Source organism: Natrix helvetica, assembly GCF_964273705.1.
Source record: "Natrix helvetica genome assembly, chromosome: 1".
Lineage (NCBI taxonomy): Eukaryota > Metazoa > Chordata > Lepidosauria > Squamata > Natricidae > Natrix > Natrix helvetica.
Window position 1 is genome coordinate 355,653,731 of NC_138548.1, and position 107,753 is coordinate 355,761,483.

The window sequence follows — 107,753 nt, forward strand, 5'->3', positions numbered from 1 at the left end:
GTGACTCTCTGTAAGCTACAGATTAACTTTTTCCTCTTTTATTGTTGTGGGAACTGTTGTGTACCGAGCCGGTCCACCAGTAGGTGGCGCTGCGTAGACCTTCTTTCATTGGCCCATACATCCGGCGGGAGAATCCTGGTTACCCTATTGGTTCCCCGACTGACGGCGTTTGTATAAATTGCTGTCAGCCGGGGATTGTGTATCTCGGTTTTAGTCAGTTATCGTTGCTTTTAATAAAGATTAACGTCCAGCAGCCTTCTTGTACTTCTTGCCTTGGAACACAAAAGGAACTTTTTTCTAACTCATTTAAATTGGATTTCTTTGTTTAATTTGATATATAAAAGAGATACAAAAAAAAAAAAAAATCCCCACCCCGGAGGCTGATCGGAGTCTTTGTGAATTCAAAGACGGAACGTTCTTTTTTCTCCCTCATGGATTGTTTTGACTTCGCCATTTCAAGGCTTTACTGCCTGGCTGTTTCGCTATCTTAAGAGTCCACAGCTGTCCCTTTCAAGTTTGTTTTTGTTCACAGAGAGGTGAGAGCAGCATTATTTGCGAAAAACAGTGGTCTTTGTGAACACATGCTTTAATCTTATCTGACCTTGTAAGCAAAAGCAACTGTGTATGAATATGTCATCTCAAAACAACATGGAGGATTTAAATTTGCAAGGAATATTTTTAGAACTGCAAAAATTATTAAACACGGAGGAAAAAATTGAGATAAAATTGGAATTCTTGGTGTATTCAACAATAAAACATGGAAAAACGGAGGATATTCTTCAAATGCAAAATGAGGGGATTGAAACTCCAAAAACCGAAATGGAAGATGAACATAAAGAAATTAAACTTGTTGATGTCTATGGCAATTGGTATATTTCTGAAAAAAGAAAGAATGGAATATTGAAAGAGGAATTAAATGGAGAGGAAATTTATTTCAAAGGGCAAGATATAGAAGAAGAAGAAAAATTAAAGAATCTATGGACTATGAAATCCTATCTGCAAAATATTTGATAACAGTGCTGATAATCAAAGATAAGCTGAACAAGGAAGCAGAAAGAGGGCTTCAAGAATTCATGAGAGATTTTACAAGCAAGAAGTTGCTAAAAGGAGTCCATACAGACTTGATTAAGAAGATGTTTGGAGGACTGGTTCCACAGATGGCAGAATATATAAGATTGTTTTGTTATTGGAAAGATACAGATTAATAGATGGAAGAGTATAATTTAAAACTAGCTAAAGTTAGTGATAAATAGGTACAGATAAATGAAAAATTGATAATGATAGTAATGTATACAATGTGTAGTGTTATGATAAGCAATAATTGGATATGAATATTGAATAATACCTGTGAAGAGAAGGTTAGAAATCCTTTTGGATTATATATAAAGGTTAATAATAATAACAACAACAATAAAAAAGAACTAAATCAGACACATTTAAGTCTTGATTATTAGGGGGGAAATGTTATGATATAGGATATAGTCAAATAAAGAAAGGATAATGATTGTGTATGTATGTATGTATGTATGTATGTATGTATGTATGTATGTATGTATAAGGAAACTGGATGTAAATTGTAAGCAGTGATTTGGAAAGGAGGATTAGAAAATGTTGTCATTAAATATTATGGATGTTTGGCTAGAATAGGATATAAGGATTTAGTGTCAAGGGAGTAAATAAATGAAATGCCAGTATGTGGTTATGTATTAAATTCTGGTGTATTTTATGATGAAGGACGTATAAACAATCATAGTCAAATAAAAGTGGAGGTATGATGATAGTAACAGGTATATAATCTTGCGGGATCGTATCCTGCCCCATACATCCCTGAGACCAATTCGCTCGCACAGAGAGGGACTCCTCCAGGTGCCGTCCACCAGACAATGCCGAGGGGCGGCGCCTAGGAGTAGAGCCTTCTCTGTGGCGGGCCCAGCCCTGTGGAATGACCTCCTCCGGATATTAGGACTACCTATGACCTCCGCTCCTTCCGTGTAAAGCTCAAGACCCACCTATTCCAAGTAGCTGGCCTGGCTCAACCATGATCTAACTATATCGTTCCTGACGGGTTTTATTTGTGTAATTTAATTGAATTTATTTATTTATTTAGGGGTTTTTAAATATTGTGATTTTAATTGTTTTTATCCATCAGCCCACCTCCTCCTTGTACACGTCTTAGTACACGTCTTTGTTATATGTATGTCTTGTTCAAATATGTATTTTATATGTTTTATTGTACGCCGCCCCGAGTCCTTCGGGAGAGGGTGCGGCTAAGAAATAAATATTCATTCATTCATTCATTCATTCATAAACATCTGAGTTAAGATATTAGAGTTAATGTGAATTACACTTGATGACGGTGGAAGAGACACACAAAAGCCTTTTGTAACCAACTGATACACTTTCTACAGTATGTAAAGAAGGAGGATTTTTATGTTTATTTTGAAAATAAAAAATAAAAAAAATTCTGAAAAAAAAGAACTTAAAACGTTATCTCATATACTCTCATATACTGGAGCTGTTCTTAAATGTACAGAAAGGGAAGGAAACTTCATCCTGTTCTGCTGGACAGGCAAGCTCAGTGTGAGGGCATTTTCATTGCTTAATTCAACATTATTTGCAATAATTTAATTATTTCATTTCTCCTAGGGATCAAGGACATTTAACAGTTACATTTACCTCGAGGGAACACAAAGACTTTGACACACACAAACACACACACACACACACACAGAATGAGCAGAAAAACAAAACTCTCAGGCTCACACACACAACACTGGTCATTCCCACAATAAATCTCAGTTAAATTAGGGAAGGCACAAATCTTAATAAATGCATCATGTGATTGCATGGAAAACAGAGAGGAAGAGAAACAATCAACAAAAAACCCAAAATCCCCAACATTCTTATTTATATATTTCCCTTTTAATTATCTTTATTTAGCCAAATTGGTTTTTCTTGCTTCATCCCTGAGCAGAGTCCATTTCTCACATACCTTGGCGCACGTGCGTATTCTTCATTCCGGTCTGACAGGTAATTTGTCCCAAACCCAGGCCTCCATCAGTCTCCCTTGAGGAGATTTCAGTGGGATCCTAGACTCTGAGCTTCCCATTTCCTGGTCTTCTCTTCCCACTGTCCACGACAAGAGTCCAAGGCTCCATTCTTTCCTTTTACTTGGGTCCCTTGCAACCGCGGAATACATCCCCCCCAACAGGTGAATGTACCTTCTGACCTGTGGTCATCCCTCAGTTTTTCAGGCCAGTGGCCTGGGAGGATTCTGTCCACCGAAATTACTCAGAGTATGGGTACCTCCTTTCCAGAATAGGGATCTGTTCAGTGATGCTCAGCCAGTCACCCAAGAGTGAACCTCTCATTTGCCTTTTAACCCCTTCCCACACACTCTCTCCCTTTTCCCTACAGAAGGTCCTGTGCTCTGGCAAATCCCCCCTGATCTCCAGACTTTGTTGGTCTTTCTGCGGTTAGGAAATGCACAGAGGGAGCAAGATCCAGAGAAGGGATCACACACAGAGACACATACTTTCACCTCCTGGGCTTTTAAAGTTAAAATTTAGAGGTACTCAACATTCAAAACCGCTTAAAAACCTTTGTTCCAAATGGCCAAGGTCTGGGAAAAATCCACCCACAGACTCAATGGGTCTGTGCCAGCAAGGGAGGCTGGGCAAAATGAGCACATAGGTGAGAGAGAGAGAGAAAGAAAGATTAATACCCTCTCCTGGCCCCTGCCTTGGAGCTTCCTGTTCTTGTGTATGAAATGTATTTTGATTCGTTGTCTTGAGTCCCAGGCTTGGTAGAGCCTTGCTGGGTGATGTGATCTCCTCAGGTTGCATGTGGTGAGTTCTGTTGCTAGATGGGTAGAGGGCTAATATGTCCTGAGGGTGAAGATCTATTGTGTTGTATATAAGGTGGCCCACTCTTTCTGGGGCTGTTAACAAAGGTGGGGACTGCTTTCCAAGATCATGTTTCTTCTTTTCTCATGCAGAGAGGTATAATATTCTGCCTTTTTAATATTTCCTAGAAGATTTCATTTTTCCAGGAGAGGGGTGAGGGCTAACTTACTACAAATACTGAAATACTAAAAAGAGCAAGAGATGATGGATAGATATAGAATACCTAAGATAGCAATTGCTTCATTAAAGATTAGAAAATAGATAGAAAGTAGAAGTTGGGAATATTATGTATATTGATACATAATAGAATACATTAACATTACTATATAGATATAAGAATAAACATGAGTATGAATGAAATGGGTATGAATAATTGGGAACAGTAGATCAGGTCCAGTAGGCACAATGGTCCACTTATGCCCCTTACAGAACCCTTAGGAATGGAGTGAAGTCAATAGGGTTGAGTCCTCGACCTGCAACCGGTTCTAAAGTCCTCGACTTAGGACCGGCCGCAGGTCCTCGACTTATGACTGACAGCCAACAACAGCCAAGCGGTGCCTGATTGGCTAAGACGCGGCTGGCTGAGCGTGGGCTGTCGGAAGCAGTCCTATTGGGTGCCCTGCTTGACAGCTCCATATAAACAGCTGTCAAGCAGGGCAAGCTGTCAGATTGTAGCCTGCCTGTATATGGTTCTATGCTGTTCGAATAAAGCTGTTTCCAACTTAACTCAGATGCCTCACACCTCGTCCATCCTTTGAACTTTTACACTGGCGACGAAGGTGGGATCCTGAGACCTGCCTGAACAGCCTAGAACAGAGAATATAAGGAGTACGTTTTTTCTTCTTCTCTTCTGTGGCTAAAGAACGAGTCACCTCGCACTCGATCATGTCCTCACTGCCACCTTTCACTCCTTTCGGGACCGCCGGCGAGTCGTGGGCCGGGTTCCTGGAATGGTTTGAGTGTTTTTTAATAGCTAACAATAAGGACGATTTGACAGGGCACCGCAAGTGTAGGTTTTTTTTAAGCTTTCTCCTCAGTTCTAAGTTGCTTCTCTCCTTGATTAGTTTCCACCCATTGCTTCTTGTTCTACCCTCAGGTGCCTTGGAGAATAGTTTGACTCCCTCTTTGTGGCAACCCCTGAGATATTGGAACACTGCTATCATGTCTCCCCTAGATCACAGCAGGAGTTGTTCATGAACCTAAGAATCCAGGACTCAAAACCACAATGCTTTTTCTTCTTGAGCTACAACCTCTGTGCATATTTTTTTAACATGTATTTTTCAGCAATTTACTGGGGCCACTCAGAATCTCTGCTTATGACTCACAGATATTTTGTGCAAAGGAGATGCTGGCTAGGAAATTCTGGCCTCAAAATCTGGAAGATTTCAGGATGCAGAAGGATGAAACTGAACGTTGCATTTCTCTATGACACATTAAAATTAACATGAGGGAAATAGCAGAATATATAAAAAACAACCCTCTGTACAATAAAATGATAGACATTTGGGGAGGGGGAAATTTCTTCTACTATATATAGGCAATCATGCCATCTTTTTTAGGCTCCTTTTTCTAGGCCCTGCTGCATATATTTCTCTGTGTGACCTAATGGGAGACTTCAGTGCAAGCAAATTTACAGAATTTACACCTGGCATTCAGCAGATATAAAATTTCCTCCTCCAAGAATGAAGCTTGGTGGTTGATGCTCTTGGATGCAGCCCTGGCCAGCAGGAGTGAAGCTCCTTCCCCTGGAGGGTCTGGCCTGATGCTGCTGCTGCCATGCCCTAAAATCCTGGGAGCCTCACAGTCAATAAAGTTTTGGCATGTAGAGAGGTTTTGATCTCCACTGGGAATCACCCCTAAGAAAGCTGATTGTGTAATTCTGTAAAACATTCATGAACGTTTAGGGCTGGGCACGTAGCTAATCTTCACAAGGTTAAGTAACATCACATTTCACTATTTCACTAGCCTCAGCTCCAAAGTCGGTTGCTAGAAGTTAAAACCCACTCGATAGCATTTAATCAGGGAAAACTTGTTGCAAACGCCTTAGGTAGAAACTGGACAAGGATGTTTTTTTTAATGCCTCCTATCTGGAGATGGTGCTTAAACAGGCAACACCTGTACCTAGAAAGCGGATAATACTGTGGTTGAGCTTAAAGGAGTTAAAACCATCGAGTACTGTGTTGCTAGAAAGGTTGGAAAGCGACTGGAAGAGTAGAAGAAAGAAAGCCAGTTCCCATTTGAAAAAAGAACCGTTGGGACAGCTGAACTTCCTGTTCCGGATGACTCGTAGGAGGAAGGAGGTGTGCAAGAGCGGCTTTTGTGCTCTTCCCATGGTCGAAGCAGCAGCTGGAAGGTGAGCGGAGGGCAGGTGGGAGGAGAGTCCTGGAAGCAGAGAAGCAACTGGGCTGAAGCATCTCAGCTGCTGCTGCTGCAGGTTCCTTCCCTCCCCGAATTTAAGCGCACTGGTGCTGCAGGCTGTGAAACTGGTGGCTGCAGTTTTCCTCCTGGTGGGAAGATTGGAAAAGTCTCTTCCAAGTGAAGGTGGGTTCTTTGGGAATGGCTTCCCTCCAGAGGTTGTGGGTGCTCCCATCACTGGAGGGTTTGGGACAGAGCTGGGAGGGACCTTGCAGGTCTTCTATACAGACGCCCTGATCAAGCAGGAGACCCAATATCATTTCAGACAAATGGCTGCCCTGTCTCTGAGTAAAAGCCACCAGGGATGGAGCCCCCACAACCTCTGAAGGGAAACCCTTCCACTGGTTCACTGTTCTCAGTGTCAGGAAATTTCTCCTTAGTTCGAAGTTGCTTCTCTCCTTGATTAGTTTCCATCCAGTTCCTTGTCCTGCCTTCAGGGGCTTTGGAGAATAGGTTGACACCCCTCCCTCTTTTGTGGCAACTCCTCAAGTATTGGAAGATGGCTATCATGTCTCCCCTAGTCCTTCCTTTCACTAGACTAGACATACCCAATTCCTGCAACCCCTTCTTTATATTTTAGCCTCCAGGCCCCTAATCCTCTTTGTTGCTCCTTTTCTGCCTTCTTTCCAGAGTCTCAACATCTTTTTTAATGATAGGGTGACCAAACTGTCTGCAATTTTCTAAGTGTGGTCTTACTCTTTATAAAGTGGTACTAGTACTTCACATGATCTTGATTCTATCTCTCTGTTAATGCAGCCTAGTATTGTATTGGCTTTTTTTTTTGGCCACTGCAATACACAGCTGGCCCATATCTAAATGATTGTCCACTAGGACTTCAAGGTTCCTCTCATAGTTATTACTTGGCCAAGTGCTACCTATTCTGTACCAGTACATTTGGTTTTTCTTGAATAAGTGTAAAACCGTTTTTCCCCCTTCATTGAATTTCATTTTGTTAGATAGGGCCAAATCTATCAAGATTCTCTATCTTGAGCTTATCTTCTGAGGTGTTGACTATTCCTGCCAACTTGGTGTCATTTCCAAATTTGATGTGTTCCCGTTGGACTCCCACATCAAAGGCATTTACAAAGATATTAAATAGTACTAAAGCAGAACCTTGGGGTACCCACTGCTTACTTCTCTCCACATAGATATAGTCCCATTAAGGAATACACTTTGAGTGCGGTTTGTCAGCCAGTTATGAATCCATCTGTGTGGAAGGATGTACCTATCCCACATTTTTCTAATTTACCAAGAAGTAGGTTATGGTCTACTTTGTCAACTGCCTTACTGAAATCCAATTATAGAATGTATTAGATTGGTCCTCTAATTTTGTCACTTTGTGTAAGAATGAAATAACATGTTGACTTCTGGTTATATATTTGCTTGCTTCTAGGTGTTTGCAGATCTTCTGCTTCATTATCTTTTGCAGGATCTTCCCAGGTAGTGATGTCAGGCTAATTGGCCTTCAGTTTTATGGATCCATTTTTCTCCCCTTTTTTGAAGATGGGAACTACATCCGGTCTTTTCCAATCCACCGGTAGTTCCTTGGTGCGTGAAGATCTTTGAAAGATATGGTTGAACAGTTCTTAGATCACGTCTGCTGGCTCCTTTAGAACTCCAGTCGCTCTCTGTGGACAGAGCTTGGAGGATTCCTCAGGGAAGGATCTCCCTCAGGCAGGGGTTGCTGGAACACCCGGAACCCCAATGGCTCCAGTTGACCACTTGGCAGTTGAGTGGAGCATCCTGAGGGAGGAAAGATTTTCCACCAAGGTAATACCGTGTTTCCCCGAAAATACGACAGGGTCTTATATTTTTTTGACCCACGAAATATGGCCTTGGGCTTATTAGAGGGGGAGGGCTTATTATTTTTCAGGTGCAGGAAGCAGCAAGCCCACCAGCCCCACCCTCTCCGTCCTACCATCTGCTTGCCTGAGGCCACAATGACCCAAGTTCTCCTTGCATCCTGGACTTTGCCTGCCCTGCTTGCTGGCCACGTAACAGCTGACTGTGCTGCTCTGGCCTCATTGGGGGGGTGCTCTTCCTGGCAGAACGAACACACACACACACACACCCTCCAAGGCAGCTACATCCCTTCACTAACTTGCTTTCCAGCTCCATTCTCCGTTTCATATGCAGGACAAGAAAAGTAGACTGTGTGCCTATGATAAAAAAAAATACCAGAAAATACCTTCCAAGTTCTCACAAAAAAAAAAAAATCTCGCAAAGTTGGAAGTAAACTAACAAACAACTTTTCTTGCCCTGCACATGGGAGTGGAGAATGGAGCAGGAAAGCAGGTTAGTGGAGGGATGTGGCTGCCTTGGGGTGTTAGGGATCTCTCTCTCACACACCCACACACCATCCTTTCCTTGGGAGCATTTGGAGGATGTGCGTCTGCGCTGAGATCCCAAGGAAAGAACGATTGCCAGGAAAAGGGGTGGGGAGATTTTACCTCTTATCCTATTCTGAGTCTGTGCTGAGCTTCAGAACAGGGTAAGAGGAAGGAAAATCTCCCCTCCCCATTTTCAAGCCGTTTGCAAAAATGCCTCATTCCGAGCCTTCAATCCTGCAATATGTTAAAGGCTCGAAATGGAACGTTTTTGCAAACCGTTTGAAAATATGGAGGGGGGTATTCCTGCCTTTCTCCCTGTTCACAAGAAGGTCACAAGATAAGAGACAAAATCTTCCCTCCCGCATGCCTTCAATCCTGCAATTCTGGATAATGTGAAGGCTTGGAATGTGGCGTTTTTCAAACCTCTTGAAAATGAGGGGTGGGGATTTCGTCTCTTACGTATCCTGTTCTGACCTTCAGAACAGGGGGAGAGGCAGGAATATCTCCCCATTTCCAAGCCGTTTGCAAAAACACCCCATTTAGAGCCATCAATGTGAATATGCAGGTGAGAAGCTCCTACCTCCTGTAGGCTTTAAAATCCATACTCTTGGGACATCGGAAGAAGCCCTGCGAGGAGACGCTGCTGCCGAAGTGCAGGAAATCTCCCCCCCCCCAACCTACAGATCGTCCTTTCAAAGAGGAGTTTCACCAGGATGAAGAGGTGGCTGAAGGCGGCGTTTGTGTCACCTTCATCCTGGTGAAACTCCTCTTTGAAAGGACGATTTGCAGGTTGCGGGGGAGATTTCCTGAACTTCAGCAGCAGTATCTCCTCGCATGGCTTCTTCCGATGTCCCAGGTGTATTGATTTCCATGCCTTCTTTTCCTGTTCCCTTGGACGGAATTGCGAGCTGTGACTGTCACCGTTAGGCAAGGAGGGAGTGAGGTATTTGGGTTGTGTTGCTTGGGCTCTGGCTTCTTTTGCTGCAAAAGCGACTGGCGTTTGCTGTAGGCAGAGGCCTGAGCGGCACCCGCGAATCAGCTGTTCTCCATAGTGAGGGGGGAGGAGTATCCAGGATGGGTTGACCTTATCCTCCAGCTGATTGGACTGAGTCAGATAAGCTCTTGGGACACGCCCTTTGCCCACCAGGCTCTCTCCATTATTTGACTCAGTCCCCAACTGGATGGATTGCCATCCTGGATCTCCAAGAGCAACTTTAAGAAGAAAAGAAGAAGAAATCAGCAAGCAGCCGCAATTGAGCTGGAAAGCTCCTAAAGCGGCAGGAAATATTTGCCAAAAGCCCCCTTAGGGGGGCGGCAAGCTGCCCAGGCGTCTGAGTGAGACAAGGATCACTCAGGGATCGACTCTGCCGGGCAAGCCACCAAACAGGGCACAAGCCTTCCATAGGCAAGCCCTGCTGCGCTGAATCCAGAGGAAAAGGAGCACGATCGGCTGGAAGCACAGCACAGGATCCCACCCAGAAGGTGAGCCCACCGCTGGAAACTCTGTGAGGTGCCGGAGCGCTCTGCTGCTTCCCACCGGGTTGAGCAGCGAACCACGGCTTCTCCAACGCCGCGGAGCACCCGCGCCTGCATCCACGTGGCTTACCTCACCGGAGGGAGCCACGAGCAGAGCCTAGCTCCCCCAGCACCAGAGAGAGGCAGAGGGGAGCGAGAAAACCGCGTGGGAGGCGCGCGGCAGCTCCTAGAAGCACAAGCCGCAGGCAGAGGAAAAGCGCGCCCTTTCTACTGCTGGCGGGCACTATTTTGAAGCCGGCTGGGACCACGTGTTCCAAGATGGCGGCGCCCTGCAGCCAGGAAGAAGCCGGCAGGAGTCCAGCACCTGCAGCAATGGACAGCAGCCCTGCCAGAAGCCCTGAGGAACAGCAAGAGGTAATCACCACCGCTAAGGCTGCCCAAGGAGGGGGGGGGGGGGGGAGAGGAAAGGCTAAGGAGAAGAGAAAGCACCTTCCCCCCCGGGCAGAGCTGGAAGAGGGTGGTCACAAGCCTGCCAAAGCCTCCAAGTATGAGACTAGAAGGCACAAGAGGCTGGAGGAGATCTATAAGAAGGCAAGTGGGCACCAATCCACCCCAAGCCTGGGACAGAAGGGGAAAGTCCCTGGAGCCCCCCCCTCAAGAGGAGCCACAGGGGAGGAACCCCCATTGCAAGCTAGGATCCCAATTGACACCTCAGGCCTTTGGGGACCCTCTCAGGGGTGGCAGTCCCCTCCCCTACAGCCTCTCTGGGCCCAGCCCTGCCCATGGGAATCCCACTGCTGGCTTCCCCCCCTGCAAAGAAGGGTCAGTCCAGAACGACGCCTTACCCCAGACGGTCCTACTCCAGGGGACAGGACTTTGGGACTTCCTTCCGGGGTCAGGACTCTTTCAGGGGTTCTGAGGCGGGGTACTCAGGGGCCAGGCAGTACCAGGGGTTTGCTGCCAGACAAAGGTACCCAGATAGGCCGCAGAAAGGCAAACAGCAGAAGCAGCCCTTTCGAGGGGGCGGAGGAAGCAGCGGGGGGTGCTCCTTCCGCAAACACTGAGGCTAGACCAGACCCAGACCTCTGATAGGTGGGTGCAACACACCATCAGACATGGGCTGGCCCTGGAGTTCCTTTCCAGCCCCCCTGGGTTCTTCCGAATCTGCCCGGTGTCCAATAATCCGGCCAGGAGGTTACTGATGCAGGAGGCATACAGCACCTGCTGGATATCCGAGCCATCCAGCCAGTCCCCCTAGAACAGCAAGGTCAGGGGTATTACTCAATCCTTTTTGTCATCCCCAAGGCTTCAGGGGGATGGAGGGCGATTCTGGACCTGAAGCGGCTAAACCGCTTCATCCGCTACAGGAGGTTCAAAATGCATTCCCTCCACTCCCTCCACTCCATCCTGGAGGGAATCAGGCAGGGGGACCTCCTCACTTCCATAGACCTTACAGAGGCCTACCTCCACATTCCAATCCTGCGAGATCACAGGAGGTACCTCAGGTTCTGTTACCTAGGGCAGCATTTCCAATACCGGGCCTTGCCCTTCGGGTTGTCATCTGCCCCCCGGGTGTTTACCAAGGTAATGGCTGCCTTGGCAGCCCACCTGAGACAGGTTCCGGTCAGAATCCAATGTTACCTGGATGACCAGCTAATACAGTCATCCTCCATTGAGGGGGCCCTAGGGGACCTAGATACAACCATGGCGGCACTAAGGGAGCATGGGTTCTCCATAAACCTGGCCAAGAGTCATCTTCACCCCTCCACTAGATTAATCCACCTAGGGGCTCTGATTGATTCAGAGGAAGGCAAGGTTTTTCTGTCCACAGAAAGACAGAACTCCCTGAGACGACTAGCCATACAGGTGGTCTCAAGAGGTAGGATGTCTCTAGCCACCCTGTCCAAGCTGCTAGGCACCATGGTCTCGGCCATTGGCATTGTCCCTTGGGCGCGCCTCCACACCAGAGACCTACAATGGTTCCTTTTGCCTTTCCAACGAAGGCGCAGGAGCTGTTCCCAGACCAAGGCAGAAGTCTCCCGCTCACTGATCTGGTGGACGTCCCCCGCGATTACAAAGGGCGAGGTCTTCAGCACACCAGACCGGGTGACGGTGACCACGGATGCCAGCCTGTTTGGGGGGAGCACCTGCAGGAGCAGATAGCGCAGGGACAGTGGAGCCAGGCGGAGCTGAAGCACAGCATCAATTGGCTGGAGCTCAGAGCAGTCCACCTTGCCCTGATGCATTTCCACCGCTCTGTCAAGGGCAGGCACATTCTAGTCCTCACGGACAACATCGCCACAAAGGCTCATGTGAACAGACAGGGGGGGACCAAATCAGGAGCCCTGATGCAAGAGGCCAAGAGGTTGGGGCGATGGGCAGAGAGAAATGTGCTATCCCTAACGGCAGAGCATATAGCGGGGGTGGACAACACCAGAGCCGACTGGCTCAGCAGGGCAGAAGTAGATCACTCAAAGTGGAGACTTCACCCAGACATCTTCAGGGAGGTGATGAACCGGTTCGGTCACCTGGAGGTCGACTTATTCGCCACGCACCTCAACACCCAACTACCGAGGTTTTACTCCAGGTACCGAACCCACGGAGCGGAAGGGGCGGACGCCCTCCGCTGCCCGTGGCCCAAGGGGCTTCTATATGCATATCCGCCCTTAGCACTGATTCCCAGAGTAATTCAGAAAATTCTTCGGGAGGGGGCGGTTGTGGTACTGATTGCCCCTTACTGGCCCAGGAGGCCATGGTTTGCAGACCTCCAATCACTCTTGGTGGGCAGAGCATGGAGAATCCCCCAGGAGAGAATATCTCTCAGTCAGGACTCCCTGGAACCCCCGGAACCACAATGGCTCCACTTGACCGCGTGGCGGTTGAGCGGAGCATCCTGAGAGAGGGAAACTTCGCCCCCAGGGTGATAGAGACTATCCAGGCCGCCCGAAGACTGTCCACGTTGCGCATATATGGTGCAACGTGGCGGGCCTTTGCCATGTGGTGTAGCTCCCGCGGGCAGGACCCAGTGAGAGCCACGGTTCCCATAGTGCTGGAATTTCTCCAGGCAGGCCTGGACAGGGGGCTGGCCCCCAACACTATTAGGAGACAAGTCTCGGTCATCTCCTCAGTGCTGCTGTGCGGCAGAACTCAGTCACTCACCCAGCAACCATTGGTCAGGCAGTTCCTGAAGGGAGCATCCAACCTCAAGCCACCTCCCGTACATAGGTACCCCTCCTGGGACCTATACAAGGTGTTGGAGGCCCTGATGGAGGAGCCGTTTGAGCCATTGCGAACGGTGTCCCTAAAATTCTTAATCCTTAAGGTGGCGTTCCTGGTGGCCATCACGTCCGCTAGACGGATATCAGAACTGCAGGCCCTGTCCGTCAGGTAAGACCTCTGCATCTTTCATCAGGACAGAGTGGTGTTGCGGTTGGACCCCTCCTTCATACCCAAGGTATGTTCGTGCTTCCACAGGGCACAGGAGCTGGTTCTGCCTAATTTCTGCCCGGACCCTTTCCATCCTCTGGAAAGGAAATGGCACACATTAGACGTGAGAAGGGCTCTGAGGATCTACCTCAGAAGAACCCGGCAGCATAGAACGTCTGAGGCCCTGTTCGTCTCATTCCAACCGGGGTCTCTGGGCAGGAAGGTGACCGCCACCACCATAGGCAGGTGGCTGAGAACCTGCATAGCTACAGCCTACCAGTCTCAGGGCATTCAGCCACCAAGCCCCATCACAGCACACTCCACAAGAAGTGCGGCCACCACTGCGGCCTGGGCTACCCAGGCATCATGGACAGAGATATGTAGGGCAGCACCTTTGCCTCGACAGAGACTTCGTTTGGGTGCAGGGTCTTACAGATGGTGTATAGGGCAGGGGACACACCCCACCAGGCTTAGCTGGCCAGTGCCCTCAGTATGTGACCCTCCCTAGGGACGCGCTAGCTTTGGTACGCACCATCCTGGATACTCCTCCCCCCTCACTATGGAGAAAGGGCGTTGGTACTTACCTGATACGCCTCTTCTCATAGTGGGGGGAGGAGTATCCAGACCCCCCCCCCCTGATATTAAAGGTTGTGGGGGAAATGACATTGCCATAGGTCTATACTACAGGCCACCCAACCAAGCAGAGGAAGTAGATGAACTTTTTGCTACTCAGCTAACTAAGGTATGTAGGAAGCACACCACAATAGCAATGGGAGATTTTAACTACCCTGACATCAACTGGGAAACAAACTCTGCACCAATTGGAAGATCCAACAGGTTCCTAACAAACCTAGCAGACAACTTTGTTTTCAAAAAAGTAGAGAAAGGAACAAGGGGATCAGCCATATTGGACTTAATTCTCACTAACAGAGAGGAAATGATAGAAGGTGTTGAAGCCATAGGAACCCTGGGGGCAAGTGACCATGCAATATTGGAATTCAACATTATGCAAACACAATTAGTAGAACAAAGTAAAACTAGAGTCTTGGACTTTAAGAAAGCTAATTTCAATAAACGTAGAGCTTGGGAAAAATTCCATGGATGAGAATCCCCAAGGGGAAAACAACTCAAGACGTTTGGGAAATTTTGAAAAATGAGATTACAAAAGCCCAGTCTAGCACAATACCAATGAAGAAGAAAAATAACAGCTCCCAAAAGAAACCAGCATGGCTGCATAAAGAACTATCTGACAAACTGAAAGACAAAAAAGGTAAGTATAACAAGTGGAAGGAGGGGGACATAACTAAGGCAGAATATCAGCAAATAGCCCGAGCCTGTAAAGATGAAGTGAGGAAACCTAAGGTTCACAATGAAGAAAGGCTTGCCACAAAAGTAAAAATTTACAAAAAAAAGCTTCTTCCAACATGTTAAAAACAAGAAAGAAGTTAAGGAAACAATTGGTCCATTGCTAGGAGAAAGTGGCAAGAAGGTGACAAGCAACAGGGAGAAAGCAGAACTACTTAACTCATGTTTTGCATCTGTCTTTACACAAAGGGATAAAACAGTCCAACCTATCAAAAGCAGCACCACAAAAATCAGATTAGGAACACAAATTGAAATAGGGAAGAAAATGGTAAGTGAGCACCTGTCTACCCTAGATGAGTTCAAATCACCAGGACCAGATGGATTACACCCCAGGGTTCTGAAGGAACTAGCATTATATCTTTCAGAGATCCTGGAACACCGGGGAACTACCAGAGGACTGGAAAAGAACTGATGTGATTCCCATCTTCAAAAAAGGGAAAAAATAGATCCAGGAAACTACAGACCTATCAGCCTGACCCCAATACCAGGAAAGATTCTGGAAAAAATAATCAAGCAACGAATTTGCGAACACCTAGAAGCAAACAAAGTAATAGCCAAAAGTCAACATGGATTTGTCAAAAACAGATCATGCCAGACTAATCTTATTACATTCTTTGATAATGTGACAAAATTAGTGGACCAGATGAATGCCGTTGATATAGTTTACTTGGACTTCAGTAAGGCTTTTGATAAGGTAGACTATAACCTACTACTAGATAAAGTAGAAGAATGTGGGTTAGACAGCATCACCACCAGATGGATACGTAACTGGCTGACCAACTGCACTCAATGGGTAGTCCTCAATGGAACTGCATCTACATGGAGGGAAGTATGCAGTGGAGTACCCCAAGGCTCTGTTTTAGGCCCAGTACTCTTCAACATCTTCATCAATGATTTGGATGAGGGAATAAATGGGGAACTCATCAAATTTGCAGATGACACCAAGCTGGCAGGAATAGCCAACACTCCAGAAGATAGGCTTAAGATACAGAAGGATCTTAACAAACTTGAACATTGGGCACTATCTAATAAAATGAAATTCAATGGTGAAAAGAGTAAGGTTCTGCATTTAGGCAACAAAAATGGAATGCACAGGTACAGTATAGGTGGTACCTTGCTCAGTAGTAATAACTGTGAAAGGGATCTTGGAGTCCTAGTGGACAACCATTTAAATATGAGCCAGCAATGTGCAGCAGCTGCCAAAAAAGCCAATGCAGTCCTAGGCTGCATCAACAGAGGGATAGAATCAAGATCACGTGAAGTGTTGATGCCGCTTTATAATGCCTTGGTGAGGCCACACTTGGAATACTGCATTCAGTTCTGGTCGCCACGATGTAAAAAAGATGTGGAGACTCTAGAAAGAGTGCAGAATAGAGCAACAAAGATGATTAGGGGACTGGAGACTAAAACATATGAGGAACGGTTGCAGGAACTGGGTATGTCTAGTTTAATAGAAAGAAGGACTAGGGGAGACATGATAGCAGTGTTCCAATATCTCAGGGGTTGCCACAAAGAAGAGGGAGTCTATTTTCCAAGGCACCTGAGGGTAGAACAAGAAGCAATGGGTGGAAACTAATCAAGGAAAGAAGCAACTTAGAAATGAGGAGAAATTTCCTGACAGTTAGAACAATTAATCAGTGGAACAGCTTGCCTCCAGAAGTTGTGAATGCCCCAACACTGGAAGTCTTTAAGAAGATGTTGGATAGCCATTTGCCTGAAACGGTATAGGGTTTCCTGCCTAGGCAGGGGGTTGGACTAGAAGGCCTCCAAGGTCCCTTCCAACTCTACTATTGTATTGTATTGTATGGTTATGTAACGTGTTTGTTGAATGTTGCACTGGTATGTTAAGTTATTCAATAAAAGGTTTGAAACCATACTAAGAGTCTGGAGCGGATGGTATAACGAGTCGGATAGAGTTCTTCGCCAAATAATGGAGAGAGCCTGGTGGGCAAGGAGCGTGTCCCAAGAGATTGTCTGACTCAGTCCAATCAGCTGGAGGATAAGGTCAACCCATCCTGGATACTCCTCCCCCCACTATGAGAAGAGGCGTATCAGGTAAGTACCAACGCCCTTTTTGTGAACGGAGCGGCCCAACTGATCCAATTAAGGGGCCAAGAAGCCCTGAGGTGACTGGGGAAGGGAAGGGCTGCCCCAGTTCTGGCTAAACCCAGCCCTTCACTAGGGCTTATTTTAGGGGAAGGGTTTATATTTTGCCCACCCTGAAAATCTGGCATGGCCTTAGTTTTAGGACATGTCCTATTTTCAGAGAAACACGGTAGAAACTATTCAGGCCGCCCGGAGAGTGCATTTACGGCACAACATGGCAGGCCTTTTCCACATGGTGTAGTTCCTGGGGGCAGGACCCAATGAGAGCCACTGTACCCTTAGTGCTGGAATTTCTCCAGGCAGGCCTGGACAGGAGATTAGCTCCTAAAACGATTAGGAGACAAGTCTCGGCTATTTCCTCAGTGCTTCGGTGCGGTAGAGCCCAGACATTCACTCAACAACCTTTGGTAAAGCAGTTTCTGAAGGGGGCGTCCAAACTCAAACCACCCACGGTACACAGGTACCCTTCCTGGGACTTGCACAAGATGCTGGACGCTTTGATGGGGACTCCATTTGAGTCATTGCGAACAGTGTCTCTAAAAATTTTAACTCTTAAGGAGGTATTTCTAGTAGCCATCACATCTGCCAGACAGATATCAGAGCTGCAGGCCCTGTCCGCTAAGGAGGACCTCTGCATCTTTCGCCAGGACAGAGTGGTGTTGCGGTTGGATCCCTCCTTCATACCTAAGGTGTGTTCATGTTTCCACAGGTCACAGGAGCTGATTTTGCCCAATTTCTGTCCGGACCCTTCTCGCCCACTAGAGAGGAAGTGGCACACCCTAGATGTAAGGAGGGCTCTGAGGATTTACCTCAGAAGAACCCGGCCAAATAGGAAGTCCGAGGCCCTGTTTGTCTCTTTCCAACCGGGGTCTCTGGGCAAGAAGGTGACCTCCACCACCATAGGCAGGTGTTTGAGGACCTGCATTGTTACGGCCTATCAGTCCTGGGACATACAGTCACCGAGCCCCATCACAGTGCACTCCACATGAAGTGCGGCCACCACAGCAGCCTGGGCGATGCAGGCCTCATTGACAGAGATATGTAAGGCAGCCACGTGGTCTTCCCCCTCACCCTTTGTGAGGAACTACAAATTGGACACCTTTGCTTCAGCGGAGGCTTCGTTTGGTCGCAGGGTACTACAAGCGGTTCATGGGGCAGGGGACACACCTCAGCAGGCTTAGTTTGGCCAGGGGCCTTCAGCATGTTACCCTCCCTAGGGACGTGTTAGCTTTGGTACGTTCCATCCTGGATACTCCTCCCCCTCACTGTGGAGAAAGGGTGTTGGTACTTACCTGATACGCCTCTTCTCATAGTGGGATAGAAGTAGCCAGACCCTCCCTGTCATGATAATGCAACATATGCTATGATGGTTGTTGTACTAATATGTTCAAGTTACAACTCAGTAAAAAGTTTGAAACCTTAACAAGGTCTGGAAGGTCTGGAGTGGATGGCACAACGAGTCGGGTAGAGTTCTTCGCCGATAACTGGGCGGAGCCTGGTGGACCAGGGGCATATACCAAGAGCTCTTCTGAGTCCAATCAACAAGAGGATAGGGTCAACCCATCCTGGCTACTACTCCTCCACTATGAGAAGAGGAGTATTAGGTAAGTACCAACACCCTTTTTCTGCCCTTATTTGTAGCTGAGGACTTCCATGAGCAAAAGTGTTGTATATTTATTTCTTTTTTCACCTCATCTCTAACCATTTTATAAACAATTAAAGTTACTTTTTTTTTGAATCTTACAGATGAACAGGATGGCAATAAGAGCACTCTGGACAACTATAAATAACAATCAGTTTTGAAAAGGGAAGAAAATCAAGCCAGAAATCAAAATATTTTCCATTTCCTGCAGAAAACCATACAAATCTGCTCCTCCTCCAGCAGCTGTTTGACAAAAGAGAGAAAATTAAGAAAGAATAAGCAGATTATGCAGAACTCAAGGATAAATTAAATGAGAGGGGAAGGGAGATTATTTATAATTCAGCAAAAGAGGGAAATATCTGGAAGTCTGTTGGGAGGAAAAGATGAATAGAAAAGCCACGTAGAAGAGACAGTAATGCAGACCTCTCCCCGTGAGGAAGAAGATGGCTTGAATGAAAGCACCCTTAAAATAAGGCATTTTCCATATTTTTACCTCCTCAAGAATATCAGTGGATCCAGAGGAATCATAAAGGAGAAAAACTCATTCAATGTCCAGAAGGAGAAGCTTCAATAGTAATTGCCACCTGGTAACACATCAGAGGATTCACTCCATGGAGAAACCTTATAAGTGTAGAGATTGTGGGAAAAGTTTCATTAGAAATTCCCGCCTCTTGAGACATAAGACCACGCACACAGGACAGAAACACTTTGAATGTCCTGACCGTGGGAAAAGATTTAGTGATAATTCCAGCCTAGTGATACACCGGAAGACTCACACAGGAGAGAAACCCTTTGAATGTCCTATCTGTGGGAAAAGCTTTAGTTATAATTCTAATCTGGTGAGACACAAGAGGACTCACATAGGAGAGAAACCCTTTGAATGTCTTGATTGTGGGAAAAGTTTCAGTGAGAATTCCAGCCTGGTGAAACATAAGAGGACTCACACAGGAGACAAACCCTTTGAATGTCCTATTTGTGGGAAAAGCTTTAATGATCATTCCAATATGGTGGAACACCAGAGGACTCACACAGGAGAGAAACCCTTTGAATGTCCTCATTGTGGTAAAAGTTTCAGTCATAATTCCAGCCTCGTGGAACACCAGAGAACTCACACAAGAGAGAAACTCTTTGAATGTCCTATCTGTGGGAAAAGCTTTAGTTATAATTCTAATCTGGTGACTCATCAGAGGACTCACATAGGAGAGAAACACTTTGAATGTCCTGATTGTGGGAAATGTTTTGGTCAGAGTGCCAACCTGGTAAAACATCAGAGGACTCACACAGGAGACAAACCCTTTGAATGTCCTATCTGTGGGAAAGGTTTCAGTCAGAATTATTACCTGGTGGAACACCAGAGGACTCACACAGGAGAGAAACCCTTTGAATGTCCTATCTGTGGGAAAAGCTTTAGTTATAATTGTAGCCTGGTGAGACACCAGAGGACTCACACAGGAGAGAAACCCTTTGAATGTCCTGATTGTGGTAAAAATTTCAGTCATAATTCCAGCCTGGTGGAACACCAGAGGACTCACACAAGAGATAAACTCTTTGAATGTCCTATCTGTGGGAAAAGTTTTAGTTATAATTCTAATCTGATGATTCATCAGAGGACTCACACAGGAGAGAAACCCTTTGAATGTCCTGATTGTGGGAAAAGTTTCAGTGAGAATTCCAGCCTGGTGAAACATAAGAGGACTCACACAGGAGAGAAACCCTTTGAATGTCCTGATTGTGGGAAATGTTTTGGTCGGAGTACCATCCTGGTGAAACATCAGAGGACTCACACAGGAGACAAACCCTTTGAATGTCCTATCTGTGGGAAAGGTTTCAGTGAGAATTCTTACCTGGTGGAACACCAGAGGACTCACACAGGAGAGAAACCCTTTGAATGTCCTATCTGTGGGAAAAGCTTTAGCTTTAATGGTAGCCTGGTGAGACACCAGAGGACTCACACAGGAGAGAAACCCTTTGAATGTCCTATCTGTGGGAAAAGCTTTAATGATAATTCCAATATGGTGGCACACCAGAGGACTCACACAGGAGAGAAACTCTTTGAATGTCTTGATTGTGGGAAAAGTTTTAGTCTGAGTTCCACCCTGGTGAAACACCAGAGGACTCACACCGTGGAGAAATCTTTGGAATGTCCAGTCTGCGGAGATTACTTCAAGCATGAATCATCCCTTATTGCACACAAGGTAATCCATATGATGAAAGGTAGATGAGTTTAGAGAATGCTTGAATTTCATTTGTGATCTCCCATTGAAAGTGTAGGTGAGAAATTGATTGTTTGAATTTTGGCCTGATTCATTTTGCTCAAACATTTCTCAGGATTAAATTTGTAAGTAGAGTGAAAAGAAATTGGAAAATGGCTAACTACTAGTTTCTGGTTATCAGCAGAACCTTCTGAATATTTCCTTTTCCGGAATTAGTGGAATTCCTCAAAAAGGAATTTTGGATGGAGCTTTTGTCTGTTTTTTTAAAAAAAAAACAAAGTTTTATTGGTTTTTTTTTATATTTTACAAAGGGGAAAGGTAAGGGAAAAGTTACAAATTTTGGCAGCTGCGAAATACGGTAGATGCACACCCCCCTCCAAACTCATAGTATACATTTGCATAAAATTCAATATTAAGTAATAACATGTAGTCAGTGTGGTAAATTCAATTGGTAATTTCGATCAGTTTATATCAGATGGCTTTTCTTACTCATTTGTGTGATCTGAGCTTTCTTGTTGTCGCCCCATCTCCCCCCACTGGCAGAGTTCCGGCCCCTCCCGTGTCTTGTATGTCTGTTGAAGAGTCATCTGGTTTTTCTAGGAGCAGTTTATTTTTCTCCATAAAGGCCTGCGCCTCTATGGGTGTATTAATCCTAACTCTTGTCTCTTCCCAGAATATTAACATACCTTCAGGCATCAACCATCTAAACCACACCCCCTTCTGGTATAATTTATTTGCCAATTGCGAATAGTGTTTTCTTTTTCCCCTTACTTTCTTGGGGATCTGTTTCAGGATGGTTATCTCCTTATCTTTATATGTCAAGGCTTGCCCCCTTTGTGCATTCAGGATTTCATCTCTTGTACTTTTCCTAAGAAATTTAATGTGTACCTCCCTGGGAACATTGTGTGTTCTAGCATAAACTGAGTTTACTCTATAAGCCAGGTCTATTTCCCACCCCATCTGTTGTTTCTCCTTCTGAATATACTCAGCCAAAATGTTTGTCATGATGTCCCTTATGTTTTCATCATCTGTCTCCATCACATTTTGAAATCTAAGATAAAAAGACATTCTCTCAAACTCTATTTTCATTTGTTGGGTGTCAAGTTCTTTGTTTCCCTTCTGCACACCCTCTATCCCCCCCCTCATCTGAGCCGCCCCATCCTCCAAAAGATCCAGTCTCTGTGAGTTCTTATTAATTTTATCCTGGTTCTCTTTAATTTCTTCTTTCATCTCCTTCAGCTGTCTCTTTATTTCCTCTTGTCCCTGTAGAATTTGTTGAAACATTTGATGAAACTCTAGGTCCGTAGATTTAGGTTGCCTCAAGGCTGTTAACGTTGATTGTGTGCTAGGAGTGGAAGTTGCAGATGTTGGGGCAGAGGCAGCAAAGCCTGACTTTCCAGGAGGTGGTCTTTTAGATGCCATTGTTTATGGAGTAAAGAGTCCAGTCAGTATAAAGAAGGATCAGTCAGAGGGGTAGAACAGCCAAGAGAGTCCAGGAGACAGAGAGTCCAGGCAGAGGGGGATTTTCAAATCACCCTGGCAGATGAGCAAAAGTTTTTCACTCCAAGGAGTTCAAAGGCAAACAATCAACAAGAGAGTTATCCAGGTAGCACGGAGACAAAGACCGGAAGCCTGAAGTTTGGAAGGTGGAGTCAAGTTTCACATTTCATAAAGACAACGGAAGTGTGCCATCTTGCCCTGCCAGCTTCGGGTTTCGAGGCAACAAATAAAGTTTTCAAAGTTCAAAAATCCCAAAGCTTCCAGATCTCATTATTTTATAGGTTTAAGTCCGAAAATCCACTTAGTTAAGGTGTGGCATCTTTGGTTTGGCTCTCCCCCTCCTCCTTCCCTTGGGGCTGAGAGCACACTTGTTTCCAGCCGCTTGTCCGAGGGGGGGAGGGAAATCCCCCTCCCCTCCAGCCGCGCCTCTCCAAGTCAAACCGAAAAAAAAGTTTGCACAACTGACGAGTTTTTAAATTAGTAATGGGGATGGAGGGAGTCTACGCCTCACCGCTCCGCCGCCGCATCCTTCAGTTTTCTTTTTCTCCGCACAGCCTCTCAGCGAAGACGCCCACGCGTCCTCCGATCTGCTCCCCGGTGCCTGGGGCGAGGCGGGGGACCTCCTGCCGGCCGCCGCCGATCCAGGGATCCCTCGTGGTGCCGCCCCTCCGGCAGGACGCCTCTGCGGGGTGTCCTGTGCCCCCCAAGAAGTGGGGAAGCCCACCGGGGAGCCGGAGCGAGCAACAAATTGCCCGTCGCCGTCAGCCGCCGGAACCGGAAGAATTTTGGATGGAGCTTTTGTCTGTTGATTATGGAATTCCCACATGTAGAGTTTCAGTATTCTACCTTGGTTTCACCTGATTTTCAGCCCCAGAATTCCACAGCCCACATAAAAGTAGTCCTCAAGATATAACTATTATGGGCCTTGAATTACGGTTGCATGTTCCAATGGCTGTTAAGTGAAATTGCTTTCCTTAACTACTGGAATCCTCCTGCTCTCCCTGATGGCGCCATTAATCAAATGTGCGAGTCGCTATGCAGAACACTGTCTACTCAGAGCTGGGGAAAAGTTTTGGAGGCCTAGCGCAAGGCCAGGTTTGCCTGCCGTAGGCATCTCTACGCCTCCCCCACCCTCCAAGAAACCCTTGTGCTCTGTATCCTAACACTTGAGTCCCCTTGGCCATTCACTCCCCGTTACACCTGACTCCCACCCCACCCAACTTCACACCCTCCTCCTCCTTACCTTTGAAGAGCTCTGAACCTCATGTTGGGGAGGGAGGGAGGGAAGGACATATATCAGTGCTGGCTAAGATTTTTTGGATCGTGTGACAAAAGCGGGGAGGAGAGCAGGTAGGGCGTGCCCACACACATACTATGCACGCGACCCCAGCGTGCATGTGTGTACGACCAGCGGTCCCCCCACTTTTGGCACTCTTTTTTGCCCTCCCCATGCTCCAGATGCTTTCTAGAAACCCGGGGAGGGCAAAAACAGCCTACACCATCCGCCCGGAGGCTTCAGGAGCTTTCCTGAAGCCTCCGGAGAGCGAAAAACAGCCCTACAGGCAAGTCGGAAGTTCGGGAATGATGACTATGCTCCATCCAACAAGGAATTGAGAGTATTTTTTATGTCCTTGAGAATGCAATAATGTCAGTGGTGGAAAAGATCCACAAATCTGTCTATTGTGGCAAAAGCAAAGATTGCAGAATTATGTTCGAGAGGATCCACACTGGAGAAAAGCCATATCAGTGTTCCCAATGCAGCAAAAGCTTTAGTCAGAATGTCTTTCCAGTTGTTCATGGAAAAGCTCACTACCAGTTGTCCCAATGTGGCAAAAGCTATAACAAGCAGGACAAGCTGATAATACACCAGAGAACTCACACAAGAGAGAAATGATATGAATGCCCAGATTGTAAGAAATATTTCAGTTGAAATTCCAGTTTGAAAATACACCCGAGGGTTCACACAGGAGAGAAGCCTTTTGAATGTCCTGACTTTGGGAAAAGGAATGGTATTTGGGAGTGGTTGGCACAGTAAGTCAATATTTTTTTATGCGTGAAGATTTTGCTCTAGGGTTGTTGTTTTTAACGGGGGCAGAGGTTTGCAATGCCTGGGGAAGGAAAGGCATGCTTTTCACAAAGCAAAGGCTGGTTATGGGAACAGGGCGGCCTAAAATCATTGGTCTGGAGATGTTAACCGTGCTCAAAACATTGGCTGGCCTTCTCATACTTATTGCAGCAGCCACAATGCAAGGAGCTGCTCTTTCAGTACATGCCCCGCAATTGTCAGCAGCTGTTCCGCTTTCTCCGGAGAAGCAGCCGCATCCTGAGTGCTTTGTTTCTCAGCCCCTTCACGGGTCACCCACTTGTGTTGTCCCCTGCCAATCACCACCACCCTGCCCCACCCACCTCCAGGGCTTTCGTCAGGGTGGCCAGGCCCATCATGCCAGTGGTGACGAACATGCTGATTTTTTTCCAGACTCTGGGGGCTGAGTCTCCAGTCACGGGGCTTCCCTTCATGCCTTTGCCATTGCCTCCTTGCCACTCCAGCCCCGGGGCAAAGCAAACCCTTCTTCCTGGAGCTCCACCGAAAAGCAATCGAAGCTTGTCTCCTCCACCGGTGCGTCTGCTTCCCCTTCCCCCTGTTCTCAGAAAAGCTGCTTGTTGGGCCTGGGCACCCAAGAGAAGTGCTGGGTGGTCATTTTCAAAGGGGCGGGAGCAGTTTATGCAGTGGGCAAGCTGCGGGCTACAGTCTGAGCTTCCTCGGTCGGGGCACCTCCCTGGGAATTGCTGCCCGGCCTGGGTGTTTGGATAAACAGGACACTGTGGAAAGGGGAAGGGAAGAGGAGGAGGAGCCTTACCCAGAGGTCATATGGCAGATAAAAGCTGCAAGGCTCTGACATAGTCTTTTCAGGCGAGTCGTCCTCGCCAAGCTCTCTGCCCCCTCCCCAAACTGGCCCGGAAGTGGCGTGTGATTCCTCAGGCAATACCGGCTTCGGGAAATACCCCAGAAGGGCTCCGATGCCACGGTCTCCCACATGCTCCCCTACTACCTGCACATGTCAGTACACCCACCACCAGTATCTGCCAGCTTGCCCTCCTCCACCCACCGTCCATCCTGTGCCCTTTGTCCTTACCTTTGTGAGCAGCGATGAACAGAAGCACACAGCTGAACAGCTAAATTCTGCAAGGTATATATAAGGCTGATGGCTGGAGGAGGGATGGTAAGGCTGGCGGGAAAAGCCAGCCACAAGGAGTGGCTGTAAATCGAGGGCAGGGCTTAATCCTATCACTGTGCAGGCTGAATACATCGTGCTGGCGGGCCATATCCAGCCCGGAAGCTGTAGTTTGAGGACTCCTGACATAAAGCTTCCCCTGGTTGGTTTTTGTTCTGTGGCACTAAGGCCCAATAGTCTCCCAATTCCATGGAGAGGGGGCATGCTCCCTTAGTCAATTTCCTCACTGAAGAGGTAGCAGAAAAGAGATTTCCAAACCCCAACTCCTGATTGTGACTCACAAATGATGGTTGCCCAGTGAAGCAGAATATGTTGCACTGGTTTTCCACTGCATTAGTAGGAGTTCCAGGACTCCTTGTGCGCAACTTCAAAAATATTCATAGTCTAGCTTGTATCAGTGTTAATCTAAATTGGGCTTCACAAATCCTGGATGCAATAAACTAAGGCAGGTTCAGGAAGCAATCCTTGGAAATGAGCAGCTTTTGATTGTCTACTAAGGTACAATCATGGCTGCAAACAATTTTGGGATATGTGCTTGCTTCAAACCTGACTGAAAGCTCATAGAAGGTGACATATCCAAAAACAATTGGCACAGAAAATTGCACACTATACATTTCTTTTCTACTTAACAGAACTTCTGCCCTGGCTGCTAGACCTTCATGGGTCGAAAACTCTCCTTTTGGGGGCCACTGCCATTAGCATCATGAGAGTCCTCTGCTGCCTCCACCCGTGTACTTCCTCTTGTCCCAGTGGCCTACAAAATCACCTCCCATTTCAGCCTATTCACAAAGAAAATACCTTCACCTCCAGGTGATGGGATTTAGGACAGGACATGACCTTAACCCAGGGGCCCTGAAACTTTTTAAATAGGGCCAATTCATGGTCCCTCAGCCCTTTGGGAGGGCTGGACCGGCTGGGTGGGCATGACTAGATGGGCATGTGACTAGATGGGCATGGCCAATTCAGTCCTTTGAACAATGTACAAAAATTAAACTTTTATTTTGTTTTGTTCCTGGGGGTGTTTTATTTGCTTTTGTTTGCATGTTGCTCTTTCTGTTGCCTTTTCTTTTTACTAGATCATTTTTCAGTTCTTCAGGAGTCTAGTGGTCCATTTCAGGAAACTCAGTTTTGAAGCAATTCTTCTCAGCCCCAAGGAATTTATAATCAACATCTCTCTCTCTCTCTCTCTCTCTCTCTCTCTCTCTCTCTCTCTCTCTCTCTCTCTCTCTCTCTCTCCCTCTTTATCTGTGTGTCTCTCTTTCCTCTCTCTTTTTTTTCTCTCTCTCTCTCTCCCTCCCTCCCTCCCTCTGTATGTGTGTTTCTCTTTTCTCTCTCCCCTCTCTCTCTCTCTCTCTTTCTTTCTTTCTTTCTTTCTTTCTTTCTTTCTGTCTCTCTCTTTCTTCCTCTTATTCTCTCTCTCTCAAGTTTTATTTTTTTCAATCAAAATATCAAATCAATGCGTGAACAGTGTGCCACCTGAGTGTCATACATTCTAATACAAATAAAACTAATCAAGTTAAACATAACCCTTGTGTTCCATGTGCTTATATATTACTAATAATGCATATTTATATTAATTTATAGTCTCATTATTCAATTTGTCCACATTTTCTGTTGTTATTACTTTCATTTTGTTATATAAAAGGTGTACACTAATGTTCCCCATTTTCTTGTTTCTATCACTATATCTCCCTCGCTTTCTCTCTTTTCCTATGTCTCTCTCTCTCTCTGTCTATCTTCTGGAGGTGAAGAGAGTGAAAAAGGGCCGTTTTTGCTCTTTTTATGGCCTCCTGGGCCTCTATGCACCCAGTTTTTCACCCTCCACAGCTCCAGAAGCATTCTGCAGGCACAAAAGGCTCCTTTTTTGCCCCAAACCTGGCCATTTTCACCCATTTTTTTGGCCTTCTTTCACACACACACCCACATCCAGAAGCATTCTGCAGACCAAAATTGTTGGCCTTACCTTTCAGTTCCAACCCGCGGGGCTCCCGAAGGTAAGTCCTGCACTCGGCTGAAGGGTGGGCGGGGCAATGTGGCCGGGCCAGCCTCGTGGTCCTGCACGGGTTATATTAATGACTTCAGTGGGCCACATGCAGCCTGCAGGCCGTAGTTTGAGGACTCATGCCTTAACCCCATGCATTGAAAAAAGTGGAAACAATATCGGTCCATTAAGGAAGGAAGGCTGGAGGCAATAGATAACAGGAAAAAATCAATTACACATGTCTGACAGGATTAGGATGAATGAAGTGATAATTAAGGCCCATCATAAGCCTTTGCGAAACAAGTAAAAATGATCAAATAATAAAAGCACACAAAGGCTTCCCATTTCCTAGTCTGCTCTTCCCACTTTCCACAATAAGACACCAAGGCTCCACTCTTTCCTTTTACTTGGGTCTCTTGCAACCGTGGAATACACCACCCCCAACAGGTGAATGTACCTTCTGACCTGTGGTCATCCCTCAGTTTTTCAGGCCAATGGCCTGGGAGGATTCTGTCCACCGAAATTACTCAGAGTATGGGTACCTCTTTTCCAGAATACGGATCTGCTCAGTGATGCTCAGCCAGTCACTCAAGAGTGAACCTCTCATTTGCCTTTTAACCCTTTCCCACACACTCTCTCCCTTTTCCCTACAGAAGGTCCTGTGCTCTGGCAAATCCTGCCTGCCCTCCAGACTCTGTTGGTCTTTCTGCGGTTAGGAAATGTACAGAGGGAGCAAAATCCAGAGAAGGGATTTTTTTCTCAAGCGCATTCACACAGAGAGACACACATACTTTCACCTCCTCGGCTTTTAAAGTTAAAATTTAGAGGTACTCACCTTTCCAAGCAGCCTTTGAACTCAACATTCAAAACCCCTTTAAAACCTTTGTTCCAAATGGCCAAGGTCTGGGAAAAATCCACCCACAGACTCAATGGGTCTGTGCCAGCAAGGGAGAATTACCCAGGTCAGGTCCATCAGTCAGGTTAGTTTGGAGACCCATAAGGGTTGCCAAATTGTTGGAAGAAATGTCCATCTGAGTTCAGTTCCAAGTGGGAAAAACACTGGAAACACGGACACTGCTTGGAAAGATGGTTTAATGGTGGACAGGACCACATGGTTTGAACTCCTGGGCAAAATGAGCATATAAATGAGAGTGAAAAAAAGATTAATACCCTCTCTTGGCCCCCATCTTAGAGCACCCTGTTCCTATGTAAGAAATGTATTCTGATTGGTCGTCTGGAGTTCCAGGCTTGGTTGAGCCTTGCTTGAGCGATGCAATCTCCCCAGGTGGTGAGTTCTGTTGCTAGATGGGTAGAGGGCTAATCCTATTATGTCCTGAGGGTGAAGATCTATTGTGTTGTAGATATGGTGGCCCAGTCTTTCTGGGGCTGTTAACAAAGCTGGAGACTGCTTTCCAAGATCATGTTTCTCCTTTTCTCATGCAGAGAGGTATAATATTGTGCTTTTTAATATTTCCTAGAAGATTTCATTTTTCTAGGAGAGAGGTGGGGGCTAACTTCTTACAAGTTGAAATACTAAAAAGAGCAAGAGATGATGGATAAATATAGAATACTTAACATAGCAATTGCTTCATTAAAGATTAGAAAACAGGTAGAAAGTAGAAATTGGGAATAGTATGTATATTGATACATAATAAAATACATTCACACTACTATATACATGTAAATGTTAGAAGTTAAAAGGTATCATGTATACCTAAACAATATTATTATTAGTGTAGTGTGTAAAATACATTGACCCAGACAATACATTGTTCACCAAGTAGTTACAGATGTATTAAAAGTATAAATATTTTTTTTTTTTAAAACTATCCCAGTGGGGACAAATTATATTTATCAGCCATGGATTTGTGATTTTGGAAGGGAATAAAGTGGGGCAGTAAGACAGGGAACAGAAAAATTTGGAAGACCTTATGGCTTTGCTGGAAACTGCAAAAGTTCATTGCAAAGAATGCTTAGAACCAAAGCTCCTGAAGGCAAGAAAGAGCAATGGGTATGGTTCCAAGTATAAAAATAATAATAGTTTATGTCACGATGAAGGATTAAGTGCAGATTAGAAATAAATATTGAGTTTCAATATACAAAAAGGGGATATTAAAACAAACACGAGGGAAATAGCAGAACATCCAACCAAAAAACCCTCTTTCACAGCAATGTGGACAATACCCGTTTTTTCATTCACAAAAGTTATTTAATGCCTTTTTTAGAAATGCAATGTTTTCCACCATATAATGTCTTTTTCACAGCTTGTTAAGTCTATCCCCGTTAGGAGACTAGAGTTGTCGCAGCAGAAGTTAGTAACGAATGTGTCGCTGAACAGTCACTCACAGCCACCGGAGGTAAAACAAAGAATAGCTTTACTTGAGTAACAAAAATAGGATATTTAGTCTCCAAAAACAGTCTTGAGTTATGTACACAGTCTATTTACAATAAGTTGAAGTTACAGTTGCTCAACTCACGATTCACCATGTAGACAGGTAACTAACATACAGACTAGCCACCATCCAATACACGGTCTTCTCTCCAATACTAAGCACATACAGTAACAATCAGGAAAAACAGGAGAACTCCGTAATAGTTCCTACTTCCTTATATGGCTGCTTAAAGCAATAGCATCCAATTACCTCTCTCTTGCACTTAAAGTAACAGATACATAGTTACAATCATTGCTTATATACATTGCCAAGTCAAGGCTAGGGTTATATCCCTAACACAGCTCCAACACCAAGGCAGTTTATTTTTTTATTTATTTTATTTGTTTGATTTGTCAATCGTTTAAATGATAATTATAAGAATAAACATGAGCATGAATCAAATGGGTACGAATAAATGGGGACAGTAGGATAGGGACGATGGGCACAATGGTGCGCTTATGCAGACCCCTTACAGAACCATTAGGAATGGAGTGAGGTCAATAGTAGGCAGTTTATGGTTAAAGTTATGGGGATTTCAAGATGTAACAAATTTGGAACAAATAAGAGACATCTTGGTGCTGCTACCACCAGGGTAACAAGCAGCACCTCCAAGAAGACAAGATCGCAGCAGGGGTTGTTCATGAACCTAAGAACCCAGGACTCAAAACCACAATGCTTTTTTCTTCTTGAGCTACAACCTCTGTGCATATTTTTTTACCATGTATTTTTCAGCAACTTACTGGGGCCACTCAGAATCTCTGCTTATGACTCACAGATATTTTGTGCAAAGGAGATGCTGGCTAGGAAATTCTGGCCTCAAAATCCGGAAGACATTCAGGATGCAGAAGGATGAAACTGAACGTAGCGTTTCTCTAAGACACATTAAAATTAACATGAGGGAAATAGCAGAATATATAAAAAACAACCCTCTGTTAGATCTGGGCAACGAGAGACAGACTGCGGACATGAAGTAACTCAACAGCTCATTTTATTAGTAGTAGTAGTGATCCAGCTTGCTCTGTGGTCGGAGGGTTCCCCTTTTATAGGGATGGGGCACGCCCATTGACCAATCAGAGGAATACCTGTTTCCCGCTGTAGGAGCGGACCTGAGGGAAGACTTATCCCGATATATGTTAATATCTAACACCCCTCCCCTCCTAGATGGGACGTTGCGGTAGGTGACATAGTCCTTTAGGTAGGTGGGTGTTTGTCTTGCTCGGGAGGAACGTCGGAGTTCAGGTTGTGTTGAAGTACTTGCAGGACTGGTTTCCTGTTGGTTTGAAGTAGTTGCAGGATCGGGTGCTTTTTCTGTTTCTGGAGGTCTTGCGTTTTCGATGCTCCTTTCCCTGGTATCTTGTTCGGCTGCGATGACGGGGGTTTGCTCAGCGGCTGTGATGACGGGGGGTTGCTCAGCTGCGTGCGTGATGTCCTGTCCCCCGCTTAGCTCGCCGGTGTCGTCGTTTCCTGGGATGAAGTTTCCCTGTGGTTGTCTTTCTGTGGACAGGAAAATTTCGCCCTCATCCCTTAAGTTGGAGTGTGCTAGGCGACCTCGAAGCTGATCGATGTGCCTTCTCCAATTCCGCCCATCTTCAAGCTCTAACAAATACGATCGAGGGCCCATGATGCCAATGACCCTCGCCGGTATCCACAATGTCCCCCCTGTGTAATTTTGAGCATAAACAGTGTCTCCTTCTCTAAAAGACCTGACCTTACTTGTAGAGTCTGGAGGAGCCGAGGTAGAGTAATTCGGGTGGAGCCTGTCCAGGTGAGACCGTAGGCGGCGACCCATTAGTAGTTCAGCGGGGCTCCTACCCGTCGTTGCGCTCGGGGTAATGTGTTGAATGAGGAGGTAATGGTCAATGCGTGTTTGCCAATCCCCCGGGCCCATCCTGGCGAGGGCCTCTTTCGCGAACCGCACCATTCTTTCTGCCTGACCATTGGACGCTGGATGGAATGGCGCGATGAGGGCGTGTCTGATTCCCAACCCTGCTAAAAATGTTTCAAACTGCATGGCCGTGAATTGGGGCCCGTTGTCCGATACTAACAGATCTGGTAGACCATGGGTGGCGAAAAGCCGCCTAAGAACCTTTATAACTGCCTCTGCCGTGGTTGATGTCATTAGGACTACATCTAACCATTTAGAATAAGCATCTACAACTATGAGGAAGGTTTGACCCTGGAATGGCCCTGCAAAATCAATATGAATGCGTGACCAGGGTGCCTTGGGTTTCTCCCATTCTGTGGCGGGCGCTTCCGGGGGTGCTGGTCTCGACTCCTGGCATGGGTCGCAAGTGGCCACCCACTCCTCTATTTCTTTGTCCATATTGGGCCACCACACATAACTTCTCGCTAACGCTTTCATTCTCACGATCCCCGGATGACCCATATGTAAAGCATTCAATACATTTTTTCGTAGAGCAAAAGGAATAACAACTCGATCCCCCCACAACAAACATCCCTGTAACACGGAGAGTTCGTCCCGTTTAGACCAAAACATTTTGAATTCCGGGCCCACATTTCCCTTTGGCCACCCCCTCCATACCCAAGTTTGCACTTGCTTTATTAAATTGTCCTTCGAGGAGAACCTTGCAACATCGTAAGAAGAAACCGGTCCCGAATCCAAACAGTCAATGAGCAATACCGGTACTTCTGGAGTGGGGTCTGGCAAAATGTCTGGTAATGGGCAACGGCTGAGCGCATCTGCGTGTCCTAGAGTGGAGCCCGGTCGATGAATTAACTTGTAAGAGTATGCAGCCAGGAAAACAGTCCACCTGGTCATGCGTGGAGAAAGGGAGACCGGAGTGGGGCGATTTCCCGCCAAAAGTCCTAACAGCGGTTTGTGATCAGTAATGAGTTCAAAATCGCGGCCGTAGAGGTATTCATGGAAACGTTTCACACCTGCAACGGCAGCCAACGCTTCTCTGTCCATTTGGCTGTAGTTCCTTTCGGCCGATGAAAGAGTTCTGGAGTAGAAAGCAATGGGTGCTTCTTTTCCGTCGGGCATCCTGTGGCTGAGGACTGCTCCAACCCCGAAAGGCGATGCGTCGCAGGTCAATACCAGCGGGAGGGTCTGACTGTATTGCACAAGTAGTGAGTCAGTGGTGAGCAGGCGCTTTACCCCGGCGAATGCTGCAGCTTCGGCTCGTCCCCATCTCCATGGTGCGTTCCTCTGGAGTAGACGGTGTAGTGGCTCAGCAACGGTCGCCTTCTGTCTCAGAAAAACGCTGTAGAAATTAAGTAGTCCGAGGAAGGCCTGCAACTCGGTTTGATTTCGTGGTGTGGGGGCGTCCTGGATCGCCTTAATTTTCTTTTCAGTGGGGTGAATTCCCTGACCATCAATTCTATAACCCAGGAATTCTACACTAGGCACGTTAATTTGGCATTTTTCTTTTTTAAGGCGGAGGCCCTTCTCTCTGATTCTGGCCAAAACAGATCTGACTCTTTTGTTTAGTTGCTCCTCGTTTGCAGCGGACACCAAGATATCGTCAAAATATGGGACGACTCCCGGTATCCCTTGCAACAGTCGTTCCATGACGCTCTGGAACAATCCTGGAGCAATACTTACGCCGAATTGTAGCCGGTTGCATTTAAACGCTCCTCTGTGCGTCACTATAGTCTGGGCCTCCGCTGTGGCGCTATCTACTGGCAGTTGCTGGTAAGCTTGTGCCATATCTAACTTAGCGAAAACCTTTCCTGGCCCCAATGAGTGCAATAGGTGCTGTACTACGGGCACCGGATATGCGCTCTGTTGTAGCGCGACATTAATTGTGCATTTATAGTCTGCGCAGATGCGGACTGATCCGTCTGGCTTAACTGGGGTCACGATAGGTGTCTCCCAACGCGCGTGATCTACCGGCTCAAGGATTCCTTGTTCCACTAACTTATCTATCTCTTTATCTATTTTTGGGCGGAGTGCAAAAGGCACTCGTCTCGGTTTAAGTCGGATTGGCGCCACATTTGGGTCTAAATTGAACGATATTGGTTTGCCCACATACTTACCAAGACCGGAGCTGAACACATCCTCGAACTCCTTAAAGATCTTTTCAGCGCTGCTGTTTCTCACGGCGTTGATTCCGGTGACTTCTAATCCCAGGGCTTCAAACCAATCAAGCCCCAGGAGGTTCTGCAATGGCGCGCTGGAGATGGTCACGGGCAGCTGGGCTTCGATGTCCTTGAACTGGATGTGGAATGTGCCTTGGCCCACGATGGGGACTTGGTTCCCCTGGTAGTCTCGTAGCAGGACGTCAGGAGCGCGCAGTTGGCTCTTTCTGAGGCTGGGAATGGCCTGTTTCATGGATGCCCATGAAATGATCGTCAGGGTTGATCCTGTGTCAACCTCCAGCTCGCAGGGTGAGCCCTCCAAGAGGACTGTGACTTTCAGCCTTTTGGGCCGCTTAGGGCGGACCTGATGTATCGTGGTGAGATACGTTCGCAACTCCTCTCTCTGGGTCAACTCTATCTCATCGTCTATATCCTGAGAATACTCTCGTTGAGCGTCTTGGTAGAACGCTCTTTCGGCTCTCTGTGTGAATTCTCTCTGGGGATACGCTCGCTCACTTTCTTGTGAGTAATCTCTCTGGGAATACGCTCGTTCAGCTCTTTGGGAAGTTTCTCTCTGGGTAAACACTTGTGGATTTCTCTCTGGGCGCCCTTTTTGATTTCGCCAAGCCCCTGGGTTGGGCTTCTGTTGGCGGTACATGGGTGGCTGCCGTGAGGCAGGGACTCCGCTCCGGCACACTCGTGCGATGTGCCCAAGTTTGTTGCAGTGCGAACAAACAACGTTCCTGAACCTGCAAGTAGACCTGGGGTGATTCCCTCCGCAGCTTGCGCAGGGCGGCAAACGGGATCTGGGTTTTCCCCCAGGCCTCCAGTGACTGCTCTGCATTAGGTGACTGTCCTCGAACTCGGGATCCACGTAGTCGGGGCTTGCGTCTTCGTAGTGGACTCTGGTTTGTCTCGGTGCTGGCTGGGTTTCGTTGACCCTTCGTTGTATGGTCACTGCTGATTTCTCCGCTGATTCCGACGCTCTTGCTTTGTTCAATGCTGACTGTAGGGTTAGATTCGGGTTGGCTAACAGTTTCTTTTGCAACGAAATGTCTCTTACCCCACAGATGAATTGCTCTAAGATATGCTCTTCCAAATCCCTGTATTCACAGTGGGCTGCTATTCTTCGTAGAGCTGCAACAAATTGGTTAATGGATTCTCCCGCCTTTTGAGTCCTCATGTTGAATTCTTTGCGGCTGACATGGCGGGACGGTTTTGGCGCGTAATGTGTTTCCAAGGCTTGTTTCAGCGTCGCCCATGGTACTGCTTGTATTGGAGTAGGCGCGGTGAGGTCTCTGGCCGTATTGAAGACTTCCTTTCCGCAGTAGCCGAGGAAGATATTTTTCTTTCTTGCATCGGTGATCCCCGTGTACTCATTTGCTTCGAGGAAACACTCGAAGCGAATCATGAAGGCTTCCCATTCGTCGGTTGCTGGGTCGAAAGGAGCGGGGGGAGCATGCATCGCCATCTTCTCAGTTTGAATTTGCCGCGCTGCGGTGATCTGAGATGGCTGCCGGAATTTCTGCCGAATTCCTGGGCTGGATCAAATCCGGAGATTCTTGAAGTAGCGTTCTTCGTCCTATCTGTCTCTCAATCCCACCTTCGTCGCCAATGTTGGATCTGGGCAACGAGAGACAGACTGCGGACATGAAGTAACTCAACAGCTCATTTTATTAGTAGTAGTAGTGATCCAGCTTGCTCTGTGGTCGGAGGGTTCCCCTTTTATAGGGATGGGGCACGCCCATTGACCAATCAGAGGAATACCTGTTTCCCGCTGTAGGAGCGGACCTGAGGGAAGACTTATCCCGATATATGTTAATATCTAACACCCCTCCCCTCCTAGATGGGACGTTGCGGTAGGTGACATAGTCCTTTAGGTAGGTGGGTGTTTGTCTTGCTCGGGAGGAACGTCGGAGTTCAGGTTGTGTTGAAGTACTTGCAGGACTGGTTTCCTGTTGGTTTGAAGTAGTTGCAGGATCGGGTGCTTTTTCTGTTTCTGGAGGTCTTGCGTTTTCGATGCTCCTTTCCCTGGTATCTTGTTCGGCTGCGATGACGGGGGTTTGCTCAGCGGCTGTGATGACGGGGGGTTGCTCAGCTGCGTGCGTGATGTCCTGTCCCCCGCTTAGCTCGCCGGTGTCGTCGTTTCCTGGGATGAAGTTTCCCTGCGGTTGTCTTTCTGTGGACAGGAAAATTTCGCCCTCATCCCTTAAGTTGGAGTGTGCTAGGCGACCTCGAAGCTGATCGATGTGCCTTCTCCAATTCCGCCCATCTTCAAGCTCTAACAAATACGATCGAGGGCCCATGATGCCAATGACCCTCGCCGGTATCCACAATGTCCCCCCTGTGTAATTTTGAGCATAAACAGTGTCTCCTTCTCTAAAAGACCTGACCTTACTTGTAGAGTCTGGGGGAGCCGAGGTAGAGTAATTCGGGTGGAGCCTGTCCAGGTGAGACCGTAGGCGGCGACCCATTAGTAGTTCAGCGGGGCTCCTACCCGTCGTTGCGCTCGGGGTAATGTGTTGAATGAGGAGGTAATGGTCAATGCGTGTTTGCCAATCCCCCGGGCCCATCCTGGCGAGGGCCTCTTTCGCGAACCGCACCATTCTTTCTGCCTGACCATTGGACGCTGGATGGAATGGCGCGATGAGGGCGTGTCTGATTCCCAACCCTGCTAAAAATGTTTCAAACTGCATGGCCGTGAATTGGGGCCCGTTGTCCGATACTAACAGATCTGGTAGACCATGGGTGGCGAAAAACCGCCTAAGAACCTTTATAACTGCCTCTGCCGTGGTTGATGTCATTAGGACTACATCTAACCATTTAGAATAAGCATCTACAACTATGAGGAAGGTTTGACCCTGGAATGGCCCTGCCATTCTAACACCCTCTATACAATAAAAAGATAAATAGACATTGGGGAAGGGGGGGAATTTCTTCTAACATATATAGCAGTGATGGCGAACCTATGGCACGCGTGCCACAGGTGGCACGCGGAGCCATTTGTCAGGGCACGCGAGGTGCTGCCCTGTCAGCTGGCCAGTGCGCATGTGCTGAGTTCACCCTTTTTAAAAGCCATTTTTCGCCCTCCCCAGGCTCCAGAGGCTTTATAGGAGCCTGGGGAGGATGAAAATGGCCTCCCCCGCCCCCCAAAAAACCCTCCAGAGGCGTCAAGGAAGCCCCCGAACAGTCCCTGAAGTCTTCGGAGCGCTCAAAACGATCTTCCAAGCAAACCAGAAGGCTTCAGGGACTGTCCGGAGGCTTCGCTGACGTGTCCGGAGGGTGGGGGAGGCTGTTTTCGCCCTCCCCAGGCTCCTATAAAGCCTCTGGAGCCTGGGGAGGGTGAAAAAATAATGTAAAAATGGGAGGGGGAGCGCCTGTAGTGCGCGCATGCGCACTGGGGGTCGCATATTGCATTATGGGTGCGGCACGCCTGCACACAACCCCCCTGCGCTCCCCCCACTTATGGTACACAAGCCAAAAAAGGTTCGCCATCGCTGATATATAGGCAATCAGGCCCTCTTTCTTAGGCTCCATTTTCTAGGCCCTGCTGCATATGTTTCTCTGTGTGACCTAATGGGAGACTTCAGTGCAAGCAAATTTACAGAATTTACACCTGGCATTCAGCAGATATAAAATTTCCTCCTCCAAGAATGAAGCTTGGTGGTTGATGCTCTTGGATGCAGCCCTGGCCAGCAGGAGTGAAGCTCCTTCCCCTGGAGGGTCTGGCCTGATGCTGCTGCCATGCCCTAAAATCCTGGGAGCCATAGGAAATCAGTCATAAAGTATTGGGGTATTAGAGAGGTTTTGATCTCCACTGAGAGTCACCCCTAAGAAAGCTGATTGTGTAATTCTGTAAAACCTTCATGAACGTTTAGGGCTGGGCACATAGCTAATCTTCACAAGGTTAAGTAACATCACATTTCACTATTTCACTAGGCTCAGCTGCAAAGTCGGTTGCTAGAAGTCACAAACGACTTGATAGCATTTAATCAGTGGAAAGTAGTTGCCTTAGGAAGAAACTGGAGAAAGATCTTTTTTCTGCCACCTATCTGGAGGTTAAACAGGCAACATCTGTGCCTAGAAAGAGGATAATACTTGTGGTTGAGCTTAAAGGAGTTAAAACCATCGAGTACTGTGTTGCTAGAAAGGTTGGAAAGCGACTGGAAGAGTAGAAGAAAGAAAGTCCAGTTGCCTTTTGAAAAAAGCAGCTGAAAAACACTGAACTTCCTGTTCCGGATCACTCATGGGAGGAGAGTGGTGTGCAGAGCGGCTTTTGTGCTATTCCCATGGTGGAAGCATCAGCTGGAAGGTGAGCGGAGGGCAGGTGGGAGGAGAGTCCTGGAAGCAGAGAAGCAACTGGGCTGAAGCATCTCAGCTGCTGCTGCTGCAGGTTCCTTCCCTCCCCGAATTTAAGCCCACTGGTGCTGCAGGCTGTGAAACTGGTGGCTGCAATTTTCCTCCTGGTGGGAAGATTGGAAAAGTCTCTTCCAAGTGAAGGTGGATTCTTTGGGAATGGCTTCCCTCCAGAGGTTGTGGGTGCTCCCATCACTGGAGGGTTTGTGACAGAGCTGGGAGGGACCTTGCAGGTCTTCTATACAGACGCCCTGATCAAGCAGGAGACCCAATATCATTTCAGACAAATGGCTGTCCTGCCTCTGATTAAAAGCCACCAGGGATGGAGCTCCCACAACCTCTGAAGGGAAACCCTTCCACTGTTCTCAGTGTCAGGAAATTTCTCCTTAGTTCGAAGTTGCTTCTCTCCTTGATTAGTTTCCATCCAGTTCCTTGTCCTGCCTTCAGGGGCTTTGGAGAATAGGTTGACACCACTCCCTCTTTTGGGGCAACTCCTCAAGTATTGGAAGTTGGCTATCATGTCACCCCTAGTCCTTCCTTTCTTTATTGTAAAATTTTTATTGGTTTTTTACAAATGTTTTAGGGGGAAATGTAAATAGGTGTAGAAAAACTTTGACAGCTACATCATGCGGGAGGTAGAAATCCCCCCGAATCTCACAACTTTAATAAAAAAGAAAAGAAAAAACATCAAAATTTGAATAAACATTGGCAGCTTTTTGTTTTTACATTCAATCATCAATATATTCAATTATCTTTTATATCACTTCCAAGAGTTACATTATAACAATTATTCAACTCATTTTTGTGATCTGAGTCTTCTAAGTGTTGCATCCTCCCCCCTGTCTGCTGGCAGAGCCGCGGCCCCTCCCTCCTTCACATCTTGTGTACTGTCCCCTGTTTGATCTAGGAGGGCATTATTTTTTTTAATAAAGGCTTCCGCCTCCACAACTGTCTTAATTCTAATTCTACTGCCCTCCCAGAAAATTAGCCCTAGTCCTTCCTTTCACTAGACTAGACATACCCAATTCCTGCCACCCTTCTTTGTATTTTTCTCTTCCATCCCCTAATCCTCTTTGTTGCTCTTTTTCTGCATTCTTTCCAGAGTCTCAACATCTTTTTATGATATAGTGACCAAACTGTCTGCAATTATCTAAGTGTGGTCTTACTCTTTATAAAGTGGTACTAGTACTTCACATGATCTTGATTCTATCTCTGTTAATGCAGCCTAGTATTGTATTGGCTTTTTTTTGGCCACTGCAATACACAGCTGGCCCATATCTAAATGATTGTCCACTAGGACTTCAAGGTTCCTCTCATAGTTATTACTTGAGCCAAGTGCTACCTATTCTGTACTAGTACATTTGGTTTTTTTTGAATAAGTGTAAAACCTTTTTCCCCCCTGCATTGAATTTCATTTTGTTAGATAAGGCCCAGTGTTCTAATCTATCGAGATTCTCTATCTTGAGTCTAGCTTCTGAGGTGTTGACTATTCCTGCCAATTTGGTGTCATTTACAAATTTGATGTGTTCCTGTTGGAATCCGTCATCGAACGCATTTACGAAGATATTAAAGAGTACTAAAGCAGAACCTTTGGGTACCCAGTGCTTACTTCTCTCCATATAGATATAGTCCCATTAAGGAATATGTTGGATTCGGGCAACGAGAGAACAGACTCCAGACGATAGTGACAACAACAGCTCTTTATTTAGTAGTAGTAGTGATCCAGCTTGCTATGGGGTCGAGTAGCTCCCCTTTTATAGGGATCTGGTAAACCTCCCGTCCAATCAGAACAACCCCTTGTTCCCGCCCTAGTGGCGGACCTGAGTGGAGACTTACAGCGGTTTATGCTAATATCTAACACCCCTCCCCTCTTAGATGGAGTGTTCCGGTTGGTGACAAAGTCCTGTAAGTATGCCGGTTTCTGCCTTACTCGGGTGGACCGTCGAAGTTCGGGTTGAGTTGCAGCGGGCGTGAGATCGGCGTGTTCCTCTTGTTCCGTTTCGCTGGCAGGGGATGGTAGGTTCCTCTCGCTCGGAGGCTGTTCTGCTCTATCGTTGATCTCAGGTTTCACCCCAGGCTCCGTGGTGCTGTAGTCCTCTGTGCTCGGATATTCGGGTTGTTGCATTGGCTGACTTTCCGACGGAATGAAGTCTTCATTTGCTGATCATAGGTTGGAGTGCATTAGACGACCTCGGAGTTGGTCTATGTGCCTCTTCCAGTTTCTACCGTCCTCTAGCTCCAACAAGTATGATCGAGGACCCGTGATACCAATTACCTTTGCCGGAATCCACAGTGTCCCCCCTGCATAGTTGTGGGCGTATACTGAATCCCCTATGCTAAAGTTCTGAATTTTGCTTGTGGAGTCTGGGGGCGATGTGGCAGAGTAGTTTGGGTGAAGCCGGTCCAGGTGAGACCGTAAGCGGCGACCCATGAGGAGTTCAGCGGGGCTCCTTCCCGTCGTGGCACTAGGGGTAATATGTTGGATTAGTAAGTAATGGTCGATTCGTGTTTGCCAATCACCTGGGCCCATCCTAGCGAGGGCCTCTTTTGCAGATCGCACTATTCTCTCCGGCGTGACGAGGGCATGCCGAATTCCCTGACTCGCTAAGTATGTTTCGAATTGCATGGCCGTGAATTGGGGCCTGTTGTCGGAAACCAGGAGGTCGGGCAGGCCGTGAGTGGCGAAAAGCTGCCGTAGTACCTTAATGACTGCCTCTGCCGTGATTGAAGTCATCAGGACTACTTCCAACCATTTGGAGTATGCATCCACAACTATTAGAAACGTTTGCCCTTGGACTGGCCCTGCGAAATCAATGTGTATTCGCGACCAGGGTGCTTTCAGTTTGTCCCATTCCGTAGCGGGCGCTTCAGGGGGGGCTGGTCTGGACTCTTGGCACGGCTCACAAGTGGCTACCCATTCCTCTATCTCCTTGTCCATGTTTGGCCACCAAACGTAACTCCTAGCTAACGCTTTCATCCTTACGATCCCTGGATGCCCAACATGTAAAGCCTCTAATACATTTCTCCGCAGTGCGTACAGTACAACAACTCGATCCCCCCACAATAAACAACCTTGTAAAACCGACAGTTCATCGCGCTTAGACCAAAACAGTTTGAATTCGGGTCCCACATTCCCTTTGGGCCACCCCCTCCATACCCAAGTTTGTACTTGTCTGATTACATTGTCCTTAGCAGAAAACCTAGCAACGTCCACAGAAGAAACTGGCCCTGAGTCCAAACAGTCAATCAAAAGGACCGGTATTTCGGGAGTAGGGTCTGTTAACAGTTCTGGTAGTGGGCAATGGCTGAGTGCATCTGCGTGCCCTAATAATAATAATAATAATAATAATAATAATTTTATTTGATTAGCCGCAACCCTCTCCCGAAGGACTCGGGGCGGCGTACAATCAAAACGGATAAAAATACACATAAGACAAACATATATACAAAAAGAACAGAGACATATACATATGTGCATGGAGGAGAGTTGACTTATAAGTGAAAGACAGTTAAAAACACAATTTAAAATCCCCTTAAATAAAATTACTAAATTAAAAAAACCCATCAGGAGCGTTACAAAGTTATGGTTGAGCCAGGCCAGCTATTTGGAAAAGGTGGGTCTTGAGCTTGACACGGAAGGAGCGGAGGTCAGTAGTGGTCCTAATATCCGGGGGGAGGTCATTCCACAGGGCTGGGCCCGCCACAGAGAAGGCTCTGCTCCTAGGCGCCGCCCCATGGCACTGTTTGGTGGACGGCACCTGGAGAAGTCCCTCTCTGTGCGAGCGGATGGGTCGTAGGGATGTATGGGGCAGAATACGATCCCGCAGGTAACTAGGTCCTGAGCCATGGAGCGCTTTAAAGATCGTAATCAAGACCTTGAAACGCACTCGATAGACCACAGGAAGCCAGTGCAGCTCGCGCAGGAGAGGTGTCACATGGGAGTACTTAGTACTCCCCATAATCACCCGCGCGGCCGCATTCTGGACCAACTGCAGTCTCCCAGTGCATTTCAAGGGAAGCCCCATGTAGAGAGCGTTACAGTAGTCCAGGCGAGACGTCACCAGCGCATGGGTGACTGTGCGTAAGGCGTCCCGGTCCAATAGGGGGCGCAATTGGCGCACCAGGCGAACCTGGTGGAACGCCCCCCTGGCCACGGCTGTCACATGTTCATCCATGGACAGCCTGGCATCCAGGAGGACGCCCAAATTGCGCGCCCGCTCCACGGGGGCGAGTTGAATGCCCCCAATGGCCAGAGATGGAATTATTGTGGAACCCAGTCGATGTATCAGTTTGTAGGAATACGCAGCCAGGAAAACAGTCCACCTGGTCATGCGCGGGGAGAGTGAGACCGGTGTGGGGCGGTTTCCCGCCAAAAGACCCAGCAATGGTTTGTGGTCTGTGATAAGTTCGAAATCGCGGCCGTAGAGATACTCGTGGAAATGTTTGACTCCAGTCACAGCGGCTAATGCTTCCCTGTCCATTTGGCTGTAGTTTCGTTCCGCCGATGACAAAGTCCTTGAGTAGAACGTGATGGGGGCTTCGTTGCCGTTTGGCATTCTGTGGCTGAGTACTGTGCCGACGCCAAAAGGTGATGCATCGCAGGTCAATACCACTGGTAGAGTTTGGCTGTACTGAATGAGTAGAGAGTCGGTCGTGAGCAGGCGCTTGACTGCGGCGAAGGCGGCCGCCTCGGAACGTCCCCAGGTCCATTTCACGTTCTTGGCTAGGAGTCGGTGTAGCAGCTCAGCGACGGTAGTTTTCTGTCTTAGAAAAACGCTGTAGAAGTTAAGAAGTCCGAGGAATGCCTGCAACTCGGTCTGATTTCGTGATGTGGGGGCGTCCTGGATCGCCTTAATTTTCTTCGATGTTGGGTGTATACCCAGTCCATCGATTTTATAACCCAGGAATTCTACGCTAGGCACATTAATTTTACATTTTTCCTTTTTTAGGCGGAGACCCTTTTCTCTAATTCTGGCCAAAACAGTTCTGACACGTTTTAATAGTTGCTCCTCATTTGCAGCTGACACCAAGATGTCGTCAAAATATGGGACGACTCCTGGTATGCCCTGCAAAAGCCGTTCCATGACGCTTTGGAACAAACCTGGAGCGATGCTTACGCCGAATTGTAACCGGTTACATTTGAAGGCACCCCTGTGCGTCACTATAGTTTGGGCCTCTGCCGTGGCGCTATCCACAGGCAGCTGCTGATACGCTTGTGCCATGTCTAATTTCGCAAAGATCTTTCCTGGCCCCAACGAGTGCAATAAGTGTTGGACTACGGGCACAGGATACGCGCTTTGTTGTAGGGCGACATTAATTGTGCATTTATAGTCCGCGCAGATGCGGACTGACCCATCCGGCTTAACTGGGGTCACGATTGGGGTTTCCCAGCGCGCGTGATCCACCAGTTCAAGGATCCCTTGCTCTACGAGCTTATCAATTTCTTTGTCAATCTTGGGACGGAGTGCAAAAGGCACTCTTCTAGGTTTGAGCCGGATTGGCGCCACTTTTGGATCCAAATTGAATGATATTGGTTTTCCCACATACTTACCAAGGCCGGGGCTGAACACATCCTCGAACTCCTTAAAAATTTCCTCAGCGCTGCTGTTCTCCACGGCGTTGATTCCGGTGACTTCTAGCCCCAGGGCTTCGAACCAATCCAGTCCCAGGAGGCTCTGTAATGGCGCGCTGGCGACGGTCACGGGCAGCTGGGCTATGATGTCTTTGAACTGGACCCGAAACGTGCCTTGACCCATGATGGGGACCCTGTTCCCCTGGTAGTCTCGTAGCAGGATGTCTGGTGTTCGCAATTGGCACTTCTTAAGGCTCGGAATTGCCTTTTTCATGGCTGACCACGAGATGATCGTCAGGGACGATCCAGTGTCGACTTCAAGCTCGCAAGGGGAGTCCTCCAGGAGGACAGTGAGTTTCAGCTTTTTAGGCCGCTTTGTGCGGACCTGACCTATCGTTGTGAGATAGGTTCTCATTGGTTCTTTCTGGGCATACTCTCTCTCGGCTTCCTGGGAATACTCTCTCTCAGCTCTCTGGAAATGCGCCCTTTCAGCTCTTTGTGTGTATTCTCTCTCGGCTGACTCCCTCGGTTCTCTCTCTGGGCGCCCTTTGTTTTTCCGCCAAGCCCCTGGGTTGGGCTTCTGTCGGCGGTACATAGGATGCTGCCATTGTGTGGCAGGGACTTCACTCCGGCACACTCGTGCGATGTGCCCAAGTTTGTCGCAATGCGAGCAAACAGCGTTCCTGAAACAGCAGGTAGACCGGGGGTGGTTCCCTCTGCAACTTGCACAGGGTGGCAAACGGAATTCGGGTTTCCCCGCTGGTCTTGTGTGACTGCTCCGCATTCGATGACTGTCTTCGTATTCGCTGTCCTTGATCTCTTGATCGGTGGCCTCATAATGCACTCTGGCTTGTCTGGCTCCAGGCTGGATCGCGCTGTACCCACGTTGTATTGTTTCGGAAGATTTGTCCGCTGATTCAGAAGCTCTCGCCTCGTCTAGCGCAATTTGCAGGCTTAGGTTGGGTTTAGCCAACAATCGTTTTTGTAACAAAATGTCTTTTAACCCGCATATAAGGCGATCCAGGATTTGCTCGTCCAGGTCCCTGAACCCGCAATGCGTGGCTTTCCGAAGTGCTGCAACGTACTGGTTGATGGATTCTCCCGCCTTCTGGTTCCTCGTGTTGAATCCCTGGCGGCAAACGTGGCGGGAAGGTTTTGGCGCGTAATGTGTTTGCAACGTCTGTTGCAGCGCCGTCCATGTTACCGCCTGGATGGGGGTTGGCTCCGAGAGATCCCTGGCCGTCTCGAAAACCTCTCGACCGCAGTAGCTCAGGAACATATTCTTTTTCCGGGAGTCCGGTACTCCCGTGAGATCGTTTGCCTCGAGGAAGCACTCGAATCTCAGCATGTAGGATTCCCAATGCTCAGCGATTGGATCGTATGGAGTTAGAGGAGCGTGCATCGACATCTTGTCTGCGTTCGAATTTGCCGCGCTGAGATGGCTGCCGGAATTTCTGCCTAATTCCGGGGCTGGATCGGATCTGTAGATTCTGGAGGTAGCTTCTTCGTCCTATCTGCCTCTCAATCCCACCTTCGTCGCCAATGTTGGATTCGGGCAACGAGAGAACAGACTCCAGACGATAGTGACAACAACAGCTCTTTATTTAGTAGTAGTGATCCAGCTTGCTATGGGGTCGAGTAGCTCCCCTTTTATAGGGATCTGGTAAACCTCCCATCCAATCAGAACAACCCCTTGTTCCCCCCCTAGTGGCGGACCTGAGTGGAGACTTACAGCGGTTTATGCTAATACCTAACAGAATACACTTTGAGTATGGTTTGTCAACCAGTTATGAATCCATCTGTGTGGAAGGATGTACCTATCTCACATTTTTCTAATTTACGAAGAAGTAGGTTATGGTCTACTTTGTCAACTGCCTTACTGAAATCCAATTATACAATGTATTAGATTGGTCCGCTAATTTTGTCACTTTGTGTAAGAATGAAATAACATGTTGACTTCCCATGTTGACTTCTGGTTATATATTTGCTTGCTTCTAGGTGTTTGCAGATCTTTTGTTTCATTATCTTTTCCAAGATCTTCCCAGGTAGTGATGTCAGGCTAATTGGCCTTCAGTTTTATGGATCCATTTTTCTCCCCCTTTTTGAAGATGGGAACTACATCTGGTCTTTTCCGGTCTTTTCCAATCCACCGGTAGTTCCTTGGTGAAAGATATGGTTGAATGATTTTTAGATCACGTCTGCCGGCTCCTTCAGAACTCTGGGATGTAATCTATCTGGTCCCGATGATTAGAACTCTGCACCAAGTGGAAGATCCAACAGGTTCCTAACAAACCTAGCAGACAACCTTTTGTTTTCAAAAAAGTAGAGAAGGGAACAAGGGGATCAGCCATATTGGACTTAATTCTCACTAACAGAGAGGAAATGATGGAAGGTGTTGAAGCCATAGGAACCCTGGGGGCAAGTGACCATGCAATATTGGAATTCAACATTATCCAAACACAAGTAGTAGAACAAAGCCAAACTAGAGTCTTGGACTTTAAGAAAGCTAATTTCAATAAACTTAGAGAGAGCTTGGGAAAAATTCCATGGATGAGAATCCCCAAGGGGAAAACAACTCAAGAAGCTTGGGAAATTTTGAAAAATGAGATTACAAAAGCCCAATCTAGCATAATACCAATGAAGAAGAAAAATAACAGCTCCCAAAGGAAACCAGCATGGCTGCATAAATAACTTTCTGACAAACTGAAAGACAAAAAAGATAAGTATAAAAAGTGGAAGGAGGGGGACATAACTCAGGCAGAATATCAGCAAATAGCCCGAGCCTGTAAAGATGAAGTGAGGAAAGCTAAGGCAAGAAAGGCTTGCCACAAAAGTAAAAATTAACAAAAAAAAGCTTCTTCCAACATGTTAAAAGCAAGAAAAAGGTTAAGGAAACAATTGGTCCATTGCTAGGAGAAAGTGGCAAGAAGGTGACAAGCAATAGGGAGAAAGCAGAACTATTTAACTCATGTTTTGCATCTGTCTTTACACAAAGGGATAAAACAGTCCATCCTATCAAAAACAGCACCACAAAAATCAGATTAGGAACACAAATTGAAATGGGGAAGAAAATGGAAAGTGAGCACCTGTCAACCCTAGATGAGTTCAAATCACCAGGACCAGATGGATTACACCCCAGGGTTCTGAAGGAACTAGCAGACGAGATCTCAGAACCACTGAATTATATCTTTCAGAGATCCTGGAACACCGGGGAACTACCAGAGGACTGGAAAAGAGCTGATGTGGTTCCCATCTTCAAAAACGGGAAAAAAAATAGATCCAGGAAACTACAGACCTATCAGCCTGACCTCAATACCAGGAAAGATTCTGGAAAAAATAATCAAAAATAGATCATGCCAAACTAATCTTTGATAATGTGACAAAATTAATGGACCAGAGGAATGCCGTCGATATAGTTTACTTGGACTTCAGTAAGGCTTTTGATAAGGTAGACTATAACCTACTACTGGATAAAGTAGAGGAATGTGGGTTAGACAGCACCACCACCAGATGGATTCGTAACTGGCTGACCAACCGCACTCAATGTGTATTCCTCAATGGAACTGCATCTACATGGAGGGAAGTATGCAATGGAGTACCCCAAGGCTCTTTTTTAGGCCCAGTACTCTTCAACATCTTCATCAATGATTTGGATGAGGGAATAAATGGGGAACTCATCAAATTTGCAGATGACACCAAGCTGGCAGGAATAGCTAACACTGCAGAAGATAGGCTTAAGATACAGAAGGATCTTGACAAACTTGAACATTGGGCACTATCTAATAAAATGAAATTCAATAGTGAAAAGAGTAAGGTTCTACATTTAGGCAATAAAAACGGAATGCACAGGTACAGTATAGCTGATATGTTGCTCAGTAGTAGTAACTGTGAAAGGGATCTTGGAGTCCTAGTGGACAACCATTTAATTATGAGCCAGCAGTGTGCAGCAGCTGCCAAAAAAGCCAACACAGTTCTAGGCTGCATAAATGGATAGAATCAAGATCACGTGAAGTGTTAATACCACTTTGTAATGCCTTGGTAAAGCCACACTTGGAATACTGCATTCAGTTCTGGTTGCCACGATGTAGAAAAGATGTGGAGACTCTGGAAAGAGTGCAGAGAAGAGCAACAAAGATGATTAGGGGACTGGAGACTAAAACATATGAAGAATGGTTGCAGGAACTGGGTATGTTTAGTTTAAGAGAAAGAAGGACTAGGGGAGACATGATAGCAGTGTTCCAATATCTCAGGGGTTGCCACAAAGAAGAGGGATTCAAACTATTCTCCAAGGCACCTGAGGGTAGAACAAGAAGCAATGGATGGAAACTAATCAAGGAGAGAAGCAACGTAGAACTGAGGAGAAATTTCCTGACAGTTAGAACAATTGATCAGTGGAACAGCTTGCCTCCAGAAGTTGTGAATACCCCTGGAAGTCTTTAAGAAGATGTTGGATAGCCATTTGTCTGAAACGGTAAAGGGTTTCCTGCCTAGGCAGGGGGTTGGACTAGAAGACCTCCAAGTTCCCTTCCAACTCTATTATTGTATGTATTATTGTAACTCATCTAGAATAGACAGGTGTTCTCTTACCATTTTCTTGCCTGTTTTAATTTGTATTCCTAGTCTGCCTTTTACAGTTCTGTTTTTGGTATGTTTGGATATTTTTTTTATTTTTGCTGAAAATAGATGGAAATAATGAATTATGCAGCTCTGCTGTGTCTCTACTGCCCATCACTTCCTTGCCATCATCTCCCGTTAGTGCACTGACTGTTTCCCTGACTTTTTTCTTTTTTCTTTTTTAAACAAAGTTTTATTAGTTTTTTAATATTTTACAAAGGGAAAAGGTATGGGAAAGATTACAAATTTTGGCAGCCGCTAAATGCGGTAGGTGCACCACCCCCTCCAGACTCATAGTATACATTTGCATAAAGTTCAAATATTACATAATGGCATATAGTCAGTGTGGTAAATTCAATTGGTAATTTCGGTCAGTTTATATCACGTGGATTTACTTACTCATTTGTGTGATCTGAGCTTTCTTGATGTCGCCCCATCTCCCCCCGTTGGCAGTGCTCCGGCCCCTCCCGTGTCCTGTATATCTACTGAAGTGTCTTCTGGTTTTTCTAGGAGTAGTTTATTTTTTTCCATAAAGGCCTGCGCCTCTATGGGTGTATTAATTCTAACTCTTGTCTCCTCCCAGAATATTAGCATACCTTCAGGCAGTAACCATCGAAACCACACCCCTTCTGGTATAGTTTATTCCCCAATTGCGAATAAGATTTTCTTTTCTCCCTCACTTTCTTGGGGATCTGTTTCAGAATGGTTATGAGCTTCCGGTTCCGGCGGCTGACGGCGACGGGCAACTTGTTGCTCGCTCCGGCTCCCCGGTGGGCTTCCCCAATTCTTGGGGGGCACAGGACGCCCTGCAGAGGCGTCCTGCCGGAGGGGCGGCATCGCGGGGGATCCCTGGATCGGTGGCAGCCGGCGGGAGGTCCCCAGCGCCCAAGGCACCGGGGAGCAGATCGGAGGACGCGTGGGCGTCTTCGCTGAGAGGCTGTTCGGAGTCAAAAAAGAAAGCTGAAGGATGCGGCGACGGAGCGGTGAGGTGTAGACTTCCTTCATTCCTACTACCAACTTTAAAATTTGTCAGCTGTGCAAATTTGAATTTTTGGCTTGATTTGGAGAGGTGCGGCTGGAGGGGAGGGGGATTTCCCCCCCCCTTGGACAAGCGGCTGGAAACAAGTGAGCTCGCAGCCCCAAGGGAAGGAGGAGTGGGAGAGCCAAACCAAAGATGTCACACCCCTACTAAATGGATTTTCAGATTTAAAATTTTAAGTTTTAAGACAATGAGATCTGGAAGCCCTGGGAACTTTGAACTTTGAAAACTTTATTTGTTGCCTCAATATCCGAAGTTGGCAGGGCAAGATGGCACACTTCCGTTGTCTTCATGAAGTGTGAAACTTGACTCCACCTTTTAGCTTCAGGCTTCCGGTCTTTGTCTCCGTGCTAACTGGATAATTCTCTTGTGGACTGTTTGTTTCTGAACCCCCTGGAGTGAAAAACGTCTGCTCTTTTGCCAGGGTGATTAGAAAATTCCCCTGTGCCTGGACTCTCTCCTGGACTCTCTTGGCTGTTCTATCCCTCTGACTGATCCTTCTTTATACTGACTGGACTCTTTACTTTATAAACAATGGCATCTAAAAGACCACCCCCTGGAAAGTCAGGCTTTGCTGCCTCTGCCCCAACATCTGCAACCTCCAGTCCTAGCACACAATCAATATTAACAGCCTTCAAGCAACCTAAATCTACGGACCTGGAGTTTCATCAAATGTTTCAACAAATTCTACAGGGACAAGAGGAAATAAAGAGACAACTGAAGGAGATGAAAGAAGAAATTAAAGAGAACCAGGATAAAATTAATAAGAACTCACAGAGACTGGATCTTTTGGAGGATGGGGTGGCTGAGATTTGGGGGGGGATAGAGGGTGTGCAGAGGGGAAACAAAGAACTTGACACCCAACAAATGAAAATAGAGTTTGAGAGAATGTCTTTTTTTCTTAGATTTCAGAACGTGATGGAGACAGATGATGAAAACATAAGGGACATCATGACAACCATTTTGGCTGAGTATATTCAGAAGGAAAAACAACAGATGGGGTGGGAAATAGACCTGGCCTATAGAGTGAATTCAGCGTATGCTAGAACACACAATGTCCCCAGGGAGGTACACATTAAATTTCTTAGGAAAAGCACAAGAGATGAAATCCTGAATGCACAAAGGGGCAATCCTTGACATACAAAGATAAGGAGATAACCATTCTGAAACAGATTCCCTGACTTTTTTCTTGTTTTATACATGTTTTAAAATGATTTTTGATATTTTTGCAAGTTTTAGTTCATTCTCACCATGACCTTGATTTCGTCTATGCAGATTCTGGCTATATGCTAGTATTCTGCCTTAGTTATGTGTCCTCTTTCCATTTTTTATACTGATCCTTTTTTCATTCAGTTTATCAAAGAAATCTTTATGCAACCATGCTGGATTGTTCTTGGATATCTTGTTTTCCCTTTACAGTAATAATGTGTTGGGCTGGGCTTATATGATCATACTAAGAAGTTGGATACCTGTGCTTCACTACATAAATGGAACAGCAATGGGCAGCATTCTTTACCATCACCGTCCATTATCCTGTAGCTGTAAAAGGTAGCAGCAGACACCGTCTTATTGAGAGGAACTTTGGTGTTTGGTTCACACTGAGGTATATTGATGTAATAGCCATCCTCTCCATGGCAGAACATCAGAGGGTACTGGAGAGCTTCATAGGCACAGTGCATCTCACTGATTCGTAACAACCAGTTTTCTCTGTGTGGAGAACGATATCTCTTTTCTCAAAATCCTGGGCGACAATGAGAACAGCCACTTCTCTAGTCATGGGGGCATTGAAACGACTTCGGTGCCTTCCAGAAGGCTTCCTATCAGCAATATTCACCCCTTGGAAGTCCTTGGAAGTATGGCTGAAGGGGAGAGAGGTGCACCACCACTGTAGCACATCCCGGGACCCTCAACCTGCCATTCCGAAACACAGCATGGCTGCCTGCGCCAGGCAGCAAACCAAGATAGCTTGTGACTTGGCTGGGACCGTTGTGAGCATGCGTGGGCAGTATGTGGAGTCACGGGAAGGTTTAAATGGTGGAGGGGAGCGCTGGGCTTCAGCCTTGACTTCATCTCACTATATCTTATCACTGGGTGTTTCACGGACCATGCCGAAATGTGGAAGATAAAGCAATACTGAGAATTGTGTAGTTTATTGTTTATTTCTGAGTTTCAAATTTAAAACTAGAGAAATACGTATTAGTCCAAGGCATTGATCTCATTTGTGACTGATTAGCATAGGGGTTATTAGATGTATACTTTTTTACAGCCTTTCTACTGACTTGGGGATGAGTTTGACGATACTTGTGTGCAGCTTCCCTTACTTGTTTTTTCCTAATCGCATCTGTAAATCTTTTTCTGCATTTTTGCCTCTTTTTCCTATAACTGGCATTACACTAGAAGGAACAGATTTATCTGAACTGGGGAGTAAAATAAGGGGGAGGGATCTTCCTCTGCCTACCAGCATCCATTAGTATTCATCTGTCTAGCGCCCTGTCAGTGTGTGAGAGAGTTGAGGGGTGTTTGGAAACTCAAACAGTCTTTGCTGTGTGAGCAAGCAGGAGACAGGAAGGAACCTGGGTGTGGCTTTGCTCAACTGTTCTGTAGTAAAGCTGCTTGCTGCTGTGAAAATGAAACTCCTTTTTTTATTAAAAAGTAATAGGTTTTACAAATGTTTCCCCTTCCCTCCCTCCACCCCCAACCCTACCCCCCCTCCAACCCTCCCTCCCCCCAATCTCCCAGAGCAAAATACAGGGTATAAACATTTAACAATCATATGCTAACATAAGCTAACTAACTTTAGCATCCTACCTCCTCTTGTACTTTAACTTCCCTGTTATTAAACTAATTTTAGATAAATTGTAACATTCCTTGTGCCTTCACTCATAAGCTAATTGGAATTTCTTAGTCCGATATTTATTTTTTTATATAGTCAATCCATCTTCTCCATTCCCACTTATATTTCTCATCTGAATGGTCCTTCAAATATGCTGAGATTTTGGCCATCTCTGCTAAGTTTACTACTTTTAACGTCCATTCTTGAGTAGTAGGCAACTTGAACTGTCCTCGCAGTAAAGTAATTGCTTCTCTTATCTTCTTGTCGTCTGGATTAGATATTAACGCCTGCTCCTTCTTTTTTATTTCTTCTTTTAATTCCCTTCGTTTTCCCCCATGTCTACGCCTATATAAGTTATTCAGATCTATTAAGACACCTCTCATGTAAGCTTTGCTTGCGTCCCAAACCATTTCCATCGATGTCCCCTTATGCATGTTAAAAGCAAAATATTATTTCAATAGTTTTTTTACATTCTATAACGTTTCTCTCATATCTAAATAAATTCTCATTTAACCTCCAAGATCTCCTGGATCCCTCTATATTCCAATTCCATCCAAACCGGATTATGATCTGTTAGAGTTCTCGACCATATCTTCGTCTTCTTCACCCTAGAAAGTAAATCATTTGTAATTAGTATAAAATCAATTCTAGAAAAGGATTGATGCCTATCAGAGAAGAATGTGAAGGCCCGTTCTTTAACATTCCGTTCTCTCCAAATGTCTCTCAATTCCATATCATCCATCAACTCAAAAAAAGATTTAGGTAGTCTTGTTCGTGTTTGAGTATTTTGCAGTAGTTTCTTGTTGTTGGTTGGGAGCATATACTCCTGTTAAGAGTATTTTCTTTCCTTCTATTAATAGTTCAATTGCAATATATCTTCCTTGAGGATCTGCTTCAATTAATTCAGCCTTTAAGTCTTATCTTAAGTATATAACTATACCATTTTTTTTCTCTGGAGCAGATGCCACAAAATGTAGTCCCAATCTTGCATTCATCAAATATTTCTGGTCCTGTGTTCTAATTTGTGATTCTTGCAGACAAATTACATCGTTTTTAAATTGTTTCAGATAGTGAAATATTTTTTTCCTTTTTTGTGGTGAGTTTAAACCATTAACGTTCCAGGTTAGAAATTTAGTTGTCATCTTCAGCCCCCTGAAGCTTTTTAAGAGCCACCTGGAAATCCTGCTGGAATTTCTTCTTTGGTCTGGCTCCCCCACAGTTTCTGTATTTCTGTTTATAGTTTCTTGGATTGTTGTCTGGGCTTGTTGCATCTTTAATTCTTGCTCTTTACATTTGGTAACCGCTCGGGTTTGTCTTTGTTCCATGATTTCTTCTGTCTCCTCAAGTAAGTCCAGGGTTTGAGCAGCACCCACTTGTGTCTGGATATCTTCCTGTTTATCCTCCCCTGGTTCTTTTCTTCCTCTAGATCCTGGAGATGGAGGGTATCCAGCCTTTAATACATTGCTGTAAAAATCTCTTGCTTTCCAGACTGAGCTAAGACGATATCTTTCTCCTAAGTAATTCACCACCAATCCTTCTGGGACCTCCCATCTGTACTGTATCTGGGGAGTTCTGAGTTCATCCACTAGAAATGCATAATCCTTTCTAGATCTCAACATTTTAGGGGGAATTTCCTTTAGTACTATCACCTCTTGACCTGCGACTGGCAATTTGTTTTTATAAGTTGCTTGTAATATCCCGTTCCTTATTTTCCTGGTAACAAAATGGATTACAATATCTCTTGGTAGTTGTCTCCGTCTGGCAATCCATGAATTAACGCGGTAAATTTTGTCCATCTGCCAGTCATATTTGGTCCTGGATCCATCAGTTAATTGAACAAAGGCTTCTGCAAAAATCTTTTTCAATTTTTCTTGGTTATTTTCTTTCAGGCCTCTTATTCTCAAAGCAAATTCCATCGCTCTATATTGTATCATTGTGACGTCTGCCTCTGATTTTTCCATCTTGCTTTGAGTGTCATCAACCTTACTCCCCAGATTGACTTCCGGTTCCGGCGGCTGACGGCGACGGGCAAGCTTTGCTCGCCCCGCGCTTTCCCGGTAGGCTCCCCACTCCTTGGGGGGGCACAGGACGCCCCGTAGAGGCTCCTGCCGGAGGAGCGGCACCGCGGGGGATCCCCTGGATCGGCGGCGGCCATGGGGGCCCCCCCGCCTCGCTTCAGGCACTGGGGAGCATGATGGGGAGACGCTCCGGCGTCTTCGCTGCGAGGCTGACGGAAGAATAAACAAGCAGAAGGACGCGGCTGCGGTGCGGTGCGGTGAAAACTCCCTTCCATTCCCTCTACTAATCTGGAGAAATTGCCAGCAGTTTAAACTTTTCTTTCGGCTTGGCTGGAGAAGCGCGGCTGGAGGGAGGGGGATTCCCCCCCCTCGGACAAGCGGCTTGAAACAATTTTGCTCTCAGCCCCAGGGGAAGGAGGAGGGGGAGAGCCAACCAATGATGTCACGCTCTTACTAAAAGCGAACTTTGGATTTAACTCTACAATGTAACGATGATCTGGAAATTTTGGAAACTTTGAAAACTTTGTTATGCCTCTAAACTCGAAGCTGGCAGGGCAAGATGGCACACTTCCGTTGTCTTTATGAACTGTGAAAATTGACTCCACCTTTAAAACTTCAGGCTTCCGGTCTTTGTCTCCGTGCTACTCAGATAAATCTCTTGTTGATTGCTACTTTTTGGTCCCTGGCGTGAAAAACTTTATCTTACTGCCAGTGTAACTAGAAAAATCACCTTCTGCTTGGACCTTTAATCTCCTGGACTCTCCTGGCTGTTCTACCTATCTGACTGATCACTCTCTGTATTGACTGAACTCTTTATTCCACAAACAATGTCTCGTAAAAAACCACCTCCTGGGAAGCCTGGCTTTGCTGCCTCTGCCCCAACATCTACAACATCCAGTCCTAGTACACAATCAACGATAACAGCTTTGATGCAACCTAGAACTACAGAGACTGAATTCCAACAAATGTTTCAACAAATTCTACAGGGACAAGAGGAAATAAAAAGACAATTAAAAGAGATGAAAGAAGAAATTAAAGAGAACCAGGCCCAAATTAATAAAAACTCACAGAGACTGGATCTTTTGGAGGGGGGGACGGCTGAGATGAGGGGGGGGATAGAGGGTGTGCAGAGGGGAACAAAGAACTTGACACCCAACAGATGAAAATAGAATTTGAGAGAATGTCCTTTTACCTTAGATTTCAAAATGTGGTGGAGACAGATGATGAAGATATAAGGGACATTATGACAAGTATCTTGGCTGAATACATTCAGAAAGAGAAACAACAGATGGGGTGGGAACTAGATCTGGTTTATAGAGTGAACTCAGCTTATGCTAGAACACACAACGTACCCAGGGAGGTACACATTAAATTTCTCAGAAAAAGTACAAGAGATGAAATTCTGAGTGCACAAAGGGGGCAAGCTTTGAAATACCAAGATAGGGAAATAACCATCCTGAAACAGATCCCCAAGAAAGTGAGGGAGAAAAGAAAAAGCTATTCGCAATTAGCGAAGAAACTATACCAGAAGGGGGTGTGGTTCAGATGGTTGATGCCTGAAGGTATGCTAATTTTCTGGGAGGACACAAGAGTTAGAATTAATACACCCATAGAGGTGCAGGCCTTTATGGAAAAAAATAAAGCACTCCTAGAAAAACCAGATGATCCTACAACAGACATACAGGACACGGGAGGGGCCGGAGCTCTGGCGGCGGGGGGAGATGGGGCAATACCGAGAAAACTCAGATCACAAAAATGAATAAGAAAATCTGCTGGACATAAATTGATCGAAATTATTAATTGAACTCATATGCTGACTATATATTACTATTTAGTAATGAATTTTGTGTAAATGTATATTATGAGTATGGAGGGAGGGGGCACCTACCGCACATCGCAACTGCCAAAATTTGTAACCATTCCACTACCTTTTTCCCTGTTATTTTTCAAAAAAACCAATAAAACTTTGTTTTTTTAAAAAAAAAACCTTACTCCCCAGATTCACATTGAACTGATTAATTTCTTCCACTCTATCCTCCAGTGATGTTACGTAACCAAGCAACCCCTTAAATGCATCCACTATATCTTCCCTTATTTGCTGATTGCAAGTTTGGATTAAGTCCTTAATTTCAGACATTTCGTTAGACACATCTTTAAGGGCATTGGTAATTTTACCTTCCAGAACAGAGGCTTGTTCCTTTAAGGCACTTTGGAGGGCTTCGAGTGTTAATGCTTCCGCTGGGGGTAATAAAGATTGCAATTTGTGTGTGTGGGCTGGAGAGCTTCCAGCGCTCTTAGAGGCAGTTAATTTAGTTTGCTTTGAAGCCATTTCCAAATATTCAAATCAAACTTTTCAGCGGCCAAATTGCTTATCCAAAAAGTCCACCTAACCCCCAGATTTGTTATATTTTATAGTTTGTTAGCGAACAAACACTGTTTTGTTTAATCTCAAGCTCTTGATTCTTTTTACAACTTTAGCAAACACTTAACAGATACTTTGCTTCTTAAGTTTCACTTTCACCATGCCCTTTGATGTTCAGGCACCATCTTCCCTTTTATTCCCCTTAATCTTCACATAAGGAAATTATAGTAAATCTGAGTTAAGTTTTGTACTTGCAATTATGATCACTCCTGTCTTCGCTCCGCCTGCTTCTTATTCAAATGTAGATTAATATGTTGATAGCAGGAGTGGTCATGGTGCTTTGTTCTGCCGATGCAGAGATGCCCCGGGAGCGGAGCACTATTGGGCTTCAGGGGGGCTCTCACCTTTCAACCCCCAGAATTACTCCTGTGGGTCTAAGGGAGCTCTACCCTTACTCACCTCCCCCTCTTTTCCCGAGGGGAGAGTTTTCAAACTGCCAAACACCTGATTTATGCTGTTCTAGCAGCTTAACGCAATCTCGGGGCTAGGGTTCCCAAAGGAACGTCCTTCAGCACCTACGTTGCCACTGGAAGTCAAAGTGAAACTCCTTTTGAGGTGGGGAGGGGGAGTAGAACTTCTTAGCATCAGAGCTTGGAATTCATTTCTTTTCAGGTGGGGAGAGGAAGTAGAACTCCTTAGTATCAGAGGACTAGTTTGAAAGTGAAACAGTATTTGCTGTGTGACTAAGGAGACAGGAAGGAGCCTGGCTATTGGTTAGCTCAACTGTTCTGTAGTACAGCTGCTTCCTGCTGTGAAAGTAAAACCAAAACTGAATCTCCTCTCCTCTGCTTGTGTTCTGCATTTGGAACAGGTTTATTTTCTGATTAGGGGAGGGAGTAGAACTAGTTAGCATGCTAACATGTTAATAATAATATAGAAAATAATAATGCTCTGATTGATGGTCATTTCGAAAAAGATTTTCTTAGTGAGCACCTAGAAGCCAAGAGAACCATACGTGGAAAATTTAGGTTTGTAGGCTTTAAGGGTCTGGAGATTTTGTGATAATGCATGAGTGGTATTTTGCTTTTATATATATAGATTTTCCAGTATTTCCCACACTCCTTGCATTGTTTTCTGCTTTAGGATTTTTATCCATGAAATTTTGCTTAGGCTATGAATTTCTTAAAATCAGCTCTTCTAAAGTTTAAGACACTTGTTGGATTTTATTCTATTGCTTGTGTTTGCATTATATTGAATTCCAGTAAGATGTGGTCACTCACCCAAGGTTCTGACAACTTCAACTCCTTCTATCGCTTCTCTATTAGTAAAAATTAGGTTGAGTATAGTTTTTCCTCTAATTCCCTCCTCTACCTTTTGGATGACAAAGTTGTCAGCTGTTGGTTAGGAATCTATTCAATCTCCTACTTGCTGTAGACTTTGTCTCCCAGTTGATATCAGGGTAGTTAAAGTCTCCCATTATATCTTGAGGTTGCCCTCTTAATATAGTTTGTAATCCACACATATTAAAAAGTGACAGAAGAATAAAATTTACAAGTTTTTTTTATTTCCATGTCTTTCCAATAAATATGGTATTTCCTCTCCTATCCATGTATTAACCAGGTTCACTTGTGCTTAATCCAGAGGAACAGATGTAAGTTGGCACTGTCATGTGACATGATGCTTAATGATTGAGCTGCTTAGTGACGCAAATATCCATTCCAATTGTGGTAAGTTAAGTGAGGACTACTTGAACAAGGATGTCACCAGAGGTGTTGTAGACAGTATTTGTCTATTGTCTGCCCTTATTTGCAGCTGAGGACTTCCTGAGCAAAAGTTGTGTATACTTTTCTTCTTTTTTCACCTTATCTCTAACCGTTTTATAAACAATTAAAGTTACATTTTTTTCTTTGAATCTTACAGATGAACAGGATGGCAATAAGAGCACTCTGGACAACTGTAAATAACAATCAGTGTTGAAAAGGGAAGAAAATCAAGCCAAAAATCAAAATATTTTCCATTTCCTGCAGAAAACCATACAAATCTGCTTCTCCTCCAGCAGCTGTTTGACAAAAGAGAGAAAATTAAGAAAGAATAAGCAGATTATGCAGAACTCAAGGATAAATTAAATGAGAGGGGAAGGGAGATTATTTATAATTCAGCAAAAGAGGGAAATATCTGGAAGTCTGTTGGGAGGAAAAAATCAATAGTAAAGCCACGTAGAAGAGACAGTAATGCATGCCTCTCCCTGTGAGGAAGAAGACGGCTTGAATGAAAGCACCCTTAAACAAGGCATTGTCCATATTTTTTACCTCCTCAAGAATATCAGTGGTGCAAAAGCTTCATAAATTTGCCTATTGTGGGAAAAGCACAGATTGCAAATCACAGCTGATGATGCACAAGAGGAGACGGAAAGCCATACAAATTACCTGAATGTGGCAAAAACTATGGTCACAAAAGCTCCCTTGTGGTTCATGGAAGTATCTCTACACAATTGGGAAGCCACAAAAGTGTGGTAAATGCTTTAGTGAGCATGGCAACATGGTGCTACATCAGATAACTCACAGAAGGGAGAAAACATATGACTGTGCAGATTGTGTGAAGGTCTCATTAGAAATTCCCAGGTCTTGAGACACTAAAGATGCACACAAAGGAATAAAACCATTTGAACATCCTTTCTGTGGGAAATGTTTCAGCGAATTCCTTCCTAGTGAAGCACCTGAGGACTCCCACAAAAGACAAACCCTTTGAATGTCCTGATTGTGGGGAAAAAATTAGTCACAATTTAGGTCTGGTGATGCATCAGTAGATTGACTCCAGGGAGAAACTCTATGAGTATCTAGATTGTGGGGAAAACGTCATTAGAAATTTCCATCTCAAGAAACACCAGAAAACTCACACAGAAGAAAAACCCTTTCAATGTCCTGATTATGGGAAAGTCACAATTCCTGCCTGGTGATACACCAGAAGACTCACATGCGTTGAATATCCTGATTGTTGGAAAACTTTCAGTTATGATTTATCTTGATACACCAGAGGAATCATAATTGAGAAAAACCCATTCAATGTCCTGACTGTGGGAGAAGTTTCAATTGTAATTCCCACCTGGTAACACATCAGAGGATTCACTCCATGGAGAAACCTTGTAAGTGTAGAGATTGTAGGAAAAGTTTCATTAGAAATTCCCACCTCTTGAGACATAAGACCACGCACACAGAAAAGAAACCCTTTGAATGTCCTGAATGTGGGAAATGTTTTAGTCAGAGTTCCCACCTGGTCATACACCAGAGGACCCACACAGGAGAAAAACCCTTTGAATGTCCTATTTGTGGAAAAGGTTTTAGTGGTAATTCCAACCTGGTGAAACACCAGTTGACTCACACAGGAGAGAAACCCTTTGATTGTCCTGATTGTGGGAGAGGTTTCAGTGAGAATTCCCAGCTAGTGAGACATCAGAGGACTCACACAGGGGAGAAACCCTTTGAATGTCCTGATTGTGGGAAACGTTTCAGTCAGAATTCCAGCCTGGTGATACACCAGAGAACTCACACAGGAGAGAAACCCTTTGAATGTCCTGATTGTGGGAAATGTTTTAGTCAGAATGCCAACCTGGTGATACACCAGAGGACTCACACAGGAGAGAAACCCTTTGAATGTCCTATCTGTGGGAAAAGTTTCAGTGATAATTCCAGCCTGGTGAAACATAAGAGGACTCACACAGGAGAGAAACCCTTTGAATGTCCTGATTGTGGGAAAAGTTTCAGTGTTAATTCCAGCCTGGTGAAACATAAGAGGACTCACACAGGAGAGAAACCCTTTGAATGTCCTGATTGTGGTAGAGGTTTCAGTCGCAAGCCTCACTTGGTGGTACACCAGAGGACTCACACAGGAGATAAACCCTTTGAATGTCCTGATTGCGGGAAGTGTTTTATTCAGAGTTCCAATCTGGTGGCACACCAGAGGACTCACACAGGAGAGAAACCCTTTGAATGTCCTATCTGTGGGAAAAGCTTTAGTTATAATTCTAATCTGGTGAAACACCAGAGGACTCACACAGGAGAGAAACCCTTTCAATGTCCTGTTTGTGGGAAAAGTTTTAGTGATAATTCTTATCTATTGATACACCAGAGGACTCACACAGGAGAGAAACCCTTTGAATGTTCTGATTGCGGGAAAAGTTTCAGTCACAATTCCCCGCTGTTGAGACACCAGAGGACTCACACAGGAGAGAAACCCTTTGAATGTCCTGATTGTGGGAAATGTTTTAGTCGGAGTTTCAGCCTGGTGAGACACCAGAGGACTCACACAGGAGAGAAACCCTTTGAATGTCCTATCTGTGGAAAAAGCTTTAATGATAATTCCAATATAGTGGCACACCAGAGGACTCACACAGGAGAGAAACCCTTTCAATGTCCTTTCTGTGTTGAAAGCTTTAGTTATAATTCCAGTCTGGTGAGACACCAGTGGACACACATAGGAGAGAAACCCTTTGAATGTTCTGATTGTGGGAAAAGTTTCAGTCACAATTTCCAGCTGTTGAGACACCAGAAGACTCACACAGGAGAGAAACCCTTTGAATGTCCTGATTGTGGGAAAAGCTTTAGCTTTAATTGTAGCCTGGTGAGACACCAGAGGACTCACACAGGAGAGAAACCCTTTGAATGTCCTATCTGTGGAAAAAGCTTTAATGATAATTCCAATATGGTGGCACACCAGAGGACTCACACAGGAGAGAAACCCTTTGAATGTCTTGATTGTGGGAAAAGTTTTAGTCTGAGTTCCACCCTGGTGAAACACCAGAGGACTCACACCGTGGAGAAATCTTCGGAATGTCCAGTCTGCGGAGATTACTTCAAGCATGAATCATCCCTTATTGCACACAAGGTAATCCATATGATGAAAGGTAGATGAGTTTAGAGAATGCTTGAATTTCATTTGTGATCTCCCATTGAAAGTGTAGGTGAGAAATTGATTGTTTGAATTTTGGCCTGATTTATTTTGCTCAAACATTTCTCAGGATTAAATTTGTAAGTAGAGTGAAAAGAAATTGGAAAATGGCTAACTACTAGTTTCTGGTTATTAACAGAACCTTCTGAATATTTCCTTTTCTGGAATTAATGGAATTCCTCAAAAAGGAATTTTGGATAAAGCTTTTGTCTGTTGACTATGGAATTCCCACATGTGGAGTTTCACAGCCCACATAAAAGTAGTCCTCAAGATATAACTATTATAGGCCTTCAATTACGGTTGCATGTTCCAATGGCTGTTTAGTGAAATTGCTTTCCTTAACTACCCGAATCCTCTTGCTCTCCCTGATGCAGCCATTAATCAAATGTGCGAGTCGCTAGGCAGAACACTGTCTACTCAGAGCTAGGGAAAAGTCTTGGAGGCCTAGCGCAGGGCCAGGTTTGCCTGCCGCAGGCATCTATACGCCTCCCCCACCCTCCAAGACACCCTTGTGCTCTGTATCCTAATCCTTGAGTCCCCTTGGCCATTCACACCCCCATTACATCTGACTCCCACCCCACCTGACTTCACACCCTTCTCCTTTTTACCTTTGAAGATCTCTGAACCTCATGTTGGGTGTGGGGTTAATTGGTTAATCAGTAGTTGGCAAACCACATTGATTAAATCAGTCAAAATCCACATTCCTTCCCCTAATCCTTTTGCTTACAAGAAAGACACTAGACATAACGTTCCATGCAGCAAAATATTAACTAAGTAGAGAGTCATGAAGTGTCCATGAGGTGTCCATGAGGAAAGCATGCATGTGTAAACCAATCAATAGTTGCCAAGTGTATTTTCTGTCCAATGAGCTTTTGCTATTCTGAGAAGTTTGACAATAAAAGGGAGCCCCGAACAATGCTCTGTGTGGGTGACCTTCAGGGTGCCTTCCATCGGGTGGCCTTCCCATACAACCATACTCCTGTCTGCGTCTGCTTTTCTACGTTACCAATATCTGGTGACCCCGACGTGATACCCTCCTACTCATTCGGCCAATCGAGCCCAGGTGCACCTCAGCGAACTTTGCTCCCAATTTTTCGTGAGTATGGGGAGGGGGAACTGTCAGGTCTGCAGAAGGTTCATGCACAAGAGCTGCAGAAATTACTTAAATGTAATGAAATGACAGGAGTTAGTCTACGTAAGTTAGAAAACTTAGTAGGTGAAATAGGTTGTCAATGTCCCTGGTATCCTGAGGCAGGAACCTGGGAATTAGGGGACTGGATAAAAATTGGAAAACAATTGCGTACCAAGCCGTGTGCTCCTATTCAACATTTATTGTTGTGGAAACAATGCAGGGATATAATAGAGAAGATGAGGAATCATAAATTCGAATTCAAGGCACCCTCCTCTTCGCTCTCTTCCCTCCCAGAGAAGGAATTTGCTCCCCCTCCTTATTTTCAACTAGCTTTACCGGCCGCAAATACATTGAAGCCATTAGAACATAGTTCCCTTACTGCTCCAATATTAATTGTCTCTACAAAGGAGCCGATTGGAGCAGTTCGAGCAGCATTTCTAGAAGAACAGAAAAAATGAAATCTCACAGGACTAGAACTTGCAGAAGGGCTTCAAGACTTCCTAGTGGTACAAACAGTTTCTAATGGTTATCAGTTGATCCCACAAGGAAACAATTCAGATGGGCAGTTCATACCAGATCAAATATATGGAGTTGGAAATTTTTCTATACAAAACAGGCACTTTGGCAAGCCCAAAGGAAATTGTGCCTATAGAGGCAATGGGCCAGGAGAGGGGGGGGGGGGGCAAGGTGCTAAACCAAAAAACAGTTTGTCCTAAGTGCAAAAAAGGATATCACTGGGCAAACCAATGGAGAGGTAGAATCAATGATCAGGGAAACTAGATTTCGGGTTCACGGCAAGCCCCGGCCAAATTGCCGCCTCTACAGTTAATAATTACAAAGGAGCCACAAGCGGCAGTGCAGGAATTGATTTAATTAATCAGGAAGACAAATATATCTCTTCCAGGAGTTGTTATCTTGATGCCATCTCAATTGAAAGGTCCCTTGCCTGCTAACACCGTCGGGCTGGTGCTCCCTCGCTCCTCCGCTGGTAAAAAGGGAATTTTTGTAATCCCGGGGGTTGTAGATTCTGATTATGAAGGAGTCATAATGATAGAATTTGAAACAAATATGCCCATGACTTTAAATATGGAGTATTCTTGGGCGCAGCAAAAATTGGCTACCTGAATTGACTCAAGATCTTGCAGTTTATGGATTGCAAATAGCACCAGAAAAGGTACAAGTTAAAGAACCTTTTCTTTATTTAGGTCATAAGCTATTACAGACTTATTCACACCCACAAATTCCTCAATTAAAAATAGAGGATACATTGTCATATGTTAAATTACAACAGCTTTTAGGTTCAATTAACTGGTTACACCCATATGTGGGTCTTCCTACCAGTATTTATTTGGTGCATTAAAACTAAGAGATAATCCTTCTGATTTAATACAATTGACAGCAGTGTAGAAGGATTTGACCAAATAAACAATGCATTAAAAGTAGTCTGGGTGGATAGATGTCAGGATCTCCCCCAGGCTTGAAAGTGTTGTTCCATGGTATTTGTGCATGTATATACATGTGTGTTGAGATCCTTTAATAATAGAAAATGGAGCTCATTGGCTTATGTACAGCTCCCTGAAATAATTGTAATAACTGCTTTGCATGAAGAAAGAATGAAATGGGATTTTTATATGTGAAATTAATGATTGCAGTGCAAATGTGAGTATGTTGATGGTAAAAGTTGGTATGAATGTAGTTTGATTCCCTTTCATATAAAGAAGCAGTAAGTTGCAAGGTAGTTTAATGGTATGTGTGTGTATGCATGTGTGTTATCATTTCCAAACCTGAAGGGAGGGTGAGATCCTCTAATAAAAGTAAATGAAGCTTGGTGGCTTGTGAAAAAACAAAAAAAGCTTCCTGAAATACTTATGTTTGGTCGGCATGAGCAAGCATGAAGATCTGATTGCAGTATGAATGTGAGTATGTGTCCCCGATGCCCCAGGGAGTGATAAGTGAAGGGATCCAGCTGCGTGAATGCCCCCCCTCTTCCTTCTGGGTCATTCTTTGGAGGGAAGCAGGAAAGGCGGGGAGAATGAGTGTCTGCTCATTTTTACCATGAGTGTGTGTATGAAATGCCCCCAGTGATACCTGTGAATGCCTCTGTGCATCCCCCCCTCCTTCTTTCCCTCCTTCCTTTTGGGTCATTAAAGGCGGCTGAAGTTTTTCTGCTCACTTTAAACATTTTTCTCCTCTCTCTTCTGAGAAATTTAAAGTAAATGGGTGATCTGCTCCTGCACCTTTACCTTTCATTGTTGTGTTCTTTCATCTGCATATAAAAGTTATGCAGTTACATTTCTTTGCTTGCTCTGAATACAATTTTGATTTTTTTTTCTCCTCAAAATATTTTCATGTTCCAATTGATAGTTCATTTAGGCTACTTCACAAAAAGGAGAGGCTACAAAACATGTTACAAATCATTGTATTAGGACATTTGCTGTTATGGGCCTACCCTCTACTTTAAAAACAGATAATGGTCCAGCATATTGTAGTAAACTCTTTGCTGAATTTTGTGAGAAATGCAAGTTAAACACATTTTTGGCATTCCCTATACTGCCACAGGGCAGGCTATTGTAGAACGAGCTAATCATACCCTAAAATCAGCTTTGGAAAAACATAAACAAACAGGGAGAAATCCCATAGGCCTTCTTGGGAAACAGGAATGGCTGAACAAAGTTCTATTCACACTAAATCATCTTAATATAAAAAAATTATCTACTCCAGTGGATAATCACTTTGGCCATAGAACGAGTCATCTTCAGCCACAAGTAATGTATAGATTGTTACCTAACCCTGAATGGCATGGTCCGGTTCTTCTGTTAACATGGGAACGAGGATATGCTGCTGTGTTTGCTCCAACAGGACCCGTGTGGATTCCAGTGCGGTGTGTAAAACCTTGGAAGAATTGAAAAATCCAATACCCAACTTCTCCCTCAGCCTGCAGAATCCTCAAACGGATCGAGACCGAGCATCTCGGAAGAAACATAAGGGGACAAATTAAGGCTTTGTCTGCTCAAGCCAGTCAGCTCTTGCAAGATCAAAATGTGGAGCCAACACCAGAGAACTTTTTAGTGGCTGCTTTTTCTTGTTTAAATTCAAATTCTCTCACTATTGTGTTGTGCATACTTTTTACATGTCTTTTCCCTCCAACTTTGGCAACAATATCCCCACAGGAAGGTATTCCAGAACAAGGACTTTGGGACCAAAATCGCTTTCTGTGGGATGTTCAAAATATTTCAAAAATGATCAACAGAACTGACTGTTGGATTTGTATGCATGCTCCTACACACACAAAAGGAGGATTCATGGTACATGCAGTGCCTTTTAACAAAACTGGCTGGATACAACATCCTTGGATAAGATGGAATACTGGAAAAAGAACATACTAGCTATACAACTTTAGCGATTGGAAGTAGTATTCAGGAGAAGGCAGCATATTGTTGGGAATATACTAATACCACTAGCAATAAGAATACTTTGTATGTAGGAAAATATCCATATTGAGACAAAACATTTGTGTTGAACAACCCCATATCAAACCTTTGTTGAACATCTTACAAATTATACTGAATTTGGCTATGCAAATCAAATCACGGGAGGTTGTCCGATAGCACAGGGGTGTCCTACTATATTACAAAGCATTGAAACAGATGCTTTACAACCATGTCATTCAGTAAGAGCTATGTGGAAGAAGAGCGTATTAACGTATTCCTGCATGATGGTCTGGTCAATGTATTATAATAACAGATCGTCCACCAAAGGGAAGACTGAGAAATCGCAGAGAATCATGTTAATTTGTTGCTGTTGCTGCAATCAATGTGTACCTACATGAATAACGATGTTTCGGCCCAGAATTTGACCTCATAGACGCGACGTAATGTATGCGTGCAAATTGTTTTAAAAAAATGAATTAAAATAAAAGAAAGGAGGAAATGTGGGGTTTATTGGTTAATCAGTAGTTGGCAAACCAGGTTGATTAAATCAGTCAAAATCCACATTCCTTCCTCTAATCCTTTTGCTTACAAGAAAGACATTAGACATAACGTTCCATTCAGCAAAATATTAACTAAGTAGAGAGTCATGAAGTGCCCATGAGGTGTCCATGAGGAAAGCATGCATCTGTAAACCAATCAATAGTTACCAAGGGTATTTTCTGTCCAATGAGCTTTTGCTATTCTGAGAAGTTTGACAATAAAAGGGAGCCCCGAACAATGCTCTGTGTGGGTGCCCTTCAGGGTGCCTTCCATCGGATGGCCTTCCCATACAACCTTACTCCTGTCTGCGTCTGCTTTTCTACATTACCAACATTGGGGATGAGGAAAGGACATATATCAATGATGGCTAACATTTTTTGGATCGTGTGCCAAAAGCGGGGAGGAGAGCAGGTGGGGCGTGCTCAGGCTATGCCTGCGACCTCAGCTTGCATGTGTGTACGACCAGCGGTCCCCCCACTTTTGGCATGCTTTTTTTGCCCTCCCCATGCTCCAGACGCTTTCTAGGAGCCTGGGGAGGCGGAAGACAGCCTACACCATCCGCCTGGAGGCTTCAGGAGCTTCCCTGATGCCTCCCGAGAGCAAGAAATGGCCCTACAGGCAACCTTGAAGTTCGGGAATTGTGACTATGCTCCATCCAACAAGGAATTGAGAGTATTTTTGATGTCCTTGAGAATGCAATAATGTCAGAGGTGGAAAATATCCACAAATCTGTCTATTCTGGGAAAAGCAAAGATTGTAGAATTATGCTTGAGAGGATCCACACTGGAGAAAAGCCATACCAGTTTCCCAATGCAGCGAATGCTTTAGTCAGAATGGCTTCCCAGTTGTTCATGGAAAAGCTCACACCAGAGAAAAGCCCTACCAGTTATCCCAATGTGGCAAAAGCTATAGCAAGCAGGACAATCTGATAATACACCAGAGAACTCACACAAGAGAAAAACGATATGAATGCCTAGATTGGAAGAAATATTTCAGTCGAAATACCAGTTTAGCAATACACTGGATAGTTCACACAGGAGAGAAGCCTTTTGAATCTCCTGACTTTGAGAAAAGGAATGGTATTTGGGAGTGGTTGGCACAGCAAGTCAATATTCTTTTTATGTGTGAAGGTTTTGCTCTAGGGTTGTTGTTTTTTTAATGGGGGCAGAGGTTGGCAATGCCTGGGGAAGGAAAGGCATACTTTCCACAAAGCAAAGGCTGGTTATGGGAACAGGGCGGCCTAAAATCATTGGTCTGGAGATGTTAACCGTGCTCAAAACATTGGCTGGGCTTCTCATACTTATTGCAGCAGCCACAATGCGAGGAGCTGCTCTTTTGGTACACGCCCTGCAATTATCAGCAGCTGTTCCGCTTTCTTCGGGGAAGCAGCTACATCCTGAGCGCTTCCTTTCGCAGCCCCTTCACAGGTCACCCGCTTGTGTTGTCCCCTGCCAATCACCACCACCCTGCCTCACCCACCTCCAGGGGTTGTGTCAGGGTGGCCAGGCCCATCATGCCAGTGGTGCCGAACATGCTGGGTTTTTTTCCAGGCTCTGGTGGCTGAGTCTCCAGTCATGGGGCTTCCCTTCATGCTGTTGTCATTGCCTCCTTGCCGCTCCAGCCCAGGGCCAAAGCAAGCCCTTCTGCCTGGAGATCCACCGAAAAGCAATCGAAGCTTGTCTCCTCCACCGGTGCGTCTGCTTCCCCTTCCCCTGGTTCTCAGAAAAGCTGCTTGTTGGGCCTGGGCACCCAAGAGAAGTGCTGGGTGGTCATTTTGAAAGCAGCGGGAGCAGTTTATGCGGTGGGCAAGCCACTAGCTACAGTCTGAGCTTCCTCGGTCGGGGCCCCTCCCTGGGAATTGCTGCACGGCCTGGGTGTTTGGACAAACAGGACACTGTGGAAAGCAGAAGGGAAGAGGAGGAACGGACTTACCCAGAGGCCATATGGCAGATAAAAGCTGCAAGTCTCTGACATAGTCTTTTCAGGTGAGACGTCCCTGCCAAGCTCCCTGGCCCCTCCCCAAACTGGCCCGAAAGTAGTGTGTGATCCCCACGTGCTCCCCTCACAGGCCATACCGGCTTCAGGAAACACCCCAGAAGGGCTCTGATGCCACATTCTCCCACATGCTCCCTTACTACATGTCAGTAAGCCCACTGCCAGTATCATCCATCTGCCAGCTCACCCTCCCAAACCCACCCTCCGGCCCATGCTCTTCGTCGTTACCTTTATGAACAGCGATGAACAGAAGTACACAGCTGAGCTGCTAGATTCTGCAAGGTATATATAAGGCCGACAGTTGGAGGAGGGATTGTAAGGCTGGTGGGAAAAGCCAGCCATACAAGGAATGGCTGTAAATTGAGGGGCAGAGCTTAATCCTACCACTATGCATGCTTGATACATCATGTTGGCGGGCCATATCCAGACCGCAAGCTGTAGTTTGAGGACACTTGACCTAAAGCTTCCCCTGGTTGGTTTTTGTTCTCTGGCACTAAGGCTCAATAGTCTCCTAATTCCATGGAGAGGGGACACCCCCCCTTAGTCAATTTCCTCACTGAAGAGATAGCAGAAAAGAGGTGTCCAAACCCCAACTTCTGATTGTGACTCACAAATGATGGTGCTCAGTTGCCCAATGAAGCAGAATATGTTGCACTGGTTTTCCACTGCATTAGTAGGAGTTCCAGGACTCCTTGTGCGCAACTTCAAAAATATGCATAGTCTAGCTTGTATACTGGTTAATCTAAATTTGGCCTCACAAATCCTGGATGCAATAAACTAAGGCAGGTTCAGGAAGCAATCATTGGAAATGGGCCATCTTTGATTATCTACTAAGGTACATTCATGGATGCAAACAATTTTGGTAAATGTGCTTGCTTCAAACCTGACTGAAAGCTCATAGAAAATGACCCATCTAAAAGAATTGGCACAGAAAATTGCACACTATACATTTCTATTTAACAGAACTTCTGTCCTGGTTGCTAGACCTTCATGGCTTGAAAACTCTCCTTTTGGGGGCCACTGCCATAATCATCATGAGTGTGCTGCCTCCACCAGTGTACTTCCCCTTGTCCCAATGGCCTGCAAAATTACCTCCCATTTTAATAGACCCCAAATAAGGATGCCAGGCAAATATCCCTTGTGGTGTGCCAGGCATACAGAAAGTACAGAGACCATTCTAATATTGTGTAGGTTGACCAATATATGTAAATACATATATCCCAAAAGGGGGGAATTGTGGGGAAGCCCCCCCCCCCCCGAGAATGAGATATTTTGGGAGATGTTAATAAGGGTAGAAAAGGAGAAACATGTTCTTAGAGGCAGAAAGCAGCCCCCAATCTTCCCTAATAATCTACAGCAGACGCTCATAAAGAAATCCTGGGCCAGCCTATTCACAAAGAAAATACCTTTATCTCCAGGTGATGGGATTTAGGACAGGACATGACCTTAACCCAGGGGCCCTGAAACTTTTTAAATTGGGCCAATTTATGGTCCCTCAGACTGTTGGGAGGGCTGGACTGGCTGGGTGGGCATGACTAGGTGGTCATGTGACTAGATGGGCATGGCCAATTCAAAGTCCTTTGAACAATGCACAGAAATTAAACTTTTAATTTGTTTTGTTCCTGGGGATGTTTTATTTGCTTTTGTTTGCATGTTGCTCTTTCTGTTGCCTTTTCTTTTTACTAGATCATTTTTCAGTTGTTCAGGAGTCTAGTGGTCCATTTCAGGAAACTCAGTTTTGCAGCAATTCTACTCCGCCCCAAGGAATTTACAACCAACTCTCTCTCTTTCTCTCTCTCTCTCCCTCTGTCTCTCTCTTTCTTCCTCTCTCTTATTCTCTCTCTCTCTTTCTAAGTTTTTTTCAATCAAAATATCAAATCAATCTGAAGTGTGGCACCTGTCATACATTCTAATACAAATGAAACTAATCAAGTTAAACATAACCCTAGCATTCAATGCACTTATATATCTCTAACAATAATGCATAATTATCTTAATTTATAGTCTCATCATTCAATTTGCCCACGTTTTCTCTTGTTTTTTGTTTTGTTATATAAAAGATCTACAATAATATTCTCTATTTTCTTGTTTCTATCACTCTTTTCTCCCTCCGGACAGTCCCTGAAGCCTCCGGAGGGCCTCCGGGGGGGCGGGGGAGGCTCTTTTCGCCCTCCCCAGGCTCCTATAAAGCCTCTGGAGCCTGGGGAGAACGAAAAAATGGCTTTTAAAAACAGTGAACTCAGTTGGCCAGCGCGCGCATCTAAAGCGTCTAAACCCTGTACCTTGATCCTGCCCTGTTTCTTGGGGTTCTCAACATCCCAGTTCCTCCCTCAAGGGCAAGGGGGGTCACTCGGGCATTCTCACAATACTGGGAACTACTGTTCAGGATGTTATCACTCAACAGGCCCTTTGCCAATAACAGCCAAAGCCACAAAAAACTCATAATTGTCCTTTACACAAAACCTACCCAATCACAATTCACTTAATCTACAAAATCACCACGTCAGGAAGAAGGTTAGGGTTATATGTGACTTGGGAAAGGGCAGTCTTAGGTGTTCCACAAAACCACCTCTTGTGCAACATATAAAGTCCACAATCCCAGGAACAATATAGCACTACAGAGAACTCACTCACAGGTTTTCTCAAACATAAGTGTCTCCAGGGGTTTCGTAATGCTCTCTGTCGCAATCAATGATTTTTGACTCAGCACCTGCCTTTCTGGGGAGGGAGCGATTCCAGAAGAATGAATATCCAATACAGCAATTCACAATAAGGGCAAGCACACTCACTAAAGCAACAGATAATGCAGCTATGCCTATGTATGCTCGACTATCCATCATCTGACAAATGGAACGTTGTCTTCCTCCTCCGAATCTTCGGCCATACGTAAAGATGTCAGCTTCCAGGGGTGACGCCAGTAAGGCCTCTTCTGCCCTGTTTGTAGTTTGCCCATTGCCGGTAGGACAGTTATAGGGGGCACTTTCTCAAGTGTACCACTAAAAGACGGGCCTCATCCTGGTCTGCCTCCCAATACTCATCAGCAGTTGGATTAACTCAAGTCCAGTGAATCCAAAACTTGGATTCCAACACTCTTACTGCAAGTGGAGAACACCTAACCACAGTATACAGGCCCTTCCACTTTGGGTTTCAAGTTCTTCTCCATTCCAGTGTTTTACCTATACTTTCTCCCACCTGAATATTGCGAATAGAGGTGCTAGAAACGATGGGCTAAGGGACACAAAATATTGTTTGATTTCTTGTGTGTGTTTGTTTAATTCTCCCACCGTTTGACTCACCCGTGAGGCCCCTAGTTAGGCAAGAGGGTGGCCAGATTTAGGGCATTTGTCTGTGTTTCAAACACTTGTTTCTGTTCCCGCTCCCAAACAAAGGGTTCTTTTTCACCCCCCTTTGTAAATTCATAGGATAGTTTGGCTAGTTAGGCAAAATTTGCCATCCATTACATCCTGTGTTTAGGTTGTTTTGTGCACAATAGAGACAGGCACTTTCTTTCCAAATAGTCCCATGAGCATGTAAAACTCTAAATACATATTTTCTGCCTAAGAGCCTTAGCGAGGAAAAAATGTGTTTCCTCTTGTCTTTTAAAGTTCCTTCTTCTTTGAAATTTGAGCCCAATTAATATATGCTTTGTATGCTAATTCCACAAGTTCAGAGATGCCTTTCTGAGGGGGGGGGGGTAGGTCTTCTGTAGTTTGGCTCTAATGTCATCTGCAAACTGACCAATGAAGATCATATTGACCATTCTCTTATTTTCTTCAGCCTCAAGATCTAATTTGGTATATTGCCTAAAGGTTTGATAAATGCATTCTAGGATTTCCCCTGGATTTTCATCCTGTTTCTGTTGAATTTAATAGACCTTCCCTAACTTCTTTTGTTTGAGTCCTAACAAAACTAAGGTCCAATAATTTTGCAGCTAAATGGACTAGGTTCCCAATCTGGTTCCTTCAGTAGCCATATCCAGTCTGGATCTTTTGCATGATCCTTCTGCAAAGGCTTATTCATGGTTCCCTTCACCAGCCTTCTTTTCTCTGGGGTTAATAAAATTTTCATCAGACTTTGTATGTCTGCCCAAGTAGACTGGTGAGTTCTGAAAAATGGATGCAAAAAGGACATGCATCTCATCTGGATTTTCTCTATAATTAGGAATTTGATTTTTCCAATTATATAAATTAGCTATTGAGAATGGAGCATATATCCACACCTTACGTAGCTCCCCCTCAACTCCTGGCAATAAAATTCCCTTAGGGCAATTTGAGTTTTTGTCTCAACTGCTCCCTTGGACCGGGTTTGTGGTCCACTTGATCTGTCCCTTCGGTAATCTTTTTGGTTTTCTTCCTGGGTCTCCTACTTTTTCAGTGTCAACCATTTCATATCAAAGATACATAGGTAGAGGGCACTGATGTCAGAGACTCTCTCACTTTTCTTTTTTGTAAAACAAAAACAAAAACTACTTACACACATGAACAAAGACAAACATGCAAGTTAAACCAACACAGGAACTAAATGTGTCGTTGAGACTCTCTTTTTCTTTTTTCCTTTCTTTCCTTCTTGAGACTTGTTACTCATCCTGGTAACTGACTATATCTCAGTTTTCTTTCTTTCTTTCTAAGAGCGTTGTATCCTGTCCACCCAGGACTACACACCTTACAACTCTTTTTTTTCTTCTTCTTTGTTCTGGGGTGTTCAGTGTCTTCTTTTTTCTATTTTTTTTTATCTCCCGGAAAGTGCTGGCCTATTTTTAAAGATCAAGACGTATAGAGTAACATGTATTGAAGAGGCGTTCGAGAAACGCTTCTTCACCACCCACGTTCTATTTCTAAGACATTGTCACTGACCTGGGGTGCCGGAGTATCACGGTCGCCTTAAGGAACTGAAGTGACTTAACCACCCACACAATTCTAGAGCCTCATTAGGATACGCCGGTTCCGTTAGGAAGGGATGCTATTCCGGGCTCAGGGGGGTGATCAGGCTCCCTCTTCCACTCTCAACCGAGTGGGTCTACAATTCCCACAATATTTGCCTGCAGGTGTCTTTTCTCAGCCGGCGTTATTTATGAGCTTGTCTTGATCTCGTGTAGTTCTTGGATCAGTCGGTGACCACCAAGTGCCAGTTTTGGGCGGGGGGACGTGAGTCTCCTTCCAAAGATAGACTCTCTGAGGCGCCTGAAAGTATGGCTAGACGGTCCCAATTGGGCATTGGTCGGTCCGTGCCATCCTCAGCGAAATATCGCTCCTCAATCTCCTGCACTGGCTCGCCACAAATGTTGCAGAAAATCAGAAGATTTGGACGCGAGATCAAGAAATAGCTTTATTTGGCCAAATGGTTCAGATAGAGATAACAATTTTCTTACATCTGAACAGCGTTCTAATCCAAACATGCATTTTTATATTGTATTCAAAGCATAAAAAAACATGGAAATGTGCTAAATTATTTCTATTGGCTAAATTCCTTATTTCTAGGCAGAAAAGCATGCAGGAAACACTGAATACATACTGGCTTTTGTGGTTAAGCTATATGCCTGACTCGTAGGTGAGACCTCCTTAGAACAGATGTTGTGGTCTGACATTTGTATTTCCAGAGTTCAAGTTTCCGGTGCAAGACTCATTAAATTTATAACAAAATAGAAGGGATAGACGGGGCCCCCAGGAGGTCTGTTTCATGTTATGTCCAAATCTCGCTTTATGTCCTGCCTTATACCTACCTACTCTCTCTCTCTCTCCCTACCTACCTACTGTATTTCTCTCTCTCCCCCTCTATCCCTCTATCTACCTACCTAGCTGTTTTAAAAATTTGCCTCTTCAAAATCTTGTGCATCTTATATTCCAGTGCATCTTATACTCTGAAAAATACGGTATGTTCTGTGGTTTGTTTTGTCTTGTCTTGTTTTTATACCCTTGTGTCTTTTTCACTGTTTTTAAAGATTAAAACATTCAATAAAAATTATATTAAAAAATAAGATGAATATATTACCAAGAATATTATTTTTATTGTAAACAATATCGATAAAACTGGAAAAAAGTACTTTGAAAAATTAAATAAAATAATAGGAAAATATATTTGGCAAGGAAAGAAGGTAAGATGGTGCCCAAGCTGGTGTCCTGTCGCGTTTGAGGACAGCTTCGAGGAGATGACTGTCCTTCTTGGGGCTTGTAGGGGGTACCCTATCCAATCGTTGGTTCCAGGTCCAGTTATGAAAACTTCCTGGGACCTCGGGGATACCTTTGAGCTGCGATGTCCTGCCTTGTAGCCAGAACGTCATGAGTGAAATGGGGCAGTTGGCAGTGAAAGGAGAATGGAGAGTGTTGGCGGTTGCCAGTGTGGGTGTGGTCAGCGGCTGCGGCGGGATGCCCGGCCTGGGGTCTCTGCAGCCAGCGTGGGTGTGGTTGTCGGCATTGGTGGGACGATTGGCTTGGGGTCTCTGCAGCCGGTGTGGGAGTGGTCGGCAGCAACGACGGCGGGACACCCGGCCTGGGGTCTCTGCAGCTGCCGCTCCCCATGCCCTGGTGTTATCCTAGTTGCACCCCCCCTCCACCTTGCTTATGGACATGATAGATTGGATCAGCGGGGAGTGGCTGAGACAGCTGGCATGGATATTAATGCCAGAGGAAGATGGCTTCAGTAGTTGGTGTGGGTGCGGTTTGAGTGGGGGGGTCCTTCATTGTGGCCCCCTCCGGTATCACCGCCATTGCCTAGGCCACCGTACTGTGCCATTTGGCCATTTGGCCCCTCCTCCTGTGACACTATGGACTGGGTCAACGGAATGCGGCCCTGGCGATGGATATGAGCGCGGCTGGCATGGACGGAGCTTGGTTGTTGGAGTCATTGAAGTTGGAGCAGCCACCGCTGCCACCGCTGTCCTCACCGCCGCCATCACTGGCTGCTTCACCACATCGCAATCTATCATCTGCTGCGATTTTGACAGCTGGCCATTACTCTTACATACTGTTCTTAACACCGACCATTTCTATGATGGACACAAGCTTCCCACTACCCCCTTGAACACTGTTGGCTGCCCCCCCCCTCATGGACGTGTCATCTCCTCGTTCCATCTCCCCATGATGTCATCCCGTTTGGTTGATGCCACACTCTCCTCTATGTTATACTGCGACAGAACTTTATTCCCTCCGGGAACTCCCCCTTTCCCGGGGATGGCCTTCTTGCCTATCAAGATGCTTCCTTAATGACGGATCTTGGGATCCCGAGAGGTGGCATGCGAAGAAGAGATTTCTTAGGGGTTTTTTACAGGGGTTTTTAAATCAAATGTTAAGGGGGGGCAGGGAGGATTGATTTGGATGGCTCAGACAGGCTTGGGCGGGAGTGTGCCAGGGCACAGGCCAGAGCTAACTAATGGGCGCGGGTCGGGAGTGCTAGGAAGGGTCGGGATTCCAGGGGAGACATTAAGCCATTCCATTGGGGGGTTTACCATCTCTACTGTTTGTGGGAGAGGCAGATATGGTGGGGGCCGAGAGCCAAATTATGTTTGGGGGACGCAGGTTTGCTGTTTAAGAGCGATCATGCGTTCCGACCCTCATTGCCCTTCTCGCACCCCCAGGTGCTCGGGATGACAGGACCCTGGTCTCCGGCTGGTGTCGCTTAACGCCAGATCCATGGTGCATAAGGCTCCCCTCATTTACGACCTCATATAAGAGGGTAGAGCGGACCTGGTGTGTATTATGGAGATCTGGTTGGGCCATGAGGGAGCTGTTCCCCTTAGTGAGCTATGCCCATCAGGCTTCCGGGCATTTCACCAGCCAAGAGCCCAGGGCAGGGGGTGGGTGGCAGTGGTTATTAGGAAACGTCTCAGACCTCAGGAGGTCACTGTGCCTCAGATAGGTGGGTGTGAGTCCCTTTTTGTGAAATGGCGCCTTGGAGTTCAGGTGGGCCTTTTTGTTATGTACCTGTCTTCCTGCTACGTTTCATCGGCCCTGCCGGAGCTGCTAAATATATTAGCTGGATTGACAGTTGATTTCCCCAGGCTTATGATCCTGGGGGATTTCAATCTGCCTTCCATTGGCGAGACATCCGAGTCAGCTCGGGAGTTCATGGCTTCCATGATGGCTATGGACCTAACTCAGTTAATTCAAGACCTCACCCATAATAGGGGACACATGCTCAACCTGATTTTTGTCTCTGGGCAGTGGATGAATGATCTAGATTTAGGGGACATTTCTATTCAACCCTTGTCATGGTCTGATCTCATCAGGCTTGACTTCCATACTGCTACCCCTCGCCGCAGGGAGGTGGAACTAATTAGATGGCTCCGCCCCAGGCTCCTGATGGACCCTGAAAGGTTAAAGATGGAGCTTGGGACTTTTCCTCAATCCCTTGCTCACAACTCGACCGACGCTCTAGTGGAAGCCTGGGATAGGACGGCCACTGGGGCCTTGGATCGCGTTGAGCCTTTGCGGCCTCTGACCTGGTGCCGATCCCAGGTGGCTCCCTGGTTTACCGAGGAGCTCCGGGAGATGAAACGCCAGAAAAGACGCCTAGAGAGTGGCTGGAGGGCCAGCCGGTCCGAATCTGATCGAACACTAGTAAGAATTCATATTAAATCCTAAGTGGCAATAAAAGTGGCAAAACAGGAACATTTTCCCGCTCTTATCGTGTCTGCAGATAACTGCCCAGCTGCCCTGTTCAGGGTGACCCGTTCCTTACTTAACCAAGAAACTGGGAAAGACCCCTTGCAGGGTAGAGCTGAAGAATTTGTTCAGCATCTGCAGGATAAAATCGCTCAGATCCGGACAGGCTTGGACTCTGACTGGGTAGATTTGGACGAGTTGACAGGGATGAATCTTGTGGAGACAATCTGGGATGAGTTTGACCCTGTGACCCTCGAGGGCATAGACAGGATTATGGGGAGACTTATGTGCTGGACCCGTGTCCCTCTTGGTTAGTTTTGGCTTCCCGGGAGGTGACACGAGGCTGGCTCCAGGCGATTACCAACGCTTCATTGAGAGAGGGATTCTTTCCCACCACCTTGAAGGAGGCAGTGGTGAGGCCCCTCCTCAAGAAGCCTTCCCTGGATCCTGCTTCTTTAGCCAACTATCGTCTGGTCTCCAACCTTCGCTTTGTAGCGAAGGTTGTTGAGACTGTGGTAGCACGTTAGCTTCCCCAGTACCTGGATGAAACTGTCTACCTGCATCCGTTTCAGTCAGGTTTCAGGCCCGGGTACAGCATGGAGACGGCATTGGTCGCGTTGGTCTATGATCTCTGGTGGGCCCGGGACAGAGGCTGCTCCTCTGTCCTGGTCCTATTAGACCTCTCGGCAGCTTTTGATACCATCGACCATGGTATCCTACTGCGACGACTTGGGGGGTTGGGAGTGGGGGGCACCGTTTTACGGTGGTTCTCCTCCTACCTGTCGGATCGGTCGCAGTTCGTGTTGACTGGAGGGCAGGGATCGACCCCGAGGCATGTCACTTGTGGGGTGCCCCAGAGGTTGGTTCTCTCACCCTCCTGTTCAACATATATATGAAACCACTGGGTGACATCATCCGTGGTTTTGGGGTATGGTATCATCAATATGCTGATGATACCCAACTTTTCATCTCTACCCCAAACCACCCAAACGATGCCCTCGATGCGATGTCCCGATGCCTGGAGGCTGTGCGGATCTGGATTGGGAGGAACAGGCTCAAGCTCAATCCCTCCAAGACTGAGTGGCTGTGGTTTCCGTCATCCCGATTTGTGCATCTTGTTCCATCTTTGATGATAGGGGAAGAAATCTTAGCCCCCTCAGAGAGGGCCCGCAATCTGGGAGTCCTCCTGGATACACGGCTTAGTTTAGAAGAACACCTGACGGCCGTGACCAGGAGGGCCTTTTACCAGGTTCGCCTGGTACGTCAGTTGCGCCCCTTCCTGGATCGGGATGCTCTGTGCACAGTCACTCATGCCCTCGTCCTTTCTCGCCTGGACTACTGCAATGCTCTCTACATGGGGCTGCCCTTGAAGAGCACCCGGAGGCTTCAGCTGGTCCAGAATGCGGCTGCGCAGGTTATCATGGGGGTACCTAGGTGCTCCCATGTTACACCCCTTTTAGGCGGCCTGCACTGGTTGCCGGTTGTTTTCCGAGTGCGATTCAAGGTACTAATTATGACCTTTAAAGCGTTCCATAGCTTAGGCCCAGGGTACCTGCGAGATCACCTACTGCCACCAGTAGCCTCCCACTGTCCAGTGCGATCCCACAGAGTTGGCCTCCTCAGGGTGCCGTCAGCCAGGACTTCCGGTTCCGGCTCCCGAGAGCGACGGGCGCGTTCCGCTCGCCCTGTGCTCTCCTGGTGGGCTCCTCCTTGATCAGGGTGGACTGGGGGCCTTGTAGGGGCACCCAGCTGAGAGGGTGGCTAGCTGGGGGTCCCCGGTGGCGGCGGCGGCTGCGGGGGGGCTCCTGGCATTGCCCTAGGCACCAGGAGGCAAAAGGGGGTGCGCGGGAGTTTTTTGCTCTGCGCGCTTTCGCAACGGGGCTGCCGGGCGAACTCAACATCGTGAAGGCTGCAGCTGTGAGGGGGAGAGATGGAGACCCTCCCCGACTCCCTTCTTCAATAGGTTGGTGAAGGCTTGACAGCGTCTTAAAGGAAAAAAAACTTTTTTTCAATCGGCTTTTGGGAAGTGTGGCTGGAGGGAGGGGGATTTCCCCCCCCCCTTGGATGGGCGGCTTTGGACTGCTCTCTGCCCCTGGAGGAGAGGGGGGAGAGTTTTAAAATGGAACCACACTCTTAGCAGGCAAGCAGGAGAATACCCTGCTGCAATTGTGAAAGAGAAGTGATGGTCTATTCTTTTTGAAAACTTTTGAAAACTTTTGGTTTGCTGCCTTTTGTTCCCGGGCTGGCAAGGCAAGATGGCACACTTCCGTTGTCTTTATGCTCTTTGAGATCTGACTCCACCCACAGAATTTGCCGGCATTTTGCCTTTGTCTCTGTGACACTCAGAAAATATCTCTTGAAATATTGTATCCTGGACTTGGAATGGATTGATGGATTTTATTGTCTGGATTGGAACTATAGAAAAGGTCTTTATTACTGTCTGGACTCCCTGCCTCACGATCTCTCTTGGCTACCCTTTGTATATTACTACCATCTTATTTTGGGGACATAAACACTGCTGAGTTTCTGGTTACTAAGATGGCACCGAAAAGACCCCCACCTGGGAAACCTGGCTTTGCTGGTTCTGCTCCAACTTCCTCAACGTCCAGTCCTAGTGGACAGCAGACACTAACATCTTTTCTACAAAAACCCCCTGAGGAGGACCTAACCCAGCAGCTGCTTCAAAAGATCTTAAAGGGGCAGGAGGAATTGAAAAATCAACTGAAGGAAATGAATGAACAACTCAGAGAGAATCAAAACAGAACAGCCCAAAACTCACAGAGACTGGACCTCGTGGAGGAAGGGACGGCTGAGATGAGAAAAGAGGTGATGGAGGTCCAGAAAGGAAACCAAGGTCTTGAGAACCACCAGATAAAAACAGAATTTGAAAGAATGTCTTTTTTTCTTAGATTTCAAAATGTAATTGAGGTTGATAATGAAGATTTGAGGGAGATTATGACAAACTTACTCGCTGAGTATATCAAAAAAGACAGACAACAGTTGGGGTGGGACATAGACCTGATCTATAGAGTCAATTCAGCATATGCTAGAACACACAATGTTCCAAGAGAGGTCCACATTAAATTCCTTAGAAAGACTACAAGAGATGAGATCCTGAGTGCACAAAGGGGGCAAATGTTAAAATACAAGGAGAGAGAGATAGTCATTTTGAAACAAATCCCAAAGAAAGTTAGAGATAAAAGAAAAAAATATTCGCTTTTAGCGAAAAAACTATTTGAAAACGGGATTTGGTTTCGTTGGCTTCTACCAGAAGGGATGCTGATATTCTGGGAGGGTAACAGAGTTAGAATTGACACAATCATGAAGGTGGAGGCCTTCATGGAAAAAAATAAGGCTCTTCTAGACAAAGTCACTGATACTACACAAGACACGCAGGACATGGGAGGTGCCGGAGCTTTGCCGGTGGGGGGGGAAGAGGCAGCATCGAGAAAACTTAGATCACAAAAGTGAATCAGAAAAACATTGTAATTGCTGAGATAGGGAATTCTTCGCTATTGGATATAAAATAGATTGAAAATATTGAAGATACAAGGTACAATATGCTGTCAAAAAAAATATTGTTAAATAACATTCTACTCAATGTATTAATGTAATAAGTGAATATTATGAGAGTTGGGAGGGGGTGCCATTCTCTGCACAATGTAGCTGCCATAATTTGTACCCTTATCCATTACCCTTTACCCTAAAAATTTTGTAAAACCAATAAAATTTCTGTTCAAAAAAAAAAAAGGGTGCCTTCAGCCAAATAGCATCGGCTAGCGACCCCCAGGGGGAGAGCCTTCTCTGTGGGAGCGCCTTCCCTCTGGAATGAGCTGCCTCCGGAGCTTCGCATAATCCCTGACCTCCGGTCCTTCTGACGCGCCCTAAAAAGTTGGTTTTTCCAGCAAGCCGGCCTGGCCTGTTAATTTTATCTAATTTTTTAAATGTTAGTGCTACATTAATTGGGTTTGTTTTTTGGATTGTTTCTAATTTCCTTTTAACTTTTGTAATGTGTGTTTTTTAATGCTGTATGCCACCCTGAGTACTTTGGGAGAAGGGCGGCATATAAATCCAATAAACGAACGAACGAATGAAATGAAACGAAAGAATTAATATAAGAATGCTACAAGATTCTAGGATTAGAGGGGGATTTGGTATACCGAATTGGGAAATATACTATCAAGCAGCAGCTCTAACATGGATAAAAGAATGGATATTACTAAGAAATGCAAGGTTACTATCCTTGAAGGGACACAATATGCAACTGGGTTGGCACGCATTTTTGTGGTATGGGAAAAATAGAACACATGATTATTTTCAGAGATGCTATGTAAGAAATGCTTTATACGCAGTATGGGAAAAAGTAATAGAAAAGCACTATATTGAAGTACCAATGTGGCTTTCAATGATAGAAGCTTTGACACATCCGGATATTAGTAGTATGAAAAGGGTGATTAGGTACAAAGATATATTAAGAGTGCAGGGAGAACTAAAACAGAAGGAAGAAATAGAAGAACAATAGGATGATTTAAGCAAATGCAAATACAAACAAGATACAAGAAAGATGTTAAAAGAGTATGGTTTTAATATGGAAAACTCAGAATTAGATAGGATACTCATGGGAACAGATGAAAAAATGATCTACTTAGTTATCTACTTAGAATAAATTTAGAAGAAGAAGAGATTAAAGAAACAATAAGATGGGCAAAAAACTTTGGACATACAATAGAATTAGAAAAATGGCAACAACTATGGGAAAGGAATTATAATTTTACAATGGCGACAGCATATTAAGAGAATTTATATAAAATGTTTTATAGATGGCACATGACACCTGAAAGATTAGCAAAAATGTTTAAGGATAAATCAGCTAAATGTTGGAAATGTCACCAATTGCCAGGAACATATTCTCATATGTGGTCGGTGCTGGTATTCCTACCAGGAAAGGCATTGTTGAAGGATAAGAGATGGGGAGGTAGAGTGGGGGTGGATAGATAGCTTGCAGGCAAGGTTTGAGGGGAAAAACCACACATCAGTACTGCAGTTATTAAACAGATAAACCAGTTTCAACAATATGGGGACGCAACAGATGAGGGAGAAAAAACTGGATTCACATGCTTCAAAAAAAGGATGGACAGATGAAATCATTTCAACACACAGAAAAAGCAAGAATAACATTTTTCTTGTAAAAGAACTTAAAACGTTGAGAAGTGGAGCTGAAGTTGTGACGGAACAACGTGCAATCTCAATGCTCTGAGATTGCAGTCTATACTTTTGCCATTGGGGGGTCCGAATTTGGACCTAAACCATCCCGTAGAGATGGTGAATAGGAAGATTACATCTTGCTGATCTCGGGGATATCGCAAAATCTCCGAAGGAAGCAAGAGAAGATCTTCAAGCCGGTGACAAAAAATCCAGCCAAGGTGACAAAGTCAGGGCAGCTCCAAACGGAACGATGTAGAAAGAGAAAGTGTTTCCAGCTGGTGAGGAATTTTTATTGTTTAAAAAAAAGATTGCCTATAAAAACTTAAAAACAAATTCTAATTAAAGAATAGAAGAGCTTAGTGGCGATTTTGATCTTTGGAATGGTCTTGGACAATTGTTATCATATTTTTAAAATGTTATTTACATGGATTGAATCTGTGCAAACTTTTTGAAATGGATGGATCAATCTTTTCTTCTTCTAACTTCTCTTTGTGACTCTCTGTAAGCTACAGATTAACTTTTTCCTCTTTTATTGTTGTGGGAACTTTTTTCTAACTCATTTAAATTGGATTTCTTTGTTTAATTTGATATATAAAAGAGATTTTTAAAAAATCCCCACCCCGTAGGCTGATCGGAGTCTTTGTGAATTCAAAGACAAAATGTTCTTTTTTCTCTCTCATGGATTGTTTTGACTTTGGCATTTCAAGGCTTTACTGCCTGGCTGTTTGGCTATCTTAAGAGTCCACAGCTGTCCCTTTCAAGTTTGTTTTTGTTCACAGAGAGGTGGGAGCAGCATTATTTGCGAAAAACAGTGGTCTTTGTGAACACATGCTTTAATCTTATCTGACCTTGTAAGCGAAAGCAACTGTGTATGAATATGTCATCTCAAAACAACATGGAGGATTTGAATTTGCAAGGAATATTTTTAGAATTGCAAAAATTATTAAACACGGAGGAAAAAATTGAGAGAAAATTGGAATTCTTGGTGTATTCAACAATAAAACATAGAAAAGGGGGGGCGTTCCACCAGGTTCACCTGGTGCGCCAATTGCAGCCCCTTTTGGACCGGGAGGCCTTGCGCACAGTCACTCACGTGCTGGTGACGTCTCGCCTGGACTACTGTAATGCTGTCTACATGGGGCTCCCCTTGAGGTGCACCTGGAGACTGCAGTTGGTCCAAAATGCAGCCGCGCGGGTAATTATGGGGAGATCGAGGTTCTCCCATATAACACCCATCCTGCGCGAGCTGCACTGGCTTCCTGTGGCCTACCGGGTGCGCTTCAAGGTGCTGGTTACCATCTTCAAAGCGCTCCATGGCACAGGGCCTAGTTATCTGCGGGATCGTGTCCTGCCCCATACATCCCTGCGACCCATCCGCTCACACAGAGAGGGACTACTCCAGGTGCTGTCCTCCAGAGAGTGTCAGAGGGCGGTGCCCAGGAGTAGGGCCTTCTCTGTAGTGGGCCCTACCCTTTGGAATGACCTCCCCCCAGACATCATGACAACAACCGACCTTCGCTCCTGCCGTATGAAGCTAAAGACCTACCTGTTTCGACTAGCCGGCCTGGCATAATTCTACAACTTCTCCACCCCTGGTCATTTTTTAATTGGTAATTTTAGCTTTAAAGGTTAATGTTATTGGGGTTTTAATTTTTCTTAGGCACTGTAATTTATTTATTTATTTTTACCTCCTCTATATGATACTGTTTTGATTGCCGCTTTGTACGTCGCCCCGAGTCCCTGTGGGGAGAGGGGGCGACTAATAAGTTCAAGTAATAAATAAATAAATAAATAAAAACGGAGGATATTCTTCAAATGCAAAATGAGGGGATTGAAACTCCAAAAAACGAAATGGAAGATGAACATAAAGAAATTAAACTTGTTGATGTCTATGGCAATTGGTATATTTCTGAAAAAAGAAAGAATGGAATATTGAAAGAGGAATTAAATGGAGAGGAAATTTATTTCAAAGGGCAAGATATAGAAGAAGAAGAAAAAATTAAACAATCTATGGACTATGAAATCCTATCTGCAAAATATTTGATAACACTGCTGATAATCAAAGATAAGCTGAACAAGGAAGCAGAAAGAGGGCGTCAAGAATTCATGAGAGATTTTACAAGCAAGAAGTTGCTAAGAGGAGTCTATACAGACTTGATTAAGAAGATGTTTGGAGGACTGATTCCACAGATGGCAGAATATATGAGATTGTTTTGTTATTGGAAAGATACAGATTAATAGATGGAAGAGTATAATTTAAAACTAGCTAAAGTTAGTGATAAATAGGTACAGCTAAATGAAAATTGATAATGATAGTAATGTATACAATGTGTGGTGTTATGATAAGCAATAATTGGATATGAATATTGAATAATACCCATGAAGAGAAGGTTAGAAATCCTTTTGGATTATATATAAAGGTTAATAATAATAATAACAACAATAAAAAAGAACTAAATCAGACACATTTAAGTCTTGATTATTAGGGGGAAAATGTTATGATATAGGATATAGTCAAATAAAGAAAGGATAACGAGCAAAGTGCGTGCAAATAGCGGTTTGTGTGTGTTTTGCACGCACTCTCATACCACCACCCAGCACAGATCAACTCTGTAGCCAAGACACTCATCTCCAGAACAAAACGCTTAGCAGACGAACAACACCTCAAAACCGAACTACACACTCTCACCAACGTACTAACAGCCAACGGATTCCAAAGAAACAATATCACTAACCTAATCCAAAAAGAAAACCCCACTAAAATCCAAGACAGTGAACAAGAAAACAGCAAAGCCCTCCTCCCATACATAAAAGGCACCACAGACAGAATCAGCAAGATCCTCCACAAACACAACATCAAGACAGCATTCTACACAAACCGAAAAATATCCACCATCCTAAGAAACCCCAAAGACAAAATAGAGTTAGAAAATCAAGGAGTATATGAAATCCCATGCACCACCTGCACCACCACATACATCGGACAAACCAACAGAAGAATAAAGGCACGCATTGAAGAACACAAAAACTCAGTCAGAAAGGAGCAACTTCTTCCCTGGTCCAACACCTCAAAGCCACAGGACATGATATAGACTTTAAAAAGACCAGAACTATTGCCAAAATTGAACACTTTAACAACAGAATAATCAGAGAAGCTATTGAGATAGAAAAACGACCACACAGCATGAATAAACGAGATGATACCTCCCGCCTTCCAGCCATTTGGAAACCCGCCCTCACTGACAAACGAGTCCCTAACACAAAGAATGATACCAGAACCACACTCGCGAAAACCACACAGGATGTCACTATCACACATCCACGCAAAAAGCAAGCCCAAACCCACACCGATAAAGACCATAAACCAGAAGCCGGACCACAAACCAGAAGCCAGACCACAGCTGCATTATTAGCCACTTTAAACCCCTCAGATCCATACATTAAGCAAACTGATGCCCACCACGGAGATGTGGCACGACCACAAACGCGAAGCCAAACAACAGTAAAGCAGCTCACCAGCTCAAATCCCTCTGCAACTCAGACTAACACAAGCACAACCAGGCCCCCACCCAAACAGAACATGCCCCCATCCAATCAGAGCACAGCCAAACTCCCATCCAATCAGAACACAGCCAAGCCCCCTACCAATCAGAATGCAGCCAAGCTCCCACCCAATCAGCACAAACCCCCACTGGCAGTTAAAAGGAGGAACCGGCTGAGATCTCACATTGCTCCTGGAAGCACCAAGCCGGAAGCACCAGCCTGAAGATGATGAATGAGACTTCATCGAAACGTCGTGAAGATACTTCCAATTCTACGCGGGAGAAAACCCGAACAACCAAAGACATACATACAAACACCTGCGAAAACCTCAGAAAATATATATATATATATATATATATATATACATACATACATACATACATACATACATACATACATACATACATACATACATACATACATATATATATATATATATATATATATATATACATACATACATACATACATACATACATACATACATACATACACACACACACACACATACATATACATATACTGGTTTTCTTGTATTCGGGTCTTTTCACGTGTAAGGTTGAGTTTTGGCAGGATCTCACCTGCCATCTTCAAGCTTGGGCTTAAAATGGGAACGGAGCTGCCGTCTTTCTGTAAGTCTTGGTGGGAGGGGATGGGGTGCTGGTTTTGTTTCAGTAAGTGGAATGATTGGTTGTGTGGTTGTATCATGATTGGTAGATTGGTGCTGATTGGTGCAGGCTGTGTGTGCATTGTTGTTTTGTATTGTAACGGCTTGGGTGGTGGGTGGTGTTCGTTTGTTGGCTAGGGCTGGTTTCCAGATGTTTGGTAGGTGGGAGGTATCATCACATTTATTCATGTTGTGGGGGTGTTTCTGTACAAAATCAACTTTGAAGGAGCCGGGTTAATCTCCAAAACAGAACACCTCCACAAGAGAATAATTATGGAAGCCATCGAAATAGAGAAACGTTAAAACGTTCTCTCATAAACTGCAGCTGTTCTTAAAAGTACAGAAAGGGAAGGAAACTTCATCCTGTTCTGCTGGACAGGCAAGCTCAGTGTGAGGGCATTTTCATTGCTTAATTCAGCATTATTTGCAATAATTTAATTATTCAATAATTTAATTATTTCATTTCTCCTAGGGATCAGAGACATTTAACAGTTACATTTACTTCGAGGGAACACAAAGACTTTGACACACACACACAAACACACACACACACACAGAGAGAGAGAGAGAGAGAGAGAGAGAGAGAGAGAGAGAGAATGAGCGGAAAAACAAAACTCTCAGGCTCACACACACAACACTGGTCATTCCCACAATAAATCTCACTTAAATTAGGGAAGGCACAAATCTTAACAAATGCATCATGTGATTGCATGGAAAACAGAGAGGAAGAAAAACAATCAACAAAAAAAAACCAAAATCCCCAACATTCTTATTTATATATTTCCCTTTTAAGTATCGTTATTTAGCCAAATTGGTTTTTCTTGCTTCATCCCTGAGCAGAGTCTATTTCTCACATACCTTGGTGCCAGTGACGTGCGGTGAGGTTTATGGCTGGTGAGGCTGGTGACATCATCAGGAAGGCGGGGAATGGGACCACGTGTGCTGGAGGCTCAGGCTGCCTCAGCCTCCAGTACACACGATCCCATTCCCTGCCTTCCTGAGCGTGCTCCACCGGCTCGCGCTCCGCAATCCTTGAAAGCAACTGGGGAACGACGAGAACCTTCCTACCTCTGCTGGACTTTGTGCGCTCCTCGTGACTGCACATTGCAGTCGCGAGGAGCGCGCAAAATCCAGCAGAGGCAGGAAGGTTCTCATCGTTCCCCAGTTGCTTTCGTGCCTTCGTCATCCGCAGTGATGTGCGGTGAGGTTTACAGCTGATGAGGCTGGTGACGTCATGAGGAAGGCGGGGAATGGGACCACGTGTGCTGGAGCCTGAGGCTGCCTCAGCCTCAAGCACACGTGACCCAATTACCCCGTCTTCCTGAGCGCGCTTCGCCGGCGAAGCGCCCCGCGATTCCCAACAGCAGCTGCTTTTCTGTGCGCCTGGCGTTTAAAACATCCGGCTATCTATCTAAACGCCAGACGCACAGAAAAGGATCGCGGAGCGCTTCGCCGGCGAAGCGCTCCGCGATCCCCAACAGCAGCTGCTTTTCTGTGCGCCTGGCGTTTAAAACATCCGGCTATCTATCTAAAGGCCAGACGCACAGAAAAGGATCGCGGAGCGCTTCGCCCCAACAGCAGCTGCTTTTCTGTGCGCCTGGCGTTTAAAACATCCGGCTATCTATCTAAACGCCAGACGCACAGAAAAGGATCGCGGAGCGCTTTGCCCCAACAGCAGCTGCTTTTCTGTGCGCCTGGCGTTTAAAACATCCAGCTATCTATCTAAACGCCAGACACACAGAAAAGGATCGCGGAGCGCTTCGCCCCAACAGCAGCTGCTTTTCTGTGCGCCTGGCGTTTAAAACATCCGGCTATCTATCTAAACGCCAGACGCACAGAAAAGGATCGCGGAGCGCTTTGCCCCAACAGCAGCTGCTTTTCTGTGCGCCTGGCGTTTAAAACATCCGGCTATCTATCTAAACGCCAGACGCACAGAAAAGGATCGCGGAGCGCTTCGCCCCAACAGCAGCTGCTTTTCTGTGCGCCTGGCGTTTAAAACATCCAGCTATCTATCTAAACGCCAGACACACAGAAAAGGATCACGGAGCGCTTCGCCCCAACAGCAGCTGCTTTTCTGTGCGCCTGGCGTTTAAAACATCCGGCTATCTATCTAAACGCCAGACGCACAGAAAAGCACTGAAAAGCACTTTGCCTCCAAGCCACTTCGTCTTGATGATGTCGCCGATGTCGCTGCTGGGCGCGGCCGGACGGAGGTAACCAGAGTGGCGCCGAGGGGTCCGGGCGGACGAAAGAGCGAGCGAGAGAGCGATGGAGGATCAGGCAGCTTGATCGTCGGTCGCTCGTCTGCCGGACTGCCTAGGCGCCACTCTCGCTACCTCCGTCCATCCGCGCATGGCAGTTGCGGCAACGTCAACAAGCCCCTGCCACTTCTGGACGTCTATTGCAGTCGCGAGGAGCGCGCAAAGTACAGCAGAGGCAGGAAGGTTATTGGCGCTTCCGAGAACCTTCCTACCTCTACCGGTTGCCCAGCTGGCACCACCCCGCGCGCGCTCCTCCTCCTCCCTCCTCTTCCTCATATATATATGAAACTCCCTTGTGGATATTATTATTATATATTATTATTTCATGATGAGAGGTGAGGCTCTGCCTCCCCTGCCTCCAATGACTGCTCGTCCCTGGTCATCCGGCAGCGCCGACAACATTTCTGCCTCTGCCCTCCGCAGCTCCTGGGCGCGCCCAGACGGAGGTAGCCAAAATGGCGCCAAGGCAGTCCGGCGGGTGAGCGACCGAGGATCAGGCTGCCTCGCTCGCTCTTTCATCCGCCCAGACCGCCTCGGCGTCGCTGTGGCTACATCCATCCGGCCGCACCCGAGAGCTGCAGAGGCAGAAATGTTGTCGGCGCTTCCGGATGATGAAGGCAGTCGCTTTCGTGCCTTCATCATCCCGGAGCGCCGACAACATTTCTGCCTCCGCAGCTCCCGGGTGTGGCTGGACGGATATATATAATATTATAATATTATATATATATCTATAGTATATAATATTATATACTATTATTTCATGAAGAGAGGTGAGGCTCTGCCTCCCCTGCCTCCCCTGACCGCACGTCCCTGCTTGGTGCACATGCGTATTCTTCATTCCTGTCTGGACAGGTAATTTGTCCCAAACCCAGGCCTCCATCAGTCTCCCTTGAGGAGATTTCAGTGGGCTCCTAGACTCTGAGCTTCCCATTTCCTGCTCTGCTCTTCCCACTGTCCACGACAAGAGTCCAAGGCTCCATTCTTTCCTTTTACTTGGGTCACTTGCAACCGTGGAATACACCCCCCCCAACAGGTGAATGTACCTTCTGACCTGTGGTCATCCCTCAGTTTTTCAGGCCAGTGGCCTGGGAGGATTCTGTCCACCGAAATTACTCAGAGTATGGGTACCTCCTTTCCAGAATACGGATCTGCTCAGTGATGCTCAGCCAGTCACCCAAGAGTGAACCTCTCAATTGCCTTTTAACCCCTTCCCGCGCACTCTCTCCCTTTTACCTACAGAAGGTCCTGTGCTCTGGCAAATCCCCCCTGCTCTCCAGATTCTGTTGGTCTTTCTGCGGTTAGGAAATGCACAGAGGGAGCAAGATCCAAAGAAGGGATCACACACAGAGACACATACTTTCACCTCCTGGGCTTTTAAAGTTAAAATTTAGAGGTACTCACCTTTCCAGGCAGCCTTTGAACTCAACATTGAAAACCCCTTAAAAACCTTTGTTCCAAATGGCCAAGGTCTGGGAAAAATGCACCCACCAACTCAATGGGTCTGTGCCAGCAAGGGAGGCTGGGCAAAATGAGCATGTGGTGAGAGAGAGAGAGAGAGAAAGAAAGAAAGATTAATACCATCTCTTGGTCCCTGCCTTGGAGCTTCCTGTTCTTGTGTATGAAATGTATTCTGATAGGTTGTCTTGAGTTCCAGGCTTGGTTGAGCCTTGCTGGGGGATGTGATCTCCTCAGGTTGTATGTGGTGAGTTCTGTTGCTAGATGGTTAGAGGGCTAATCCTATTATGTCCTGAGAGTGAAGATCTATTGTGTTGTAGATAAGGTGGCCCAGTCTTTCTGGGGCTGTTAACAAAGCTGGAGACTGCTTTCCAAGATCATGTTTCTCCTTTTCTCATGCAGAGAGGTATAATATTCTGCCTTTTTTAATATTTCCTAGAAAATTTCATTTTTCTAGGAGAGGGGTGGGGGCTAACTTCCTACAAATACTGAAATACTAAAAAGAGCAAGAGATGATGGATAGATATAGAATACTTAAGATAGCAATTGCTTCATTAAAGATTAGAAAATAGGTAGAAAGTAGAAGTTGGGAATATTATGTATATTGATACATAATAGAATACATTAACATTACTATATATAGGTCTAAGAATAAACATGAGTATGAATGAACTGGGTATGAATAAATGGGGACAGTAGATCAGGTCCAGTAGGCACAATGGTCCGCTTATAGGAGGAGGAGGAGCTTCCGGTGATGGCGGTCGCCTTCCTAAGCTCCTAAGCTTGCCATGGAGCGTCCCGACTGGGTAGGAGGTTGCTGCCGGCCCTCATGTCATCGGAGGGCCGAGAATTGGGTAGTCCGACCACCCTGGCTTGTTTTGGGCTCGTTTTAGCCCACCAGGGTTGGTCGGAGAAGAACGAGAGTGGAAGGAGCGGAGCGGCTGTGAGCGGCTGAGGAGGAAGCCGGGAGGCAATGGTGGCGGCGCGCGCAGCGGCGCGAAGGCGCGAAATTTGAACTGCGTTGCGAAAAAAATGCAAAAAAATGGGAAAAAAGCAAGAGAATGGCACCAAAGAGAACAAGGTTCTCCCTACGACTCCAGAGAAGACAACGAGGCACTGGAGGCTCCGGAGAGGTGAGCAGATCAGGAGACAGTCAGGAACAGCAAAGGGAGATGGCTGCAGCGTTGGAGGTGTGGAAAGAGCTGCAGCCAGGGACTCCTCTAGGACATTAGGCTGTAGCCTGGCTGCTCCCATGCTCCCGGGAACCTGGAGAACCTGGAGAATGTTCCTACAATTTTTGAGAGCTTTACCCAAATTGCAATGATCACTGAGGCGCCGGATGGGGACCAAGATGAATGTGTTGGGGAACCAGAAGTGAGGAGAGGAACTAAAATAACGGCTGGGGATGGCCTAGAACTTCAGAGGCCACTGGAGGCCCGTTTCAGGGCTATGGATGGGCCTGATTGCCTAGATTAAAAACAGCTGGGCTCAGAATGCCCCCTCCACCCACTAAGGATCCCACATCTGTAATTATATCTATCCTCAACCACCTTAGACTGGTTCCCATTTTTATGACATCTCTGCCTTGCTCCACTTTGGGAATATTTGAACATTTCCCCCCCGCCCTCTTTCCAAGTACTATCTGGATACTAAAGCCTCCAGCTTTAGTATCCCATTAAGATCTTAGCCCTCCGGCTATTGACTTTTACTACCTGCACCCTTACCCAATTGGGCTTTAATATTCTATCAATTTATTCAAGGTTAGACCTGCTCCGCCTGCGGGAGGCCCCTCTCTCGCAGGTATGGCCCTTGGCTCTTACAAGGGCCTGCCTTGATGACGGGTTTGTGAACCCCGAGAGGTGGAAGAAACGGAAGCTGAGGGGATTTTTAGTTAAATGTTTTACATTGTTTTTAGGGGGTTCCAGGGAGGGGGGGTGGGTGGGTCAGACCAGGAGCGATGTGAGAGCCGGGCCTCCAGGTGTGGTCGCGAGCAGAAGGGGCGGAAGGGAGGAGGAGGGGGAGGACACCATTCCTATACAGGGCTCTTTAATTCCAACGGTCGCAGGGAGGGGCAGATACGAGGACAGCTTAAGAACCTACAGTCGGTTGGGAGACCGTGGTTGCTGGTTACACCCGGTCGCTTGTACCAACCCCCGCGTTCTAGGTGGTCAAGAGTTACAGACCCAAGGCCTGAGGCTGCTGTTATGCAATGCGAGGTCCGTTGTTAACAAGGCCCCCCTCATTCACGATCTAATTTTAGAGGGGGAGCCGGACCTCGCGGGAATAACGGAGACGTGGTTGGGCCACGAGGGAGGTCTTCCCCTCATCGAAATGTGCCCACCAGGCTACCGAGCATTTCACCAGCCCCGGGCCCAGGGAAGGGGCGGTGGGGTGGCAGCAATTATTCGGGAGGACTTAGAGCCGAGGGAGTCTACTGTGCCACAGACGTCCGGATGTGAATCCCTTGTTGTGAAATGGGGGCCTGGGAGACAGTTGGGCCTGCTGATAGTATACCTGGCTCCTCGCTATACATCAGCGGCCCTGCCCGAACTCCTCGAGCTGATCGCATCGGTGGCGGTTGAGACCCCCAAACTTTTAGTGATGGGGGATTTTAACCTGCCATCGATGGGAGAAGCATCAGAGGGGGTTCGGGAGTTCATGGCTTCCATGACAGCCATGGACCTGACTCAAATGATTCAGGGCCCGACACACGAGGGAGGACACACTCTGGACCTTGTTTTTGTCTCTGGCCAGTGGCTGAGTGATCTGGGAGGAGGGGACTTAACCATCACTCCCCTGTCATGGTCAGACCACTCACTCCTCCGTCTTGACTTCCCTGGTGCTACCTCCCGCTGCGGGGAGGCGGAACCGGAAAGCATTAGATGGTTCCGCCCCAGGCGCCTGATGGAACCGGATAGGTTCCAGACGGAGCTTGGGCCACCTCCTGTAACCTTGACCCGCCCCCGGGTAGAGGACCTGGTAGTTGCGTGGAATAATGCAACTACCGGGGCCTTGAACTGGGTGGCGCCTTTGCGGCCTCTCCGGCGGCAACGATCCACCCTAGCCCCTTGGTTTACCGAGGAGCTAAGGGTGATGAAGTGCCGCAAGAGACGTCTAGAGAGTCGTTGGAGATCCTCTCGCTCCGAATTTGATCGAACACAGGCACGAGCCCATTTAAGGACGTACCTTGAGGCATTGAGAGTGGCCAAACGCCAATATTGTGCCACTCTCATTGCATCCACGGAGAACCGCCCTGCCGCCCTGTTTCGGGTGTCCCGCTCCCTCTTGTTTCAGAGGCCGCGGGAGGCCCCCCTACAGGGCAGGGCAGAGGAATTTGGTAAATATCTGCAGGATAAAATCGCTCAAATCCGGAAGGATTGGGTTCCTGTCAGTGATCCAATGGAGACGTCCATGGCGAGTCTTGAGGTATCGATCTGGGAGGAGTTTGACTTGGTTGCCATCGAGGATTTGGACAGATTGCGTGGACGACTGCGACCCACCACATGTTTATTGGACCCGTGCCCCTCCTGGCTTGTACTGGCATCCTGGGAGGTTACACGAGACTGGCTCCTGGGCCTAGTGAATGCTTCGCTGAGCGAGGGGTCTCTCCCGGCCGCCTTGAAAGAGGCGGTGGTGAGACCCTTGCTCAAGAAGCCTTCCCTGGACCCTTTGGAGCTGGCCAATTATCGTCCTGTCTCCAACCTTCCCTTTTTGGCGAAGGTTGTAGAGAGTGTGGTGGCCTACCAGTTTCCACGACATCTGGAGGAAAATGATTATCTAGACCCGTGCCAGTCCGGCTTCCGCCCCGGTCACAGCACGGAGACGGCCTTGGTCGCGTTGGTGGATGATCTCTGGAGGGCCAGAGACAGAGGTTGTTCCTCTATCCTGGTCCTATTAGACCTCTCGGCGGCTTTTGATACCATCGACCATGGTATCCTGCTGCGCCGGCTGGAGGGGCTGGGGGTCCGGGGCACCGTTTTGCGGTGGTTCAGCTCCTACCTTTCTGACCGGACGCAGCATGTGTTGGCAGGAGAAGAGAGGTCGACCCTACGCCCCCTTACTTGTGGGGTGCCACAGGGGTCGGTCCTCTCGCCACTCCTCTTCAACACATATATGAAGCCGCTGGGTGAGATCATCTGTGGTTTCGGGGTGGGATACCATCTGTACGCTGATGATACTCAGCTGTACTTTTCCACCCCGAACCACCCCAACGAGGCCATCGAAGTGATGTCCCGGTGTGTGGAAGCCGTACGGATCTGGATGGATGACAACCGACTCAAGCTCAACCCCTCCAAGACGGAGTGGCTGTGGGTACCAGCTCCCCGGTTCAGCCAATTAATTCCATCATTGGCCATTGGGGGCATTCAACTTGCCCCCGTGGAGCGGGCGTGCAATTTGGGCGTCCTCCTGGATGCCCGGCTGTCCATGGATGACCATGTGACAGCCGTGGCAAGGGGGGCGTTCCACCAGGTTCGCCTGGTGCGTCAATTGCGCCCCCTACTGGACCGGGACGCCTTATGCACAGTCACTCATGCGCTGGTGACGTCTCGCTTGGACTACTGTAACGCTCTCTACATGGGGCTTCCCTTGAAATGCACCCGGAGGCTACAGTTGGTCCAGAACGCAGCCGCGCGGGTAATTATGGGGAGTACTAGGTACTCCCATGTGACACCGTTCCTGCGCGAGCTGCACTGGCTTCCTGTGGTCTATCGGGTGCGTTTCAAGGTTTTGATAATAATCTTTAAAGCGCTCCATGGCTCAGGACCTAGTTACTTGCGGGATCGTATTCTGCCCCATACATCCCTGCGACCAATCCGCTCGCACAGAGAGGGCCTCCTCCAGGTGCCGTCCACAAGACAGTGTCGGGGGGCGGCGCCTAGGAGTAGAGCCTTCTCTGTGGCGGGCCCAGCCCTGTGGAATGACCTCCCTCCGGATATTAGGAATACCTCTGACCTCCGCTCCTTTCGTATTAAGCTTAAGACCCACCTATTCCAAGCAGCTGGCCTGGCTCAACTTTGATCTAACCATATCGCTCCTGACGGGCTTTTACTGGGTATTTTAATTATATTTAATTATCTAGGGGTTTTTAAATATTGTATTTTAATTGTTTTATTTATCAGCCGACCTCCTCCTTGTGTATGTCTCGGTATATGTCTCTGTTATATGTTTGGTTTGTCCATATTTATTTCATATGTTTCATTGTACGCCGCCCCGAGTCCTTCGGGAGAGGGTGCGGCTAAGAAATATATTATTATTATTATTATTATTATTATTATTATTATTATTATTATTATTATTATTATTATTATTATTATTATTATTATTATTATTATTATGCCCCTTACAGAACCCTTAGGAATGGAGTGAGGTCAATAGTGTTGAGTCCTCGACCTGCGACCGGTTCTAAAGTCCTCAACTTACGACCGGCCACAGGGCCTCGACTTACGACTGACAGCCAGCAACAGCCAAGCCTCGCCTGATTGGCTAAGACGCGGCTGGCTGAGCGCGGGCTGTCAGAAGCAATCCTATTGGGTGCCCTGCTTGACAGCTCCATATAAATAGCTGTCAAGCAGGGCAAGCTGTCAGATTGTAGCCTGCCTGTATATGGTTCTACTCTGTTCAAATAAAGCTGTTTCCAACTTAACTCAGATGCCTCACACCTCGTCCATCCTTTGGACTTTTACACTGGCGACGAAGGTGGGATCCTGATGCCTGCCTGAACAGCCTAGAACAGAGAATATAAGGAGTACGTTTTTTTTTCTTCTCTTCTGTGGCTAAAGAACGAGTCACCTCATACTCGATCATGCCCTCACTGCCACCTTTTGCTCCTTTCAGGACCACCGGCGAGTCGTGGGCCGGGTTCCTGGAGTGGTTTGAGTGTTTTTTAATAGCTAACAATAAGGACGATTTGACAAGGCACCCAAGTGTAGTTTTTTTTAAAAGCTCCTGCGGCCCGGAAATGTTCGGCACAGCTCGGGCTTTTGCGGCGCCTCAGCCAGTTTACGAACTCGCCTGGGATGAACTGATTTCAAGGCTGAAGGACCATTATGTGCCATCCCTGTCCTGGATCACCCGCCAGTACGCGTTCTGCCAATGCGTCCAGAAAGAAACAGAGACTAAGCCAATTCTTACAGTCTCTCCGCATGGCGGAGATCCAGTGTGAGTTCGCTGACCTGGACGACTTGCTAGTAGAGCAATTCGTGTGCAGGGTGCGCGACATCCATCTCAAACACAGGCTCTTGGCGAGAGCCGAAATCGCACTTCAGCAAGCAATGGAGGAAGCAAGGGCTGCTGAATTGTCTGAACAATCCGCTGCGGAGATGTCTCGCTTCCAGCCACTGCCACCACCGCCAGGCAGGGCTTACCTGATCGATGAACTTGTGCCTTTGGATGAGCCCAAGGACGAAGATCAGGTGGACCTCCTGGGAACCGTGCCAAGGCGCTGGATGCAGCAGCCAGCCCATCAAGCCTCGGTTGCCTGCCTTGGTTGCGGAGGCAACCACGCCTGATCCACCTGCCCATTCAAATCTTCCATGTGCCACAGGTGCAACACAAAAGGCCACCTGGCTCAGGTCTGCCGGGCCACCTTGCCGCTTCCCCAGCAGCCTGAAGCCCCCATGCCAGTCTATGGCCAGCTGGCGCAGCCGTGCCTCCTGCAGCCCTGCCACCAGCAGCGGAGAAGGGATGACTGTTTTGCCGTCGACCCGGACCTCCCTGCCATCCCTGCAGAGTCGGTCAGCCAGGCGACAGCGGGCTCGAAGAAGGTCACGGTCTCGCTCCTGCTAGAAGGGTCGCTCTGCACTATGGAGGTCGACTCTGGGTCCTCCCGCTCCCTCCTGTCATGGGCTGCCTTCTCCGCCTCTGCCCTGGCGTCTCACGGGACCAGCTGTCACCGCCGGACACATCATTGAAAGACTACCAGGGGATTCTTATTCCCACCCTGGGCTGCTATGCTATAAGGGTGGAGTACGGAGGGTTCAAGGGTTGCCTACCTATCCTGGTGGTCAAGAAACCACTGCCGGCCCTGTTGGGCCTGGACCGGTTCCCCTCTCTGGGCCTGTCGCTGGTGGGAGTGCACCACACCGCGGACACGCCCACTGACATTGAAGACGTCATTGTGGAGTACACTGATGTCTTCGATGGTAAGCTGGGGGAATACAAGGGGACCCCCATCTCCCTCAACTTAGACCCCCAGGGTTCCCCTATTAGGCTGAAGGCCCGCAGGTGCCTTTTGCCTTGAGGCCAAAGGTAGATACAATACAATACAATACAATAGTAGAGTTGGAAAGGACCTTGGAGGTCTTCTAGTCCAACCCCGTGCCTAGGCCAGGAAACTCTATACCATTTCAGACAAATAGCTATCCAACATCTTCTTAAAGACTTCCAGTGTTGGGGCATTCACAACCTCTGGAGGCAAGGTGTTCCACTAATTAATTGTTCTAACTGTCAGGAAATTTCTCCTCAGGAAAGTTGCTTCTCTCCTTGATTAGTTTTCACTCATTGCTTCTTGTTCTACCCTCAGGTGCCTTGGAGAATAGTTTGACTCCCTCTTCTTTGTGGCAACCCCTGAGATATTGGAACAATGCTATCATGTCTCCCCTGGTCCTTCTTTCTCTTAAGCTAAACATACCCAGTTCCTGCAACCGTTCTTCATATGTTTTAGTCTCCAGTCCCCTAATCATCTTTGTTGCTCTTCTCTGCACTCTTTCTAGAGTCTCCACATCTTTTTTACATTGTGGCAACCAGAACTGAATGCAGTATTCCAAGTGTGGCCTTACCAAGGCATTATGAAGTGGTATTAACACTTCACGTGATCTTGATTCTATCCCTCTGTTGATGCAGTCTAGGACTGTGTTGGCTTTTTTTGGCAGCTGCTGCACACTGCTGGCTCATATTTAAATGGTTGTCCACTAGGACTCCAAGATCCCTTTCACAGTTACTACTACTGAGCAAGGTACCACCTATACTATACCTGTGCATTCCATTTTTGTTGCCTAAGTAGAACCTTACTCTTTTCACCATTGAATTTCATTTTATTAGATAGTGCCCAATGTTCAAGTTTGTCAAGATCCTTCTGTATCTTATGCGGAACTCGACAAATTGTTGGCGCAGGGTGTCCTGGAGCCCGTCGACCACTCCAAATGGGAGATCCCCATAGTGGTCCCTGTCAAGACCGACGGGTCTATCAGGATCTGCGCCGACTATAAGTCGACCATCAACCTTGGCCTCCAGGCAAACCCCTATCCAGTCCCTGTGGTGCAGCACCTGCTCCATTCCTTGGGGCGGAGCTGCATCTTTGCCAAAATTGATATGGTGCAAGCCTACCAGCAGCTCCCGGTGGATGACGATGTGGCGGCAGTTGGGGTTTTCGTTGTCTCCACCTCCAATTCGGTGTCTCCGTTGCCCCGGGGATCTTCCAGAGCCTCATGGAGCGGCTGCTCCATGGGCTCCCTGACATCATCCTTTACTTCGATGACGTCCTGATCACTGCAAACAGCCACTCAGGGCTCATCGAAGTATTACAGAAGGTCCTCGACCATTTTAGGGGCGCGGGCTTAAAATTAAAGCGCAGCAAATGCTCATTTGCTGTGCCTAGGCTGGAATTCCTGGGTTTCTTAATAGATGCCCATGGCATCTACCCTACCCCCTCCAAAGTAGCGGCCATAAGGAACGCCCCCTACGCCTGCCTCTAAGGTGGAGCTACAGGCGTTCTTACTGCACAAGGCGTCACTAGCCGAGCCACTGCATCGGTTGCTCGACCAATCAGCGGCCTGGCGCTGGGGCAGCCGCGAAGCGCATGCATTCGCGGCTGTCAAAGCCATGCTTACGTCAGTGGCTGTCCTAGTCCAATATAGTGATAGGCTGCCGCTGACTCTGGCATGTGACGCCTCCCCCATTGGTCTGGAGGCTGTCCTGAGCCATGTCCTCCCCAATGGCTCGGAAGCCCCCATAGCTTTTTATTCCCGGACACTCTCTCCAGCGGAGAGGAACTACAGCCAGATCGACAAGGAGGCTCTGGCTGCCGTGTCCGGGATTAAAAAGTTCCATGATTATCTCTATGGACGGCATTTCACACTGTTCACCGACCACAAGCCTCTCCTTGGACTTCTGGCCGGTGACATCCAACCCCTCCCATCGTCTCTCCCCAGATGACCCGCTGGACGGAGTTCCTAGTAGCTTACTCGTACATGCTGAGGTACTGTCCAGGCAAACAGCTAGGGCATGCTGATGCCCTCAGCCATTGCCCCCTTCCCTGCACTGACTCACACCCAGTGCCTTGCCTCTCAGTCCTGTTTATCGCTTCCTTGTACCTGCCCCTGACTGCCACTGACATGGCGGCCCACACCAGAGCCGACCCTGTCCTGTCTCAGGTCATGGCTTGGCCTACTGGGGGGTTGCGGAGGGCTTCCGTCCTTTCAAGACCCACCAGTTGGAGCTGTCTCTGCACTGTGGGGGTCTGCTGGGGGGGACAGGATCATTATTCCCCTGGCCCTCCGCCATCAGGTGCTTACTCGCCTCCATGGGGACCACCAGGGCGTAGCGTGCATCAAGGTGCTTGCCAAGAGCTACGTCTGGTGACCACATCTGGATGACGAGATAGCTCCCTGGGTGGCCAGGTGCTCCCCATGCCAGCTGTCCCACCCTGCCCTACCATCTGCCACCCCCCAGGAGTGGGAGGTGCCCAGGGACCCTGGTCGCGGCTGCACCTGGACTTTGCGGGACCAGGTATTCCTGGTGGTCGTGGATGCGTACTCTCGCTGGGTGGAACTATTCCAAATGTTGTCCACCACACTCGAGAGCATGGTGCGGGCCTTGCAGCGCCTATTCGCCACCCATGGCTTGCCGAACATTGTTGTGTCCGACAACAGCCCGCAATTCGCATCCACAACATTCCAGGAGTTCCTGGCCACACAGGGCATCCGCCATGAACCAGTTGCCCCTTACCATCCGGCCAGAAATGGCCGGGCGGAGCAAGCGGTCCACTCGGCCAAAGAGGCTTTGGGCAGGATGGACCGGGGCGACTGGCCGGCAAGGGTGGCTGCTTACCTCTTGGGTCAGCATTCCATCCCTTGCCCTCTCACATGCAAAAGCCCTGCAGAACTGCTGATGGGCCAGCGCCTGCGGACTACCCTAGATAGATTACATCCTCTCTATTCTGGGGAACAGCCCGGTACCCGCCCCCCCCTCCCCGCACCTTCAGGGATGGGACCTTGTATGGGCCAGGAATTATTCCGGGGATCCGAGGTGGGTGCCTGCCACCGTCAGCACAATAACTGGTATCTGTTCTTACAGGGTCCACCTTCCAGATGGTACTGAGTGGCGGCGCCATGTGGATCAATTAAGGCACCACCACCCACCCGAGACATCCGCTCAAACCAACCCGTCGAGTCTGGCCACCGTTGCCCAGCAGCCTACCTCAATACCGTCGCGGCTTGCAAACACAACCCCTTGTGAGACCTTCCCCCAGTCAGGCCTCACCTACCCAGACGCCGCCTACCGGCGGCCGTTCCATTTGATGACTCCTTCCGGTTTTGCCCTTTCTGGTTTACCCCACCCAGGGGCTCTTCCCCAGTCAGGCCTCGCCTACCCAGATGCCGCCTACCGGCAGTTGTTCTCAAACCCACCTCCAACAGACGCACCCCCTCGCCCCGTCCTACCTGTGCCTTCGGATACGCCCTCTGGCACAGGCCTGAATGATGTCACCCGGAGCTACATTCCCTTTGGGGAGGAGCTGCAACAGGGACATCTTATCTCTGTGACGCACGCCGCTTCCTGAACTGAGGCGCTCGGGGCATGTCTGTCGCAGACCTGCCTACCTTAACGAGTACGCATACCATTTCCGCATGCACCCTCGCTAGGGGGGAAGAAGTGTTGAGTCCTCAACCTGCAAACGGTTCTAAAGTCCTCGACTTACGACCGGTCGCAGGTCCTCGACTTACGAGTGACAGCCAGCAACAGCCAAGCTGCGCCTGATTGGCTAAGACGCAGCTGGCTGAGCACGGGCTGTCAGAAGCAGTCCTATTGGGCGCCCTGCTTGACAGCTCCATATAAACAGCTGTCAACAAGGGCGAGCTGTCAGATTGTAGCCTGCCTGTATATAGTCCTACTCTGTTCGAATAAAGCTGTTTCCAACTTACCTCAGAACACCTCACGCCTTCCTTTGGACTTTTACAAATAGTAGGCAGTTTAAGGTTAAAGTTATGGGGATTTGAAGATGTAACAAATTTGCAACGAATAAGAGGCATCTTGGTGCTGCTACCACCAGGGTAACAAGCAGCACCTCCAAGAAGACAAGATCACATCAGGGGTTGTTCATGAACTTAAGAACCCAGGACTCAAAACCACAATGCTTTTTCTTCTTGAGATACAACTCTGTCCATATTTTTTACCATTATTTTTCAGCAACTTACTGGGGCCACTCAGAATCTCTGCTTATGACTCACTGATATTTTGTGCAAAGGAGATGCTGGCTAGGAAATTCTGGCCTCAAAATCTGGAAGACTTTCAGGATGCAGAAGGATGAAACTGAACGTAGCATTTCTCTAAGACACATTAAAATTAACATGAGGGAAATAGCAGAATATATAAAAAACAACCCTCTGTACAATAAAAAGATAAATAGACATTGGGGAAAGGGGGGAAATTTCTTCTACCATATATAGGCAATCATGCCATCTTTCTTAGGCTCCATTTTCTAGGCCCTGCTGCATATGTTTCTCTGTGTGACCTAATGGGAGACTTCAGAGCAAGTAAATTTACAGAATTTACACCTGGCATTTAGCAGATATAAAATTTCCTCCTCCAAGAATGGAGCTTGGTGGTTGATGCTCTTGGATGCAGCCCTGGCCAGCAGGAGTGAAGCTCCTTTCCCTGGAGGGTCTGGCCTGATGCTGCTGCCATGCCCTAAAATCCTGGGAGCCTCAGAGTCATAAAGTTTTGGCATGTAGAGAGGTTTTGATCTCCACTGAGAATCACCCCTAAGAAAGCTGATTGTGTGATTCTGTAAAACCTTCATGAACGTTTAGGGTTGGGCACATAGCTAATCTTCACAAAGTTAAGTAACATCACATTTCACTATTTCACTAGCCTCAGCTGCAAAGTCGGTTGCTAGAAATCAAAAACCACTTGATAGCATTTAATCAGTGGAAAGTTGTTGCAAACGCCTTAGGTAGAAACTGGAGAAAGATCTTTTTCCTGCCTCCTATCTGGAGATGGTGCTTAAACAGGCAACATCTGTGCTTAGAAAGCGGATAATACCTGTGGTTGAGCTAAAAGGAGTTAAAACCATCGAGTACTGTGTTGTTAGAAAGGTTGGAAAGCGACGGGGAGAGTAGAAGAAAGAAAGTCCAGTTGCCTTTTGAAAAAAGCACCTTTGGGAACAGCTGAACTTCCTGTTCCGGATCACTCGTGGAAGGAGAGTGGTGTGCAGAGCGGCTTTTGTGCTCTTCCCATGGTCGAAGCAGCAGCTGGAAGGTGAGTTGAGGGCAGGTGGGAGGAGAGTCCTGGAAGCAGAGAAGCAACTGGGCTGAAGCATCTCAGCTGCTGCTGCTGCAGGTTCCTTCCCTCCCCGAATTTAAGCCCACTGGTGCTGCAGGCTGTGAAACTGGTGGCTGCAATTCTCCTCCTGGTGGGAAGATTGGAAAAGTCTCTTCCAAGTGAAGGTGGATTCTTTGGGAATGGCTTCCCTCCAGAGGTTGTGCGTGCTCCCATCACTGGAGGGTTTGTGACAGAGCTGGGAGGGACCTTGCAGGTCTTCTATACAGACGCCCTGATCAAGCAGGAGACCCAATATCATTTCAGACAAATGGCTGCTCTGTCTCTGATTAAAAGCCACCAGGGATGGAGCCCCCACAACCTCTGAAGGGAAACCCTTCCGCTGGTTCACTGTTCTCAGTGTCAGGAAGTTTCTCCTTAGTTTGAAGTTACTTCTCTCTTTGATGAGTTTCCATGCAGTTCCTTGTCCTGCCTTCAGGGGCTTTGGAGAATAGGTTGACACCCCTCCCTCTTTTGTGGCAACTCCTCAAGTATTGGAAGATGGCTATCATGTCTCCCCCAGTCCTTCCTTTCACTGGACTAGACATACCCAATTCCTGCCACCCTTCTTTTTATTTTAGCCTCCCGGCCCCTAATCCTCTTTGTTGCTCTTTCTGCATTCTTCCAGAGTCTCAACATCTTTTTTATGATATGGTGACCAAACTATCTGCAATTATCTAAGTGTGGTCTTACTCTTTATAAAGTGGTACTAGTACTTCACATGATCTTGATTCTATCTCTCTGTTCATGCAGCCTAGTACTGTATTGGCTTTTTTTTTTGGCCACTGCAATACACAGCTGGCCCATATTTAAATGATTGTCCACTAGGACTTCAAGATTCCTCTCATAGTTATTACTTGAGCCAAGTGCTATCTATTCTGTACCAGTACATTTGGTTTTTCTTGAATAAGTGTACAACTTTTTTCCCCTTCATTAAAGTTCATTTTGTTAGATAGGGCCAAATCTATCGAGATTCTCTATCTTGAGCTTATCTTCTGAGGTGTTGACGTCCTGCCAACTTGGTGTCATTTCCAAATTTGATTCAGTTCCAGTTGGACTCCCTCATCAAAGGCATTTACGAAGATTAAAGAGCACTAAAGCAGAACCTTGGGGTACCCACTGCTTACTTTTCTCCATATAGATATAGTCCCATTAAGGAATACACTTTTTTTTTATTAAAAGAGTTTTATACAAACAGATTTTCCCCCTTTTCACCCCCCGCCATACAATATAAATCTCATACAAATGCTATGCCCCCCCCAACCCCCCAAAAAATTTTCTCATTCAAATATTATACTAAACACTTTACCCCCTCCCCTCCCCCATCTTAAAATAGATTACTCATTCACATATTATACCCCCTCACCTCCCAACAAACATAATATAAGTTTCTCTTAAAGTAACAATAGCCCATTGATCCCATCTTCTAAGTTAGTTAAACATATATAAATCATAATATAAATTTCTCTTAAAATAACAATATTTCATTAATCCCATCTTCTAGATTAATTATGCATATATATTAGCCCACCCTCCACCCTACCCCACCCCCACCTCCCATTCAAGCCCCCCCCCTGGCTTCCACTATACACCACTCTAACAATTCCAAGCAGCCCATGTATTATTTACTCGAATCATCTATCAGTCTAAACATTCTTACCTAAAGGCTACATAATAACTCTTAGTCTGGTATTTATTCTGTATATAATCAATCCATTTTACCCATTCCTGTTTATAATCCTCCTGCTTCTGAGCTTTTAAGAAAGCTGAAATTTTTGCCATTTCGGCGAACCCCGCCACCTTCTGAATCCATTGATCAATTGTCGGTAAAAAATCTTTTTTCCAATGTTGCACAATCAACAATCTAGCTGCTGTGACCATATGCAAGACCAGTTTTGTTTCCCCTTTGGTAAAATCCTTAGCTATACCCAATAAAAACATTTGCGGAGTGAATTATAATAATAATAATAATAATAATAATAATAATAATAATAATAATAATAATAATAATAATAATAATAATAATAATAATAATAATAATAATAATAATAATAATAAATATTTATTTCTTAGCCGCACCCTCTCCCGAAGGACTCGGGGCAGCGTACAATGAAACATATGAAATAAATATGTGGACAAAACAAACATATAACAGAGACATATACCGAGACATACACAAGGAGGAGGTCGGCTGATAAATAAAACAATTAAAATACAGTATTTAAAAACCCCTAGATAATTAAATATAAATAAAGAATTGTATTCTTTTCTTAAATACATTCTGCATAACCCACCATATTTTTATCCAAAAAGCCTTAACCTTGTTGCAAGTCCACCATACATGAAAAAAGGTAGCATCTAGGCACCCGCATCTCCAACATTTTGGTTGAACATTTGGGTACATGCATGATAATTTTTTAGGATCTAAATACCATCTGTAAAACATTTTATAAGAGTTCTCCCTTAAATTCTGTGACTGTGTAAATTTAACATTCTGAACCCATATTTTTTCCCACGTTTCCAACATAACCACTTCACCAAAATTCTGAGCCCATTTAATCATACAATCCTTAACCAATTCACTTTCTGAGTCTCTTTCTAACAGTACATTATATATTCTTTTAACTTGTTTTGGGCCAGTCTCTTTTATCTGCTTGATCAGTTCCACTTCTTTATCCATAAAACCGACCCTACGATCTTCTTCCCATCTCTTCTGTAGCTGTATGTAATGTAACCAATTTAAAGTAATTCCTTCTTCCAACAGTTGTTCCAAAGTTTTTAACTTCCATTCGTCCCCATCAGCGATAAGCACATCTTTATATAAACAACCCCCGAGTGACTTAATATTCATAATCCCCATGGTGTCTGCAAGATCCAACCAAAGCGGTATTTTATAATCCCAATTGGGCCGGTGCTTCTTCCATATTCTCATCAAGGCACTTCGGAGAACATGATTGTTAAACACTTTATCCACCCTATCTTCATAAAAAAGATATGCATGCCATCCCAGAACAAGATCATGGCCTTCTATATTCAGCAAATTCATTTTTGTTTTCCCAAACCAATCTGTTACATGCGTTAGTACCGCAGCTTCATAGTACAATCGAAGGTTTGGGAGTCTAAGGCCGCCTCTTTCACGAGTATCTTGCATAATCTTCATCTTTACTCTCGGTTTTTTCTCCTTCCAAACAAATTTATTTAATGTTGTTTGCCAGTTTAACAAAGTTTTATCTGATTTAAGCACTGGTATCATCTGGAATAAAAAGATAAATCTAGGTAGAATGTTCATTTTAATTGCTGAGATCCTTCCAAGCAAAGACAATTGTAACTTTTTCCACACTTCAAGATCTTTCTGTATCTTTTGCCACAACACTTCATAGTTATTTAAGAAAAGTTTTGTATTTGATTCTGTTATTTGTATTCCTAAATATTTAACTTTGGAGACTATTTCAAAACCTGCTAAACTTACAAGTCTCTTTCTTTGAGTCTCTGTCATGTTTTTAACCATCATTTTCGTTTTGTTTTGATTTAGTCTAAACCCAGACACCATGCCAAATTCTACTATGATATTTTTCATCTGGATTATTGATTTCAAAGGATGTGAAAGGGTAACAACCAGATCATCGGCAAATGCTCTAGTTCTGTATTCCTTTTGCCTGATAGCTATGCCATTTAAGGATTTTGAGTCCCGAATTGCGTTCAACAAGACTTCCAAAGTTAAAATAAATAACAATGGGGATAATGAGCAACCTTGTCTTGTGCCTTTTTGTATCTCGAAAATTGTTGACAAATTTCCATTAATAATAAGTTGTGCATTTTGTTGCTGATAAATTGCTCCAATCGCCTGCCGAAATCGTGGTCCCATATCCATCTTTTCCAAAGTCTTGGTTAGAAAATTCCAATTCACTCGATCGAAGGCCTTCTCTGCATCCAAGAAGACCAGCCCTGCAGAGATCTGCTTATTCTTATCAAGATAGTCAATTAAATCTATGAGTTGCCTTACATTCTCCTTCATGTGTCTGCCTTCAATAAATCCTGCTTGATCATGATGAATAATCTCTTGAATAACCGGCATCAATCTGTTGGCTAGTACCTTAGCAAATATTTTATAATCTGTGTTCAGAAGAGATATCGGTCTGTAATCCTCTGGTTTCTTAGGGCCCTCTTTGTCTTTAGGTATCAATGAGATAAAAGCCGCTTTCCATGAAGAGGGTATTTTACCTCCTTGCTGTATATTACAAAATAGTTGTGTAAGATATTCAATCATTTCCAGTTGTAAAGTTTTATAGTACATTGCAGTCAAACCGTCAGTCCCTGGAGCCTTAGCTAATTTAAGTTGATTTATAGCTAAAGTGATCTCATCAGCAGTTATCAGACGTACCAGATTTGCCTTTTGAAGCGCAGAAATTTTAGCGACCCTTTTTCCTTCCAAAAAATCATCTACTGACTTGTTCTGTATATTATCCTGTACATATAGCTTAGCATAATAGTCCACAAATGATTTTTTAATCAAATCTTGTTGATATACTGTCTTCCCTCCATACTCAATTCTATCAATAATTCTGTCATTTGTGTTCTTTCTCAAAGTAT

General features: G+C 46.1%; 1 protein-coding gene and 1 long non-coding RNA gene across 3 annotated transcripts in view; one reads left to right on the forward strand and one right to left on the reverse strand.

Annotated features, from left to right (window-relative positions):
• Nucleotides 1-27,033: 27,033 nt before the first annotated feature.
• Nucleotides 27,034-70,924, reverse strand: LOC309384302. The gene is made up of 2 exons (XR_014174034.1): nt 70,799-70,924; nt 27,034-27,087 (listed from the first exon to the last, which is right to left on the reverse strand). It is a non-coding gene; the product is annotated as an uncharacterized lncRNA (long non-coding RNA).
• Nucleotides 70,925-103,010: 32,086 nt separating this feature from the next.
• Nucleotides 103,011-107,753, forward strand: part of LOC309384258 (uncharacterized protein) — an 18,144-nt gene continuing 13,401 nt past the window's right edge. For both annotated transcript variants that reach the window (XR_014173989.1, XM_081937529.1), the window contains exon 1: nt 103,011-103,103. The gene's annotated coding sequence lies outside the window, so the exon portion shown is untranslated. The remainder of the gene's footprint in view (nt 103,104-107,753) is intronic.